This window comes from Tiliqua scincoides, chromosome 1 (assembly GCF_035046505.1).
Source record: "Tiliqua scincoides isolate rTilSci1 chromosome 1, rTilSci1.hap2, whole genome shotgun sequence".
NCBI classification, from domain to species: Eukaryota; Metazoa; Chordata; class Lepidosauria; order Squamata; family Scincidae; genus Tiliqua; species Tiliqua scincoides.
This window is the reverse complement of record NC_089821.1, coordinates 116,291,297-116,413,192: the sequence shown is the minus strand read 5'-3', so window position 1 is coordinate 116,413,192 and position 121,896 is coordinate 116,291,297. Positions and strand designations below refer to the sequence as shown.

At 43.6% G+C, this 121,896-nt stretch overlaps 1 protein-coding gene and 2 pseudogenes across 2 annotated transcripts; 2 read left to right on the top strand and 1 right to left on the bottom strand.

Moving 5' to 3' along the window:
• Nucleotides 1-1,775: 1,775 nt before the first annotated feature.
• Nucleotides 1,776-1,895, top strand: LOC136638349 (5S ribosomal RNA; annotated as a pseudogene).
• Nucleotides 1,896-17,902: 16,007 nt separating this feature from the next.
• Nucleotides 17,903-62,760, bottom strand: NAB1 (NGFI-A binding protein 1). 2 transcript variants are annotated; one of them, XM_066635580.1, is made up of 8 exons: nt 62,598-62,760; nt 50,966-51,799; nt 43,233-43,366; nt 42,235-42,286; nt 32,185-32,301; nt 23,880-24,018; nt 23,122-23,271; nt 17,903-21,212 (listed from the first exon to the last, which is right to left on the bottom strand). In XM_066635580.1, the coding sequence occupies exons 2-8, from the start codon at nt 51,782-51,784 to the stop codon at nt 21,121-21,123; spliced, it is 1,503 nt and encodes a 500-aa protein (XP_066491677.1). In that variant the 5' UTR covers nt 51,785-51,799; nt 62,598-62,760; the 3' UTR covers nt 17,903-21,120. The 2 variants fall into 2 exon arrangements, with proteins under 2 accessions (XP_066491677.1, XP_066491668.1); XM_066635571.1 differs by having other exon boundaries at nt 17,903-21,209; nt 62,598-62,679.
• On the top strand, nt 24,873-24,991 carry LOC136637802 (5S ribosomal RNA; annotated as a pseudogene).
• Nucleotides 62,761-121,896: the final 59,136 nt, after the last annotated feature.

The following is a 121,896-nucleotide window of genomic DNA, read 5'->3' as shown; positions in this document are numbered from 1 at the left end:
TTGGCCTCCTATGGACATTGTCTGCACATTTATCATCATGTTTCCAGCTTACACAGGAAGTCTTATGGTCACAAAAAATATTTTATACTTGTTAATTACCAGTTTGAGCATCCCAATGTGTTCAGGCTTGCAGCTGGAGGCAGTGCAGGGGAAAATATGATGGCTTGCGTACTGGCTTAAGTTAGTTATTCTCACATTTGCACTTTTTTTTTCCCTTCACCGCCCCCTTCAGCGCTAAGAAATATTTGGGGCATGTGTGTGAGTGAATGAAATAAAAATGCAGTTAACAGCATTCTACCCATAACTTTAGAGAACTAAATACTACAAACAGCCTAGTACAGGTTTTCTTCAGCTATAGGGTCTTTAGCTTACTTACATGCCCTAGCTAAGGAAGGCTGCAATCCTATCCACACATACCTGGGAGCAAGTCCCACTGAACTCAGTAAGACTTACTTCTGAGTAGAGAGGATTGTACTGTATAAGGCAGCAGTGGTCAAAGTTGCAACCACTGTGCACCCGGAATGGGGTCCCTGTCTGGACCGCATCCAAGCATTCTGCCCAGGCTCTGCACAAAATCCTCCTCACTTGGAGGACAGGGATGCTCTGGGCAGTTGTGTCCACTGCCCAGCATCCCAGAAGACCACGCGACAGGACATCCAGGCAGATGTGACTACCCAGAGCATCCCTGTCTTCTGAATGAAAAGGACTTTGCCTGGAGCCCAGGCGGAACCAAAAAGGTCTGCTCACCAGGCAGATGGATCCACCCAAAACCCGGATCCAGCCCCAGAGTCAGGGTTTGAGCAGCCCTGGTGTAAGACAGAGTTCTTCCACAATGAGGGATGGATGGACTGATGATGATCTTTGAAGCAGTTGAGCCTTCTAGTATTTCATTTGGGAGGACTGTTATTTCACAGCTGCCCCAAACAGCTACTTTTAAGTATTTATGGATCAGTTTCAAACAGGATATATATATATATATATATATATATATATATATATATATATATATATATATATAAAGTTCCTGCTTCCTGAGACTCTTCTGGGTTCTGCGGCTCTGTTTCTAGGTCATCTTTCAGAGGAAGAGGGACAGACAATTCATTACTACAGACAGTTGCCCTAGAAACAGAGCCGCAGAACCCAGAAGGGTTTTTCAGCTATTTTCAACTGCTGCGCTCCAAACTCTTGTGGCGCATCTGTGGACCTTTTGCAGAACAGCAGTGTGCCGCGGCTTACCAATTGAAAAGCGCTGACCTAAACTGTCTAAAATAAAGAGTTTAAAGATTTGGCAGATTCAAAAGAAAGCTACACAAGTTTTATAGCAGTGTGCTTTTAGGGACTCCTACTATTCTGACTCTGAAGTGTGAATCATTTTGGCAATGCAATATTTGTTGCTTGATTTTGGTCACGAGCCATAAACAGGATTGCTGAGGAATATGAAAAGCCCAGACTGCAGGCACCACCTACCACAAATAATCATCTATGAAATGGCTTTTGGTGCCCATGCCAGTGGCAGCATGGTGATAGAGTGTTCTTTTCAATACATTCTCAGCTATAGCTGAGCAGAACAGGGGTATACTGTTATTACTTCCTTTATTAAAACTGGAGTGGTTCAGGATTCTAGGGTAGTACACAATGGTTAGTAATTTATGCACAATCAATATGCAAATGGACTGTGCCAAGGCACTATTCGCCAACTTCACAGCCTAGAGCTTTGAAGCTGGATTACAAATTGTCTAAATTTGATCTGTTAAGATACTTACAGCACAATTCTTTGTAGCAGCAACTGTTACCCTGAAGATGCCCAATCTCATCTGATCTTGGAAGCTAAGCAGGGTCAGGCCTGGTTAGTACTTGGATGGGAGACCGCCTGGGAATACTGGGTGCTGTAGGCTTATACCATAGTCTTTCAAGACTGAAGGTTGCCAACCAATTCTTTGTATGTTTGCTCAGAAGTAAATCCTACTGAGTTCAGTGGGACTTACTGCCAAGTACGTGCATATGGGTTTGTAGGCTTGGAATATTTTCCTAAATTTGTTTACTCCTTAAAAGTCCCATTCTTTCCAGTGCATATGGTTAGGAATGCATACTTTAAGCAAGTGCTGGTTAAGTCCTCGTCTGATGGCCGGATCTTTGGTTCAGTAGAATCCTTTGGTACTGTGAGTGGACCTTTCCATTCCACCTTGGTACTGTGCAGTCCCCCTAGTTCAGGGGACATGGATGCTCTGAGTCTGGGCAGTTGTGTCTGCCCAGACGCCCATGGTACGGCTTTCTGGGAAAAGTCATTGAAAATCCATGCTGATGACTGGTGACTTCTACTTACTTAAGATGGCATAGGAGGAGGGTTGAGGAGGGAGGCTCCTGGGAATAGGAGTGGCTACTGATGTTGAGGGCTGAGAAAGCAATGCTGAAAACAAAGATGCCGGTAAGAAAACTGAGAACACACGTATACACACACACACACACACACACACACGGGGGGGGGGGAGTTGCCAGCATCTAACAGGCTTGCTTGTTAGCAATTAATTGACTATGGGCACAATCCTAACCAGGTCTACTCAGAAGTAAGTCTACTCAGCAGTAAGTCCTCTTCCGCCCTGGAGTCAAGCTTGGGAAAACTAACACAAGAGGAACCGAAAGGGAAAGATTGGAAGCAGACATTACAAGACAATTTAGAAAAATCAGTGATGATGGGACAGCAGCACACAAATCAATTTTTGCAGGTTCAAGCTAGTCTGGATGTTTTAATTAAACAACTAAATGATCTTAGTGTGCAACTGAAAGCCATTAAAGATCAAGCAGATGAGAATGCACAAAAGATTAGAAAATTAGAAAAAAAGACAACAAAAGATCAATCTAGAATACTGGAGATAGAACAAAACCAATATGATGGAGAGGCAACTTCAGAGGAAATTCAGATGGAGAGTGCAGCTCGAGTGGTGAGAATACAAAATGTACCAGAACAGAAAGGGGAAGATACATGACGTCTGATTGGTGATTTAATATCAGAGTGGATCAATACGCCAACAGAGGAGATATTCATGGATCTGGATTCAGCGAGAAGAGTGAGCACTTTCTATCTAAGAAAACATGAACTACCAAGAGAAATTCATGTGAAATTCATCAGAACTTATTACAGAGATAAAATATTGAAGATCTCACAGGGAAAGGAATGGATGGTGGAGGGTAGCAAAGTGAAAATTCTGAGACATGTCCCATGGAGAGTGAGAAAGAAGAGAAAAGAATATGAAGAGCTAGTAAAATTTTTAAGAGGAAAGCAAATTCCATATAGATGGCTTCTCCCAGAAGGTATGTTTTTTCAATTCCAGTCACAGAGATATAATATAAATTCAACAATGAAAGCAGAAAATTTTTGGAGAACAGTGATGAAAGGTGAGACGAGAAATGAAGAAAATGAGGAACAGGAATTGAGAAGAAAAGAACTAGAAAGTGTAGAAATGGAGCGGGAAGAAAAGAAATAAGATGATTCAGAGACAGTTGAGGAATCAGAGAAGTAAGAAACTAGAGGGGCAAGGAGGCACTCACCGATAGCAACAAGAAGACAAAAAGAGAAGGTGAAGAATAAAAAGGAACATGATGGTTAAGGCAGGATGGAGTATTTGTCAACATAAATGGCTTAAATTCACCTGAAAAATGAAAGAAAGTCTTCCTTCAATTGCAAAAGTTATTTGCTTAATATTATCTTAGATATTATAAAGTAATATTATATAATAAAGATATTATAGATAAAGAAAATGATGTGTATTTAGTTATTATGATATTAACTGCTATAAGGATTTTATATGCTAGATACTGGAAAGTTATTAAAATTCCAACGAAAGATGAATTAATAGAGAAAATAATGAATGTGACGGAAATGGATAGGCTTACAGAGACTTTGGATCAACAGCGTAAACCGACACAGATAGAGGAATGGAGATCATTTTATGCTTGGTTGAAAATGAAGTTGTAGATGTATAAGATAGGGCATTTAGATGAATATATTGTATACATGATATATTAACAAGATATGATATGATAGATAAATGATATTAAGAGGCTAAGCTAGAAGAAGAACAAGATTAGAAGAGTAGATATGATTAGATATATTGATTGCCTGCACCCTCCAATGGTGGGTGTGTGTGTGTGTGTGTGTGTGTGTGTGTGTGTGTGTGTGTTGTGTATTGAGTTTGTGTTTGTTATGTGTTTATGTTGTTTGTTTTTATTTTGGAAAATAATAAAAAATAAATTAAAAAAAAGAAGTCCTATTTTGTTCAATGGGGTTTACTCTCATGAAAGTGTGGGTTAGGATTGCAGCCTGTGTTATTTTAAAAAATTTCTAATGTAAATTAGACTTCCGGTACTAATTTGCTAATTGTGCTATTTGGAAAATGGGCATATTGACCACGTTAATCAAGCTAATCTTATGCCTTTATAATCAAAGACAGTTACAAAGACAGAACAGAGTGCAGACTTTGGCCCCACATAGACCAGTGTTTCTCAGTGCTCATCCTCCACCATACCACTTCACATGGTCCACCCATTCAAAGTACCACTGGAAGTGACTGGTGATGACATTATTGTCAGTTACTTCTAGTTTGGGAGGCCAGATGAAACATGACAAACACCACTAAGAGGCTCAGGATGGACAGGAGGGCTTTTTTGAGCATGTAAAGGCATGCTTCAGAGCCTCCTACAGCTGTTCATTGTGTCGCATCCCTGGTCTTGCTGCCGGGCAGCAAGTGTCCAGGGGTCCCACAAATACCACCAGACACCACCTCAAGTACCACTGGTGGTACCCATATTGCTGGTTGAGAAATTCTGACATAGACACTTTGAAAACCTACTTTAGTATCAAGTTAATTATTGAGTGTTTGATAGCATTGGGTGTAGTACTAAAATGTATCACGTTTTCATGGTTCTTGCTGTTTTGTGTAACATTTTTCTCTTTACACCTTGGAATACAAAAGAAAGTGAGAGTGAATGAGAAGGAGGAAAGAGGGAGCACTGAGATTTCTCCACCTGTTGCAATTCTTTGTTGATCCAATTTTGGGTGTTAATTTAAAAGGCTTTGCACTTGGTTTGCAGCTTTTTCTAGTATTGACACTTCACACAGGTTTTTACCATCTGTTGAGCAGCATTCTCCCCGTTAAGGAATTACATGGTCTTAATGTGATATAGCCCATGTGTTGGAATAAAAAATTAGAGGCAACAGATATCTCCCGCAGTGCCAAAATGTTCAGAACTGGGGTGGATAATAATTAAAATGCCGTTCATGATGCACATGTGAGTTCACAGTACAAAACGTTGCACTATATCCTAAGCCTCCAAGAGAGGTGCTCCCCTTCGTCGGAGTGAGAAAGAGAAAGTTCAGACTGTCCCTTTCCTACTCTGCAGAGTACTACAGAGTAAGGGATTTCATGGCAGGTGGCCATGCCTGGATCTACTATGTCCAGTGTGACCAGATGCAATGGAGGACACCATGCCTATACAGTACCTTTATAACCATTGCAGAGAAAAGGGAATTTTGGCAGGTGCAGCTCAACATGGAAAGGTTTAAAAAGCTGCACCTGCCAAAATCCCCTCTTCTCTATAATAAAGGCATAGGCACTGTGTCCTCCATTGCATCTGGTCACCCTGACCATATAACATCTATGGCGGTCCACTTGTGACTTGACACAGCTTTTGTTTTCACACACACACAACATTGACAACCTAAAAAAAAGAGCTCCATAAGGAGCACCAACCATTCAACAATCCCAAATACATAACAGAATGATTTTTTTTTTTCTGAATGTTTTTTTTCTGAACGTTCTTAGGCCTCCAGTTGCCACAGTCTGGTTACAAAATTCAGGGAAGAGCTTCACTATCAAGTCTTTTTACTAATGTAAAAAGCAAACTGTACACTTTCCCAACTAACAGAACGGACATTTTTTCTGACACATTAAAAAAAAAATCTAATTTCTGATCATGTGTGTTTACTGTAGGGAGACTAGGAGATTGTGCACCTCTGGGCCATCAGGCATTCCTGACAGCATCAGAGGCCTGACAGTGGCTGTCATAACAGGCAGTTTATAGTGGCTGATAGTCACTGGCTAATCAAGCAAGGAGAGAAGGAGAAAGGAAAGATTTGTCTCCAATATCTACATGGGCTGATACATGCCAAAGGAATTAGGATGAAATGCAACAAAACAGATAGCAAAGGCATATGTGCACTTGGTTATATACAATCACATTATGTGCACGTGATATATATGCATGCACATAGTCCAACACCCCACGCACCCACCCCCGCCCAAAATGCAAAAGGATAGTGTAGAAATGGACCGGAAGACAAACTGAAGGACCGTTAATTTTTTTAATAAGGACAATATTGTATGCAAAACTAATGAGCTTGAATACTTGGTGAAAATGGAATTTCACAAAAGGAGAGATTCATTTTCATCATAAGATGAAGACCGATGTAAGGCAAAAAGAGAGCTCATACCCAGTGGCGTCACTAGGGTTCGCGTCACCCGATGCGGGATGCCAGCACGTCACCCCCCCTGCAGTGGGCGGGGCAACACCCAAGGTGGTGGGCGTGGTGATGTAACATCACTCCGCCCCCACTGGTTTTTTGGCTGTAACTTTTGATAGAACAAAGATAGAACACATTCTGCATGAAATTACGCATTGAATGATATATAATATGATGGTATTATTCCACCAAACTGAGATTTTAGTGATTTTGGTCACTAGTGGTGTCACACACACACACACACACACCCTACTTACTAACTTATTAATACCTTATTGCAGCAGTTCTCAAACTTTTAGCAGTGGGACCTTCTTTTTAGAAAGACTTCTGTCCAAGAGCCACCAGAAGTGATGTCATGGTGGAAGTGACATCATCAGGCAAATTAAAATAAATAAGTATAAATAATTAAAGTAAAACAAATAATTAAATAAGTAGAAGCCAGACTTGGTCCACCAAGTGAATTTTTTCTGTAGCCTGCCGGCAATAACACACCCCCCCCCTCCAAAACCAGTAAGGTTTTCAGCCCTACCCAGTGCCCAGTTCAATTTAACAACTTCTGTTTAAACCAGATCACTGTCAGGATCCACCTGGCTTTGCAATTCTCAAAAAAGTTCACTTTATCAGCTGAAGCCTCTGTTTTGATCCTTTTTAGTTGGGGGGGAAGCTTCTGGAGCATTTGTTGAACTCCAGTCCTATCAGATCAGGACCATTCTGGTGGCTTCAGATTCCCCTTTGCCTGGCCTGACCACCAGCCAAGGCACGTTTGCTTACTTGCGAGTACACGCAACCATCTGGCTCATCTGCTTGGAGGGACGGACTACCTTCTCAGGTGTTTTTTGGGGCTGCATTCATTGGATCAGGACCATTCTGGTATCGTTGGATTCCTCTCAGCCTGCCCTTTCCGACAGACTAAGGTAAGTTCATCTACTCGCGAGTAAACACACAATACGGCTCACTTTCACTTTCCATAGAGATCCATACATTTTTTGTTCTCCAGTTTTTTACCATAACTTTTGATAGAAAGGAGATATTTCATTCTGGTTTTTTGCATTGCATTCGAAATTCCGCATCCAATGGTATATAATATGATGGGGTTACTCCTAGCCGAAACAATTTTAGTGTGTCACCCCCCAAGTGCGCGTCACCCCCCCGTGCGTGTCACCCGGTGCGGACCGCACTCCCCTAGCAACACCAGTGCTCATACCTTGTCCCTTAGTGACGTTTTGGGCCTAGTTTTGCAATTGAAATTATAGATGTGCCTAGCAATGAATCAAAAGCTCACTGTTTCTATTATACACCATTTGTTTTGGGAGGGAGGGATGTGCCAACATATACTGAGCAAATGACTTAAAATAAACTTCAGGTTCATTTATTAAGTCAAAGCAGCTTTGCAAGGGGATGATTTTAAGCAGAGAAGCAGTGGGGAGGAGAGGAGGAAGTTCTTAATCCCTTCTTTGCCCACTGTTTTTTTCCAGTGCAAATCTTCAACTCCCCCCACCCCCCTGCGCAATCATAACCCTTATAATTATTTTTGAAAAGTTAATGTTCAGGAAAATGTGGCAGTCTTGTCAGAGCACTTAGTTTTTGTTAGATTTGCTAGATCAATTATGTGTTAAGCAGTTTTGAAAATCTGGCCCAGTGATGCACAACTTGTGAGCCACCAACCACGCACAGCACACATATACTGCAATCCACCAGCGATTTGACACCACTCTTGTTTGCACTGCTTCCTGTGACTGGTGGTCAGACTGGCTGCATCCAGAGCAGTGAGTCACAAATTCTACAAGCTAGACCTAGACCCAGTTTTGCTGAAAATGTGAATTTTATTACGTGGCTTAACATCCGTACTGAGTAGTTCTGCAACAGACTATATACTGTTCCACACTCTGAAGTTATGCCATAGCTTTTCAAATCCAATCCACTTTGTCAGGAACAGTTTTGTGCCTTTCCCCCCCCACTCCACCCGCCCCCCCAGCATTTTATTCACACAGCTGTTGCTGTGTCGAACAGCCTCAAAAATGCCCATTCAAAATGAGTGTGGGGAGCAATGAGATTCCACCTACATGTGCACCACTCAGAATCATCCTACGTGCTTGTTTCTGAGTGACCCTATCAGTCAGTGCACACAAAAAGGAATACAAGAACAGACCTGCCTTCCCAGGATCCCGTGGGAGTGTAGCACAGTGCGGTGAAGCATCTGAACCCACATGTATGAAATGTAAACTTTTAATGGCAGATAAATGAGTCACTGCAGGATTTCAAAACATGTAAATATGATGCACATCCCAATTCAATTCAGCTTTAATTTGTGAAGAAGTGAGGGGGTGTGTGTGTTTCAGACTGTTGAAGTTATTACAGACTGTCCTTGATGAGAGATTTCACTCTCATCAAAAAGGGTACGATTCAGGGTGTGGTATGTGAAGAGTTAAGAGGGTTCTCAGTTATATTTTGGGTAGGTTTTGGCAAGCAAACATTTGACTGCTAAAATGATAGCCTGACTTTTGCCAACAAAGGGGGGGGAAGGAAGGATGGTATTTATTTGGGTTCAGTTTTTTTCTCCCTGAGGCAATTACTTCTAATTCTCTAAATGGCAAAGCGAATTAAGCCATTCTGGCATCCCAGGAGGAAGTAAAAATCACATACATTTTAAAGACATAATTGGCTAGGAATTTAAGATTATTTCCAAATGCAAGCATCATTCAATTAGCTAAAGAGTTACTGAAAGGATAAAGTCATATATTTCTAATTTTTAAATTCATCTGAGCTGATTGGTTTGAATGTATATGTGTAATCCAGTTCATGCGCAATCCAGTAATGCGCTTTCCACATGCGCTGCCTCCGACGCATCCTCGGCATCACCTGGCAGGACAAAGTTCCAAACAACACAGTCCTGGAACGTGCTGGAATCCCTAGCATGTATTCACTGCTGAAACAGAGACGCCTGCGTTGGCTCGGTCATGTCGTGAGAATGGATGATGGGCGGATCCCAAAGGATCTCCTCTATGGAGAACTCGTGCAAGGAAAGCGCCCTACAGGCAGACCACAGCTGCGATACAAGGACATCTGCAAGAGGGATCTGAAGGCCTTAGGAATGGACCTTAACAAGTGGGAAACCCTGGCCTCTGAGCGGCCCGCTTGGAGGCAGGCTGTGCAGCAAGGCCTCTCCCAGTTTGAAGAGACACTTGGCCAACAGTCTGAGGCTAAGAGGCAAAGAAGGAAGGCCCATAGCCAGGGAGACAGACCAGGGACAGACTGCACTTGCTCCCGGTGTGGAAGGGATTGTCACTCTTGGATTGGCCTTTTCAGCCACACTGGACGCTGTGCCAGAACCACCTTTCAGAGCGCGATACCACAGTCTTTCGAGACTGAAGGTTGCCAATATGTAATCCAGTTCAGAAGGTGAATTGCAGAAAATGAGCAATTATCAAGTGACTTTCTAGTATTACTACTACTTGACAACTGTGTTGAGATGTTGAGGGTTCTGAACATTTAACATACATTACCTCAGTAATCTGTGTAAAGGTCTTCCCAAGTGGGCTGAAATTATTACCCCATATTCCAGAGTGGGGACTGAGAGACCATGGGTTTCTTTAGGACATGTAATGACTTTAACAGCCCAATCCTAACTTGCGCTGGAACAGGCAGGTCAGTGCAAGTTTGGGCTGTCTGAGGCTCGGCCCAAGGCAAGGGGAAAATTTTTCCATTACCCTGGGGAGAGCCGTAGCAGCCCCAATGATGAGGTGGCGCAAATCCAAGCAGCCCAGGACTGCCATAGGCCACCCAGGAATGGGGTCAGGTTCTGGCATAACCGCCGGATCCTGGCCCCGTCTCCAACTCCCCCGCCTGCCTGCTCTGGGACCGCTCACTGCCGGCCCTCCCCCAGTTCCAAAATTTTCATTAGGAAAATAAGTGTAGAAATAAAGGATTAAATAGGCCTACCTCCACGCTGCGGTCCTGATCCAAATCATTACACTGCATGGCTGTTTGTTATTTGACAGACTAAAGGCAAGCCTCTATGTACAAGATGATACATTTAATGTCATGTTTAATTTGGCCTTTAGCCAGTACACTAATGCTCATGCTTTCTCAGGAGCGCTGGGATGGTTCTTAAACAAATACTTCAGATATAGTCACAAGGGATCTGAGTGGTTATTAGTACAACATGCTACAATGGGAGGTTTCCTTAAACTTGTTTCTTCCATTTTAAAAGCTTGCATGAAAAGAGATTCCCATAACCCCTAGGAAAAGATCTGGACTGGCCTTACTCAGAAGTCATGTGAAGCACTCTCATGCAAGCTGAAGTTTTCACAGGGAAGGCCACTGACATGCCTCCAACTTCCATCAGTCCATACTGAGCTCTGCTCCAAAGTGACTGTTGACTGGTTTTGTTTTTTGTGATACTCCTAAGGTCAGCATTACATGTGTGACAGAAGATATAAAGGCTGCAATCCTATCCATGGTTACCTGGGAGTAACCCCCACTGATGATAATAAGACTTACTTCTGCATGGAAATGCATACGGTGAGGCTCCAGGCACTCCAAGTGCTCTCATAGTCTAAGAGTTGAGACCACCGTTCCATGGTCAGTGTTTATTTCTGTTTACTTCTTTGCATTTAAGAAAAGGCTGACCGGTTACATGACTATTTTACAGGTCCGATGGCAAGAGGCCACAGAGCCAAAGGCCAAGAAGGCAACACTTCATCATCCCTTTAGCTGCTCTATTAAGTTCAGCCTCCAAATTGGAAGTGTTTACTCCTTACATGTAAATGGCATTTTCATGGCTCCAGAATGTAGATGAAGGGGCACACTAGCTGGGCTGTTGCAAGCCTCACAGATTGTCCCTCTGTGTTTCTCACTGTTCCCTTTGGCTCTGAGGCTGGTTGCAGCATCATTTGGTCCTACATAGGACCAGGGAAGGCCAGCATATTGCAGTGGTGTCCTGTCCCCCCATGTGTTGCATTTAAAAAGCACTGCCAGTAATGCTATTCCTGCCCAGTCCATATTCCTATAAGCTATGCCTATTTCCTTATGTCTGCTTTCCTTATGATTTCACACATTTGGGTATTTTTGGTTTCCTCTTATTGAATTGGGGGAAATATGCTAGCTGAGTTCCACTGGCTGTGATCCAGTTATTGTCATTGCCAGTTAGTCAGCGCAGAACAAGCAGTGAACTTCAACGTGGATGTGCATCTCCATTCACATCAAAATGCACACCCAGGCTGCAGAGCCTCTGAGAGGAATTTTAGCAGGGGCTACAAAGTTTCTTTTGGGCCCTTTCCCGAAGAGGGAGGGGCAGAAACAGAGCAAGGGGAGAGTGGCAACAGGGATGAGCAGAATGGGGGCGGGGGAGGGCAAAACAGGGTGGTAGAGGGTGGCAACAGCTGGAAAAGTCTTTGGAGCCTAGGTCTACTGGGTTTACCCACCCGCACAGTGTCAGCAGCTAGATACAGCAATACAGAAAACCAAACACCCTTTTAAAGTTTTTCTCTAAAATCTTTTAAACATAGGAAATCATTACAGGAAGTCAGCATCATTCTATTTAGGCTCACACTAGAATGGAAAGTGGCCTGTGTGTACTAAAACTTACTTCTGCATGTAGCCCCACAGCTGTGTGCCTGAGCTCCTATACACTCCTTCACGGTTAGCAGATCCACAAGCCAAAAAGCAACTGTCGCAGGCCAGCTTCCTCCCAGATCTGACACTGTGGGCGCAATCCTCACCCCTTATGTCAGTGCTTTCCGGCACTGACCTAAGGGCAATGCAGCTCTGAAGTAAGAAAACAAACATTCCCTTCCTTTGAGGAGGCCTCTGTGAGTGACACCCAACTGCAGGATGCAGCACATGTCACATTGGCACCGCTATGCCGCTGCTGGAAAGCACTGACATAAGGGGTGAGGATTGTGCCCTGTGTTAAGGAGTGTCATGCATGCATTCCTGCAGTAGCACACCCAGCATCCCACGTGGGCAGCGAGTTCAAGAGAGATGCCAGATCCCAAGAAATTTCTGTGCCCCCTTCTTTGGCTTCAGGGCCCTCTTTTTGATCCTGGGCCTGGGTACAAATCAACCCCCTTACCCTCCTCTCATGGTCCCTGCCAGCCTGTTCAGTAGGGCTCAGGTAGGCACTGAAATGCAGAAGGGCCTCAACTGTGGGCACAGCAGTTCATTTGTGTGTATGGATCTTTCTTGCTGTAACACAGTGTCTTTAGCCATTTTAAATGAAATGGTTTATGTTCATGTTCTTAGATGTGCATGCACCAAGGTTTTTTTTCTTTTCTTTTCTGAAGCAGTGAGTAGGTGTACGTGGGGGATTTATACTTTCCCTGCTGATTTACTGCAGCAAATCTGTTTTTCTGCTCCATCATAAAGCATCAAATGATCTCTTCCCCCTCCACCCCCCTTTTTTAAAGAGTCACCTAGTTGACAGAGCTTGAACAAGGCTATTCCTTTGTAGGCTGATTCATAAAAGCTAGTTAATTTTAAAGGAAAAAAAAATCTGCCCCTTCAGAAATTAACAGATGCCAAATGCAATGATTTTTCCAGAGCACTAGCGTTCTGTTCTTCATTAGAGAGCAGAAGGCTGATTTTACATATTTCCTTTTTTAAAAATCCATGGAGGTTCACACAGATCTTTTGTATGTGCCAAAGTGGGCAGGAGATAGTAGACCACCTAGTACCTCCTAGGATTCTTATAAAAGATCCTGGACTAGAGACCTGAGTCAGGTGTTTAGTCTTACACGGAGTAGCTACGAATGTGCAATGTAGCCCCAATCCAGCTGATGATTTGCACAAACAAAGCTTATCTTCCACCACATGCATTCAGCGTTTATCTGCAGGGATGAACGCTGAATGCAGGGAGAGTTTCTCTCCTGGAACAGTTGAGGATGGCAGTCAGTGTTTATCTCTGCAGATAAATGCTGACTACATGGAGGGCAGGGACGGGGCTCGCACATGTGTCATCAGTGAGTGCAGTGCTAGATTACATATCCCTGGCAAGCCCCCTGCCCCACACATTTACTTTCCAGGAGACCGACTGTCTGAACAAGGCTACATTATGCTCTCAGAATACTCAGGACCACTGAACACTGATTAGTTATGCAAATCATTATGCATTCTAGTTTTGTAAATCGAAAACATTTCCATGGACCATGAGTGTCCTACTAAGAAAGAGCAGACCACGCAAAATTTTTGTCTAATGCATGAAGTTGTAAATCAGATTGAGGTATCTAGGCTTGTGAAAATCTTTATATTTTTTCAGAGAAAACATAATGCAGTTCTATTTGTAGGTTCTTGATACTGCCAATGAGTCTGCTTTCCCAGCTTTTAATGAACCTTGTATTGGTAGGTTAAAAATATAAAGCTGGATGAAAGCGTGGTCCAAATAAAGCACTTATAATTAAAATCCTGTTTGAGTTTTTAAAATGTAAAAGTATGTAACACTAAAGATGTAATTACATTTGTATCAGGGAGCCAACAATTTCAATTATACTAATCAATTTTATTAAATTTTTCTTTAACTCGGGCTAGGATTAATACTTGTGGTTGAGGACTGGGTGTTGGAAATGTTAAAGTGAGATTCAAGTTTTCTGTTTAATTACTGAAATAACTGGATACGATATTAAGGTGAGACCTACTTCCTTAGTAGTGTGGTACTAAAAAGAAAAAAGATGATGTCCTATCCAAAAACAACATTTTCTTTTATTGAAAATCTGTGAACATTTCTGTCCTATTGCCTATACGCAACTGGGATCAAATGAGAGCCAGGGTGGTGTAGTGGAGGATAGCAAATGTCATGCCTATCTTTAAAAAGGGAAAGAGGGGGGATCCGGGAAACTATAGGCCGGTCAGCCTAACATCTATACCGGGTAAGATGGTGGAATGCCTCATCAAAGATAGGATCTCAAAACACATAGCTGAACAGGCCTTGCTGAGGGAGAATCAGCATGGCTTCTGTAAGGGTAAGTCTTGCCTCACAAATCTTATAGAATTCTTTGAAAAGGTCAACAGGCATGTGGATGCGGGAGAACCCGTGGATATTATATACAGTATCTGGACTTTCAGAAGGCGTTCGACACGGTCCCTCGCCAAAGGCTACTGAAAAAACTCCACAGTCAGGGAATTAGAGGACAGGTCCTCTCATGGATTGAGTACTGGTTGGAGGCCAGGAAGCAGAGAGTGGGTGTCAATGGGCAATTTTCACAATGGAGAGAAGTGAAAAGCGGTGTGCCCCAAGGATCTGTCCTGGGACCGGTGCTTTTCAACCTCTTCATAAATGACCTGGAGACAGGGTTGAGCAGTGAGGTTGCAAAGTTTGCAGACGACACCAAACTTTTCCGAGTGGTGAAGACCAGAAGTGATTGTGAGGAGCTCCAGAAGGATCTCTCCAGACTGGCAGAATGGGCAGCAAAATGGCAGATGTGCTTCAATGTCAGTAAGTGTAAAGTCATGCACATTGGGGCAAAAAAAATCAAAGCTTTAGATATAGGCTGATGGGTTCTGAGCTGTCTGTGACAGATCAGGAGAGAGATCTTGGGGTGGTGGTGGACAGGTCGATGAAAGTGTCGACCCAATGTGCGGCGGCAGTGAAGAAGGCCAATTCTATGCTTGGGATCATTAGGAAGGGTATTGAGAAGAAAACGGCTAATATTATAATGCCGTTGTACAAATCGATGGTAAGGCCACCCCTGGAGTATTGTGTCCAGTTCTGGTCGCCGCATCTCAAAAAAGACATAGTGGAAATGGAAAAGGTGCAAAAGAGAGCGACTAAGATGATTACGGGGCTGGGGCACCTTCCTTATGAGGAAAAGCTACGGCGTTTGGGCCTCTTCAGCCTAGAAAAGAGACGCCTGAGGGGGGATATGATTGAGACATACAAAATTATGCAGGGGATGGACAGAGTGGATAGGGAGATGCTCTTTACACTCTTACATAACACCAGAACCAGGGGATATCCACTAAAATTGAGTGTTGGGAGAGTTAGAACAGACAAAAGAAAATATTTCTTTACTCAGCGTGTGGTTGGTCTGTGGAACTCCTTGCCACAGGATGTTGTGATGGTGTCTAGCCTGGACGCCTTTAAAAGGGGATTGGACAAGTTTCTGGAGGTAAAATCCATTATGGGGTACAAGCCATGATGTGTATGCGCAACCTCCTGATTTTAGAAATGGGTTACGTCAGAATGCCAGATGCAGGGGAGGGCACCAGGATGAGGTCTGTTGTTATCTGGTGTGCTCCCTGGGGCATTTGGTGGGCCGCTGTGAGATACAGGAAACTGGACTAGATGGGCCTATGGCCTGATCCAGTGGAGCTGTTCTTATGTTCTTTGGGAGGTGGGCTTAGACCTGGAAGATCCAGGTTCGAATCCCCCTCAGCCATGAAGCTTCCTGGGTGACCTTGGGCCAGTCACTTTCTCTCAGCCAAACCTACCTCACAGGGTTGTTGTGAGGACAAAAGGAGGGGAGCAGCTGTGTACACCACCCTGAGCTCTTTGGAGGAACGACAGTATAAAAATGTGAATAACTAAATAATAAATCAGATGTGTATACCCGTGTTGTGGGCAGAAATGGGTTAATGGCCAGCAGTACAATAATCAGCAGAAACTGAAGATGCCATTTCCCTATTAACAAACTGATGATAAATGCCTGCCACAGAATGCAGATGATTAAGATAAACTTGCATCACTTGCGTATTGGAAGAAACATGCATTTATTTAGAAAAGAAATAATATTCAGCACTTTTAAAAAAAGAAATGGAATCGACACTAAGTCTTCAGGCTATAGAGGGTGCTTGTTTTGTGAAAAAGAGGGTGAGAGAGGGAAAGCTGCCATCTAGAGCACTGCTATATATATTCGTTGAACACTAGCAAAATAAGGCATATGAATGCTTTAGCTGACAACAGTTAATTAGTTGTCTCATGTCAACCATAGGTGACTAGGTAATTCACATTTCAGGTAAGTAGCGCCCCTCCAAATGAAGAAAAAATAGCATACCATTTCTGGGGGGGGGAGTTAGTACTGTATGGGCACAATCCTAACCAGGTCTACTCAGAAGTCAGTCCTACTTTGTTCAATGGGGCTTACTCTCCAGAAAGTGTGGTTAGGATTGCAGCCTATATCTAATATACCTTGAAAAGGGATCTTGAATCTTTGATTGACTTTTCCTCCAGAAATCTGTGCAATCCTCTTTTCAAGGTATCAATATGCCTTATTCCAGAGATCACTGAGCTTGAGTCTCATGGCAGACATTTTAACATTTCTTCAGCCAGCAATGTTTAGAGCTCAACCAGGATTTCTGCACTTCCTTTCCTCATCAGTTTCTTTTGCCTCAGTTAGCACTTGCCGCGTTTTCCCCACAAGCTTGAGAACAATTTAATTGGGAAATGGTATTTCTTCTGCCATGAGAACTCCCTGGAAGACATCTGACGTGTTTAGAACCTCTCAGGGGGACAAATCAAGTTGCACAGAAAAGGCATCAGGGAAGGGTGAAATTAAGCATTCCCCCCTACTGTGTGTGTGTTTTTCCTCAACATCAACCAATGGCGTTTCATCACATGCATGTATAACAAGTTCAGTTCTAACTTGTTTCCCCTGGGGGCTGGGGATAAGAATAGGCCCTCAGTTTGGCTGTACTTGTCATAAGAGGCGACTAAACAACCACTGGTTAGAAGGGACCCGTCAGCCTGGGAAGGCAGCTCATCTAAGAGAAGGAAAACTCTTGATCCCAAACCTCCACTGCCTTGTGGCTACATCCAGTTATGGAAAAGGCTTCAGGAGTCAACCTCAAGGCAAAATCAGGAGCCGGAGTCCCTGGGGCAGTTCGTGGCTGTACACAGTCATGCTCTGGCAACTCCTGCGACGCCGCTGGAACCAACTGTATTGACTTCTGCCTTAACAATGGACCATTTCAGCGATGTGGAGAGGAGGGATTTGCTGCATGGGTAACAGTCTATCCTCCATATCTACTTTACCCAGGCTTTGCGCACTGGAGGGGACACTCCACTCCAGAACACAATTCAGAGCGCGATACCATAGTCTGAAGACTGAAGGATGCCAACAATGATCTAACTTGTCCAAATGATCTCAATGAGCTTCAACTGGATTAACTTTCTGTCAGAAGGGGCCATCTACTTTTCAGCATGTCACTGGTGGCATAAGGGGAAGGAACAATTGTAAAGGTTAAAAGATGAATGGCTCCAGGAGAACTCGCTGCTTCCAACCTGGGAACCCATGACCAATTGATAAGCAACTCTTTACTTTTCTGTTTAAGCCCCAGAGTTGAGTTGCTCTAAAAAGTGAGACTCAGGCAGGCCTGTGTAATGACCAGTCAGAAGCTCTGCAACTTCTGTCACAGAATTAGTTCTTTCCCTTTTTGTTTTTAAAGATAAACACATTGAAAACTGCCAAAAAGACTTTTATTTTGTGAGCAACAAGGCAAACAAATGCAGACAGACACAAATACAAATGCAGACAGACAGAGCTTTACAATTTGGGATTGGACAAAATAACCCTGCTGCAGCTAACTTCCAGCCTTTTTAAAACAAGATAAAAAAGCCAAAAGCTGTGGACAAAACATTTGCCTGTATTACCAAAAAATCAGTAACCTTCTTTAGTTATTAATATTCTAGAAGAAGCTTATCTGACTGCAAAGCTCTGGTTTAAAACTAATTCACAAGGGTGTGCGTAACAGTAAAAAAAAAGATCACTTGGATGGCTTTAAAGTTAACAGAGAACAGGTCTGTCAATGGCTGCTAGTCATGATGGCAATGCAGTACCGCAGGGTTCATCAGCAGCCTGCCTCTGAATACCAGTTGCAGGGAGCAATGGTGGAAGAGAAGACTGCCTTTCTCTCCTGCTTGTGGACTTCCCAGCTGGTGGGGAATTGGATGTTGGATAGGCTTTTGGCCTGATCCAGCAGGGCTTTTCCTGTAAAGTCTGACAAGTGTGCATTGAAGGAGAAAGGGGGCTTTGAATGCAATCCCACATCAAAATCTCCACATATGTGTAAAGACAAATATACTGGGGAGAGATTCAGGCTAGAAGATCTCTTCTTGACAGATAAGCTTCCACGTGCAGGAGACTTTGAGGGAGAGATACTTTCAAACCCTCATTGCTTTGACTATACCACGTGCCCTTCTGAATGTTTGAATCCACTCTTATTTCTACAGTACTGTATACCTACTCGTGAGAGACGTAGGAATATTTTTAGCAGCTTCTGCTTACTTGATATAAATTAAGAATAATTGTATAAGACATCCTGCAAACTATAAAAAATGTTAAAAAAATTAAGAAGCCTGCTTATTTGGACTGAAATGGTTTGCTGGACTGTAAAAAACCAAGTACCTTAGTACTTACGACACAGCGAAGTCAGGTCATTTACAACTGAAAATAAAAAAATAGATCTGTCCTACAGATTTAAATTTACACTACATTACATTGGCCGTTATAAAACAACATGTTTAATCATATGGGTAGTGATATAAGCTCTTTGCTTGCAGTTACCGTCATGTTTCATGAAACTGCTGAGATATCAAGCAGTGCCTCTTGTAATCTTAAGAAACAAGTTCATGTTATTTGTTCACAAAAACAATAAATGAACCACTTTAAGCTACATATGAATCACCTTTTTGGATCCACTAAGTTCCAGGTTCCACTGCTTAGAATACATTTCTTCATCAGTGAAATGGTACAATGCAATTCAAGAAACAATGCTTTTTCTGTTTTTTTAAAAAGGACTTTTCTCCCTCCTAGTATTAAAAATGTATGTACTGGTGTTTCCACTATAACATTTAGTTCCACAAAAATCACGTGATACAGTTATTACAAACATTTTTACAGTGATCCAAGACTGATGTGTGAACGGGTCACCTCGCACTATACTCATGGTTTCACTATGTGACATATGGAATGACTCAGCAATCACTATTCTCAGAGTAACCACAGAGTAAAATCTTCAAATATGAAGAACTATACCCTATTATGGAACATTAACAAGAACTGGTGGTAGTTTTACTACCCCCTCCAAATGTTATTGCAGGCAAACTGTGTTGCCCCCATGGGGTCACCATTTGTGGAGGCATCTTGAGTGCTTTGTCAGCTTATCACTCAGCTCTATTCAACCTGTTCTGCTATGGGAGAAGCAGGCAATATCTGCAGCCCTCTCAGCAATCTTTCCTCAAGCAGTTGTCCCAGGGCAGTGAGGAGGCAGAAAGTTATTTGGGACACCATGATCTGGGGGGCACAGAGGTGAATCCCAACACAAATTCAGCATTTTATAAACTAAGGCATAGAAACACTGTTTAACTGCAACAATGCAACCATACAATGTTACGTGATGCTGAGAAGGGAGAGTTGCTATGGAACACCACATGTCACAATGATATTGCGTATAACATGCAGATATCACACTGAAATACCCAAAAGGTAAATACCAAATTGTCAGTTACAACAAGCCAGTCGTTACATAATAGACAAAATGGTACCCTTAAGAATCATAAATATATGCTCTGCAAAATAAATAATGAGTACAGTTGTTCATACACACAAAAAGGAAATGTAGCAGTACATTGTATGCATTATATGGTCTACAAGTAAAGTGGAGTGGTAAAGTGCTCCTAGGTACTCATCTACCAGAAGCATATTATTGTCTCATTTCTCTATCGTTTTATTGTTTCTCAATTCAGAGAGTAAAAATTTCTTAATGGCGACACATGAATCTTGCATTGCTTTTCCACTTCTTCCATTATGTGAAGCACTCTGTCTTTAAAAAAAAAAAAAAAAAAAAGGACTGCTCCAAGATGTTGCCAGGATTTCAGCAGCTGCTGTGGCAATCTAAATCAGAAAGTCTAGTGAACAGAGTTCTTTATGATGCAGAGATTCCCCTTCCGGAGCATGAAATAATGTGTTTCTTACTCTTCCCCCTCCCCATCTCTATATAGCAGACAGGAATATGATGTAAATAAATATATTACATACACGTTCATGAACTCTTAAAGAATGATGTAACATCGATAAAAGTATCAATAGTGCCTGTTATAATAAGTCAGCTCTTTCTAGTGCTATATCCTTTATAACATGTTATGTCATTGCTTATTTTTGCTCCTAAAAAATAAACACAGCAAACCTGCTGTTAAAGTATGTTATCCTAGACTTCCTCCTCTGCTTCTTTCCTCTCTAAGGATTTTATTTCAAAATGTGAACTCAAACTATCACATCTACATTTCCTATGTTTAAAGTAGACATTGAAATTTCAAGTAAAAATAAACGGCACCCACATCTACTGGACCTACTACACATTCTGACATCTAGATTTTTCCCCTTTGATAAGTTTCACAAGGGCAAAATACATTCTTAAATAGTAAGTGCCCACAGTATTAGCTTGTGAGCCTTTCCCATATTGTGAAGCCATGATTTCGGAATGTTTGCACCCACTTCTCATTGCAGTTTCAGTGTGCAATTGTCTCTTTGTCAGTTCCCCAAGACGACTGTCCCAGTTCTTAAACTTTGGCTATGAAATCTCTTATTTCAATGAGGCAACACTGGTTATTAAGGCTTGTTTTTCTTTCAAAACTTTCTTCTTAAATAAAAATATCCTGTTCTGAAGCAGCAGGGCTATCTTGTATCTTCTGGCTCTGTCTTTATGACTTTCCTTTCAAGGCTGCTGAAAGCTGAGTGAGGAAAATCTTTCAAGATACCAAGGCCTTCTGCAACAAAAAAAAAGTCTTTTTAGAAAACACCCAACCGATGGTCAAGCTCATTTCTGAAGGCACAAGAAATCCTGTACATATATACACACATGTGGTGCTAAGAAGCAGCAAATAAAACAGGCAATTTAACAATGGCAATATTTCTCACCGTTTGTCCCTTGCCATACCACTTTGCATGGTGCACCTACTGGAAGTACCACTGGAAGTAACTGGTGATGATGCAATCGTCAGTCACTTCTAGATTGGGAGGCCAGAGGCAATGCAACAAACACTGGTAAGGAGGTCAGGGCAGACGGGATCTGAAGGCCTTAGGGATGGACCTCAACAAGTGGGAAACCCTGGCCTCTGAGCGGCCCGCTTGGAGGCAGGCTGTGCAGCATGGCCTTTCCCAGTTTGAAGAGACACTTGGCCAACAGACTGAGGCAAAGAGGCAAAGAAGGAAGGCCCATAGCCAGGGAGACAGACCAGGGACAGACTGCACTTGCTCCCAGTGCAGAAGGGATTGTCACTCCCGAATCGGCCTTTTCAGCCACACTAGACGCTGTTCCAGAACCACCATTCAGAGCGCGATACCAGAGTCTTTTGAGACTGAAGGTTGCCAACAAGCACACAAAAAGTGCACGTTGGAGCTCTGCCTGCCAAGCCAAGCCTCCTACTGCTGCTTGTCATGTTGCATTGCTGGTCTCACTGCCAGGTGGCAGGAGTCTAGGGGTCCCACACATACCACTGGACACCACCTCAAGTACCACCAGTGGTATGAGTACCACTGGTTGAGAAATGCTTAACTATGGCCCTCTGTTTCATGATACATGTTCAATATGGCCCTCATTGGTGATTACTGTGAGAGTGATTCTGAGGTTCAGCATTGTTCTAGCAAAGGGGTTTCTGCACAGGGAAGCCGTCCAGCTAACCTGATCTCCTGGGCTGGTGGCAACAGATTCAGACTACTAAGATGCTTCCCAATTCGCTATGTGTCCAAATAAGGGAGAAAAGACAGCAAGAAGGGAGTGCACATGCTAACTACTAGGCTACTACTGCCCTGATCAGTATCAATTGCTAACAGTCCCTCGCTTGACCCTGACACTAGGTAACGCATGAATCAGGTACAGTCAGTTCTCTTTATATGTGAATTTGCTATCTGTGAGGGGCAGAATCGCTACCTTATTTTGTTATCCATGCCTCTGTTCTTGTTATCTTCCAGCGGCTAGTGGAAGATCTTCCGCTAGATCTTCCAGAGGCTATCGGGACCTTCAGAATGGCACCTGTGACCAGAGCAGACCCCTTTAAGATGGCCAGCAGAAGCTTCTACCAGTCATTTTAAAGGGCTCTATGCTGGTTGCAGGCGCCATTCTGAAGGTTCCTGCAGCCTTGAGAACAGCAATTTTCAACCTTTTCCAACTGAAGGCACACTGACAAGGAGCTAAAATTGTCAATTGTAAAAAAAACTGATGGTGTGCCTTGACAAGACACACCATGCTGCTGGTTGGGGGATCACATCCCCCAGTGGCCCTATTAAGAAGTGACATTCCCCCAAAGTCCCATTGAACCCCGTGGACTGTTTGTGGCACACCAATGTGCCACTGTACACTGGTTGGAAAATTTATATATATATTTATATATCCAGTCCTCTCACCACGGTACTTGCTTGGCCCTAACCCCACTGATCCCATAGGATTAACAGTTCCTTATCTGTGAATTCACTATCCGTGAGGGTTTCCAGGATCCTAATCCTAGCAGATAATGAGAACTGACTGTATAATGCTTTGTTAAGCACAGGAAAAATCACACGGAACTCTAGTTTTTGTCTTAAAAAGAGAGACATATCTGGCTTTCTTTCTTTCTTTGGAGGATCACAGAAATTCCACAAGAGGATTTATTCTTTCTACAATAAATGATAAATTCTTACCCGAGGGTTGCGACTTCGCCTCACTATTGGCATATAGCCGGCTTAAGTCACTGCAGAGGGGCTTCACTACGTGAGGTTCTCCATCTAATGAAATGTGTGGCATATGCCTGTTTGGCAGACCTGACATGCGGAGATTTAATGGCCTTTCACCTAAAAGATATTAGCACAGAGATATTCATTCAAAGATATAACCTGCATTCATGCTGAAACACGATTTTCCACCCGCTAAAGAAATAGGCCCAGTGCAATTCTTCTCTTAATGGTACTGCTCCTGTGGCTGCTTCCACATTCCCAAGGTATACGCTTAACACAACATCTCCACCCAATGCAGTTCACATGACTTGAATGGTTCTAAGCCACACCTGCAAGGGCAACCTGATCCAGCTGTTGTGGGCATGGCTCAGAAACAGCAAGTCTCCTGAACTTGCTGAGAGGGCACTGAGTGTGTTAGTAATCAAGTGGGAATCAGCATAGGAGAGTCAGCTCCCACACTGATGTCTTTGAAATCAGGACCAATTCTAGGTTTCAGAGGACTTATTTCTTATAATGCAATACCTACATGGGCCACACATTTGCAATCCACCTCTTTTTATCCTTGTGATCCTCCCCCTCCCAAAAAAATCTTTAACCACACCAAATTCCATTTTGTTGCAATTTATCAAATGTCACTATGACATCAATGTCACAGACAGTTAACAGCACTGTGAAAACAGACACCTGATGCCATCAAATAGATGCTGGGAATTACTGTACGGTACCTTGTCCATCAGCTTGATCTGTCAAACCATTGGGACTGTGCTCTTCAGAGCTTTGTCTGTAAAGGCCCGTGGAAAGGCGCCTCTCCAAACTAGCTTGGTTGCAGAGGAACTCCATCTGTTTTGCCATCATCTTCTCAGGCTGAAATGAAAGTAAACAAAAATCAATATACATGCATGCCTCCATTACTGCTACAAAATGCAGTTCTTTCACACCGACCACATGCCAAGTATGGTACAAAACAACTAAATACCATGGCCCTTGTCAGATGTCTTATAATCTAAATAAGACAGAATTGTAGAGGGAGGAGATTGACAACGAGCAGCAGAGACCAAAATTCTACTGGAGATCTCCAAATGTAAAAACAAATCCAGGAAATCAGCAAAGTTAAGAATGAGTGACTTCAACTATCCCCAAACTGATTTGGCAATGGTAAACGAGAACAGCTTGAGAAACAGTTAATATTTGTGAATGCAACAGATGTATGCTGCAAACCTTAAAGAGCATTTGGAAGCATTTGGTATAGGGCAGAAAGGACATGCTTTCATCCTAATTTTATGCTTAATTGGAAATAAGTTCCACTGAATTCTTAAGTATCTACATTGCAATCAGACAGTTGTACAGCAGTTGCCCTGGTTTCCTGTGGCTTCTAGGCCCAATTCAAGGCCTTGGTGAGGAGCCTTAAAGGCCTGTGTGTCCTGGGGCCCACATTCCTTTTAGAAGTACTGCTCTTTATGATAAAGAAAAGGTGTTCCTTGGTAAGATCCATGAGCATACTCAGCACAGCAGGACCTTCTTGAGAAGCTGGACACTTGGGATCTTCCAAGCAGTGAGCCTACCCAAGCCTGAATCTGTGCATTTTATAAAGCCTTGCAAAACGTGCACCCCCCATAGTTCAGCACAAGACCGGACAACATTAGCAACACCACACTAAGGAAGAAGTACATCTTTATTTAAAGTGCCTTCTTTCCCACTGTCTGTTTGGCATGCATGTGGTCAGGGAAACTGTTACCCTGCACATGCCCAATCTCATCTGATCTTGGAAGCTAAGCATGGTCAGGCCTGGTTAGTACTTGGATGGGAGACCGCCTGGGAATACTGGGTGCTGTAGGCTTATACCATAGTCTTTCGAGACTGAAGGTTGCCAACAATTCTGGTCAGGGAAAACAGCATCAATTCTAACAACGTGGGCCTTGAGGAGGGAGTTGGGATCCTTTGCAGTGAGGGTGCTGCAGCTGCACTGTTCTTTTCCTCACTTGGCAAAGTCAGAAGACTGTGATCATGTGAAACGCGTCAATGCTGTAGCTCCTCCCCAGATCAGAAGAAGTTATCAAAGAAGTACTCGAGGGCACTCATTAGAATGGGTCCTGTATTACTAACACAATGTCAGAAGGGACCTCACCCCCCCCCCAAAAAGAGGACCTATTTGATGGTAAACAGAGGTAGCCAAAGGCAGTCATGTGGAGAAGCATAAGAGAACATGTGCAAAGAAGGAAGAGAAAACAAAGAAAGGAAACAGAATGGGCTACCAGAAGTATCTGTTTATAGACTACTAGTTTTTAAACTACACTGGCTTCAGTAAATACACTCAGAATTATTTCTAGACCCTGTAATTTTAAGTCACACTGAATATTCTGTTTCATTCAAAGTATAAAACCCATGATCAGAGTCTCATGAAAAGGGAAAACCAAGAACAATAAAACTTGGCACACATTAACATCAAGTCTATATTCATCCCAAAGCGACAGACCTTTTTCTCAAACAATTTTAAGACCTGAGTGGTATTGAAACACACACACACACACACACACACACACACACACACACACCCCAAGAGACAAGAACATCTGCTTTAAAAAAAAATAAAAACAAAAAATGACAAATGCCAAGATTTCAGTCAGCTTTATTTTCGGAAACAGTCCCATCCAAGTTTTAAAATAATCCTAACAATCTGCCATTCTAAAAAGTGTAGGATGACAGTACATTTGTGGTGAATAATGGTGTGAAAAATTTGTCTCAAAAAAGAACAAGGATTTATCCACTACGAAGAAACAATAATTAAACAAGACATAGCAGCCTGCTAGAGGACAGTATATATGATCAATGCCAAGAGAATTCTCACACTGAATGTGATCTACTGCTCATTATTGTGACAGAGTCTCTTTTTGGGACTAAAAAGAAATAATACACATAACCTATTTTTCACATGCCTCTTTAAATAAGCCACTTAGTATCTGAACACAAATCAAAAGACAATAAACACACAATCATGGGTTGGAAAAACATTTCTTAAGTACCATCCAATCCACAAATGTTTAGCAGCTAGCCATGTGCAAGGCTGAAACAAAAAGAACTATAATTCACACATACCAGCATCACATTTATCACCACATAGGCACGAAGGAGCTTTATTAGGTTACGCATTTTGTAAGACATTTATATACCACCTTTCCTATCCTGGCAGCGAAGCTCAAGGCAGCTTCAAGGTTAAAAAAAACATTCAAAAATAAAACAGGAAACAAATCAAAAACAATAGCTAGCACAAACAGAACCAGTTAAAACATCAGCCTTCCAAAGAAAAGTACAACTCAGTCAAGCCTAGGGAGAATAAAAAGCTGTTAACTGCTATCTGGAAAACTAACAAAGAAGGAGCAGTTCTGATTTCCAGTGGAAATGAGTTCCAGAAGCTGGGTGTCACAACAGAGAAAGCCCGGTCACGAATTAGAGCCAACCAAAACTCCAGTGCAACAGAATCTTTCTAGATGCCCTCACACAAGATGCAAAGATTCATGCAAAGACAGACCATCCTTCAAGTACTTGGGTCTGAAACTTCTGAGGGCTTTCTAAGTCATCAACAGTTTGCCCAAGCTCATATAGGCAGCCAGTGTAGATGATACAGCAAGGGTGACACAGGGTCACAACCTCTGGCTCCAGCCAATAACCTAGTGACTACATTTCAACACGAACCGCAGATTCCAAACAGTGAGCAAAGAACCTCTGCTTTGTCCAGATTTAATTTCAGTTTTATTAGCTCTCATCCAGCTTACCAGCAACTCCAGACATTGATTCAGGATTTCCATAATCTCCATGGCCAATGATGAAAAGGAGAAATAGAGGTGGGTCTCATCTGCATTTTACTGACACCCAACCCCGAAACCCCAGATTACCTCCCCCAGATGCTTTATCTAAATTTCAGAAAGTATAGGAATAGAATGGAACCCTCTGGAACATCACAGGCTAACGGCTAAGGCATCAAACAGGAGCTGCCCAACACTGCCTTCTGAAATCTCCACTCTGGAAAGAACAAAGCTATCACAAAACAATGCTCTCATTCCAGCAAGGTGATCCAGAAAAGTGTTTTTCAAGGTTTGTCCTCCACTGTACCACTTCACATGGTTCACCTATTTGAAGTACCACAAGAAATAACTGGTGATGACATCATCATCAGTTACTTCTCGGTTGGGAGGCCAGATGCAATATGACAAACACCAATAACAGGCTCAAGGTGAACAGGAAGGCTTTTTCAAGCATGGAAAAGCATGCTTTGAAGCTCTGCCCATCGAGCCAAGCCTCCTAAAAGGAGTGGGTTAACTCAGAATGCGAGATCAAGGAATGGCACCAGGATGTAGGTCTCTTGTTGTCTTGTGTGCTCCCTGAAGCATTTGGTGGGCCACTGTGAGATACAGGAAGCTGGATGGGCTGTTCTTATGTTCCTACCGCTGTTTGCTGCATCACATCCCTGGTCTTGCTGCCGGACAGCAAAAGTCCAGGGGTCCTGAGAGTACTACCAGACTCCACCTAAAGTACTACTAGTGGTACCCATACCACTGATTAAGAAACACTGCTCCAGAAGGATACCAGAGCCGATGGTATTTAAGGCCATTGAGAGGTCCAGCAGAACAAACAGCGACACACTCCAGTTCCGGGCATAGGAGGAAACTTGCCTTCTTCATCTCAAAACCCAGACAGAAACCAGATTGAAAAGTATCTACTATCACTCTAGCCACCTGACATGCCACTTTATCACCCTCAGCTCTCAGGAAAACTGTCAATTTAGCTTGACAAAACTGTCAAGTGGGGAGAGAGCTTTCAAGGGTGATCATATGAAGAGCCTGAGCATCTTCCTATTCAAGAAGTCAGCCAGGGCCTTAGCAGACTCACTGGTAAAGGCAAAGTAAAATAAAATGTATAAATAAGACCAACTCAGATTTACAAACACCTGCATAATATACATAGTATGCACTTATCAAGAAGCCAGAATAAGCTGACCTAGAGGCTAGCCTAGGCTTTGCCTGTGTAATTTGAAATAAGTTTGTGATTACGTAAGTGACAAAATGTTGACCTTGTTTCTCTTGCGGGGCAATGCATTTAATAAGGACAACAATATTGGCCCACTTTATAGGGTGGTTGTAGGATTTATAAGACAATGCTTATGTACCACTTTGAATTCATAAAACATTTATTTTTCACATTTTTATATTGCCCCTTCTCCAAGGAGTCTGCGTAGTGTGCATAGTTCCTCCCCTCCTTTTGTCCTCATAAGAACATTAGAACAGCCCCACTGGATCAGGCCATAGGCCCATCTAGTCCAGCTTCCTGTATCTCACAGCGGCCCACCAAATGCCCCAGGGAGCACACCAGATAACAAGAGACCTGCATCCTGGTGCCCTCCCTTGCATCTGGCATTCTGACATAACCCATTTCTAAAATCAGGAGGTTGCGCATACACATCATGGCTTGTACCCCGTAATGGATTTTTCCTCCAGAAACTTGTCCAATCCCCTTTTAAAGGCGTCTAGGGTAGACGCCAGCACCACATCCTGTGGCAAGGAGTTCCGCAGACCGACCACACGCTGAGTAAAGAAATATTTTCTTTTGTCTGTCCTAACCCGCCCAACACTCAATTTTAGTGGATGTCCCCTGGTTCTGGTATTATGTGAGTGTAAAGAGCATCTCCCTATCCACTCTGTCCATCCCCTGCATAATTTTGTATGTCTCAATCATATCCCCCCTCAGGCATCTCTTTTCTAGGCTGAAGAGGCCCAAACGCCGTAGCCTTTCCTCATAAGGAAGGTGCCCCAGCCCCGTAATCATCTTAGTCGCTCTCTTTTGCACCTTCTCCATTTCCACTATGTCTTTTTTGAGATGCGGCGACCAGAACTGGACACAATACTCCAGGTGTGGCCTTACCATCGATTTGTACAACGGCATTATAATACTAGCCATTTTGTTCTCAATACCCTTCCTAATGATCCCAAGCATAGAATTGGCCTTCTTCACTGCTGCCGCACATTGGGTCGACACTTTCATCGACCTGTCCACCACCACCCCAAGATCTCTCTCCTGATCTGTCACAGACAGCTCAGAACCCATCAGCCTATATCTAAAGTTTTGATTTTTTGCCCCAATGTGCATGACTTTACACTTACTGACATTGAAGCGCATCTGCCATTTTGCTGCCCATTCTGCCAGTCTGGAGAGATCCTTCTGGAGCTCCTCACAATCACTTCTGGTCTTCACCACTCGGAAAAGTTTGGTGTCGTCTGCAAACTTAGCCACTTCACTGCTCAACCCTGTCTCCAGGTCATTTATGAAGAGGTTGAAAAGCACCGGTCCCAGGACAGATCCTTGGGGCACACCGCTTTTCACCTCTCTCCATTGTGAAAATTGCCCATTGACACCCACTCTCTGTTTCCTGGCCTTCAACCAGTTCTCAATCCATGGGAGGACCTGTCCTCTAATTCCCTGACTGTGGAGTTTTTTCAGTAGCCTTTGGTGAGGGACCGTGTCAAACGCCTTCTGAAAGTCCAGATATATAATGTCCACTGGTTCTCCCAAATCCACATGCCTATTGACCTTTTCAAAGAATTCTATAAGGTTTGTGAGGCAAGACTTACCCTTACAGAAGCCATGCTGATTCTCCCTCAGCAAGGCCTGTTCATCTATGTGTTTTGAGATCCTATCTTTGATGAGGCATTCCACCATCTTACCCGGTATGGATGTTAGGCTGACCGGCCTATAGTTTCCCGGGTCCCCCCTCTTTCCCTTTTTAAAAATAGGCGTGACATTTGCTATCCTCCAATCTTCTGGCACCGTGGCCGTTTTGAGGGACAAGTTGCATACCTTAGTCAAGAGGTCTGCAACTTCATTCTTCAATTCCTTAATAACTCTTGGGTGGATGCCATCAGGGCCCGGTGACTTATTGATCTTTAATTTATCAATGAGGTCTGAAACATGTTCTCTTTTAACCTCTATGTGACTTAACTCCTCGGTCAGGAGGGGCCGTTCGGGCAGCGGTATCTGCCCGAGGTCTTCTGCCGTGAAGACAGATGCAAAGAACTCATTTAATTTCTCTGCCATCTCTAAGTCTCCTTTTATCTCCCTTTCCCTCCCTCACCATCCAGAGGGCCAACCGCTTCTCTGGCGGGTTTCCTGCTTCTAACATATTTGAAGAAGCTTTTATTATTCCCCTTAATGTTGCCGGCCATGCGTTCCTCATAGTCTCGCTTGGCCTCCCGTATCACCTTCTTACATTTCTTTTGCCACAGTTTATGTTCCTTTTTATTCTCCTCATTAGGGCAAGACTTCCATTTACGGAAGGAAGCTTCCTTGCCCTTCACAGCCTCTCTAACTTGGCTGTAGCCATGCGGGCACTCTCCTGGATTTAGTGGAACCCTTCTTTCCACTTCTTTTTTAGTGGAACCCTCACAACAACCCTGTGAGGTGAGAGATAGTGATTAGCCTAAGGTCATCCAGGAAGCTTCATGACTAAGCAGGGATCTGAACCTACATCTTCCAGGTCTAAGTCCAACTGCTGAACGATTATACCATCCTACGTTGATACATAACTACCAAGTAACATACTACTACCTCATAACAGCTTGTTTATCCATTTTCATTTTCCTAAGACTTCACAGCACAGTGACATCAAAGGGCAAAACCCAAGCTTAAGAATGACAGCAAAGGAAGGATTCCACATTTGTTCCATTAGATGAACATCCACCCCCTCTCAAAATGAAGAACCTCACTCACCTCCAACACATGAAGGTGAAGTTACAGTGATACTGCCTGGCCATTTCAAGAGATAAATCCCACATGAGGTCAAGCTGACCTCTCAAACTGCAGACAGTGAGAAATATTTGCCGTGTATTTTTATGCACAAAAGATGCATTACAAAATGAAGCATTTTACAAGGGCATGCAGTCTATTTAGTTGTAAACCAATTATATTCTTGGGATACACGTAATGCATCTGAGCCAGCTCACATACCCACCAATTTTATGCTTGCCATTAAAAACCATACACCACAAGCAACAATGGAGAGGTCATAGGCCAATGGCAGCTACAGCATGCACTCTGCATGCGTGAGGCCATTACACAGTAAAGGATCTGGAGTAGATGGGAAAGACCTCTATATCAGGCCTTGGGGAGTTGCTCCCAGAGTAAAGAATACTGAGCTACACAGACCTGCGGTTTGATGGGAAGGTTCAAATTTTTCAAATAAGGTTATTGCAAAGAAAAGAAAAAATATATACCCACGCTGTCGCAAAGTCAGTCTTGGGTTCAATATAGCAGCTACAGTCTTGGTTCAAGAGTCTATCTAGGGTTCAAGTCATATGTGTAAAGACAGAAGATGTAGGAAAAAAATATAATTAGGTTGTTTTTGAAAGTCTGAAGCCAACTTAAAAAAACCTTTCATCCAAAGGGATTCCAGAATGACATGCAATATGTCCACCTGTGGCTTGCCATGTTCATGAAACTGGTGTGCCAGTTGGAAAAGTCATCTATCTACCTGTAACTAAATCTGTAACTTAGCTGAAGACTGCAGGCTTGCAATACACTCACATGTGGCACTACTGAACATGTACCTCATCTCTGTACTGCCTAAACACATTGGTTTTATGAAGCACGTGTGCGCGTGCACGCACGCGCACACACACACACACACACACACACACACCCTCCTCCAATGCTGGCTGTTTCACTTATTTCCTTAACCTTCACATTTAAATGCTTCAAGAAACACCCAAGGCTAAAACATCCGACTCGCCGCTCCAATCACTGAATTCACATTTATCTCTCTCCATCCCAGTTTAAACAATCTTCATTTGCCTACAACAAATGCATGTGAAGCTGTATGTAGTAATCTTTTATAATGACTCCATGAGTCATACACCCACATTAAAAGTGACACTATCACAGCAAGGTCAAAGCACCTCTTAAACTGCAAGACTGAAACAACATGTCCTGGAAGGAAAAGTGGAACTGTTCAGAAACAAACACAGGAGAGGCAGCTTATTTGTTTACCTGTGAGCCAAGTGCCGCCAGCTCTTCACACTTTCCTTTTGATAATGCGTGTTGTATTTTGACTGAATCCTGCTGGTAAAAGCTCTGGACTGCGTCCTGGAAATCAGGAAAGCCATCCTGTGAATACCAACAGGGAGAAAATGAGATGTGACCTGATCAGAACATATATATTTTTAAGACAAAAGGGTGTTCCTTTTTCCAAACATTAAAATGCCACTACAGGTAACAGTAGAAAAACAAAAGGTATTTAATAGGCTCATTCTGAAATTAAGCAGTAGAAGAAGAATGGAATATGACTTTAAGATTCAAAAATTGCAAAAATTGCAAAATTGCAAAGATTGCAAATGTAGGCTGCTCTAGCTAAATTTATTTTAATGTCAATCTTGAACATTCACATGGTCTGACTTGAGCAAGTTCACTGAATACAGGCGGCCCCATATCTGCAGGGGTTTTGTTCCAGGGACCTCCTTCAGATATGGAAACCGTGGGTATAGGGGTCACCTGCATGATAATAACCTCCCCATGTGCTCGTCACTGTACCTTTGTTCTATACAGAAGCACTAGCAGTGCAGGTGTTGAACAATCTTCCTTAACTGAAGAGATAAACATGCAGGCAATCAGCCTGCACGATACAGACAGTCTAACAGGAAGTAGGAACTTCTGCTTTGCATTAGTCACCCTCTAGCATACAGGCTAGTTGCCTGCATGTTCAGCTCTTCGATTAAGGAAGATTGTTCAACACCTGCACTGCAAGCAATTCCAAATGAAACAAAAGTGCAGTAATGGGCGCATGGGGAATATGATGGGTATGCCATGATGGTATGTCCAACCTCTTGAGTTTAGAGGGGCACTACCTCAGAATGACAGATGCGAGGGAGGGCACTGGGATGCAAGTCTCCTCCTGTCTTGTGTGCTCCTTGAGACATCTGGTGGGCCACGTGAGATACAAGAGGCTGGACTAGATGGGCTTTTGGCCTGATCCAGCTGGACTTTTCTTATGTTCTTATTTCTGCAAAGGTCTTGGGGTATTAATTTGCATATCAGAAGCAGCACACAGCTTGAAATTAATGTTTCTAATCCAGTGTATGTTTTCTTTTTGCATGTACTCCAGTTTTATATTACAGAAAATATTATTCCGTTAACCTTACAGTTTTGAAACAAAACCATTTTGCCTTTTTTCACTCATTTTCCCCCCTCATTGTACATTCTTTTTAAGTGCAGTATTTGTTGGACATATTTTTAAAAATATACGTTACAAAAGAAAAGCAGCAAAATAACTTATACACTATTAGTGGTAGCTAAACATGTTTTCACCCTGCCCACAAGGGGGGATTTCAAGAAGCAACCCTCGCCAACTTTTTCTGCGTTGCCACTTGAAAGGGAAAAAAATACATATACTGTATTGATGAAAGGAATAGTGGGGATATAGAGCTTTTGCCAGCTGAATGGTCTTCTCTCTCCATTCCTACTTATGGTCCAAGAAACACATGTATGCACAAACACACACAGCTTCAATGCAACTTGGCTGTTCTTAAAGCAATTTCTTAGAGCAGATGTTCCCAGGCCCACAGATACTCTTTTCCCCTCCACCAACACTTCTCCTACATGCACACCAGATTGCAATGCTTCTGTTCTTTTGATCTGCAGGGAAAGAGAGAAAGAAATCCCACACTCTCCCTTTTCAACCCTGCTTGGCACTGTCGTAGGTGGGCCTTTACCCCCCTCTCTTCTTCTTTTCTTTCTTTCTCCCACTCTACCTAGTGCTGACATTAACTCAGAGCCTTTTTTCCCCCTTCCATCCCTTCAATTTCCCTGCAGGGCCCTTACTCCCACCCAGCCTTTCAAGTTTCACATTCTCTCCAACTTCCCTCCACTTCTGTTAGGGCTGCCATTCACTTTCACGATAACTTTATACTGCTAGTCCACAGGAGGGCAAGATAGCAGCTCCCCCCTCCCACCAAGACAAACACCTCTTCCTTCTCCCGCTGCCAACACTATATTTGGAAAGGAAACCCTTTCGCACGCAGTTTCAGTGCAAGATGATAGTACTGATGAAAGCAGATGCCTCATTAAACCATCAATGATTTGATTTGCTTTCTCAATAGCTCTTTCAGGGGCACTGGTGCCACTGACTCAGAGGTGACAAAAAAGGCAGGGACACCCACACTAAGTCCACAGTAAACCCCTCCAGAGAACAAGAAAGTTGCATACTGAACTGGGAGGGTGGCACCTTTGGTCTATAATACTGCTGTGTTTTTTTTTAAAATTCAGAATGCATTTTGGGACCTCACAACAGTTCATTAATAATAACTACCGAATCCAAGGCTAACTCTGGTTCACTGCATTCCTTCTCCCACCCACTCTACTCCCATAGCCTGTCATTTTCCAGGAATTCCCTCCCCCTTCTCCCTATATGCTTTCCTCCCACAGTTTACCCACCCACTCTATCAACAAAAGAGGAAGGTTGCATGGGGAAAGCGAAAGACTTTCACAGGTAATTGGATGTAATTTGTGATTTTCTTTCCCCTGCTTTGTATCGCCTATGCAAAACTCATTGCTCCTGCGGAGACAAGATTTACAATGGTGGCTAGCTGGAACCAGGCAGTCTGTAGGTTTGCCCACACAGCTCTGCTAAGGCACCTCAATCTTGACATGAAAAAAAACCTCTTATTATACTGAAAAATCATTTCACATCATGCCTCAGGCAATCATTTCCACCTGTGAAAAAGAGATGTTAAATGCCTGAAAAGATCAAAATGGCTGTGTTTCACACCCACTACTGTGGAAGGGTAGAGGACTGACATGGTGGAGTGGGAGTCAAGGTAGTGACAATCTGGGTTCTTGAATTTCAGTCCTGACCTATGTAAATGAATCAGTGAAACAAGTGAAAAAATAGCATCAGATATCCAAGTAAGAGCAGCCAAGGTATAAATCATGGGCAAATGAAGGGAAGTCTTACTTCAGGCTGCTATTACCACTTAAACTTTTTTTAAAACCACCTGTCAAAATGGGATGCATGTTCCCAGTCTGATTTGAAAGACAGCCTGGAGTATCCAAGTTACAAGACCTCAATGAGGAAAAAAAAAACTTCCCTTGTTTTTCTCTTTTACAAAAGTCCTTAATTTTGACTGCTGCCACCAGCTGTGATAAGATAATCAATTAAATCCCCTGAACGCTCAGTCTCTCAGCAACGTGTTTCTTGGGGCACTCTCTTACTTCCCTAGTCTTCACCTCCTATGTAAATATTGTAGTTCTTTAAGTAGTCGCAGAAACAAGCCAACATCTACATTGGTAACATCTGAAAAGGGAGAAGTATGGAATAAATACTACTTTCTGTTCCTGATTATTTATATACTATGCAGTTGATGGAATTCCCTATAGTCAAAATTCAACCCATAAGTGTTCAGAATCCATTAAGTCCAGTCCACAAGAATAAGACAGTCCATCTATAGCTCTCCACCTTTCCTTTTATTCTTCCCTCAAAGGCAAATTACATGTACATATCTCTTCCCAGACTTTCCTTATTTCTAGAACCTCCTAGAAAGTTTTCCCCAAATTTCCGCTTTGCAGAGGCAATTCAGAGCCAAGGCCCAAACCTCAGAGACTACGGCTGCAACTCTATGCACACTTTCCTAAGAGTAAGCCCCACTAAGCACAGTGGGACTTCCTTGTTAGTAAACATGCATAGGATTGTGCTTTAGGAGACTCAAATTTTAAACCCAGAAGTGTGCAACATATATAGTGAAGCCACAAATGACATATTTGTGACGGAGAAACATATCACCACATGACTCTTTTACAATAGTACCCAGGGTACTGTATAAAAACAGCACAATAAAGTAGTCAAAACAAAGCTCACTGAAAATTTCTCTTCAGACTTCCCATAGTGATTGCCCTTCCCCCACTACTCTTCTCAGGACCTTGGACTATCAATTCATGTACTCCCAATACCCACCCTTCCATCCCCATGTTTGTTTAGGCCTAAGAGAAAGCCATAGTTTCCCACATTAAGAACAAACCCTGGAGAGCTATGTGCTCTCTCCACTTTCCCATCCTATACCCCCTCTGCTCCTGTTGGTAGGAATCTCTCTTTCAAGGTCAGAAACTGTGGTTTAACTCTGGCTTTTAAATCAGAATGTGAAACCAGAGTTTGAAGGTAGCTTCATGTTCACAGAGTTCAATCATTTACAGTTTTGAACAAGCCACAGCACCATGATTTAAAGAAAACAGGTTTCCTAGCCATGCAAGCAAAACAGCTCTCAAGGGTGCATTATGAGAATACTTTGTTCTCTGGTTTCTCACAACATCTGAACTAACACAAAACTTCCATTTTCCTTTTAAATCCCCTGTGGTCTAAGACAAGTATATAACAGGAAGTATACTGTGGAATAGATCATATCTCAGCTGTCCTTGCTGTAATTCAGAACCCTAAGTGTATTCAGGACTCTCTACAAACTATGGAAAATAAAATTCTATGAATGAATGTTTAAGGCTGTGTCCAATGCCATCATGGACATTATGAAGCTGCTATATATGTACTAAATCAAACCACTGGTCCATCTAATCCTATACCACTGCATCTTGGGCTTTCCAAGGTGCCAAGCAGAGGTTTTTTTAAATCTATATACTAATCAAGAGTACTTTTAATTGGATATGCCAGGGAATGAACCTGGATACAAAGCACAGGTCCAGCCTTTTTATACACAGATTTGACTCAACACAAATGGCCACTGCAAATGAGAAGGAATGCTGATCAATGGAGAAGGGAACAAAAATGCATCCCTTTAGTTTAAAAAAACTGCTTTTCTTACTATTGTAGAGAGACAGTCATGCAAGCGATCATTCCATTCTTCAGCTGAGCCAGGCAAAGGCAGGGGGTCCTTTGCATTTCTAATTGCTGACAGCCTCTCTACAACAGTAAGAAAAGCTGTTTTTAAACCACAACTGTAAGGGGATGCAGTTATTTTTTTAAACTGTTTTTATTTAACACATTTTATGGTATCAGCAGGGAGTCCCAGAATCAAACCCCTATGGATGTCGAGGCAAGACCTTATTAGGAGCAATGGAGGGGCAAGAAACCTGGGTCTTTAAATCTATTTTTCCAGCGTTCTTTTTATCCATGGATTTTTTAAAAATCCACTAGGGGTTCTGGAATGAAACCCTAATGGATAACAAGGGATAACCTGTATATGTCCTGCCACTGCTATGGCCCTTCCAAACGATCACTGCCAAAGAAGGATTCATGGATGTAGTACCTAACAAAAGGATTCCAAGAGGTAGATACCAAATATCTAAAGCTTATTTATTCTAAATACCCAAATATTACATTTCCAGCTGGATACTGGTACTGCAATTATAGGGGGGAATCATTTAAATTAGCACATAAAGTGGCCAGTTGCCAGCCATTAGGAGCCTGGCAAATTCAAAATTGTGTCTTTTTGGATCTATTTCAAATTACATTAATAATTATAAGCTGTTGAAAAGGACCAATAAATTGAAGTGCATCCAGGAAATGTATGGAGGGGAAATATCAGATTTTGCTTAGCTACAAAATATATGTGCTGGGGTAGCAAATGCAAGCTAGGAACTCTAAAAATGGATTTGTGATGGTTGCTTACTTTTAAAATTGCAGTAAATGTGGTAATGGAGACCTGACTATTTATGAATATCCTGAATACTAGCTGTAGAAGGGGGAAGTGGGGACAACAGCAGGGAAGGGCTGCTGTCTGCATGCCCCACTTGTGGGTTTCCCAGAGGCATCTGACTGGCCACTGAGAGGAACTGGATGTGAGACATTGACAGACTGTTGGCCTGACCTAGCAGGGCTCTTTTTACGTTCTTAAATGTTTAGAACAAATAAGCATTTAACATTTTGTATCCTAAACTTTAATATAGCATTTCCATTAATGGAATGGTCCCACTTCTATAGGACTAAATCATGGCCTTTTCTTAAATGGGGAAACATTAAAACAACACCCACCCACACAGACAGAATTTCCAAATGCCCTTAGGGACCTTGACTAACCCATTAAGAATTTTGCAAGTCTTGTTTAAGAAAATGTTTCCCTCACTGCTTTTTCACCTTTCTTTGAATGCAGGAAAAAAAATACCCTCAGAACAACACACTAATAAAACAGAAATATGCGTATTGTAAGAATATCAAATTAAAGACACAAAATTTTTGCATCAAAACAAACTATTTCCTAACATGGTAATGAGACTGGAAATGTATGCAGGTGATTGAGTTTACCACCACCACAGCAAAATAGCTACTTTCCTACTGCATATCTAACTCCAACACAATGGACCAGTGACAGTAATGCTAGCAGCCTACCCACTGGAGCCTGCAATCAGCCTTACACAAAATAATGTCACCAATCTTGCAAAAATGATCTGACTTTGCTGCAGCACACAATTGGAACAGGCTTAAAAAACACTTTCTGTTTAATTTTGAGTTTTCCTACTATAGCCATGTCCTGAGAAATAGTAGCACATTCTGCATGCCTAAGGAGTAGTCTGGAGGACTTCTACTTCTTGTGCAACAACTCCTCCAACCCATGACTAAGACCTTTAGAAACTGAGGGGGTTGTTTTAAAGGATGTCAGAGATATGGCATGGGAGTAATGGTCCTGCTATTCAAACAATACACACATAAAAAAATCTCACAGGATACACTGCTGGGTACCCCTAAAGTAGCTCTTATAAGAGCAGTTCAGTAGAATTAACCATTCAGAGAGGCTGTACCATGTCTTTGAATATATATATATATATATATATATATATATATATATATTTTAAATCCCTTGCAAAAACAAATCTTCAAAGAAAATCTTGATCATAATTTGTGCAATTCTGGTTTAGTGTCCTAGTGCCTGTACCACTCTTAGATTCAATTCTGCACTGCTCCTTTAAACACTCACAGAAACAAAATATTAAGGATTAATAAAGATATTTCCATGAGCTTGCTATTTAAGGTCTTGTTAAACAGGCACTTAATTATGCAATTTGTCCTGATAGGGATTTAGGTTTAATTCTAAATAGCAAGGGGCGGGGAACATGAAATGGAGCAAAACTATGACAGGTAGTAGTATGGCTTTAGTAGTTTACTGTGCTATGCAGGTGTGGCTCAGCCATGAGGCTGGTTGAACCTCTCACCTCAGGGAACAGATTGGGGGAGGTGGAAAACTGACACGGAATTTTCTAGTCTGCTGTCACCCATATGCCCCATTCTCTTCTTTTACAGCCAGAGCACATGAGGAGGATGAGAAGAGTTTACCACTTTCTTCTCCAGCTTCACCACTGTGTGCAATGAAGTGACCAGTGGAGAGAACACTGGGAGATGTTCCACTCACTCCTGGGATTCTCCTGGCTCAGCCACTCCTGGCTGAGCTACAAAAAGAGGTGATGGAGAGGGAGCAGGATGAAGATGGTAAGGGGATGCTGTAGGAGAGGGTGTGTGCATATGCTGGCATGGGTGGGCAGTGGAATGCAAGAGTTGGTTCAGGTAGTGGATTGCCTTGGACTACCCCTGCCACTTTTGATCTCAGTCACACCTTTTTTAAACAAACAAAAAAACTTTTACTGAAAGCCAAATTCTATTTGGGGGAGGACTGCAACTGGGATAAAAATCTTCAATAGGAGCAAACTATTAAAGACCCTCTAACTTCCTCTGAAATTTGCTTGGTTTCATCATCTGTCCATTCCCACCTGCTATTTATAATTCAACTTAAGCCCCAATGAAGGAAGTTACACAATACAGCAGAGATTCCCAAACTGGGGCATCAAAGCCCTGTCTCTGCCCCCATAAAGGGCAGAGGGAGGGCAAAGACAGCAATGAGACTGCTGCAATTGCACTGCTGCGGGGGGGGGGGGGGTTGAAGGGTTTTTTTTTTTTTTACCTTAGCTGAAGCTGTGCTGGCCTTTTGGGGAATCTGGGAAGCCTGGACCCTCTGCAGGGATCTCCACGCCTCCAAACTTTTGAAAATAATTGTAAAAATGGGCACTTTTCACAACAAAAACAGGTAGTGTCTTTCAATGAGACTTCCTCCCCTTCCCACCAAGTAAAAACAGAGCCATGCCATGTGGTTGGCAAGCATGATCTCTACAAACTGCCTTCCTCCCTGGGCTACTGCAGCCAATTGTAAGGCAAAAACCCCCCTTGAGCTCCTTCTCCTGCCCTCCCTCAGCCACAGATAAAATGATCATGCGTTCCTTCCTATCAGAGAGCCCAGTCCTGCATCCCCTCCTGCTCACGTTAACGGTCGGAATGCTGGTCACATGAGATTTTTACACCGTGTAAAGAGTAAGCAAGCACACCCAGACACAGGCAGACCCGAGTCTGCATGCATGGAAATGGGTTCTGAGTCAGGGGGCCTCTGACTCGAGTGTTTTTCAGAGTCTACCACACGTGCATCATGAGTCAAAAAGTCACCGAAAAACGCACATTTTCATGACTAGAGTCCGAGTCACTGACTCGAGTTCCCATCCCTGGTAACTAGATCCTGTGTCATCTGTATAACTGAAGAAAAAAAAATTTTTCTACCTCCCTGGATACGGTTTCCTCATAATGTTGTAATCAGTTAGATAAGAAAGCATATTTCCAAAAGATTTATAGTGGTTACTTTCTGTGCATTGTCACCTATGATTAGGAAGATTTGGACAACAAAACGCAGTCCACTATTTGAAAATTGCAAAATTATTCCACCTCTATAACCACTAAAACAAAATCATTTATGTTATAGATGCACAATATTCCAGAGCAGGACGAGTCTTCCACTCAAGCCATTGTTCAACTCAGGGATTTTCAAACTTTTTCATCTCACAGCACACTGCCAAGGTACTAAAATTGTCACAGCACAGCGTTTGTTTTTTGACAACTGACAAATTGATCTGTGAGATCTACTTATACTCGAGTATCTATGGTACATTCGAATTGATGTTTTTTCTCTGTGTTGAATTTCTGCTTGGCTTTTATTTTCTCATTCAGCAGCAATCCTATCAACACATAAGGGCTCCCTCATCTGCAAGAGCTTTTCCATTCATTTCAGTGGAGAGGAACCTCTACGCATGCACCAGGTCAGTTATGCATGCATGAATGCCACTCTCCCTCAAGGGCGTCAGCCAATTTGAGGCTACTTTGCTGGAAATACTTTAAAAATGAAATAAATAAAAATTGCCAATCCATGTATTCTCTCTGAACTTGTGGCTTCACGTGTTTCTTGTCACCGTCATCCTTCAAATATCTGAATTACTTCTACAAAGCTTTGCATCAACTGGATAATTTAAAAATTCATTATATATTCTGAAGGAATTTTTAGTTTGGACACATACACAACTCTCTAATGGCCCAAGCCTATCCAACTTTCCAACACTGGGGCAGCTGCAATGCAGCCCCAAGGTAAGGGAACAAATGTTCCCATACCTTGAGGAGGCCTCCAAGACTGCATCCCCAACACTGGAAGTAGTGCATACCCCATAGGCACAGCAGCACTGGCACTGCAAAATTGGATAGGATTGGGCCCTAAATCAGTGGTTCTCACACATTTAGCACCTGGACTCACTTTCTAGAATCAGAATCTGTCAGGACCCACCAAAAGTGATGTCATAACTGGAAGTGACATCATCAAGCAGGAAAATTTTTAACAATTCTAGGCTACAATCCTACCCACAGTTACCCAGGAGTAAGTCCCATTTACTCTCTTTGTTAAAAGAATATACATAGTAGCTTGTTAAAAGAACAGGTATGTAACATTTCCCCAAATGCAGCCACATACAATGGTAGCATCAAGTCTAATCTATTAAAAATAAAATACTGAAATGAATGGGGACCCACCTGAAATTGGCTTGCAACCTACCTAGTGGGTCCCAACCCATAGTTTGAGAAACACTGCTCTAAATATATTCTTTGTCTTATACAAGTAACTATTCGCAATTTTTTTTATTTTACAGATTTAATACTCCATTTTTTTTAATTCCAGAAGGGAAGCACAGAGTAGTTTGCAGGTAAAAACACAAACTGACTACTAAAATGAACCAATTAAAATATAGTACCTCTATTTTAATTCTCTTTGGTGACAGCTCATCCCTTTCTCCACATTTAAACCTAGAAGATGAAAACACGGGTTTTACTAGATGGTAGTGTACACTTCTAGAGCTCATATGTTCTATTGGTCTTCAAATAGAAAATCCCTGTACAAAGACCCCATGTGATTTGTTTTAAATATATTTCTACCCCGCCTTTCTTGCCTGGGGCAATCAAGACAGCTTACACCCAAACTAAAAAGAACAGAACAAGAAATTGATAAAAAAAAAAAAGACACTATGACACAGATTGGATAAAGAACTTCTGGGGGCCAGGAGGATTACAGTTGACCCTCATCTTACATGTGATAGACTTGTGCAAATTCAAATATATGTAACTACCTGCAAAAAGAGAAAAACAATACTGCAGTGCAGGTGTTTTTACTCACTATTACTGTGTTTATGCCTCTGAAGAAGCCTGAAATGAGAGAACTGAGGCGCTGACCCTTCTGTTCCTGTGTCTCTCTTGTACTCCACTTTTAGTTCTTAACTATACAGTATGTGTTTGTTGGATTTAAGGCCATTTTGACTATACTGGGGTGGCCAGCCTTTCAACTTCAGGGCTTCTGAACCTTTAACAAGTGTGTAGAAGATGGAATTTCAGCAGGTGCAGCTTGTCGTCTCATAGATGACAAGCTGTACTGGCTAAAATTCCCTCCTCTGCACAACTGCTAAAAGTCCAGGAGCCCTAAAGTTGACAGGTTGGCCACCCCAGGACTATATACTATTTTGCCCTCACATGCAGACCTCAGAATGTAACCCTCACATACGACATGGGTCAATCGTACAAGCATGGTGGTGAAGTATTAACACCCTAACACCACATTTCTGAACGGCCTGCTTATGTATGGGTATGAACTGGGCCTGAGGATCAGGCCCTGAAAAAAGAGCGGCAGAATGAAATTAGATTTCTAATACTTCATAAAAAAAACCATTAAAGCAACCAAGTTGGTGAAAATTTGTCTTACTTGGTGGTCCGATAAGTATACTTGTATGTAACTTCTCGAGAGATTTGCCGTGCCAGTGCAAAGAGCTCATCCCTTCGGGTCAACAATGCATTATCCTTTACGCACAACTGAGCAGCTGCTTCATTAACTGTGAGCTAGAAACAAAACACAAGAAAAGTTTTATTGCTTAAACCATATCACTTCCAGGCAGTGGGGGGGGGGGGGATGCTAAATCTTGTAAGAATGTAATGTATTGCAATGTACAGAAACATCAAAGATGCCTATTGCAATCTAAAGACATGTCCTCAAACTGCCATTATTTCTATCCCTCCTTTATTCTAAGAATCCCTTTGAAGCAAGTCACTGCTACATAACACTTCTTAAGCAGAGGCAGGCAATTTTGTATCACAATATTTGGCACATTTGCGGAGCTTTCTGAACGTGCAGAGTGCTTCACTTTATTCTCTTGATGCAGCCTTTACAACAGAGATCTGCAAACTATGGCCTGGGGGCCACATCCAGCCGGCCACAAGATTTTATGCAACCCTCAGCAACTTAAAATATTTTTCCCCCAACCATGCAGTTGGACAGTTAACTATTCAACAGTTCTGTCCACTGCACTTCTTTCCATATGGCCAGAGTGTTGTCATGCTGGCTAACCCTAATTTTCAGTCACTGTGCCAGATGCGCTTGAAAACCCTCAAATGATAATTATTCAATGTTAACCTCACCCCTGCAGATAAAACAAATTGGGTTTCCACATGCTGACTTTTCAACAACATTGCAAAATGATCGTGGTGAGGAAATAGCATCATTTCTGCACATGTGTAAATAAATAATAAACTGAGTTTCACAGTGGATCAGCCAGAGACAGTGTGCCTCTGCCCTATATAAAACTGATTTTTTTTTTTTTGGGCCTGCAAAAAATATGCAATGTGACCCTCCTGTGGAAAAGTTTGGACACCCCTGCTTTTCAACAACAACCTGGTTAAAAAAGTACTGTAAATATTATTATCCCCATATTGCAGTAGGACAAGAGGGAGTAGCCTGCCTAAGGGCACCAGGTGAGTTCTTTGCAGAGGTAGGGTTAAACCCGAGGAAATACTGATTCACAGCTCAGTCTCTTAGATGCTACATGATCAAAGCAACATTACTTTTTCAAGTATTGTATTATATATATGGGAGAAAACCAAAGCTAGCCAACGTTGTACAAATTAGTCTGCATCAAATGCACAATGGATATCATACGTAGCCTTTCAACTATGATGACCTCTGTAACAAGGAACAAAGCAAGCCATTTTAAAGTTTCCAGATCCAACCAAGACATGTCTGCAGATGAAGGACAGTAGGAGGGAGGGAGGAATGCAGCGACATGATTCCCAAGATCCCGCCGCTGCCTGGGGCACTGGGTGCTATGATTTCCTTACAGGAAGAAGCAGCAGCCTCCTAGGAGAATGTAAAAATAACAATCGTGACCCACTTCCAGTTTTGAGATCACAATCACAAACCAGAAGTGGGTCATGATCATTATTTTGACATTCTCTGAGGCTTGGGGAGCCCTGCAGAGGTTTCTGCAGGGCTCCCCATACTCCCCCCCCCATGAGGCTGCTGTTCCTTCAAGTAAGTAAATCAAAGCCCCTGGCAGAGGCGCAGTTCTGAAGATCACGTGGATCCAGGAGAGTTTGGGAACTGCCGCTATACAGTATTATCATCATCAGACTTGAAGAATTTCAAGGGAAACCTAAATAATAATAATGAGACAACTAGAATTTTTGCAGGATGGTTTCATATATCCCTAACATCAGCACTGAGTTACAAACACCACTACTTAAGCTGCTTCAGGATACAGAGTAGACAGAAGGTAACAAAAAAAGGTAGGGAATTGATAGTAATATACTGTTATTTATTTAAATTTTAACAACTTATATCCTTTACCTACGGTAAACCCAATGCAGCTTACTACTGAAATAGCAAAAACATATTACAAGCAAGACCTCAGTATCCAAATTGTGAAGACAAGCTTAAAAATTACTTGAACAATACTTAGGGAATCCTCAGAAAGATGAGCTAAATACAATCTTTCCAGAGGGCAAGACTTCATGGCCCCATATGGTTCTCTTCTCCCCTTCCCCATACCCTACAATAAGAGACTTGTGCAAAATATGCAGTCTTCTTAACCTGCATAATTTATTCAGCTCAAATAATTCTGTGCTTTTTGGGGGGTTTAGATTATTTTTCCTTTTAAAACTTGGAATATATATTACTTTGCTCACAAACTGCCTGTAATGAATTCTGATTACTTCAGACACCCTTCCCTGGTCACACTAATCACACAATGCCTTTCCAATAGGCCACCTGGGAGCAAAGATGCTCCTAACTGTGGTTGTTAGTAGATGCCTACCTGCATTTTTCATGCTGGAACATAAGGCAAAAAACCATAAGAGCAATATGAATCTTTGAAATCCATTCATGCCACAAATCCAACACAAACTATGCAGAGCCATTAAATTTAAAGATAAGGCTAGAGTGCAATCCAGCCTACCTAAATGATCCTTTATTGCAGCAAATCTTATTCTACAGTAATAATAATTACATTTTCCCTTTATTAGGAGTAAATGCACCACTTTTTTTTTTTTTTTTTTAACATAAAGCATTTACAACTCTTATTGGTTGACTGGTGCCTCTCAATCAGGAGAGGTGGTGAAATCAGATTGCTATACCAGCCAGAATCATACTATGCCATAAGAGCATGAATAAAAATCATAGTGACAGACAAATAAGACCAACAATGAAAAATGCTGTCATTTTGAAGTTACACACCCCCCCCACCCCCCCAAAAAAGTGAACAGGCTAATAAATTTCATTGACTTCACCACTAAAAATGGTATTTCAAAACTGGTTAAAAATGTGGATGATCAGAAAATAGAGACTATTCTATCAAGGGGAATGGTCTGTCTACATGTGTTCATTTAATAGCTTGTATTCAGATAAACACACAAATGGCACCCAGAAGATCTTGTGCAGGTTACTCGTTTTCATGCGTGGATAAACTCATATTAATTCAGCCAGACGCAATGAAGCGTATCTTAGATAACCAAACCCAAACTGATAACGCATTCTTACTGCACCGTGTAGTAGCAATAAATATTTTGGCAGCATCTAATAGATTTCCTTCAAGAACCCCATGTTCTGATCTGTCAGTAACTTTTAAATATCCGAACAACATTCTCAGTGGTGCCATCTGAATAGGCTTTCTTATCATTTATATTCTAACACCCACCATATCCTTCCAAAATTTCCCTTACATCTTCAGTTACACATTTTCAGATGTAGGACTGAGAAAACCATTTGAAAAGTACTAGTAACAGGCAAAGGTTTTTGTGTTTTTTGTAAGGAGAGGATGCACACATAAGCTTCATGACCCTGCTGGGTTATGAAGCCCTTTCGATGCCACCAGGAGTCAGGCAGGTGGTGACCTGCCTGACGAAGCCTTCTCAATTACGGCTTCCCACCTCAGTAATGCCTTGTCTCTGGAAGGCACCAGGTGAACCTATCTTTGCTCTCTTTTCAGCATTAAGTGAAAGCTTTTTAATCTCCCCAGTCCTTTTAGAGCAATTTTAGTGGTGGTTTGTTTTACAACCACCACTGCTAAATTTTTATTGTCTTAACTTTCACAAGTAGGTCTGGGAGCATCAGCTGAAAAATGGGTATATGAAAAGTATATGAAATAAATATACAATACATTTCAAGGATTTTTTTAATCTGAAGGGACACTGCTGCAAGAGGAAAGATGGTAGCCTCTCTAGTATTCTTGGCTTCCAAAGAACGTACATGAGCACCGAGGCAAAATAGCAGAAAGAACTAATCCTGAAACAATTGGACAACATGGAGGGGGGGGGGAAGAGAATTTCCCATGCCAGTTGTGATGTTGTGGGTGCTCTCCTCAGATGTCCACAGCACATGCACCAGCATGTATGGCAATGACAGCATTTGCTGAATATGGCAATCTCAAGTCCTAGCCTGAGTTGCTGGGAGAACAGCAACATAGGTTAACCCTGAAGAAAACATGCCTACAGCATTTCAATCCAAAGAGCTCCTACCGAAACATTTGTATACAGCTTCAGTGTTCAAAACTGTGTTAATTTATATGCCAGCAGAAGGCAACTGCAGATTTGGCCCTTAAAGGAAGACCATAATACACAGAATTACTGGTAAAGTTTTCCAAATGCCATTATTTTCTCAGATAGCACAGAGTATACTATTACAAGGTTGTCAATACTAAACCATCAATTGGACTAGTGTCAGCTCATGGGTAGCTGGCTCCAATGGGCAGCTGTCCGTGCTCATGGGTTCTGGGGCCCCACTGTGAGTGTCCATAGAGGACTGGCCCCAACCAACGACTAGAAGCCACTGGTTGGCTTGCCTGTTGCCTTACCTTGGCAACAGTAGGCCAACAGCAGCATTTTAACTAGCAGCCACATTTTCCTCGACAGTGTTCCATGTTTTATTACAGCAGAGGACATGGTGCAGAAAACGTGATAGGAGCCAGTGGTCATCAGTAAGGGCACGGCTACTGCTTCTGGCCATCTAAAGATGCCAACAGCCCAATCCTAAAGCTGGCAGCTCAACTGGGTGCAATGGCACCAAAATGGCTACTGCTGCATCCAACTGCACTGCTAAGGCCGCCGGAAGTCTTTTCAAGGGAAATGGACTTTTGTCCCCTTCCCCTGTGGAAAGCTCCAGGCCCTGCAATGGGGCTTCTCAAGTCTGTGCCTGCTATTTTTCCGGTGCATACTTGAGACTTCATGTTGGGCTTTTCAGCCAATATGGAGGCTAGGATACTACAAAGCAGAGCTCCGCTGGTCCCACCCCCTTCCACCCAGGTTGCTCCTCCTGCCCTGTTCCCCCACTCCCCACCTCCCCCCACTTCGAAGCTACTTACCGCCAGCTGGTGCTGCTAGAGTGCCAGCCAGCCCTCCATGTGGTTCTGAGGCTCAGCACCGACTGACGCTGACCCAGGACCGGTGGCCCCTTCTCTCCGGGTGCTGCAGATGTGACTTATGGCACCTTTGTGACAACCAGCACTGGCACTGGAGCTCAGCACTGTCACTGAGAGCGTTTAGGATTGGGCCCCAAGTCCCTTTCAACACCAAGGTGACAGAGGGATGAACCAGATGGTATCTTGCCAAGGATCCCCTCAAACATAAGTTGTCATCCTACTGCAGTGGGCTTTTCAGTGATGCATGGCCCATCCTTCAGAGTGAAGGCACTAGAAGACTCTGCCGGAACAGACAGAATCCAGACTGAAACTATTGCTCAAAAGGAACTAAATTGCAGGATACCATCATCAAGACACAAGACTCTGCAATAAACCAAATGCCAATTGCACTTTTTTAAATTAACATTGAGAATGTTATTGATCCTAAAAATGCAACCTACCACATTCAAGATTCCTACATATGCAATTTGTTATAAGATATTATAAATGATTATACAATGTCTTGTCAACAACATCTGCAGCAGCCAACATTGGCCAGCTCAGATCCTGCTTAAGAAAGCAGATGAGCAGCCACAAATCCGACACAGAAAAACAGAAATCCAACATACCTGTGAGTGGTATGCGGTTTGTGGTTATTCCATCAATGACCTCAAAACAGCTATTCTCAAGTAAATCAATTCAGGAGGAAGAATGGAATAAGCAATAATCAGAAAAGGACTGACAACAAAAATCTAACTGCCTGAGCCAAGATCTCAAGGAATATAATTTCCTCTTACAATATAAATCTATGAACTACTAAAGGGTTATTATGGTAAGATGAAGATTCTACCCATGCAATTCCTTTTAATATTCAAGTTGCTGACCTTATATGCTTGCTTCTGCTCAAACTATCAATATCTGCCAAAATACATACAGTATGATCAACAAAAACTCGTGCTTCAAGGTGCTATACAGATCAAGCATTTTCTTTTCTTATAAACTTCCATAAACATGGTTTCTACCTCAAATTTCATATGTTATTTACGGAGGGAGAAAATCCTTGGTGTTTTAACCATATACACTATGCTCTTACATGAGCATATTTACATATATACGCCCTTACACGAGCATTTCAGATCATGGCACAGTTTCCAGGGAGCTCACCAAAAATCTGCAACCCTACTTGTATTAATATTTAGAAGTTATCTCAAAGTTTAAAAGATGCATGCCAAGAATTCCTACTAATTCAATAGATGTCACTTTTTTCAATATTGTACAAAACAAGAATTTACATGCTAAATTTACCCCTGCTAATTGGGTAAGAGGCACTTTTTCAAGTGGGTGCTCCTTTTTTTAGCAGGGGGAGAGTATGTGGCCCACCTCACCCCAGCACTGTCTGTTGGTATTCATTTGCATTTTTTTAGATTGTGAGCCCTTTTGGGACAGGGAGCCATTTAGTTATTTGATTTTTCTCAGTAAACCGCTTTGTGAACTTTTAGTTGAAAAGTGGTATATAAATACTGTTGTTAATAATAATAATAATAATAATAGTAGTAGTAGTAGTAGTAGTAGTAGTAGTAGTAGTTGTTCATGTTGCGTAATTATGAACCTTGGAGGTCTTTAACCATGTACTAACATTGTATTTAACTCACTAAACAGGTCAACTGTACAGCAGAAGCAAAACAGTTGATCTTTATTAATGTATTTTCACTCCCTATCACATCTCTGGCATTAAAGAAACATTTGATGGCAATAGTTAGACAAGATACTTGCTTATTATGAGACACAGGAAGCAGAGAAGGAATGAAAACAACTAACCTAGAGAATGTGACTTTAGTTAGAAGCATCATCCAACAGTAGCTTTCCTTTTAAAGTGCCATTTTAATTACACAACCAGAACATTGAATCTGGTGGGTTGCAAGTCAGATAATGCGCTTTTTTTTTTTTTTAAAGTGAACAAGTACAAAAAACACATCAGAGACCTCGCTGACTGTTCATAAACCTTAATGGTTGAAGTTATAGGGAAGTATTACAATATTAACATTTATGAAGTATTTTCTGGGTGTACAAGGCATTTCACATGAACTACCTTGATACTGTCTTCATAACTGCTCTGTGAGGCAAGTAGGTATTATTTCCATATTGCAGCTGAGGGAATGGCTCATCTAAGGCCACCTAGTGAGTTCAGATCAGAGACTAAATTTGAAGTGAGGAAGTCCTGAGTCACAGTTCAATCTCTTAGGAGAAAGTCAATGGCATAGTGCAGCAGTTCCCAAAGTCTCAGGGAGAGTTTGGGAATGAGTAAGTATTTGCAGGGGGGACAGTAATGTAAGCCAACCATGCTGCTGCTAGGGAAGGAAGGGCTTTTTAAGGGGGTTGCTTGCTGGAATAAGGGGGAAAAAACCACTTGTGACAAAAACAGGGCGTGGTTCCCCCTTTTTTTCAGCGGTTTGGAGGCTCATGGAGGCCTCATGGAGGCTGCAGAGGCGCTCCAGAGGGGGTCGCAGGCTCTCTGGACCCTCCAGGGAGCCTCAGGCAAGTGTAAAAACCCTTCCCTCCCTGGCAGTAGCACAATCAACCCAATCACGTTGCTGCCATCAGTCGCCCTGCCCCTTAAGGGGGCAGAGACAGAGCTTCCCTGGCTAGGGCACTGCGACGCTCCAGTTTGAGAATCCTGGGCATGGTGGTTAACAAAATTTGTGATCTGTGGGGCAAACAACCTCTGACAAGAACCAAAAATAACAGAGAAAACTGTTCCTTGTTTGCATCATTTTACCTCATGGAGAGTGAGATGTTTGCCATCCTTCCTTTTGGAGTCAAATCTGCCATATATTGCGCTGTACTTCCTAATCTCCTCCTCTTTGCGAGGGTCCTCATCGCTCATCTCAAAGATGTGACCAACCATCTTGGCCAGTTTTTTATTTATTTTGAGCAGTTCTTTCACTTCGTTCAAGTCACTTTTGGGGAGAGTAGGAACCATGCGCTCGACGCACTCAGTCACTGAGAGAGCTGCTGCCGCATCCAAGGTTTCCGCGTTTTCCTTTGGTGAGGCTGGAGAGCCGACATCAGCGGGGGAAAGGCTGTGTTCACTCTCTGTAGTGTGGTGTCCTTGCCATAGTCTCTGTTCACTGCTGCCCTGCAGCGGTAAGTTCCCAACCCCATCAGATTTGCCTGCACCCATGCTTTGAACACATGTGGCGGCAGCACATTTTGGAATCTTCAAGTGAGGCTCCCGTGTATTACTATTCCTTTCATAACTATTGCATGATATTCCCAACCAAGTAGGAGATCCTTCCGGCAACTTATATATTGGAATGCTACTGACCGGTAAGGAAGTAAGGGGCTGGTTGAAAAGGCCTGGATTTGTGACCCAGTCTCTCAAAGCTTTCTGCAGTCTCCGCACATGAAGAGGTTTGCTAGCCATACCCACAAGGGCCATGATCTCGAGGAACTCCTCTTCACCTGCCTCGCACAACTGCTGGACATCATCCCCTCCCTGCTGAATGAAGGCATCAAAGTAGAACAAGAGATTGGCTTTCTGCAGTATCCGGTAGAGCTGCAACTCTCCAAGGGTTCTGGGCAAAGTCGTTGCCATTGTGGACAGAACACCCTGAAAAGAAAAGAAGAAGAGCCACAAAATTAATATCCCTTTTTAGGTGCATTTCAACACTCAATACCCTTTCTAGCATTTGTCTGGTTTTGATGGAAGGGAAGATTGGGTAAGTAGTACACACTGGAATTTGGAAATTTTACCATCCCAGCAATTTAAAACCCATCAACTCCCTAGGTGGCATTGGGCAAGTTGCCATCTCAGTTCTCCATCTTAATAGCCCTACCTCACACTGCAGTTGTGAGAAAAGCAAGATAAAGGCTACTGGGAATGCTTTGGAGGTGATAATTATGACAGGTGGCAGGTCAGTACTTCGGCTGGGTCCAAAAATCACCCCCCACTTGTAACAGACATCTACCTCTTACGGTTTTTCCTCATGCAAACAGCTAAACTTGTACACAGATTATTACTTTTCTGAAACAAGGAGACAAATTTCCCCTTACCATAGAGCAGCCATTTTCAACCACTGTGCTGTGGCACACTAGTGTGCCATGGCTCGTGGATGGTTTGCAGGTGTGCCACGAGAATTTGGGGGAGGGTCATTTGTTAGTAGGGCCACTGGGGGATGTGAGCCCCTGCTGTCAGTGGGTGTGTCTTGTCATTTGTCAAAAAACTGATGGTGTGCCTTGACAATTTTAGTGCCTTGTCAGTGTGCCATGAGATAAAAAAGGATGAAAATTGCTGCTGTAAACACTAACTGTAAACTATCTCTGATCCACTAACTCCAGTAACTCAACGACTGTTTGAGGAGGGGAGAGTCTTCTTGCCAATCCGCAAATATAACCTTGAGGTCTCCAAAGGACTAGTCTGTGTATAGCCAAAGACTCAAAAACTCTCTGATAAGAAGCGAGAGCTACTGATTCTACGTAGGCCCCAGCACTTTCGCACATGAAACCGAGTGACCCGTTGTTTTTCTCCCACTCACAGCCCTTCAGAAATGTCTTTGCCTTTGAGAACTGAGATAATAGTTGAAAAACTGTGGAATAAAAATTCCAAAAGAATCTCATACACAAACTAGGGTGAAAACAGTCTGCAAAAACACAATGCTAACGTTTTCTACTTTGTTTCTTCCTAACACCTTAAAAGTCAACACTAGACACTGCTTTCAGAGCAAGCTGGAACACCACAATTGGAAGTCCCCAGTTTTTCTCTCTTAAAAACTGAGTCATGGGTGGTCCCCATGTCTGGACTGGAGTCATGGCACGTTAACTTTCTCTCCCCTGTGCCGTTTTCTCACTCCATCTCATGTTCTAAGATCTTTTAAACATGCATGATTTTTTTGTTGTGTAATTTTTAAAAAATCATTTTAAATTCCTCATCTGCTATTTGCTTCAACCACCAAAATGTACACAAGCTGTCTGCTTTTTGTAAAAGAAAAAAAAATAACATAAGGAGTTACAACCACAGAATTTCTCTTATAACATCTAGTTTATCCTAAGTGTTTCTGGCAATGTATCTGCCCCTTCAAATGAGAGCCTTTGTGGCTGCTACTTCAGACTTAAATACTGAAGAACTATTTCATTAATTACTTTAGCATTTTAGAACTTACAATGCACAGAGGTCAGTGGCTAATTCCTAGAAAGATACATTTAATTAGTTCTGTCAGCTATGAACTCTAAAGTAACCATTAACATTCTGAGAAAAGCACAGGACTTAAGCTAAACAATTAAACTCAAAAGTGTTTTTATAGGATGTCTCTGTGAGCTAATTAAACTAAGCTTCAGTTAAAATTAAAAAGATGACCCTCAAAACTCCAGCAGAGCAACAAAAGCCACACAAGAAAGATACAGTACTGTAATTACTGAACATTAATACTGTGTATTCAAATAAAGAGATACAAATAGATTAAATTAAGCCAATTTTAGTTCATTACTGATACATTAACTGCAGTGAGGTAAAAGCCATATTCACATATCTGGTTAAGACAAAACCTTAGAACGTAATGTTTACTAATCTCGCCGACTTCACATCAAAAGGGACTGCAAAAATAGTTCAGCTTTTTGGAATAAAACTACAACAATCCCCCACCCTTGCCAAGAAATTCAAACCTCATTAGATTCCCTTCTAACAAAGAAAGAAAAATGGGGGGGGGGGGGGGGAAATGACTTCTGCATAAAACTGTGAATAAATTGATTTTATATAAAAAGTCAGTCAAGTAGCACTCTGTACTATAAAGAAGACTTACACTTTAATTCTACATTCCCATTCCTACTTCTTTGATAGGAAAGCAGTCAACACCCAAGGCCACTGCACTGAAAATTATACTAGGCTGCATGGTGAAGAACTTGGCAACAACCCAAAGCTTGCCTTTTGTGGAGACAGTCTCTTCAAACCAACCAGAAACACTACAGTACTTCATTGGAAGTCCCACTGATTTTATGGGATCTACTCCCGAGAAACCATGATCAGGGTTGCTTTGCAAGGCTGCCATCCCAAGTGATGGGATTTGCTCTCACTGCAACACGAGTAAGGGGTGAGGGTGGAAGCCCCTCAGAAAGGGCTTCTCCTCCTATGAGCTCTCTGTCCTTTGCCTGCTCATTGAGGTGGTCTGGGAAGGCCCTGCTCTATGCATCCTCTTCATGTGAGTAATCCGCACTTCAGCAAGGGGAAGGGTCAGTCCAGTTATAATCCCTGGGCTGTTCCACATCTGTCAGGAAAAGCCAGGCAAGGTACAGATCTCTCCTAGCTTTTTGGTAAAGGTGCAACACCTGTTTAGAAAAGCATCTGTGCAGATGCTTAGAGGAGTGGGTAGGTTGCTGAAAAGTCTGAAGTTTTGCTCCTACCACCATCAGGATTCTTAATGCTTTGCTGACATCTTTTTAGGTTTATATGCTAACGTTTATATTTTATTTAAACTTATCACAACAATACCAGATAACGCAACCCATTTTTATAAAATGCCTTAAGTGTATGGAAAGGCAGGATACAACTATTTTAAACAGACATTTATTTCAATGGGTGAAGCTGAATTCTGTGCTTAATGTTCCTGTCAAAATCAATGGGCTTTTTCAAGTGCTTATTGTGCTAAACCTGAAGAATTTGTACATAAGGAACCGAGCCAGCACTATAAACTTGCTGCTTTGATAGAGTGGAGGCTTGCAAAGGCTCTTTTTCCCCCATATTCACGCCTGTCCTCAACACAAAGTGGGGCTGTCTCGACTCATCTTTAAAAAAGAAAAACCCCTCATACACACCCTTTCTGACTTTTGAAGAAGAACAACAAAGGGCAATCTTCCTTATTCACAACAACAAGCAACAATTTGCTTCACTTTTTAATGCTGCCAGCCTGACTCTGTGACTCACTCACTCCACAACAAAAAGGCCGATGTTGTTAAGATATACATTTAGTGACTATAATGGCGAAATTGAGCATGTCAGGCAGTACTCATGCCAGGACAGAAACCCTCATGGGAACCTAATCCATACCTGTGGCTATTTCAGAGCAGATGCAACTCCCAAAGAGCCAATGAAGGAGCAAAGCCAAGATGCCTTGCACTACTATCGACAGGTGATCTGAGGAATGCCCCACTCTTCAGCTTAAGTCTTAAGAAAACTTATTTAGCAGTTATAGCACAATCCTATCCATGTCTACTCAGAATTAAGTTCCACTGGGTTCAATAGGGCTTATTCCCAGAATAGCAAGCACAGGACTGCAGCCTTACTGCCCAATCCTATTCAACTTTCCAGCTCTGGTGTAGCCACAATGCAACCCCATGGTAAGGGAACACATGTTCCTATACTTTGAGAAGGCCCCAGTGACTGCTCCTCCACTACAGGATGCAGTGCACATCCCACTGATACAACAGCACCAGCACTGGAAAATTGGATAGGATTGGGCCCTTAGTCTGGTTGCAATCAGTAAGACTTACTTCAGAGTAAACATGGATAAGACTGAGCTAAGCGCCTGCAATGTGGTGGACAGATTGTGATGCTCTGAGCAACACGAACACGTCTCTCACAGTCCTAGATTTTTCTGGTTTCATGCCATTTTTCTTCCTGGCACCACTCCCCCAAAGGCTAAATGCTGGTCTTCCACTTGTAACAAACAGTAGGAAGGCTCCCACTGAAACCGGGAAAAGGTGACAGAAATGAAGATGCGGGAGAATAAGCAAAGAGGCCTGGAGGAAGAGGGAAGAAGGTGAAAAAAGCAGTAGGCAGCTAATGCAATGAAACACACCGAAGAAACAAATAGGGTTGTGCAGGATGAGAGGATGGGAAAACGGGAGAGAACAGCCAACAAAAACTAATGAAGACATTCCACAGGACAACAGTGCTATCAGTCCCAAGCAGTACCAGCATTTATGACTTCTCTCTCTCCTTCCCCTCCTCCCCTACCTGTATATCCAACCAGGAAACCTCTTCTTTTATATATCAGTTTTAAATACTATTAAACAGAACTTTCAGAGGGCCCAAGTGAAAACCACCCAACCTTATCTGACATCTACATCAGCACAAAGGCCTGATTTCTATGACCAAGCAGCTGCACAATGGATGCTCCCAAAGTACTCAGAGTACCAATTGTGCACAGCCACTCATCCTGTGGAACATCAGGTGTTCGCAACGTCACCACTAACTTGCAGGAGGGAGAACTGGCAACTTTGGAAAAGTGGACAATCTGTGTGGTGAGTGGCTATATGCACATGGCTCCCCACCACAGAGCACCACAATGAGGTATGTGAATAAACCATATAACTAAGGAATGGTTCACAGACAGGTGTTCATTGCTTAATGACTGCAGCATGACTGATCAAGCAACGTGGATAGAATGATTCTACAATTCTATCTTTTCTAGAGCAATATGGTTGGCAACCTTCAGTCTCGAAAGACTATGGTATAAGCCTACAGCACCCGGTATTCCCTGGTGGTCTCCCATCCAAGTACTAACCAGGCCTGACCCTGCTTAGCTTCCAAGAGCAATCTTTTCTAGAGCAATGCTTCCAAGAGCAATCTTTTCTAGAGCAATGCTTGCTATAGAAGTTGCTGCAACATTTCACTGCAAGTTGCCCAGTGCTGAATAATCAAGTGATTTACTGTAAAGGAACGTGTGAATGAGTTGCTATTCAGAGGGGCATTCATAAGTTTCCCACTCAGCAGCTCTCCACCACCACCAGATTCCTTTTTAAACTCTCCCAACAATCTTTAAAAAAAAAAAAAAGAGGGCTGGAAGCCAGAGCTGATGACTCGAAAACTGGCAGAAAAACACACCTCACCAGAATAGTCTTAACTCAGAAAGGTATAAAACCGTTTCATAAGAAAAACAATTTCAGAATTACAGTGGGGAAAAGTACAGTTTTTAAATAATTTTTCAATAGGCATGTTTTTCAAAGAGGGACAGAAAAGGTAGACATATACCAAGCGCCTAAATGCTCAAGACTGAAAATACTGAAATATTTTTTTCCTAATGAAGGTGAAAGTGTGCCATAGTCTCCCTCCCCCCCATCTAGTATGCTCATAAGAACTGCAAGAAATTATCCAGGTGTTACTATAGTTATTTGTTCTGACCTACGTTACAGGGCTGCTGCTACAATTTCAACAAATAACATACATAAAATGATGCACCGACACTGGAATACTGGGTGCTGTAGGCTTATACCATAGTCTTTCGAGACTGAAGGTTGCCAACCAACCAACCACTCTTATGCCCAGTTCAGATGCACCTATGTTTTAGCATCATATGGAGGAGCCCAAGGAAAGTGCAACCATATGCATTTGTCCTCCTCTTCCCTCTTAGCTCAGGCAAATACCTGGAATAGATTAGTGAAAGTTTTTGCTTTAGAAAACTATACTAGAGTTAGAACAAATCCTGGCCTGTTCTAACTCTAGTTAGTTAAGAAACCAATGATCCTCAAATTCATACATGCTGCAAGACTGTGATTTGTTTTTAAAGCAAAAAAGGGAACTTTCACTCACCTCTTCTTGCAAATGAGAGGAAGAACGTGGGGGGGGAGGCTTGACTCCTTTGGGCTCACAAAATCACAGCTGACTTTACATCTGAGCTAGACTAAAAAAAGCTATTCAGGCATATGTGAAGTATTACAGAATAAATCTAAAAGACCTACTTTTATATAGATACTTATTACTAGTCCTTCAATTACTAAATTAAAAAAGAACCAGAAATCTTCCCTATATACCTCATCACAACATCTTGAGAAGGACAATTTGAAAGTATCAATTTCTACCCACAACAGATTATGGGAATTGAAGGTTCTGAAGGCTTGTGCGAAGGTTACAGGGAAGAGGCGTTTCTGCTGTGATGTCGCTTGAGTGGGCAAAGGACTATAGAGAAGGAGAAATCTTGGCATGGGCTGGAAGGGGAGAGATGAATATATCTCTTAACCAATTACTTCCCAGGTTGTCCTCCATCTGATGATGGTGGGAAATACACATGAACACATATGTTTGTCTAACAAGAGGATGTGTCGCATTCTGAGCAATCTATGGATATGCCCTGCAAAGAGAAAAACGGCAAAGCTCCAACACAGTTACTTTTGAGGAATACTTTGCACCCTTACCCCCAAAATGAGGGTGAAACAAAACACCAACTCTTCTACATTTTTGCAGCAGTACTTTTGAATCACTACAATTTTATATGAAAGGTCAATCAGTTTCTCCCAAATTCATCTTCAATCAGTTTTTTTCTTACATTTCTAGAGGGAGAAGAGAAGGGGGTGGACAAAGAACTGATTTAATTTTTTTTCTTTATTTGTACAGATGTTGTTTGACTTGCTAATCCTTCAGTGTTTTGTTTTTTTAAACTTGGCCATGTACTCTTTCTTTCTCCATCCATATATTTAAAGTTAGGGAAAGTTGAGAGAGCAAACAAGCATGATTCAACAGCAGGAGTTCAAGCTTGCACAAATCTTCAGATAAGTACGTGGTTACAAACAGAAGGTTAATTCCAGAATTGTGTGAAGACAACAGGGCACTTTTAGGCTTCAAGTATCAGTACTGTAATTGCTTCCGGGCTCTATCACAATAGAGAGCAAACAGACAGCTTTTAATCATGGACACTTCTAAGTAATGGTAGCCCTCCCAATCCAGTGATATCAGTGATATTCCATATGCAAGCTGACAGTCTACACAGGCAGTACTATACATGGAGATGGGTGGGAAGATTATTATTTATTCCCGTAATATGTCGGTAATGTTAGGCTACTACCATTCATTATGATCTGAGCACAAGTTTAAACCTCTCCTCCTTAATAAGAAGCAGTACACCTCTCACGTCAAAAACTTTTCTGATTGTTTCTGCGTCTCAAAGAAGTTCTCTTTAAAATTATTATGTAAAGACTTGCATTGTTAATGTGTTGACAATGTAATCTGCAATACTCAACTGCATATTTTAAAAGATTTGCATCTTCTGCAACCCAGTACTTTGGTATGAATGGTTTGCTTACTTCTAAGCAAAATATTATATTTGATAGGATCATCACCAGCATTTTAATACTAAACTCATTTGCTCAGCTGTCAGTCTGCAGCTACTTTAACAGAAATTACATCCATCATGACTGGTAGGTACATTTACACTGAAACAAAAACACGAAAATCAATAATATGTTTCACTTGCCTATAAAAAAAAATGCTAGAATCTGCCCTCTCTTTAGAATAGGAATTTTTCATCCTGGTAAAACATAAGGCAAAAGTATTCATACTTATTTCAGTTAACTGCATTGAAGAACTACTGATAGTTTACTAAAGATGCTCTATTTTAAGTGTCAGGGGATGGGCTACCAGGTAGGAGCCAACATGACCACCTCACTGCAGGTGGAGAAATAGGAGCAGGAAAGGGAGGACTGTTAAGAAGGGAAGTGGGGCAGGAAAAGGAGGGGCTAGCCAGTAGCTCCAAGTGATATAAACATCTGGGCATGGCCAATGAGGAGACAGTCTCCAAGTGGAGGACAGCCAGGCTACTGGGAGGCTCAAGGGGCAACCAATAATCGGAGGAGGTCTGCAGGGTGCAGTGAAACCCCTTCCCCGACAAGTTTCTGAGGCTTGGAAGGACCAGGTTGGCCCTGGAGGGGAACCTGACAGGAGAGGCCCTGGGCAGGCTGACAGACAGGGAAACCAGAAGGGCCAACAGGGACTCTGTCTTGGGACCCTGGGACCCCATGGCGGCAAGGTGGACGCTAAGGACCACCAATTTTTCTATATTATCAGATACCGTATATAGTTTGCTATCAAAGTATGAATAACTTTTAAAAAAAAACCATTTTGAACAGCTGTTTTAACACTTAGATTACAAAAAGAATAATATCCTCTCAGCAGCACCCAAGAATTAGACACATTTAGAACGCTAAGATGAAAGAATACAAGCTTTATATTAAAATATGCACCAATTCAAAATACAGTAATAAATAATAAATCGTCCATATTTCTAAGATCCTGCTATGGGGTCCACCTTCTCTTTTTAGCTCTTGCACTTGCAAGAGAAAAGTTGTTCCCCCCACTTTCAAAAATATTTAAGGGCCCAATCCTATCTAATTTCCCAGCACCAGTGCAGCCGCAATGCAATGCAGCAAATGTTCCCATACCTTGAGGAGGCCTCTATGACTGCCCCACCACAACAGGATGCAGTGCATGCCCCCTTGGCACTGGAAAATTGGATAGGATTAGGTTCTAAGTTGGTTTTGGTTGTCTATTAGGGTACGAATGTGCAAACAGCAGCACATGGTGCATTACCAGGCATATGGACGCACATGCCTGCATGTCAAATTACAGAAGGCCAAATGTAGGAAACAATTTTGTTTCATTTTCCAAAGGGTAGATGATGTTAACGACCAGTGCTTAAGAACAGGAATCAATAAGATTCAGTGCTTAAGAAAAGGAATCAAGGAATCAATAACCTTGCTGCCCCCCCCTTGCAAAAATAAGACAATCTGCAATGGAGTTTAAACTTCCCACTACTTTTTAATGAAAATTTCAAAAGCATTCAGCTATAAATCCAGTTGGCAAACAACTGTAGAGAAAACATAGTGACAATTGCCACACATTGTAGTGTTTGGCTTATGCGCCATCACTCCCCCTCCCCAAAAGTTTTACTGAAGACAATGCAAGGATCTTTCAGTACTTTCCTCCTACGCTCTCACCCATTTTTTTTTGCACTAGATTTCTCTGGGAATCATCCACACACCACCCCCCTACACACACACACACACACACACACACACACACACACACGAATCCGCCCTCTCCTTCCGGCAATCTAGAGCAGCAAGAATGAACTGCACAGCAGCAGATCTGAAAACACCCTACAGGGCAGGGAAGAAGCAGTGCTTCTAAAAGTCCATTTTCTCCTACTCCCCACACTTAAGTTCCTGCCTATTATTTAAGACTCTTTTGTGGTCATCCGCAGTTTCCCAACGCCGGAAACGCCAGCAAGGCTGAACAAGAAATTGCAAGCGCTTGTTAGTGCATCTGCTATGCTGCCTTCTGAGATTCACCTACAGCCGCCAAGCACAGAACGCCTACTCCACTACCTCCCCCCACCCCGCCACGCATCTTGCAGCACGGGTTTCACTCCGGATCGGTTGATACAATTGTAACTCGCATCCATCCCTCCGCGTACGTTCAGCCTAAAATCAGCGGTTAAACTAATAAGTCTACAGTGGGACAAAAAAAACCCCACAAAAACTCTCTTTAGGGGAGCTGAACTACGATTCTTAGAGCCCAATCCTATGCATGTCTATTAGGAAGTATCCTCAGAAGTAAGTTCCATTAAAGTCAATGGGGCTCACTCCCAGGAAAGTGTGGATACGATTGCAGCCTTAGGCAATCCTAGGCATGCCTCAATCCTAGGCATGTCTACTCAGAAGTCCCATTAAAGTAAATGGGACTTACTCCTAGTAAAGTATGGATAGGATATCCACACTTACTAGGGAGTAAGCCTAGTGACTCTAATGGCACTTACTTCTAAGTAGACATGTATAGGATTCGACTCTTACTTCGGAATAACCCAGTTAACTCTGATTAATTCCGCGCCAACTATCTGAGGGCAGCAGGAAGCTGCATTCACACGTGCAAATGTTTCTAGCCCGATTCCATGCGTGTTTGTTGGGCAGTAAATTCCACCAAGTTTCAGAGTGCCTTAGAGTCCAATCCCATGCATGTCTACTCGGAATTGAGTACTATTATAGCCAATGGGGCTTACTCCTAGGTAAGTGTAGACAGGACTGCAGCCCAAGTCCCAGCTGGGCATGCACAAGTTTGCAAGGCGCCTTAGGGCACAATCCTAAACTTGCCTACTGAGAAGTAAGTCCTGTTGTCTTCACTAACTCTCAGGGAAAGGGTGCATAGGATTTCAGCCTTGAACTAACAAAAGGATTTTGCAGGCGAGAAAGGAGGGCGCAACTTTTCCAAAAAGATGCGCAGGTTTAGAGTCCAATCTTATCTATGCCCGTCTGCTCAGAAGCAAGTCCCATTGTAGCCGATGAGGCTTACTCCCAGGAAAGTGCGGCTAGGATGATAGCCTTGGAACCCAAGCCAATGCACGTCTACTCAGGAGTAAGTCCCACTAGAATCAATGGGGCTTACTCCCAGGAAAGTGCGGCTAAGATGGTAGCCTTGGAGCCCAAGCCAATGCACGTATATACTCAGGAGTAAGTCCCACTAGAGTCAATGGGGCTTACTCCCAGGAAAGTACGGCTAAGATGGTAGCCTTGGAGCCCAAGCCAATGCACGTCTACTCAGAAGTAAGTTCCATTGGGGGCGATGAGGCTTACTCCTAGGAAAGCGTGGCCGGGACTGCAGCCTGCGAGCGCGCGGTCCCGATCCCCGGCCACGAGAGGGTCCCTCTACTTACTTCCCCGCAGGAGGCTGCTGCTGGCGCTATTGCTGAGTGCCCGGGTCGTCCCTCCGCCCGGTGCGGCTGCGGTGCAGAAGTTATTGCCAGTGTCCCCTCTGGCTGCAGCGGCCAGCCCGCTCCCTTCCCATCCGTGGGCGAACGCGCCTCCGCGCCCTGCTCTCCACTCTGCCCGGCAGCCCTCCAAGCCGGGACTAGCTGCTGCTGCAGGGAGGGGGCGGCGGGCGCAGCAGCCTCCTCCTCTCCCTCCACCGCCGCCACCTCCTCCTCCTCCCGCCCTCTGCTGCCCGCACATCCACAGCCCCCTCCCGCGCCGTCACATGGGGAGATTCCGCTCGGCTCCGGCTCCCTCCTGCACCGCCGCGCTCCTGCTCTTCCCTCCCACTCGCGGCCGCGTGTGACGCAGATCCTGGCGTGGGCAGGGCCGGGGGTGGTGGCTGCTGCTCCTCCTGGCTCGGCTCGGCCGCGCTGCCGCTTGGAATAGGCATGAATGGGAGTGCCCGCAGCAGCAGCCCAGCTCTGGTGGAGGGAGAGGGGAAGGAGCCCCGGGAGGAGCGCGCGCAGGGCTGCCACTTTCAGCAGCAACTGGCCTGGCTGGAGGAGGAGCTTTCCTGGCACTCCCCCTCCCCAAAAGCACTTTTCTCCCACGTAGTGCCAACAGCGCATCACCCTTTGGGGTTTTCTTCCCCAGGGACGCAGGCAGGGGGATCCAGTGTTTGTGTTTGGGGGGAGTCATAAGCACTACCAAACTCCAGAGCCCGGGGTAGACCAGGGCTCCTCCAGGCTGATTTTAATGTCCTCTGTGACTGAGGTTAGCTGTGGGTTGAACTTCATGTCCTCCGTGGCTGAAGTTTGCTGTGGCTGAGGTAGACCTGAATTCCCGCTTGAACTTCTGGCCTCAGTGACCAAGGTTTGCTTGGTGGGTAGACCTGGACTCCTGCCGGGACTAGGAACCCAGATCTACCTGTGCATGTCTCCTCAGAAGTAAGTCCATTATAGTCAATGGGGCTTGCTCTCAAAGAAGTGTGGATAGGAGTGTAACCTTAGAAGTGCAAGGAAGTCCTACATAGGATGGCAGGCATTGCCCACACACAACCATTCCTACTTGAACTGTACCAAAAGTTCTGTCCAACAAAGAGTTTGCACACATTTTTCCTTCATTTATTTTTCCTATTCAAACTTCTTTTCATTTTCTTTTTTTTTTTTACCTTCGCCTTCTAATTTTGTCTTTTTCAGCATTCCACCATCTGGACCACTTCCCTTTCCAACAAAGATTCAACCTCTCTTGAGAAGAAGAAATCACATATCTGGAAATTTTGTCCTTTTTCAGAGGAGATGCTGCTCTGTTCATTTGGGTTGAATGGACCTCTTGTGGGAAAGAAAAAAATTATCTGATATTCTGAATAAACCATTTGAGCTCTGATTTGTAGCACATGTTCTGCATAAGATGTATCTTTTAAATCTCTCTCACTCATAGACACGCAAACAACTGCTTTGGGGAGCAAAGCCACATATATTTCTATTCATTTAAGTTAATATACTTGCATTTAATCCATTTTTTTCCAGCTGATCTCACTGAGACTGGTGTGACCCAAAGACTGCAGATAAATCATTGTAAGGCTTGATTCTAAGATGTTTCTTTAGAAGTCAGCTGAACTTGAATTCAATTGAACTTTCAGATAAGGGCAGTTTTACTTGCATGAAATGGCTTACAGCCCAATCCTATGCATGTCTACTCAGAAGCAAGCCCCATTGAGTTCAATGGGGCTTACTCCCAGGGAAGTACGGACAGGATTGTAGCCCTATACTCCAACTTTCACCACCTTGTTGAGTAGCAAATTTAATTAAAACCAATGGATTATCTTGGTAAGAAAGACAGACCAAGAATTCTGCAGCTCCTCAACTGGTTTATGTGACATGGGTTTTTGGAGGCAAGGCCCAAGTATCTCACTGACAGGCATGGTGGGGGGAAGGGGGGCAAAAGGCCCAAGGCCAGGCTGGCTGGAGAGGGGTGCCCCTGCTGCAACCCTCCCTGCACATGATCCATTTAAAAAATAAAGAATTGATTGGGTTGACAGCATTGTGCTCTTTGTGGCTTTTTTTCCCCCAAGCTGCAGCATGTTAGGGGTGTTCTGCCAAACTCCCTGTTCTGAGCTTTGCCTAGAGCTCCTATGCCCACTTTAAGGCTATTTAGTTGTCCCCCCAGCTTGACTACAGCTAGATCTGCCAGTACCAGCAGGAAGGAGACCCAGTAGGGTGGCTTGCTTGTAAGTCTGCAGGGTCCCAGCTCTCCAAGCAGCAGTCCTTCCAGGTACAGCAGCAGCACTTCAACTTTCAGCCACTCAGCAGTCTGTTTGAGTAGTCCATTAGTTAGTGAGCCAGATAATTATTGTGAGCCATTAGTTATTTGATTTTTCTCTGTAAACCACTTTGTGAACTTTTAGTTGAAAAGCGGTATATAAATACTGTTAATAATAATAATAATAATCATTCCAAAAGTCCAGTACATCATTAGCCTGACCATTGGTTTGTTAGCAGAGTCATGGGTCAGTCTGTGAGTCAGTTAGCCAAAAGGTCAGTCCAAAACACAGAGCCATAAGTCAGTCCAGTAGGTCAATTAGCCACAAAGCCCATTCATTCATTCATTCATTCATCCAGCCAGCAAGCACGTCTCCTTTCTCCACCACAAACCCTTCCTGCACCAGGTGCTCCTTATATCCCTAGAAACCTCATTGCCTCTAGTGGCTGCAGCTGTGCAGCACACCTCTGTTCAAAGCGCAGGCCTTAACCCTTAAAGGGGCCACTGCTGACCCCACATGCTATCTCCTCGCCAGATCTTCCATGATTCCAATATGGGGGGGGGCAAATTTGCTTTCCGTCACCCTCTTAGCCACTGACCTCCTATCCTGCTGTAGCCTCGCCCCATCAGCCAATGCCTTTTTTGCTCCTCCTTTACTGTCCCAACCCTCAGCATGGGGTCGAATTTTTTTTCTCTTGTCCCCTTCAGGCCCTCTCGAAAAGTACTGCCCCAACCCACTCAAATCAAGCAAGGAGACAGATGGCCTAGATATACCACTGCTGTATCTAATATGATAATGTAACAGTGGGACCAAATGCCATGAAATACTAGAGAATACCAGAGCTATAGTTTGTGAAATTGCATGCAAAGTTTATCTAAGATGAGCACAATGACAATTCACAACAGTAGTAATTGGTGATACCACAATCTGATTGGCTTTGCTGAGCTAATCAACATCAGTCATATGAAATTAGTATCTCAATGTAAGCCCAAGCAGACAGAATCAAATTTCCCAATACATTCTAATTCTGTAGTTTTACACTAGAGACTGTCTCTTTGATGTTCTTTTGTTGACATGTGGTCATTTTCAAGTCAGCAGTAGGTTTTCTGAATCATGCCAGATATATACAGTACATGATTAGCAGTATGTGCCCCTTTGCCTTTCATGAAACTTCCTTCACTCCAAGATTGTTACAAACTGCAAACCTGGGGCCTATCCCAGCACACCCAACATTATTCTACCACACCCCCTTCATTTTGCTTAACATTCAGAGAAGAGTCCTGGAGAACTCAAAAGCTTGCTCAGTCCTTTGTGATGTTTTAGTTAATCCAAATGAAGACATTGTTCTATTTTAGCTTTAGGATTTTGTTTTTGCTTCTCAGACATTTTCTCCTGAAAATGGCTTCCTGCCATGTCACTCATATATGTGTACCAACCAACTTCACTTTCCGTGCAGCTCATGCAAGTATGTTTTTGCTTGTAGAAAGCTGATCAGGAAGGAATGCACTACACTTTTGTAGATATAATACAATGCTTCCTGGATTAGTACAACTTTAAACTTGAGGTGTGGAATTGTATACCTGAATGTTCTTCCAGATCAGAACCTCCCCGTCTGTAGAAAGCTAGCATGGCAGGAAGAAGTAAACTAGCTTCTTTATGAAAATAAGGATGCAATCCTAACCCCTTATGTCAGTGCTTTCCAGCACTGACATAAGGGCAATGCAGCTCTGAGGTAAGGGAACAAACATTCCCTTACTTTGAGGAGACCTCTGTGAGTGACACCCAACTGCAGGATGCAGCACACGTCCCATTGGCCACTGCTGGAAAGCACTGACATAAGGGGTTAGGATTGTGCCCCAAATATCTCAAATGCAGATTCTAGTGTGACAGTAAGATGCTGTAACCATGTCTCTCCGTATGAGGACAGTTAAACATGTTAGGGAAGCAAATTTTGGGCTCCCTAGTTTTGGCATTCACTAGTTTTAGCTGGCCTGCTCAAAACTAGTGAATGAGTTCCCACACGTAGTATTTTAACATTAGCAAAATGGCCATCATCCTGGCCATGGGGAGACTGTATATTATCAGGATCTCATTGATGTTCAATACTTCTCCTTACACTGAATACATACCTTCTTGCTTCACAGGATGTGGTTACTCAGGGCCAAAGTGCTGGTTTTGATCTCTGCAACAATACAGCCCCTCCCCCCCCCATATGCACAGATCCTGTATCCATGGATTCACTTATCCACAGATCGGGTTTGGGATCTCCACTCTCCTCACCTCTGGAGTATTGCCTGAGTCCAGCAGAGGCTCTGCAAGGCTCAGGCTGAGCCCAACAGTGAAAAAAATGCAACTTCTCTTTCTCCGTGAAATTGGAAGTGATGTTTTTAATGCCTTATAAGGCATTGAGAGGCCAGAGAAGCCCTCTGGGACTTGCCTAGCCTCCCAATGCCTATAAGGCTTTAAAAACATCACATCCAGTTTCACAGAGAAAGTGGAAGTTGCATTTTTTTCACTGTCAGGCTCAGTTTGAGCCCCAAAGAGGCCACGGACATTTGTCAGTGGCCTCCGCTGGGCTCAGATGACTCTCTGGAGGCAATTACTTGCATGGCAAGTACATGGCAATTACTTGGTTCCAGAAGGTGGGCAGGAGGCATTTACCTGTATCCAGTTTCACTTAACCGCGAGGAGTTTTGGAATGGAACCCCTATGGGTAGGGGGGGCATGCCTGTACTCTAAAATGTAGCACTCATTCCTCTAAAATTGAATGACACCCATTCATCTAAGGGCACAATCCTAGTGTGCACTGGAGCAGGCAGGCTGACTGGCCTGCGCTGTATTCAGTGAAGGTTTGGTGCAGCCCAGGGCACAACTAGAAGTAAGGGGATTTTAGTCCCCTTACCCCAAGCAATGCCACAAGCAGCCCTACAGGGCTGCTTGGATTTGTTCCTGCAGTTTTGCAGGCACAAATCCAAGCAGTCCAAGTAATGCCACTCAGGCCAGAAATGGGGGTTGAGATCTGGCATGTGCTGCCGCAGCTGACCCCACCCATCCAGGGCCCGATCCTCCCCCCAGACCATCCTTTCTTCTCCCTGAAACACCCTCTTCCTGCCTCCATTCCTCCCTCCTTCTGTACTGTTTCACCCCCAGTGCCAGCCAGCCTGAGCTGACACAAACCCACCCTGTCCTGGCTCTGCTCCAGCTCCACAGGGCCAGCACATGTCCATGCGCTGGCCCAGCCTTTCGGAGTAGCCATAAACGTGCTTTACGGCATGTTTGTGATACTCGGGAGCCAGCACAAGGGACTTGTGCCAGCTCAGGGCAGCGGTAGGATTGTGCTGCCCATAGGAAAAATTAAATTATCTGGTGTGCTCCCTGGGGCATTTGGTGGGCCGCTGTGAGATACAGGAAGCTGGACTAGATGGGCCTATGGCCTGATCCAGTGGGGCTGTTCTTATGTTCTTATGAGGACAAAAGGAGGGGAGGAACTATGTACACTACGCAGACTCCTTGGAGAAGGGGCAATATAAAAATGTGAAAAATAAATGTTTTATGAATTCAAAGTGGTACATAAGCATTGTCTTATAAATCCTACAACCACCCTATAAAGTGGGCCAATATTGTTGTCCTTATTAAATGCATTGCCCCGCAAGAGAAACAAGGTCAACATTTTGTCACTTACGTAATCACAAACTTATTTCAAATTACACAGACAAAGCCTAGGCTAGCCTCTAGGTCAGCTTATTCTGGCTTCTTGATAAGTGCATACTATGTATATTATGCAGGTGTTTGTAAATCTGAGTTGGTCATTTATACATTTTATTTTACTTTGCCTTTACCAGTGAGTCTGCTAAGGCCCTGGCTGACCTCTTGAATAGGAAGATGCTCAGGCTCTTCATATGATCACCCTTGAAAGCTCTCTCCCCACTTGACAATTTTGTCAAGCTAAATTGACAATTTTCCTGAGAGCTGAGGGTGATAAAGTGGCATGTCAGGTGGCTAGAGTGATAGTAGATACTTTTCAATCTGGTTTCTGTCTGGGTTTTGAGATGAAGGAGGCAAGTTTCCTCCTATGCCCGGAACTGGAGTGTGTCGCTGTTTGTTCTGCTGGACCTCTCAATGGCCGTAAATACCATCGGCTCTGGTATCCTTCTGGAGCAGTGTTTCTTAACCAGTGGTATGGGTACCACTAGTGGTACTTTAGGTGGAGTCTGGTAGTACTCTCAGGACCCCTGGACTTTTGCTGTCCGGCAGCAAGACCAGGGATGTGATGCAGCAAACAGCGGTAGGAACATAAGAACAGCCCATCCAGCTTCCTGTATCTCACAGTGGCCCACCAAATGCTTCAGGGAGCACACAAGACAACAAGAGACCTGCATCCTGGTGCCATTCCTTGCATCTCGCATTCTGAGGTATCCTGTGAGATACAGGAAGCTGGACTAGATAGGCCTATGGCCTGATCCAGTGGGGCTGTTCTTATGTTCTTATGTAAAGGGAAGTTTTCAGGGACTCTAATTATTTGGAGCTAAATTTCCCCTCCTTTCCCTGTTGACCCCAAGTTGTTATGAGGAGCACATTTTGCTGCCCCCAAAATCATGTTTTCAGCTCATGTACTTTACCCCATAGAATTTAATGAGAGCCACTGAGAACCAGCTTTGCTCTGTATTGTGTCTAATACATTTCAGCCTAAAAGCCACATTACTGCTCTTTCATCCAGTGTCTCTATCCCTTAGTTTGAAAGGATTTGTAATTGTAATGCTTGTCACTGATCCCTCAGTCAGTGATTTCTTAATTTGCCGCAAGTCCTTGAGTTGGATAATAAATTCACAATCGAATAGATTTTACTATATGACAATTCAAAGCTGATTTTTTTCTTGTATCCTTTCATCCTGATTCTTAACTCGTGAGAACAATTTTCTGCTCATGATGGTTCGCATATATACTGTAGGCACTATTATCCTTGCACCTGTGGCAGATTTTGCCTAAATATTCTTGGACTGTCTGAGTGCCAATCAGATACAAACCATCTCACGCATTTCATAACAAAAATGGGTAGGAACGCTGACAGAGTGGGTGCTTAGCTTGACGTGTGCTGAGATCAACAAACAAGGGGTGTAGCACAGAGATTTCAGTACACAGTCCAACAAACTGCTGCTTCAGATCATCAGTTGCCAGCTCTCAAATACTTCCTTCTAGTAAAATTGTTACTGATTTGAAATATTTTTGACATACTTCACTGTTACTCTCTTAGTTGCAAAGGACAGGAAGTATAAAACAGGTAATACGATAATTGTTAATAATTGCACTAATTGTCAATGAAAGAGTGGGCAAGCTTCTGAGGTGTATAGAGCTCTTTGGCAGAGAGAATAAAGTGGTGGCCAGTTCTTGACTAAGGACGCAACCCAAACTGTGCCCTGGGCTGGTGCAAGTCCCTTGCGCCGGCCTGGGAGTGTCGCTAAAGTGCCATAATGCACTTTCATGCCACTCTGAGGGGGGTTAGGCTGGCGTGTGGACTGCACCAATCTCCCCATGCTGCCATAGGCCCCGGGGAGAGGTACGTTTCTGCCAGCCGAGTTCAGCAGACTCAGGGGTAAGGGGGGGCATGGGGATGGCGGGGAGGTGGTGAGAGAGAGGCGTTATGAGGTGGGTGAGAGAGCATGCAGCAGGCATCCCCAGGGGCGGGTGGGTAGGGAGTGGGAGGTGGGGCCAGAATCCGGCATTCATGCCAGATCCTAACCCCATTCCTGGGCAGCCCAGGGCAGTCCCAGGCTGCTCGAATTTGTGCCACCTCCTGAGGTAGTTTCCCCAGGATAAGAAGAAAAGTTTTCCCTTGCCTCTGGCTGAGCCCTCTGGTTGCCTGAAATTTGTGCTGGATACAGCGCAGGCCTGCTGGCCTGCCTGTTCCAGCGCAAGTTAGAATTGGGCTGCCCGTAGAATATTTTCATGAAACTATTAATGCCATTGTCATTGCCCTGTTAATCTAAATCCCAAAGAACAGGAAACCTTGATGAGACCTGCTTATCCAACCTGCTTGTCTGTGCAAAGTACACATGGTAGTTTGCATAAAGACTTGCCATCATTGTTGTGGCACCTGTGGCTTCTGATAACATAGAACTCTTCTTCAGGCGTTACAGTGACCCATAAAAGTTATCTTGAAATGAGACTGGGTATACCACAATGCCTTTTACAGGTCTTGTTTCCAGGGCACCAAATGAGTAACCTTGAAGGTGTAAGAACCATTTTTTGATTCCTGGAACACTGTTCAATTCCCATGAGAAAATGTGGTAATACATTCCCCTACAAAGCCACAACAATGTTCACAAGACTCCCTTCTTTCCTCCCACTCAAAATGTTTTTGCACATAGCCTCAGGCACTACAGTAATGATAATTAAAGCTGTAATATGTCATTACCATCTTCAGTCAATGGACCTTTCATCTTCAGCAAGCACAAATGCAACATGCATCCCTAGTGATGGGGACATCCAGCAACGAAGGCAGGGAAATACAAACGTAGGCTAAAAAACTAGCAACACCCTTCCCTATCCCCGAGAGAGAGAGAGAGAGAGAGAGAGAGAGAGAGAGAGAGAGAGAGAGAGAGAGAGATTATTTCAACTGTTGTTTTGTTTTTGTTGAGGGATTCTCCAAGCAATTAGTGTTACAACCCTTAACTGGGACCAGCCCATGGTTTTTTATTGCCATAAGTCAACGCAAATGTGGCTTCTCTCTTTTTGTATGGAATTTTGCCTCCAAAATTATTTCTTCACTCCCGTATACAGAGCAGCCTAATATTAGCATAGTTTATTAAGCTAAGTCCTGGAATTTTGGCTTTCAAGCCCTTGCCTTGTTTGCCTCTCTGTTGGGGCTGGCCCTGTGCCTAATGCATCTATTTTTAACAGGAAAAAAAAATGATAGGGGAATTATATTTATTGGAAGATGAACAAGATTGAGGACAAAGGGTTTTTTTCTCACATGGAAGAAACATATAATGCTTTTATAATGCTTCCAGGGTCATTCAGTGATATCTAATAATGCTACCTGTAGAAATATATACTTCATATTGGAATACCACCAAAGGAAATGAAAACCCACTTGTCATGGTTGCAGTTGAGAGTTTTATTCCCTTGACACCAGCACTACCTGTTTCTTAATACGTGGGGATGACTGCTGCAAGGAAATTTCAAGAACTTTCAGATTTTGTTACCAGATCCGTGTACATAAATGTACCCAATTTTCCTAGTTTATCTCCAACCCATTTCCAAACATGGCTAGTTCATGTGCAGATGATCTGGGGAAGGACAGAAGAGGCTTTCTGATGATTGCTGAGATTTCGATGACAACATTCCACCAACAGCTATGCGTCCTCAAACATTCGGTGGTTTCTGGGAAGTTCCTATGGTTTGTGTTTGGGCATCAACAAAAGCTGGGATCAATGTTTGGCAAAAGATGCCTAGACATCAATGAGCAGTGGTTTGTGAGGGGACTATTTGACTTAGGGAAGCCACAAACATCTTGCACTTCCCGAGTTCAAACAATTTCCCAAGATGGGTTTGGTAGAGATCTTGTCCTCATCACCACACCACCCATATATTCCCAGTGAGTGAGGAAAGGAAAGTTAGGAGTTATAGGAAGTTGAAAGGATGAGCCAGAGGGAAGGAGTAATGAGGCGAAGACATCACAGTAGTGGAGGAAGTGGTACAGAGGGAGGGATTCTCCTTCCCATTTTGCCCTCCCCATCCACAGTCAACCCCTTCCAATTATTTCACTTAGGCCCAATTCTGTTCAACTTTCCAGCGCTTGAGTTGGCCTCAATAAGAAGAGCCCAGCTGGATCAGGCCCAGGGCCCAGCTGGATCAGGCCCAGGGCCCATCTAGTCCAGCTTCCTATATCTCACAGCAGCTCACCAGATGCCTCAGGGAGCACACACAAGACCACAAGATACTTGCATCTTGCTGCCACCTCCCTGCATCTAGCCACAATACAGCCCTGAGATAAGGAACAAACATTCCATTATCTTGAAGAGGCCTCCTTGACTGCCCCATCACTGCAGGTTGTAGCGCATGCCCCATTGGCACAAATGCATCAGCACTGAAAGGTTGGATAGGACTGGGCACTTAAACTTTTGCAAATTTTGACTTTTTAAATTGGGATGGAGGTGGTGGCAGTGAAAAGAATGATGGCAACACAAGCTTCGGTGCCATAAATAAAGGGCTGTTGGTCCTCTGGAGGTTCAGAGATGTCTCCGAGACTCTGACTCCTTGCCAGCTGTTTGATGGCATTTCCAGACAGATTGTTTTGCTTAGCATATGGCAAGATGCTTGGCTACCTTCAACTTTTTCTTTATTCAGACTGAAAGTTGAGGACCTGGAATTAGGCAAACATTGCCAGATATCATCCTGCAAATATGGAGTTTTAGAGTCATCATCCTATGAAGGCAGAACAGGCCTGCTGGGAGGAGATGGGGGGCAAACCACTAGTTTTGCCCAGTCATAGCAAAAGTTGGAATCTCAATGCTGTTAAAACAATATGTTATTCAAAAGAAATACCCAGTATCTTGAGTGTGCAACCAGTTGAAACCAATCAATCAATCAACTGCCTGATGGTAGGAGGAAAGGAGAAGAAGCCAATGGAGCAATAAAACCCAATACATACATACATACATACATATATGTATCAATGGTATGTATTATGGAGACCTGGTTGGACATGGCGGGAGGAGTTAGTCTCTCCGAACTCTGCCCACCAGGTTTCCAGGTGTTGCAGCAGCCAAGATTGCAGGGACGGGGAGGGGGAGTTGCAATGGTCTATCGTGAGTCCATCTCCCTTACCAGCTGCCCTATTCAGCAATTTGCTGGTTTCGAGTGCCTGCATGTTGTGTTGAGAGGACTGGACAGGATAGGGTTCCTGTTGGTGTACCGCCTGCCCTGTTGCCCAACAGTCTCCCAGCCTGAGCTGACCAGGGTGATCTCGGGGGTAGCATTGGAGTCCCCCCGTCTATTAGTGCTGGGGGACTTCAATGTTCATGCCGAGGCCCCTGCAGCAGGTGCAGCTAAGGATTTTATGGACGCCATGACAACCATGGGCCTGTCCCAGAAAATCTTGGCCCCAACACATACTGCAGGACACGTGCTGGACCTGGTGTATACAGCTGGGCAAAGGGGTAGTGATCTGGATGTAGAAGAGATTAAGATCACTCTGATGTCATGGATAGATCACTTCCTGGTAAGGTTTAGGCTTGTTGTGGCTTCTTACCTTTGCAGAGGCAGGGGACCGCATTCTATGGTCCATGCCCGGAGGCTAATGGATCCTGAAGGCTTCCTGAGGGCTCTGGGGGATTTTCCCACTGCCAAGACTGGTGTATTATCTGAGGCCCTGGTTGACCTCTGCAATGGGGAAATGACCAGGGCAGTGGATGAGATTGCTCCGGAGCGACCTCTGCCACGTCGCAGACTCTGAGCGGCTCCTTGGTTCACTGAGGAGCTGTGAATGATGAAGCAGCAGGGCAGGTGTCTAGAGCGACGGTGGCAGAAAACATGTGATGAATACAATCAGACATAGAGTAGAGCTCATTACAGAGCCTATTCCGTGGGGGTGGTAGCAGCGAAGAGATCTTTCTTCTCTGCTACCATTGCGTCTGCTGTTAGCCGTCCGGCAGAGCTGTTCCATGTGGTACAGGGCTTCCTCCATCAGGCCGCTCCAGTAGATCAGGAGGAACACATGGTCAGCCGCTGTGATGTGTTTGCATAACATTTCGCAGATAAAATTGATTGCATTCGTCATGACTTGGATGCCACATTGGCAATGTCTGACGATGTCCCCTTGGCAACTGCTTGTCTGGTGTTGTGGAATTCTTTTCAGCTTGTACAGCCTGAGGATGTGGACAGACTCCTTTGGAGTGTGAGGCCATCTGCCTGCCTGCTTGACCCTTGCCCAGCTTGGCTGATAAGAGCTGCCCGGAGTGGACTGGCTGAGTGGACAGAGAGGGTGGTCAACTCTTCCTTGATGGAGGGGATGTTGCCACGTGCTTTGAAATAGGCGGTGGTTCGCCCCCTCCTGAAGAGGCCCTCCCTGGATCCCACTGTATTAGACAACTGCTGGCCAGTCTCCAACATCCCATTCCTGGGCAAGGTAATTGAGCGGGTGGTGGCGTCTCAACTCCAGAGGGTCTTGGATGAAGCGGATTATCTGGATCCTTTTCAGTCTGGTTTCAGGCTGGGCTTTGGGACAGAAACCGCCTTGGTCACCTTGGTGGATGACCTACGCCAGGGACTGGACAGGGGGAGTGTGTCCCTGTTGGTCCTGCTGGACCTTTCAGCGACTTTCGATACCATCAACCATGATATCCTTCTGGGCCGATTGGCCGAGTTAGGAGTTGGAGGCACTGTTTTGCGGTGGTTCCGCTCCTACTTGGAGGATCGGTCCCAGATGGTGGTGCTGGGGGATGCCTGTTCGACACCCTGGCCCTTGAGGTGCGGGGTGCCACAGGGTTCAATTCTGTCCCCCGTGCTATTTAACATCTACATGAAACCACTGGGAGAGGTCATCCAGGGATTTGGAGTGGGGTGCCATCAATATGCTGATGACACCCAGCTCTATCTCTCCTTTCCTCCAAACTCCAGGGTGGTGGTTGAGGTCCTGGAGCGCTGTCTGGAGGCAGTGAGGATCTGGATGGGGGCTAACAAGCTGAAATTAAATCCGGATAAGACAGAGGCTCTCCTGGTTTGGAAATCCTCGATGCAGGTGCTGGAGTATTGGCTTGCACTCCCCCTGAAGGAGCAGGTCCGCAGCTTGAAGGTCCACCTGGACTTGCAGCTGCTCCTGGATTCCCAGGTTGCAGCTGTGCCTAGGGGGGCCTTTGCTCAACTTCGGCTGGTGCACCAGCTGCGGCCATACTTGGATCATGCAGACCTGGCCATGTTGATCCATGCCACGGTGACATCGAGGTTAGATTATTGTAACGCGTTCTATGTGGGGCTGCCCTTGAAGACAGTTCGGAAACTGCAACTAGCGCAGAATGCGGCGGCCTGTGTAGTTACTGGAGGTAGGCGGTTTGACTCTGTCAGTCCACTTTTCCAGCAGCTGCATTGGCTGCCCATTCATTTCCGGGCCCAATTCAAGGTGCTGGTTTTGACCTTTAAAGCCCTATACTGCTCTGGGCCAGGGTATCTTAGAGATCGCCTACTCCCGTACAATCCAGCTCGTCCTCTTAGATCATCAGAGAAGGCCTTTTTACAAGTGCCGCCGCCCAGGGAGGTACGTGGGGCAGCAGCAAGAAATACGTCCTTCTCAGTAGTGGTACCAACACTATGGAATTCCCTTCCCCTTGACTTAAGAACTGCTCCCTCTCTTGAAACTTTTCGGCAAGGTCTGAAGACCCTTCTGTTTAGACAAGCCTTCTGAGTTCCTGGCCTTTTAAACATCTTTTTAACATCTGTTAATATCTTTTTAAAAACCCGGTTATAGGCCTGATCCTTTTATGATTTGCTGCTCTATGCTCTTTTACCTACTTTTTATCTGACTAGTGTTTTTATGATATGTTGTTAATATGCTTTTATCTGTTTTTTATCTGTTTTATCTGTTGTTAATATGATTTTATCTGTATTTGAGTTATCTGTTTTTAAATTAAGTTTTTAAATTTGTTTTAACCTTTGCTGTAAGCTGCCTTGAGTCCCTCCGGGGAGAAAGGCAGGGTAAAAATAAAGTTGTTGTTGTTGTTGTTGTTGTTGTTGTTGTCGTTGTTGATAATAATAATAATAATAATAATAATAATAATAATAATAATAATAATAATAATAATAATAATAATAATAATAATAATAATAATGTTTTTAATGATTTGCTATTGCTTTTTATTAATTTTTATGTAAGCTGCTATGGGAAGCTTGTTGGCTGAACAGCAGAGTAAAAAAATGTTTGTAACAAACAAACCATAAATTGTAGGTTGCAAGTCTACAGCATCTTATCTTAAAGTGGAAGCTCTTTTCAGAATCATCAAGAATAATATGGGGAAGTTTAAATATTTCTCTACTGATGCATTTAGTGCCCCTGGTATGTCCTCTAGCCACAATGTCTCAGGCTTCTTACTCATATTCAGATCAAAGCCATTCAAATATAGATAGTTTGTGTCTGGAACAAACATTAAAAAATTTTGAGTCCTGGTATTTCTAATTTTTCATTTAGGGGACAGGAACAATTCAAGGGAGAGAGGTGGTGGATCCTGGCAGCAACAATATGTGCTGGGATCCTATCCCTGATCCTCCAGATCAGGGGTGCCCAAACCCCGGCCCTGGGGCCACTTGCAGCCCTTGAGGTCTCTCAATGCGGCCCTCAGGGAGCCCCCAGTCTCCAATGAGCCTTTGGCCCTCCGGAGATTTGTTGCAGCCCACACTGGCCCGATGCAACTGCTCTTAGCGTGAGGGCAACTGTTTGACCTCTTGCATGAGCTGTGGGATGAGGGCTTCCTCCACTGCTTACTGTTTCACGTCTGTGATGCAACAGAGGCAGCAAAGGAAAGGCCAGCCTTGCTTTGTGCAAGGCCTTTTATAGGCCTTGAGCTATTGCAAGACCTTCATTCATTCATATAAGTTCATCTTTAATATATTCATTTATGCAAACTTATGTAAATTTATTCAAATTTTAAATGTAAATTAATTCTTTTTTTCCCGGGCCCCCGACATAGTGTCAGAGGGATGATGTGGCCCTCCTGCCAAAAACTTTGGATACACCTGCTCCAGGTCAACTCACCCCTTTCCTCTCCTCAGATTTATGCCAGCTACAAAATCCATGGAGACCATAGATCACCAGAAGGTCTGCCAAGAAGTAAGTTAAAAAGTTTTTACTTTTCCTCTCAATGGCCTTCAGGTCACCCCCTTCCCAATACCATGCAGTGCGCACTCCATTGGCACAGCTGCATGCTATGGAGACTGCAGTCCTCACCACACTTTCCTGAGAGTAAGCTCCATTGAACAAAATAGAACTTACTTCTGAGTAGACCTGGTTAGGATTGTACCCAAAGTCGTCTAAAACTTAACTAGGATAGGACTGTTACAGCCCAATCCTGAGCTGCCCGGGGCACCCAGGCTCGGCAGCACTGAGAAGGGCTGCCACCGGATCCTGCACCTCCCGGGCTAACGTGGGAGTAAGGTAAGCAGCCCTGCAATGGGGCTACTCACTTTATCACTCACCAAAAGGTCGGTGGTAAGGTAAAAGCACTCGTGTAGGGCGCACAGCCCTACACAAGTGCCTTGGATCCTGCAGAGCAGAGCTCCGCGGACCCACCTCTCTCTCTCCCCAGCATGCATCCAGCCCGCCACCCAGCAGGCCTCCCCTGCCCTCTCTCTGCCCCCTGCCGGCCTCCCCCCTCTCTGGAATGCCTCCTCCCTGCCCCAGTCCCCGTCCCTGCTTGCCGTGCCACAGCTTAGTGGTTCAGGAGAAGCTGGGTGACCACCCCACGGTAGCCCAACACCGGCTGGCGCCCAATGGTGAGGCTGGCAAACATGCCTTATGGGAGCTGTGCCGCTCCCATAAGCTGCTCCGCGGAGCTGTGCCACTGAGCGCAGGATTGGGCTCTTAGTTGAGCTAACAAGCTACAAACAGAATGAACAAAATCTGTGAATTTTAAAAGACAATTTTTATTGAGTATGGGGCCCTTTGTGAGAGTCATAGTTTTAGCTAATTGAGCTATATAAACTGACCTTCATGTTCTAATATGGTCTGAATTGTTTCTTCTGTTGTGTTTGTTGCACAACTTTGTACCCAATGGAATTTTGATTCAATTCTGCTGCTATTTTAATTTACGAAGGATGTGAAGCCTCCATATGCACCTACAAAACGATGCTTGATGCTTTTATTAGAAAATTGAATACAACAATAAAACATTTAATTTAAAAAGAGTCGCAGTCAACTGTTCTTAACCACACAATTCAATTGTGATTTTCTTATATATTTATACCTTTTTACCTTGAGGCAAGGGTGGTCTAACCATCAAACCTACTAAGTAAGGAAGTGGATCCTAAGTGATTAATTGAAGGTACAAATCCTTGAAATTAAAGGAAAATCAACAGCCAGTAGTTATCAGGGAGGCAAAATCTAGAAAGACACAGAGGCAGTTCCAAGACTGCCAACACAACAGCTGGTATAACTCCCTGGGGAGATGCTTGAAGCTCATCTCCCACGATCTGCTCCCTGGCTTCTCTGACAGCCACGAGAAGAGGAGGAGGAAGGAGAGGAGATTATGGCACTGCAGAAGTAAGTATATGGTCCCTCACCCCCGCAGTACAGTCTGTTTAGTTCTGCAGGCTTACCACTGCTAGATAAGGTCACCACACAAATAGATATTATTCCTCTGAAAGTGTTTGGTGTGATGGGAGGCAAAGGGCCACCCTTTCTCATTTATTCTCCATGTCGCACTTCTTACTGGTCAGAGTGGGAATTACTGGGAAACGGGTAGTCTTCTTGCTGCCACCTCCCAAAAGTAGGGAGCCCAGATGGAAAATTTCTGGGAAATCCCTTTGCCCAGGTTGACAGAGAACTCCAAAATCCAGGGGGATCCCTTCAGAGAACAAGACAGTAGCAGAACATAGTAAGCTGAGAGGTGTGGTAGATCCACTTGCTTCCAAATGGACTTATACCAGATAGGTTAAACAGTAAATATATATATATGGGGTGGGGGTACAAAGGCATGTAGCAAAAAGCAAATAGGAACAACAAAGTGGGTTATTGATAAGGCTGGCAGGGAGAGTAAAATGCACGTGGCAAAACAAATTTCCTGATGTGGCTAACAGATCACTGTTAGCCTGTTTTTGTTATTCAGGTACCTCCGGGATTCTGGTCTCTACACTCACCATGTGAGTAGTGTGAGTGAGTGCGTGTGCCATTCACTAAGCAGCAGCTTTCCGAAATGGACTGGTGCAACACACCTGAACATCCTTGTGTATGATGATCCTAAACACCTAGGGTTGATGCAATTGTGGTTCCATAGACTGGATGGTTTATGACAGCCTGGGCATTTGTACCTGCCCCTTGACCTGATCCAAAGGGCTTGGATGTTCAGTAATCTATTGCCTGCCAATCACAGTGGGTGGGCTAGCCAGGGTCTGAGCTGGATCCAGACAATGAAGACAAGCAATCCATCAAAGGACCTGTTGGCTTTGCCAAGCAAACTTTCTACAGTGACAATGAATTCAAAGATTCCCAAGGAAACATCCAAGGACAATGGTCACTGCAACAGGATGCCTCAGCAGTTCTTTCAGGATGTTGAGGCAACAAAGACATCTCTGGGGGAGTAGAGAGGCCCTAAAATAGGTGGAAAAATAGGCAAAAAATTGGAGGAAATCAGGGATTTTCTTCCCATATGGTTAACCATATTTGCCAAAGATGCTCCTGACGCCCGCATAGAAAACACACCAAACTGTTTGCTTTTTATATTGATAGCTGATGATCATTTCCATATGCATGTTGAGTTCTAAATGTAGCATTTCTATTATAGTGCCCAGGATATTTTGCAGTTGATCACAAGATACTGAACAAACAATGGATATTGCAGAAAGAAGTTGCAGTCCCTTTATGACTCAAAAAATGGAAGAAAGCCATGCATCATGCTCTGGGGCTCGGTAAGCCCCCTTATTCTGCTGTCTGCATGGGATTGCAAAAGAAGGAGTTCAGTCAAGCACCTGGTAGGTGGTGGTAAGCCACAATCTTGGCAGGTGAGCTGTGTTTGGCTTGGTGAGTGGGTAGGTTACAAGCTGCAAAGGGTTGGCCTAAGGGTTCTCATGTATCTTGAAGACTGCAAGAAAATGAAACATTATCTTCTCAGGCAGAGGTGGCATCACAGATTGACCAGATCAGGCACTGGCCAAGGACACACAACTATCACCTTGCCAGGCCAGCCCCGTACCTCAGTTCTGGTGGCAGGGGTAGCATTCAGTATGCAGTTACAGAGTGAGGGCCCACTGCAGGGCTTTGTCCAAGGGCCTTCAGGATCAAGTGTAATGATTCTTGTATTGGACTTTGACCTGGAAAATCCAGGTTCAAAACCTGATTCAGCCACGAAGCTTCCTGGGTGACCTTGGGCCAGTCACTATCTCTCAGCTTTACCTACCTCACAGGATTGTTGTGAGGACAATGAGGGGGAAGAAGCCATGAGCTTCATTGAGGACGGGCAGTATAAAAATTTGAAATAATAAATAATAAAATAAATAAACCTGGCACTGTTCACAGGGTTATCTGTATTTTTAGGGCTCATTGAATTAGTGGTTGGTGAAAGCATTGAAAGGAGACCTCTTGCTGAATATTAACTAGAGTTCTTCAAAGGAGCAAGTCACATGATGAAGGAACAAAGTAAAAAGAAAAAAAACAACAGAAGGAATAGTCACAAAAGAGTTTGCATGAAGTCAGAAAATGGGAACATACCAGTATGGGTAGACAAGGCTGAAATATTTCAGTATTTTACTATTTCTTGAGAGTAAGTCCCATTCCACACAGTAGGACTGCAAGTCAGTAAAATTTAATAGGACTGCACTGTAAGTCCAGCCTATTGCTGGGAGTCCTCTCACAGCCCTCTCCCACAGCTGCTCCCTGGCAACTGGTATTCATCAGCATGCATGCTCGGATCATGAAGATTTTATATAGCCATCATGACTCATAGCTACGTTTGAAAAACTGCTTCTGCGGAGCTAATTCAAATGTACGTATGAAATTGCTTTAGTCAGCACCACTTGATCTAGTTACAGAACTTGGGTTTGTGTGTTCTAATGAAGTTTGGAATTACTGGGTCAAGCAATCCTGGGCTTCTGAGCTTGCTTCCATGACTACACCCTAATGACTGCAGGCTGATTCGTATACCCCCCCCCCCCAATTGACCTGCATTCCACAGCAATCCACTGCACATCTCTACTGGCTATAGACCGAGGCAAGTGTTTTCAGTCCACTCCTTGCATCAAACACCAAATAATGGTCCACACTTATGATGAGGGTTCATATGACCAACCTAATGACCTCTGACATGCAATTATGCACATAAGGCCAGTTTTTGTCATGTACCTAAAGGTACTAGGGTATTTGCATCCTAGACCGTTGTGCCCTGGTCAAATGCATCCCAGTTATTGGCATCCCTGAACATTCGCGTCTAGGTTGTTTTTTTTTTAATGTCACGGTCATTTGCGTTGCACTATAACTGGCAACAAACAAACTGTAATTGGGCAACAAACCCCATGTTATTTACGCTCTCTTATCCCACCCCTATCCCTAACTATACCTTTGCATTTTAAAAATAAAAAGTGCATCTAATATAAATATACGTACATATTTTGAGACACAAATGTACATGGCGCAAAAAGAATGGACTCAATACTGGCACTCTTTTGACTGGCACACAGTTCTCCAGGCCACAGTGGTCCTGTGACTGTCCTAAGGTGCTGTAAGTTCCTGGCCAGTTCACAACTTTCCTCACCACTGGATGATGTGCATAAACCTCCTGAAAAATTTGTCCTATAGAAACCCACAGAATCATAGAATGTTAGAGAAGGAAGGGGTCTTGGAAGTCTCCCATTGCCTGCTCAGGGCTGGCAAGTACTACAGCATCCCTGACAGATGGCCATGCAACTCTTCTTGAACACCTGCAATAATGGAGAATCTACAACTGCATGAGGCAAGCAGGCAGGCAGTTCCATGCCAGACGGCTCATACAGTTAGGAAATTCTTCCTCATGTCTAGCCTAAATCTAGATCTCTGTAGGTTAAACTAAGAATGGAGTACGGGAAGGGCAGAACAGGGAAGTGACATGGGAGGGCAGATCAAGTCTGGGAAGGGGGCGGTTTCAGAGGCACCTGCCAAATCCAACCTCCCTTCTCAGACCCGATCCCATGGCATGCGTCCACGAGGACCTGCACCAACAATTTTGCTGGCACAGGTCTGATGAAACCCCTCTACATTGCAGAGGCATACCCCCAGGTAGAAGAACAAATGCTCCTTTACTTAGAGGAGACCTCCAGGACTCCCCCCTCCAGGCAGGATGTACTGTGAGCTGCTTTAGTGCGGCAGCACTGGCGGGGGAGAAGAGGACATAGGATTGGGCTGTTATACAGCCCTGAAAGGTAGAACAGTCCCATTCCCCTTTCCATCTGGCTATGCTACTGTCGGGTATAGACCCAGACACACTACTTTTGGGATCACTGAAAAAAAGTTTTATGAATATGCACTACTACCACACTGAGTCAGAGCCCAATCCTGGGCTCAATGCACTGGCTTACCACCGGCAAGCACTGTTGCAAACATGCCATAAGGCACGTTTGTGAGGCTTAATGCTGAACCAGCGTCTGTGCTAGCCCAGCACTGGCCAACGCTGGACCAGTGCCAGGTGGGCGCCAGCCTCCACCACTCTGTGGTCGTATGGACCGCCAAGCCAGGGAGAGGAAAGTGAGGTCAATGTAGAGGCAGGGAGGAGGCGTTCCAGGAAGGGGGAGGCAGGCGGAGGGTGGGGAGAAGGTAGGGGAGGAGGCATGAGAGGGAGGCAGGAGGTAAGGAGAGGGAGGGGGAGGCGTGTCAGGGGGAAGGAGCGGGGAGGGAGGGAGGCAGGACCGGTGAAGCTCCACTCCACCAGAGCCTGGGTGTTCATGTGGAGCTCGCTGCCCAACACGAACACTCTTCCCTCACCGCTGACCCATTGCGGGGCTACTTCCCTTATCCAAGGGAAAGGGACGAAAGTCCTCTTCTCCCAAGGTGCCACCTGTGGCTCCCAAGGCATGCAGGATGCAGCGGCAGCTGTTTTCGGTGCCACCAAAGCCGTGTGCCCCCGGAGCTCAGGATTCGGCTGTCAAACTACTACCACACGGAGTCGAACCCTGTTGCTTAGTTATTGTCTGCTAAAATGTCTCTCTCTCTCTGTCTTCTCATATGCATGAGTGTTGCTACAACATAATAAAATAGTAATAATAAACCATCTTAGCTTAAGTTTTAGGCAATGACCATTTTCAGAGAGGGAGAAGGACCTGCCATACCCTCTAGGGAAATAGAAGCAGGTTTTAAAGGGTAAAGCTGCTAATTTCAACTTCTGACATGAGAGGTGAACAGGACTGATGTGAACTCAATGAGGTGCAGCAGAGTCTCTGGAGGCTTCCCACACAGTCCTGCAGAGGCTTTTCCGTTCTGACCCACAGCCACCTTTTCACAGCTCTCCTGAGCCACTCTAGCATGGAAAGAGGCAGCAAGTCAATGAGGTTGTGGGACTAGCAAATGAGAAATGGCAAAGTGGGTCTGTCAAACTAATGGCATGTGGGAAGGCAAACCTAGAGCGCAATTCTTAAAAGTTTCAGGGCATACAAGCGGAGTACTTTCCAGCTTAAGCATAACCTAGTTCCCCTGGGAGTTGCTCAGTATCCTCCTTGATGCTAAAAATATTTATTTTGTTGAATTCCTTAGTCTGTAAAAATACTGGGGGAGGCAAGGGAGAGGAGGAGAGAAAAACTGGTTTGACTGACAGCAAGTGTGGCTCTTTACCCTTGAAGTGGGTGTGTGGCTTAGCATTCACTAACTTAGATCTTATCAGTACCCTGAGGAAAGTTTTAGTTTGTGACTTTAAACTTTTAATTTTTCTCTCCCTTTGTGTGTGGGACAGCAGCGCATGCTGGCGTGAAGGTTCACAGCCCGTCTGCCTGGGTATTGTCTGTCTCTTCTAGAGCGTACAGTGCCTGTTAAGTGACCGTGTAAGAAATATGAGGAATTGTGAGCGAGCTACAGGCCTCTGTGTGGAATGCTGAAACAAAGCCTCAAAGACTCTTTAAGCCAAGGCAAGCAGCAAGCTTCTTCCGTGACAAAATGCCATTGATTTAAGAACAAGTGACAAACCCCAACATAAACAAGTTTGGGCTCCTGGGATTGCCAAATCACCTATAGGTACTATGTGCAGAACCTTTGACAATACTTTTTTGTAGGCTGCTGCAAGTCACTAGAGCAAAAAATTATTGGCTACGGCAACCACATATTGAATCCCTACAATCTGATGCTAAATACATTGGGTTGCATCCAAAGTCAGTCATAACCAATTCCCATTGAAATAAATGAACCATGTTGGCCATGAGTAACTTGGTCTCAATTGATTTCCATTGATTACCATCCAATCCTATGCTTCCCAGCGCCTGGAGGAAGAGTGGTGCCAAAATGGCTACCGCTGTATCCTGCGGCACAGGGATACCGCCAGCGGTCTCCTTGGGGGAAAGGAACTTTTTTCCCCTCCCTCCCCCAATGAAAGACTCAGGCTTCGTAGCAGGGTTTCTCAAGTTTTCACCGCTATTGCTGGCACAAACTTCTGTGTTAGGTTTTGCAGCCCAACACAGAGGAAAGGGAGAAGGCCTCTGCCAGTCCCACCCCTCTCCCGGGTCAGTCACTCCTCCATCTGACCCTCCCCAGCATTCCCCCTACCCTGAAAAGCCGCACTGCTGCCCAGTGGTGTAACTTACCCCCCCCCCCAGCCACTCTCCTACGGTGTCCTAGTCCAGCACTGGCACTCCTTCCTCTCCAGGTGCCACAAACATGCTTTACGGCATGTTTACGACACCTAGTGCTAGCGGTATACTCATACAACCAGTGCTGAAGCCCATAGGATTGGGCCTTTAGTCAGAACTAACTTTGGATGCTATCGTGGACTTGGAAGAAAATCCCACAAGTTTCAGGGACATATTTCCAATGTAGATGTTTAGGGACAGAATGCATGTTGTGCTGTATTTCAGAAGTGCTGAGAACTTTTGGAAAGACATGAGGGATTCTAAACTCACTATTTAAGTCTCACTGGCCTAAACTGGCAGGTTGACATTTTAATAGCCAGCTTTTCCTTAACTGTGTTGTTACTTCAGTGTACTTTTCTGGCAAATACAGCCACTAAATCACTGCTTCCTAGGAAGGTGAAAACCGTAAAGCTTCTCAAGGACCTTGAAACCCTCAGGGAGTTGTAAGCCTCAAAACTGCAGAGAGACTTAAAATATTCCAGGGCTCTTTTCTAAATCAGAAGAAGGCGTCTTGCGTTCCAGCATCTTCTCCCTTTGCAAATGTTCAGTGTGGGCATTGGTCATTATCAGGAAGTGCCTCCTCCAGTTTACAGCTGGCAACACCACCTGTGCCTATCTGATCCCAGCCAAAGCAACCAGCTCTGCATGCCCACTTGTGAAAGAGGACTGAAGAATGAGAACCAACTCCCAGGGAAATTGGAGATGAGGAACTCAGACGTGACATGCTTGCCTTTTCCTGGATTTAATTCTTGAGAATGTTGTTTTGGTTTTACCAGTTTTAAAAACCAATTTTAGAACTCAAACATGCAATGCTGCCTTATACCAAGTCAGGCTTTTGGGCCACTGACTCCAGAATTTTCTACTACAATAGCTTTCCAGGGTCTTAGGCAGAAGTCCATCCCATCACTTTTCTAGAACTGTCAGGGGTCGAATCTGGAACCTTTTGTTTGTAAAGCATGAGGTTTCCTATGACTACCCTAATGAGCTCTGACATACAATTATGCACAGCTCTGCCACTGAGCTGTGGCCCCTCCTCTTGTTTTTCTAACTAGAAATGCAGTTGTTTCTGTTAATTACACACCTGTCACTTGTTAATAAGCAGATTTTGGAGGAAAGTGAATTGGCAAATGAACAACTGTTTGGACTTAACTACATCATGAAGGACAGAGAGAGAAAAAATGGTAGATTACTCACAAGTAAAATGAAGGTGTAACAATGGTGCAAAATTATCCACGTCGACATATCTTTTTCGGTAGATGCAGCTCTAGATGAAGCTAGCAATATGCTCTGTTGATTATGAACATTTTATGCAAGCAACTCTTTATCAAATTGGTTATACATTTGAGTTGGATCTTTCCGGGTCCCAGGGTTGTTCGATGGCAGCAATTTTCAGACACTGTGCCATGGCACATTGATGTGCTGCGAATTGATGTGCTGCAGGTCTGCCATAGGAGTTTGGAGAAGGGTAATCTATTAGTAGGGTCATTGAGGGATGTGAGCCCCCTGCTGGCAGTGCAGGGTGCCTTGTCAGTGTGTGCCTTGACAATTTTAGTGCCTTGCCAGCGTGCTGCGAGATGAAAAAGATTGAAAATCACTGGTGGATAGAGTAGCTTTCTCAATAATCTCAGGTCTCACTAATCTCTCAGGTCAGGCTCAGATAACAATTCAGCTCAAAGAATTCTGAGGTCAGGTCATCTGGTTCAGAACCTGTAGAACAAACAACATAGAATAGATTGTCTATTCATTCAAAACAAATGCTTCCCCTTTAACTGTGGCTATCTGTTTAACTGTTTTATCTGTGGATATACTCTGTTGACAGACAGAGAGGACAGATGTGAAAGACCTACCATCACATTAAGGCTGCAATCCAATGCACACTTTCCTGGGAGCAAGACCCATTGAACATAATGGGACTTACTTCTGAAGAGACAGGAATAGACATGTTGTTAGTTTAGTTGTCTAGAAACAAAGAATTATATTGAAACTGCTTCCAAAATACAGGTTGAGCCTCATTATTTCCATGGGTTCTGTTCCAAGCACTCGCGTGGATGGCAAAAAATGCACTATAGCAAATCAATTTAAAAAACAGTTTCTTTGCTCTGGTGATTTAAAAACAGCCTTGCTGACCTTTGTGATGTAAGATAAGAGTCATTAAGAAGATAATCCATCAATCAGTCCTCCTCCAAGTGCTTAACTCAGCCCCACCAATGCAAATGATCATCTTTCTTTCACATGCTGGGGGGAAGGGAGGGGTCGCCTGGAGAGAGAAGGATTGATAGATTGTCAGCCAGTTGCCCTCTCTCTCTCTCTCTCTCTCTCTCTCTCATTAAGGAGGCTTTTGTTAAAGGACTATTCAGTTTTTAAAACTGATTTTAAAGGGATGCATTTTTTCCCCTTCTCCAGGGATCAGCACATTCCTTCTCATTTGCAGTGGCCATTCGTGTTGAGTCAAATCCATGTATAAAAAATCCATGTATAACAAGGCTGGACCTGTAGAGTTAGTTCATTGAAAAGAGCAGTGTTTCTCACACATTTCGCGCTGGGACCCACTTTTTAGAATGAGAATCTGTCAGGACTCACCGGAAGTGATGTCATGACCGGAAGTGACATCATCAGGCAGGAATATTTTTAACAATCCTAGGCTGCCATCCTACCCACAATTAACCAGAAGTCCCATTTACTATAATTGTTAAAAAAATATACATAGTAGCTTGTTAAAAGTACAGGTCTGATTTCCACAAATGCAGTCACATACCATGGTAGCATCAATTCCAATATACTGAAAATAAAATATTGAAATGAATGAGGACCCACCTGAAATTGGCTCGCGACCAACCTAGTGGGTCCCAACCCACAATTTGAGAAACACTGGAATAGAGTATAACTTCCATCTTTTTTTTTTGCTTTTTAAAAAAACCCTGTAGTCAAGAATATTCACAAAATAACTCTATAAAAGCAAATTCTACAGCATTATGTTTTCTTCTTCGCAGAAGAAAAGGCAAGGTGGTAGTGGCAAGGAAGCAAATTCTTTAAGTTAAAGTCAACAATGGGGGCTGCTGTGCTGAATCCAAATCATATTAGGTTCCTGAAAAACAATATAATATACATACTTGAAGCACAACAGAAATTTCCAGTCTTACATGGCATCGACATAGATGTGTATCTTGCTCGGTTTTGCTAACATCTGACTTTTGGTCAAGACCATACACCTGGCCGTAGCCAAAGGGAAGTTCAAGGAGCTAACCCCTGCCTTAGGATTAACCAATTAAAAGGGTAAAAAACTTGAGCCAACAACATCCTATATAAGGTACTGGCTAGTTTGAACCAGCACATGTTTTGTTTCAGCACCAACAAATTGTACCTGTACCTTGCTGATCACCCCTCTGGCCCCTGGAGACACAGAGCAGAATTTCAACTAAGTATCTCTTGTGCGAAGTTAATATCTAATTTGTGTTAGGTTTTTTTTAAATATGGTATTGATTAGGCAGCTAAATTCAATGTTTTTGTCCATTTGACTTTTCTCCTTCCCTCTTTTGTTTTTTGTCTTTCTTCATAAACTTTTACTGTTTTTATAAATGACCCTCTTTTTTCTGTCTAGTACAGGGGTGTCCAAACTTTTTGGCATGAGGGCCACATCATCTCTCTGACACTGCGTCAGGGGCCGGGGAAAAAAAGAATTAATTTAAATTTCAAATTTGAATAAATTTACCAAAATGAATATATTAGAGATGGAACTTATATGAATGAATGAAGGTCTTGCAATAGCTCAAAGTCTATAAAAGGCCTTGCACAAAGCAAGGCCAGCCGCTACTGCATCACAGATGTGAAACAGCAAACTGTGGAGGGAGCCCTTGTCCCAAAGCTCACATGAGAGGTCGAACAGTTGGCCATCACACTGAGAGCAGTTGCATCAGGCCAGTGTGGGTTCCAGCAAGTCTCCGGAGGGCCAGAGGCTCATTGGAGACTGGGGGCTCCCTGAGGACTGGATTGGAAGTCCTTGAGGGCCACAAGGGGCCCCAGAGTCGGGGTTTGGACACCCCTGGTCTAGTGTAAAGAGCAGAGCTATCGCTACCCAGGGCAAGTATGTGTGCTAAGGAGTTTGAGTAGGGCATGTCAGGAGCTTCCCAGTTTGTTGTACAGTAACTGGCTTCTAGATTAAGGGTCCCCAGTAATTAGGCTTCCCCCAGACAAGATGGGGGTGAGAAAGCCCCCTTTTTGTCTTTCTTGGTGTCAGCAACCATGATGGTGAAGAAGCCTTGCTTCTCCCTGTGCCAACACAGATCATCACAACAGCAACTAAAATTTGATGGATCATAAATTGTGCTCAAAGAATTCAGGAACAGGAACAGGAGATGCACTGAGTAGTTCCTTGTTTGTTTAAATATGAATGTATTTTTGTATGCCTGTCATTCATTCACAAGTTTGTCATTATTCAACAAAAACATAAAAATTATGTAAAATAAATTCTCCAGAGTTGTGAGGCTGAATCGTTTCTTCGTATGCATAGTTATTTGTTTGTTTTTCAATCTGAGCTGAAGGATGAGAGACCACCCACTGAAAATTCATATACCAATAATTAGAGGATAACAAGAATGCAATATTTTTTCCAGACATACTCTAGCAATGCCTTACCATGGCCGATTCAGCAGATTCGTGGAGAAAAGAACAAAGGTTACCCAAGAAACAGCTTTGAGGTTATACCGGGTGGGCGAAAGGATATAGCAAACCAGCACTGGAAAGGGAGAGACTTTGACTAAACAAGACCACTTCACTCCATTTCACAAAGTATCTTTGTCTTTATTAGGCTGGTTCTTTTGTTTTCTTCCTATTTTTCAGCAAAATGAACATAACAAGTCAAATATTTTCAAGCAGGGTTATTATTTGAATTGCCCTATTCTAATGGTACATCGGTGTTTTTCTTCTTCTTCTTTTTTTAAACTGTAGGCTAGTGTCTTTCCAACGGCATTTGTGAAGAGGATTGGGAATTGCAACTGTAATTATGTGGGTGATAATTTTGAGTATGTTTGAGAGTGAAACTTGAATCAATAACCCATATATTTCTTTTTTGGTTTTTTTTTTAAGCTACAAAATACAACTATCAATCGTTGGAAGTGAATTGGCAAATCTCCTTAGAGGCAGCCAAGCAGATCTATAAAAATCTGGCATGCCTTCTAATAATGTGTGAATTCACTCAGTCTATGAGGTAGAATAATATTACAATACTTTATACTGACATTTTTAAGGCTAAAACAAGCACTCTGAAGTCTTTTGTTTTTCCCTTTTGAAAGTTTTAAAATTCTTGTAAAACTTATGCTTATGCCCATATCACATACATTTGTTATGTTAATTAACCTGCAGAGGAGTTGGGCTATTATTCTAATTGCCAATGACATTGCTTCAAGATTGTTGGCATCCTTCAGTCTCGGAAGACTATGGTGTCACGCTCTGAATGGTGGTTCTGGAATAGAGTGTCCTCTCCAGTGCGCGAAGCCTGGGTAAAGTAGGTATGGAGGATAGACTGTTACCCATGCAGCAAATCCCCCCTCTCCACATCGCTGAAATGGTCCAATGGAAAGGCAGAGGCCAATACGATTGGTTCCAGCGGCCTCGCAGGAGTTGCCAGAACGTGACTGTGTTCAGCCATGAACTGCTTCAGGGACTCCGGCTCCGGATTTTGCCTTGAGGTTGACTCCTGAAGCCTTTTCCATAACTGAAGCCTTTTCCATAGCTTCAAGATAAAACTTAATAAAATAAGCTTTCCTTCCTTATTGAGGCAGCAGAAATAGCAATAACTGGAGGTGAAAGAGTGGGCAGTGTGAATTTATTCCCCCTAAAGAGAGGTATTATAAAAAACTGGAAATGTTAAATGGGCAAGGTTAATGTTGATGCACATTACCAGTAGTCTCCATATTTTATAGTAGAACAGAATTTGCTATAGATTAGATTATCATGGAATCCAAGCAGGATAGAAAGTCAGCATATTTCAAAATACTGGATTGGGCATCTGGGTTTGAATCCTATCACCAAGGCTGGCCCAACAATGAGGCAAGGTGAGACAGGCTGCCTTGAATGCTAGAAGGGCACAAACAGTACCCTGTGTCCATTAGTCACCTTGAAAACCACCTCACCTTGCCTCCACTTACTTCCTCCATGATCCTCTGCTGCCCTTTTATCAAACAGAGCAACAGAGAGGGACAGAAGAAAACATTTGGAGCAGTACTGCTCTTCTTCTGACTTCCTTCTTCTATATGAAGATGGTGCAAAACTGAAATCATGGAGGAGGAAAAAAGGTAAGATGGGCCCAGGCTTGCCTGCCCGCCTCCAGTGCTGGGGCTGAAGACTGTGGCACTGGAGTTGGAGGACTGTTGACATTGTTCCTCTACCGATGTACATCCCACCACCATATCATTAGATATTGCTTTTCATTCTACTCTCTGCTGAACTTTGAAATTGGCAGGTGATATTAGCCATCTTTTCCCTTGTGGTCTGCAAATTCTTCAGAGATCCCCTGAAGAAAAAGAAAAGGCATTTTCAGAGCATCTAGTTCAAAGACATACCTCTTCTTAGAGGCCTTTGGCTTGATCCCGAGCCATGGTGACTTGATGGATGAACCATCTGTAGGAAGATCGATCATGTGCAAGACTAGAGAGGTCGGCTAGGGCCTTCGTTGTTGTTGTGATCATGTCAAGCCATCAGGTTGCTGGTCTTCCTCTTGGTCTCATTCCTTCTGTTCTTCCAGCCACTATGTCCTTCTCTAGTGTTTGTTCTCTCCGAATGATGCGTCCAAAGTAGGTGAGTCATAGCTTGGTGATTCTTGATTCAAGTGACATGTCCAGCTTAATTTGTTCCAAAATCGACTTACGCATCCTACTGCTTGATGGTCCAGCTTTCGCATCCATATGCGACTACTGAAAAGACCAAGCTGTATATGAGTTGTGTTTTTGTCAACTGTGTGGTGTTCCTTTACTTGAAAACCTTGTCCAGTGACTTCATTGTAGATTTTCCCATGGCTATCCTTCTTCTGATTTCAGGAGTCATTTAATTGCTGCATCTGAAGTGATCATCTATCTGAGTAAATTAAAGTCCTTGACAACTTCAAATCCATTGCCATCCAGTTCAAATGTGTAGTTCCCCATCACTGGTTGTACCAGTTTGTCATACCGGTGGGGCTTGCGTGCATCCGTGATGTTGAGAGCTATGCCTTCGGCAGTGTATTCTGCCAGCAGGGGCATCCAAGGCAGACAGGTCTCAACTGAGGTACCAGAATAAGCATAAGTTCACATATAGAATAAATGATGATTTTTAAAAATCTTATAACTCTAGTTTAAGCCCATCTCCTTTAACTCTAAGATTAATTGAATTTAATTTAACTAATTTAAGTGTAAATTAGGCCAAATCTTATCCTCTACCCTGCCAACCAATGCAACTGCGCTTAAAAGGCAAGCACCGCCTCCAGTGGGAGGGGCGACCTGAGGGCAAGCAGGGGAGGGGTAAGTATAAAGCATTTATACTTACCTCCCAGTAAGCCCTGGTAGCGTTGGCAAGCCATTTTTGTTAGTGTATGCCTGTGAATAGAAAAAAGGTGGGGAGCTCTTCAATGGAGAGGATAGGATCCAGCAAGCACCACTGCTGCTGGATCCACCCCCTCCTGCTATCTCCCTGCCCCCGTTCCTCCTCCTCCCCACTCCGTTTTGCCTCCAGTCTGCCCCTTCCCTTCTCTGCCCACCCCCCTGTTCCCACTGCTGCCTTACCTGGTCCAGTGGTGTGATGGGGTCCAGTAGCAGAGCTACAGCACGGCTGCCTCTCTTGGCAACGCTCAAAGAATGGTCGCTGAGAGAGCACTGTGCACTCTGTCGGCAACCATTTTACAACAGAGGAAGTTTCTTCCAATGTCATAATGCACAATGCACAATCCTCCATAGGATGGGCAGTTGTACAATGAAGCCGGGAGGAGTATGGAAAGAGGTCAGCATGACCTGCCAGTGTTGTTATCCTGCACTCAACCAATTTAGTTACATATCTGTCTGGATTCCCCATCCTTTGTGTCAGGCTGACATTTCTAGGTCTGTTTGACAAGGTATATCAGTCACCTCAGTGTTTTCCTGCTCTGCTACTCCTGCCTCCTAATAGCTAAAACTCCGGCTCAGACACCACTATCTCACCCTTGAGGGGGCGTTACAAAGAACACTGTGTGTCATGCTGCTATATATACCAGTAGTTAATTGTTAGATTTACATTGGTGACTGGAGAAGGAGAGAAGAGACCAAATGGCCACTGTTAAAAATGTCAGGACGAAAATATCACACGAGAGTTTCTGTGATAAAAACCCTATGTCTCAATCATAGAAAGAGTGAAGCATTTTGAAGTCAACAAAATGGCAAATACATGACTACGTTGTCACCAGGTGCATATTTTGACAAGGACTGGATTAATCATTAGGCTAAGGATGCGCTGGAATCTCAGCTTGGCCTTACTACAGCTCATTTTGTTATCATTTCAATGCAGCTGGACCATTCTAAACTTAAAGTTGTTACTTCTAGGGTGGGATGGAGAAGATTCAAAGCCTGGCACCACCACTACTGTCCCTGATTCCAGTGTCAGGTTCTCCACTGAGATGTCCAAATTGGAACCTCTCTCCATAGCAACTGGTTAGCTCAGACTGTTACCAAAAAGGCTGTTTTGTTTAGGGGAATTATTTATATTAGCCTTCTGGAAACTTTTGGGACCATAGGCTGGATACAAGACAGCGTAGAGCAAAGAAATCTCTTGTTTAGCTTAATGAGACTGGGAGAAAGGTAACTTTCAATCAAAGGATTATATTTTTATTGCAAAAATACACAAAGGTAAAACATAATACACATAGAAAATCGATAAGTATAGATTTCTAGTACTGGTCTGGTGTACCTAACTAGTGGTGGATGCGTGTGCTATGTATTTTGGGGTGCATCCGAAAAAGAATCAGAAATGGACAGAAAGTAGGGAGGTATTATAGGGGTTCCTTAATCTGCTAAACCCAGTTGCTGACTAAAGATGGGGGAGCAGGGAGGAATAGGTAGGGAAGAAGGGGGGGGAGTTTAGACACAATGATATATTTACCTGTCCGGGGGGGGGGAGAGTTGGAGGAAGAGTCTGGCCACTCCGGCCGGTGGGCAGTCAGAGAGAGCAGGGAGGAATAGGTAGGGAAGAAGGGGGGGGAGTTTAGACACAATGATATATTTACCTGTCCGGGGGGGGAGAGTTGGAGGAAGAGTCTGGCCACTCCGGCCGGTGGGCAGTCAGAGAGAGACCGCATGTGCTCTGAGTTCTCTCTTATAAGATTTGTCTTGGACCTGGAAGTTGATCTAAACTGACCGGAAGTATCCCAGAGCTGTGGGCATGCTCAGTAACACACAATGGTACATAATGGTACATAATGGTACATAATGGTACATACACACAATGGAGTATATAAAGAAAAGGTGGAAGGGTCCAGAACTCAGTTATCAGCAAACTTGACTCTGGGGGAGGGGGAGTAACTTACTTCCTGTTGCTACAGGATTTGAGGCTGGAGGTGGCTTAATGGCTGTAATTTAGTTAACAATAGGTGGTAGACTTTGCTGCCAAAGTCCTCCTCCTTTAAGGTGTTTGCATATTCAGTGATTGACTTAAACAATAAAGACATTTCCAGTGTCTCTGGAGAAAATGAGTCTTCCCAGACTGACAATCAACATGAGAGATGAGTGAGCTTAAGATTTGACTCCCTTTGTGGCCTGAAAGAGAAGTTTTAGGCCTGCATTTTAGTCCAAAATGCATAACTAGATATAAAAACACAACTTGGAAGGGAAAAAGGGGATTTTCACGTAACAAGACCAGTTGATGAAATTAAGCTTACACACTCACCTCTTGAGAATTATGGTGATAGATCCAGACCCTGAGAAGTTCCCCTCCAACAGTTGCCTCAGAACAACCTCCATCATGTTCTGAGGTTTTTAAGGGTCCCAAGCCCATGTATTTCAACATCCACAGATTTCAGCATATGAGGGGTTCCAGGAACCCCCGTGGATACTGAGGGCAAACCTTTATAAATATTATTAGGGCCCAATCCTATGCAATTTCCAGCACTGATGCAGCCATGCCAATGGGGTGTGCATTGGATCTTGCAGTGGGGGAGGGGGAGCAATGACAGAGGCCTCCTCAAGATAAGGGAACAAATATTTCCTTACCTCATTGCAGCTGCATCAGCACTGGAAAGTTGGATGAGATTGGGTCCTTAATCATACTCATTAAATAATGTTAATTTTCTCAGAGAGTGCTACTGTGACAGAAAATGCTATAAAGCATCTCTTAAAGGTACAGGAGATTTCAATCCTTTGACTTTCAATTTGTGATTTCAATACCCCAGCTTTCTAGGACTGTCCTCTTCCTTCCTGCATTTAGATCGCAATAGTCTCTGAATCCTATCTGAAGAGTTGTCCCTGCCCCAATTTCTTTTTGGTTCTTCATTTCTTCAAGTGTCCACAACCCACTGTTTCCTCAGGTTTTTGATTTCCAGTATATGCAGCAGTATATCATTGACTAGCCTGACTGATGTAATGGGGTTCACGTGATTTGTGAAGAGATTCTGAGGGAGATGAAATTCTTTGGGATTGCCAACAAAAGAACAAATATTGGTGGGCAGGATGAATAGGAAAGTGGTCTACTGCTTTGTGTGTCTTCAACAAGGGATCAATTTTGGACTTTTTCTTTTTCTTCAGAGGCCTGTTCCCATTCAGTAAACAAACAACTAATGTATATTTCTTATGTTGCCCTTAGAATTTTGGTCTCCTTCAATTTTTTTCATGCTGTCATGTTTTGATATGTTGAAAAAACTAGCATGAATAAGTGATAACTTACGCCAGCCAACAAAAGCTGAAAATTTCCCTCAACAGAGTGAATGCTCACAAATATTTGAAACTTGGCCAATAAGAGCCAGAGGACAATGACTGCTGCAAAATTCCTTTGTGCATTACGATATAGATTTACTGTGCTTTGTGCAAGAGGGTTGACAAAGCTTAATACTCCAGCTCATACTGTTAAGGTACACCCCAGTAATACTGTTGGCTTCTCTAAAACGATAGATTCTATCTCAAAAATAGAGCCTGATAAAACGTACATTAAATTTGTATGTATCTTTGTTCTCACTTTTAGCTGGTCATGATTAGTTCTTTTGTTACTAAAAAAAGAGCTGTTTCCACATAGCTCCGCATAGGGACTCAACAGTGTCTCCTCTTCATATGATCTTCACGTCCTCCACCCACAGAATGCCCACAGAATGGAAAATGTTCTTAAGCAACTTTAAAAAAAAAAAAAAGGAGGACTGAGAAGAGCTGTACTTCAAACAGGCTTCATTCCCAAACTTACAGAATATGACAGAGCTTACAAATAGCTCATAAAAGACTTTGCACTACAAAACAGATTGGGCCATTTGCAAAACCTCAACTTTCCCATGCTGAAAACGATACTTATCTCGTGATCTAGCTTAAGCTTTCATCAGATGATTCATGTTGCACAATCAGACCCTGGAAATATCAAGCATTAGTAGACAACATATTTCATGCCTGATCCATCCACGCTTACCTGGAGTATGTTCAACCTGTGTTCAGAAAGAATAGAAACATTTGTCAAAGCAGATGAAAACGTTTACTTACTTAGGGCGCAATCCTAATCCCTTATGTCAGTGCTTTCCAGCACTGGCATAGCAGTGCCCATGGGAAATGTGCTGCATCCTGCAGTTGGGTGGCACTCATGGAGGCCTCCTCAAAGTAAGGGAATGTTTGTTCCCTTACCTCAGAGCAGCATTGCCCTTATGTCAGTGCTGGAAAGGGTTAGGATTGCACCCTTACTGTATTTCTACCCCAACTTTTTCTCTGAAGAGACCCAAGGTAGCTTACAACAGTGTGGGGAAATACAATAACATAAAATCACCATCAAAAACACAAATTATATTTAAAAACCTTCACTATTAAGAACATAATAAAAAAACAGCGATAAAATATTAATACAGTAGGAGGCAGGAGGTCTAGAGATAAAATAGGGTAGAGCCTCCGTCTGCCTGAAGATAACAACCACAAGGTCGCCGGTTCGAGGCCACCGGCACTGTGCGACCTTGGAGCAGCTGACAAGTTGAAGCCGAGCAATTCCATCTGCTCTGAGTGTGGGAGGATGGAGGCCAGAATGTGAAGCCAGATCGGAATGAAACACCTTGAATGTAGTGGTTCTTGAAAGAAAGAACCTTCTTTCAAATTGTAAAAATCCCTATTTAATAAGGGATTTAAATAAAGCCTGCCTATGTAAACCGCCTTGAATAAAGTCTTGAATAAAGACCAAGAAAGGCGGTATAAAAATACCTGTTTTTGTTGTTGTTGTTGTTGTTGTTGTTGTTGTTGTTGTTGTTGTTGTTGTTGTTGTTGTTGTTGTTGTTACAGTAAAAAGCATAGCAGCAAACTTATAAAAGCCCCAAGCCCATAAAAGCCAGATGTTAAAAGATGTTTAAAAGGCCAGGAACTCAGAAGGCCTGTCTAAAAAGAAATGTTTTCAGGGTTCACCAGAATGTTTCCAGGGAGGGAGCAGTTCATAAATCAAGAGGGAGGAAGTTCTATAATGTTGGTGCCACTACTGAGAAGGCCATATTTCTTGCTGCTGCCGCATGCACCACCCTGGCTGGTGGCCTTCGTAAAAGAGCCTTCTCCAAAAACGTAATTCTGCTGCCCTAACATCCTCAAGCTGTTTCATTACACGTATATTTATTCTCCTTCCCCATAATCTTATAACTGCTTACTATGTGTAAATTTCTTGGTGCATCTCTAGCAATCACAGTAAGGGTGCAATCCTAACTTGTGCTGGAAACAGGCTGGTGAGCGGAACTTCACTGCATCCAGTGCAAGTTTGGGGCCAAAAACAGTGCAGCCTGAGGCAAGGAGAAATATTTCCCTTTACCCCATATCGCGCTGCAGTGGCCCCAATGGGTCTGCTCGGATCTGACGAGGTGATGCAAATCCAAACAGCCTGGGACTGCCGTGGGCCACCTGGGATCACCCCGCTCCCCGCTCCCCACTTGTCTACCTATGGTCCCGCCTGCTGCCCGCCCTCCCCCTGCCCCCCAACGCCTCCCTCCTGCCTCCTCCCCACCCCCCATACTCCTGCTTCAGCTGAAACAATTCACCTTCTTCCTGGGTCCTGTGACAGCACAGGGAGGCCAGTGCACATCCGTGTGCCAGCCTATCTCCCCTCTGTGTGTGGCAAAATTGCTTTACAGCACTTTTGCAACACTCCCAGGCTGGCACAGGGGACATGTATCGGCCCAAGTGTGGGTCTGGATTGGGCCCTTAGTCAGTCAATCTCTGTGTGGCTGCAATTTCAGAAGATTTTTTTTTTACTGCCTAAAAAATAAGGAATGACTCCTCTCATTTGAATGGCTACACTTTATAATGGTAACTATGGTGTTCATGAAACGTCTTGTTTATCTTCCAAGATATTAGCATGCTCCATAAAGAAATTGCCACAAAAATTGTGGAATTTGTTCATTTAAAAAAAACACAAGATATAACTACACCTTCTCATTTATCTTTTTTTTTTTCCTTTCAAAATTACACTTTAAAAGTTAGAATAAGTGAGACAGGAAACCTGATCCTTTCACTGTAAAGACCCAAGCCTCTAGAAGGATATCCAAAATGAAGTTAAAACCCATGCCTGGAATGTTGCATTTCTCATCTCACTGTAGCTAGCATATGGCTGAAGGCAGTTTGCACCTATAGACCACAAAGTTTCATAGCACACCATACAAGAAGGGAACAAAAAGTGTTAAACAGAGAGTCTATGGCTATGTCAAAATTCGAATTTTGCAGTCTCAAGATGCAGGTCTAGCTCATAAAAATATCTGCCCCCTGTGCTAATCAGAGAGGGTTCTTTTGTGCGGCCCTCTACTAATGGAAGCACAGCTAGAGGTGACATGTGAAAGAGCCTTCTTAGTGGTGGCACCTAAGCAATAGCGTTCTCAGAGGTGGGGCACACCACTAAGTTTTGCAGGGACCTCAACATGCTGTGTAGGCCAACCCTCCTCCTCGCCTTTGGAGCCATTCTGGGTGGCAAGAGCAAAGCATCTCCTCCACTTTGCTCTCACCACCCAAGACGGGTCTGAAGGCGAGGGTGCCACTTCCTTCCACACTGAAACATCTGCAAAACTTAGCACTGTTTCCCCCTCTGGGAACGCTCCTGCACCTGGGCTACGGGATTCTCTGCTGAAGGAGGTGAGCACCATCACCACTGCAATTGCAACATCAATTGTAAACTCCTTTATTTCACTTAACCATCACCTCTCGATTTCCCGTGCTGTTAGATGTTTCTGTTTGGCCATTACTGTTTTCAAAATCTACTTTTATGCACTGTTTTATGCTGCTGCTTTATCTCTGCATTTTTATCTTTGTACTTTTTGCTTTCAGTACAGTATTTGTTTTTCAATTATGTTGTTAGCTGTCTTGAGCGCCTTCCTAGTGGGGTGGCAAAACACAGGACAGAATTTTAAAAAATAAATACATTGCACAGTGCAGGCCGCCATGACTTTTAAGAGAGGAAGACAAGGAGGGAGAAGACTCCCTACTTCAGGATTCAAGCACTTGATATTACATAAAATGGTTTCTAACACATCCTGACGAAAGGGTTGTGAATGTTCTGGATGTGATTTCACCACAAAGAAGCTGATCAACAAGAGAGTGGGTAGAAGCAGGAGTCAATGCTCTGCATTGTGTTTTCTCAACAACTATGAAAGTACATCCAGTGTGATGCTGTGATTGAGAGATTAAGGTGCACATTGAAAAGTCCTTGGTTCAAATTATGTCTTAGCTGTGAACTCAGGGGGTAGCCTCAAGGTTAAACAACACACATGTGTAAGGCACATCTATGCTTCTTTTTAAAAGTGCTAAACAGGGGATGGGTTGACCAAGACAGCAGCAGAGGGGCTTTAACCTTAACCTGAATTCCCCTCCAGCCACTGTTTGACAAAGAAAAAAAAAAAGATCTCAATAGGTAAGGCAGTTGGCAGTATGCCTCAGCATTACTGCCCTCTACCCCACAACCTTTGCAATTTATGATATGAACACATAATACCAATCTACCATAGAGGGTAGATGAAAGGATTGTGAGATAATATATATGAAGTGCATTGAAAACTTACTGTTTATATAGCACATCGTATTTTACCCACTGATTGTGATGGTTGGTTGGCCACCTTCAGTCTCGAAAGACTATGGTATAAGCCTACAGCACCCGGTATTCCTAGGCGGTCTCCCATCCAAGTACTAACCAAGCCTGACCCTGCTTAGCTTCCGAGATCAGACGAGATCGGGCATGTGCAGGATGAATTGCATGGCATTTACAGACACAATACATTCCACAGAGGAGTTAGGATACAGAAAGCACAACAAAGGACATTTGCACAAATGACACTACAAATGCCCTTTAGCCTTGAATGTATCACTCGCCATTGTTACAGTGAGACAGAAATTGGGAGTAAGCTATTTATATGGCGATGATCATTTTTAAAGTTGTGGCATCATTGTACATGGTGATGGACAGAGTAACATCTACAAAACAAAAAAGACAGAGAGAGACAGTAGAGAAAACAACAGATGGAGGGAAGGATACGTGCAATATGGATATGAAGGATACAACCAATATGTGCAAATGCAATTACACAGACTTATGCTCCAATCCACTATCTGGTTGGAGGCTCCGTGTACACACCAAGACCACCTGGACTCTGCCACTGTAGGTAAGATGACAGAGGGAGTGGCTTATGGGCAGTTTGGGACAGGGAGTGGGCCAAACTGAGGGCGTTTCAAGGACAGGAAGGATGGATCTTGGTGGCAGTCAAGCAATCTGGATCCTAGCAAAATATGTTTGATATGGTATATGTTTGATATGGTATATGGAGACCAGTCGATCTACCAGGAGGTAAGTTTAAAAAAATGGGAGCATGCCAAGGACAGGAAGGGGATAGAATTGAGCTGTTTGGGGCCTTGAGAACCCAATGGATAACATTTAGATGCAGGCAATATAAAAGAACAATGTATACCTCCCTTTTGAGAGTGCTTGTAAGTCTTGAACAGGCAAGATAGCAAGTAGCCACACAGTAGGCAGGTGTAGCTGTTGGTTGCTGATAGTGCAACTCAGTGCATGTCTACTCAGAAGTAAGTCCCGTAATGTTCACTGGGGTTTCCTTCCAGGAAAGTATATAGAGTATAGGATTGCAGCCTGAGGAGCCTCGGCCATGTGAGCAGAGTAACAGAGCTGAAATAGTTTTGTGGGAAGGAGAAATTCTGGGGAAGACAGAGGGATTTCAGTGGGATTGCCAACTAGAAAGAGGACATTGCTAGGCAGGATAAATGGGAGAATGGCCTCCAACTACTTGGTAACAACAGAAAATAACCACCATCTGCCTCCCACCAATGCAGGCACAAAGAAACTAGTGACTTTGGTCTATATGGCATCCACCAAGGCAATAGTACTTATTATTGCATACATGGTGCACCTGTACTACAGAAGAGGTTAAATGAAAGGCTTACATACTGCAAACAATCAAACATAAAAGGACATCCAAAAAAGTGCCATTGCTGAAAATGAAATTCAGCATTTCTTCCAGCTTCGATGGGAAGACAGCCAAACAAACAGCGATGGGAACCTTACAAACGCCAACGCTACTCCCACTCTCACTCGAGAAGAAACCCAGCTCTGCAGTGCGTTTGTAATAAATCTCACTTTATTCAGTTTATAAGAGATGATGCTCTGATAATTACAGGCAGAATGAGGGAGGAATAAAGATCAAACAGCATCGCTCCTGTGGGGGAGTGTTAAATGGCTGGCTGTGCTCCAGAAGGCTCATATTCTGACTACTACTCAGCATGCAGCAGCTCCCCCTCTGGTTGGCTGTGCATGCAAGATTAACTAGTAGGATCCCTGAGATCACATTTTAGGTAATAATAGTTAGTGGCGGAATGGCAAACTTTAAGTGCCATGACATCTCCCTTATGGTCCAATCCTGTGGGCCACTGATGGTAGCAGATCTCGCAATTTGCTTTCATAAGTGACCCCGCAATGGCACAAACAATATGCTGCCATTATGCACAGTGGAGTCACTAGTGAAAATGGCTGGAAGCTCCTTGTGTGCACCAAAAGTGCCTGGATGCTCCACTGGTCCAGTAAGGTGGCAGCAGGCCATTTGTCAGTGGTTCAAATTAGGGGGGTGATTTGAGAGCTGAGGGGATCTTGGTGGCAGTCATGCACACTGGAGCCTAACCCCCTTCCAAGCCCATACCTGCCCTCTTCCTCGCCTTGGACTTGCACCAACAAAACAGCTGGCATGGGTCCAAGGAGACCCATTGGCGATCAGGCAGCCTACCAGGAAGTAAGTAAAAGATTGCCATCTGATAACTCTCCCGTCCTAGCATGCAGTACACACTCTATTGACATGGTTGCTATAGCCTGGCGAAGCATAGGATTGGGCCATGAGTCACATCCCCAAGCCAATGCTCATTAAGGCTGTTAAAAAAAAAAAAAACTTTAAGTGCCTTTATTACATGCTCTCTTCTCCTGCCAGTTCTATGGTGAAACCACTCAAACTTATTGTATTAATTTGAAGATCTTATTTCATCCCAAAATCTTGGGTAGCAATAGCTTTCTCAGACTTACTTACCCAATCAGAAGTAAGTCTCATTGTGCTCAATAGAATTTACTGTCAGGTTAAAATTTGTCTAGGACCATTGCCTTACTCTAACATGGGCGACACATAGCTCTTGGGAAATGTGACATTGATATATGCCCCCAAGGCAGATTTCTCAATTTGTTTCCTACTCAGCTGCATGCTTCTTCTCTGCTAAGTTTGTTTTGAAAACATGTTTCAAAGGCAGCACCTGAGCATTCCTGCCAATGACCTCACTTGCCCCTGCTGTAGGAGAAAACCCAGAACTCCTTTCCCAAACTCCAATTTCCATCTACTACATACCCCTGATGATAGTTGAGCAGATAATTTTTAGCAATCCATTCAAAGAGAACTGGAATGATTCACATATATGTCTAGTTCAGATATTATAGAAAGGTGGAGAACACAAAGTGTGATGCATGCACTGCTGGGGGGAAGGTATATATCTTTAAAATGCCGTCCTAGTTTATCTTAGCCTTGGCAACTGCTCAGATTTGTTTTTGACAGTTTGCTTCTCAACTGGCGTGTTCTGCATTCATTTGCAGAATAACTGAGATAATTAGCTTGCCTAATCAACAACACAGAGGTTGGTTTATTACCAAATTTGTTTTCTTTGCTAATTTGCTTTCTTCACTGGTGCTCGCCCTCTCTCCCATTTTATTTCTACTTAAAAGTTCCCAGAAATAGAGTGGCTTATGTGTGAGACAACATGGACAACAACTTCACATGGTCTTCTTAACAGCAGATTTCTGACTGAAGTGTATCATCATATGTACACAACTACATGTACATCATATGTACACAGGATGCATCATATGTACACAATCTAATCACTTCCTCTCCACGTACATTCCATCAAGTAAACTTGAATTTAAACAAAAGGATCTGATTTCCAGACTCACTGCCAGATCTTCCTATTTTTGTCCCAGAACAGAAAAGAAAAAAAAAAGTGGATCCCACACAAAGTTCCTGGTGTGGATGCTATAAATATGAAGTATTTCTGCGCACTGATGGGTTTGGTTTATTCTTCCTTTTGCATCTGACTGCTAAACTGAGCTATGTCACTATCACATCTCCTGCCTCCTCTGTGTTTTGTAGATGTGGCAATGGGCTCTCTCAAGTTGTTATACTGTGACTCATAATAGAAAAAAAAACCAAAAAAAAAAAATCATAACCTGCTGAAGACAAGCAAACATGTGGAAGAATAAAGATAGAGACCTACAAGAGAGATCAGTGAACTTCCCTTCCCCAAGTACAGAGCATCTACAGTATAGAAATCACGGGCCAGTATGGTATCTTCTGCTTCCTCCTTTTTGCTCCTCTCTTAGCCTCCATCTTCACTCCACTGTTTCACCATTCCCTCTCTTCCATAGCTCCACTTTTCCCCACTTATCAGCTGTTCCTCCTTTGAGCCTTTGTCCCCTTCTTGCCTTCCACCTCCCCATTTTCATCTCTCCCCACTGCCTCTAAGGACTCATACCAACTCCCAGCTATCAGCCATCCCAGTTGATGAGCAGCTGAGAAGCCATCAGTCCAGTCTGGGCTGGAGATGTGTGGTCAGCAGTGCTTCACGTGCATCCTGACTCCATGACCCCCTGAACTGCAAGGGGGGGGGCACTTCTCAATGATCATGAGCCCCTGTTCTTTGCTGCCACGGTATATAGTGGGCAGTGACAGGGACACCGGAAGGCAGCACACAAACAGCCATGCTGGTAGGAGCCAGGGATAAAGCAAAGGTGATGGGATGGGCCACTGCAGTAGACACCCTGTGTTCACATGCCAGTCCAATTATTGTGCTATGCAGTGCTCACTCTGATTGGACCATGCACTACAGCCACCTGGTCAGTCTGTTTGTGGTGATGCAAGGTGTTAAATGGCCCACGAGATGTTCTTTGCCAGTCTCCTGCTGTGGTTGAGTGGTTAGCAAGGAGCTTCATGGAGTGGGTGGTGTGGGTTTCAAACCTGCCTGCCTCTCTTCTTTTGTCCCTGCCATGGGTGTTTCTCACCAGTCACGTAAAAGGGGAGTGCCTGGCTGGTTAGGGCAAGTCTCTTGGCTGGGCTAAAACCTGTTTTCCCTGACTCCTAGCCTGTGCCTTTGTGCATTGAGCCACCAGCATCTGCTTTGCCTGAGTGCTGTTGAGGCTCCCCTTGTGACTCATCCCAGTCCCTTCCCTGGCATAGGGCTCCTTCTAACTGGTGGATGTCCTCGAGTGAACTCAAACCATTTCCGCAGAGAGACTTGTGTGCTTGTCTCACCCGGCTTCCTTCTTGGAAGGAAGCTGTCTTTCTACCCTTGCTCTGCTCTGCTTTGCTCAAAAAGATATTCCTTGGATGTGTGTGTTTGCGTGGGTGAGATAAAGGGACCATGGGTGCAGGGATTCCTAGGAGGTCTTTGCATTTGCTTTTTTACTGCAGACACTACTGGTACTTAGTAAAATGGATGGTATCCTGATAGACCATCGCAACCCCACCTCCCCACCCCTTTACTCGTGGCTGCTACAATACCCAGGAACCTGGCGGGCAAATCTGGGAGAGACATACACCTCCCAACTCATTTAGCCAGGTCTCCACGATACACTACTAGGTCAGCACCCTCATCCAGGATGAAATCCTAGACTAGGTAGATCTTACTATTCACTGACTCAGCGTTCAAAAGCAGCAGTTTCAGACTCAGAGGAATTTTGCTGAGAGCGCCATGGGTCAGAGGGAAGGACCAGAAAGAGGGACAGTCTTCTGTGACTGACCCTGGTTCTCCTGAAACTGCCTGCCCAACCCCCACTGCCATATTTTCCATGGCCCATCACTCTACTAATGGTGGCCACTCCCTCTCCCCTAAACTCCCCCCCAGGTGTCAAACACACAATCCTTCAGCAGAGCCCACCTATAAACCATACAAACCTAAATCCTCACACTCATCAACAACTCTCAATTGTCACCCCACCATACCTCTGAGATCATCCCAATCCCCAACAACATACAATCCTCTCTACCATTTCCTCAGTGTTGACCTGATACCTCCCTATCTCCTTACAGATGTCCCACTATTGCACAGCTGGGCAATGCGAAAGGGAGAAAGGAGGAAGGCTGGTAGTTGGTGATCCAAGGGCATTGAACAACTTGGGCCCGCAAGCCCGCATGCCACAGGGAACAGTCACCCAGCCTCCCAGTTCTTGACTCTTGCCCTTCAGCTTACACCAAAGGCTGGTGCCTCCAGCAAGCCAGAGGCGAACATACCTGTGCAGGGAGAGGAAAGCAGTCAACTTCTATCTGCAGCAGAGCAGCAACAGAAGTAGATGTTCTGTCCTTTCCAGCTGCCTCCAACTCATCTGATCTAATTTGGAGAAGGATGGTAGGTGATAGATTTTCTCCTCTACTGTTGGAGAAAGCAGAGTAAAATATATGTTGATCCAGGTCAGTTTTTCATAAAAGCCCAAAGCTTGGGGGGAGGGGGAGTGGTAGAAGTACTGGTGGACTTCCTCTTGATAGGAAGCTTTAGCTAGTTTTCAAACAAGCAAAAACACTTCAGGATTGTTGGCTGACCCAAGGGAAATTTGTTAATGACCCTAAATATGGTTAATAATAGTTCTTCTACATAATGAACATCAACTGATAATTAAACTTATTTCCAAATTTTCTTACAGTTGTAGCTTATGACAACTATTGGAAGACCTTCATGTAGAAACTTTCTGAAGCAAGCAGGAAGAACAGTAGGAGAATCATTGTCACTTTTCTGAAACAAGATGGAACAAGATGGAGCTTCCCAAGCTCTTGGGATTGAAAAGTTCTTCTGCATCTCACTCTTTGGGATAAAGGAGAAATGGATAAGAGCTGCCCATTAACAGCCCGATCCTATCTTGTGCTGAAGTAGGCAGGCCAGTGGGCCTGCACTGCATCTAGCACAAGTTTGGGGCCAAAAGCAGCGCAACCCAAGGCAAGGGGAAACCTTTCCCCTTACCCCGTGTCACGCTGCAGTGGCTCTAATGGGTGTACTCAGATCTGCGTCACCTAATGTAGTGGTGCTGATCTGAGCAGAATGGAGCGGCTAGGGGCTGCGCAGTACTGCCCAGGAACGAGGTCAGGATCCAGCATGACTGCTGGATCCTGGCCCCACCTCCCGCTCCCTGCCCACCCATGCCCTCTCTCCGCCCAGAAATACCTCCTCCCTGCCTCCTTCCCACCTCCTCCCCGCCCACCCAATGCCCCCCTCCCCAGACACCTGTGTCAGCCAAACTCAGCCAACGCAAACTTAGCCCACTGGGCCTGGATTCGGTGCAGGGAGGCCAGCGCAACTCCTTGTGCTGGCCTCCCCAATTCCTAAGTTGGTGCAAACATGCCTTACGGCACGTTTGTGACGGCCCCAGGTTGGTGCATTGCGCCCTTATTCATGTAGACTGGAAACAGGAAAAATAAGTTTCTGTCTTCTGAAGAAGTAACATTCTACAACAGTTGCAAATACAGAGTAGACAGAGAATTCCTTGCTGCCTACCAACAGGATTGTGATTTTTTCATAATTCCTGCCATGAATATTACTGTTTGTGTCATCGTTACTATGACTACCTTGTAGTTTCTCCACCAAAATGCATCCTGATGAACCAACAACCCCACAGATAATTATAAAGTATTATTTCAAAATAATAGAAAGTCATTATTGGAACCTCATGTGCATAAAACAGCCTCCTTTCATTTCAAGAAGCTTGACAACCTCCTTTGATCATGCAGAGCTTAATCGTTAAGGCACCTGAACCCTTTGGGGCTAAACTATAATTCTAAAAAATAAAGGACATTTTGAAATATAAGTCTCTTCTCTCATTCTTAACTGTGTTACAAACCGAATTTCCAAGTGCATGCTTTCAAGTCCCCAAATTATCAACAGATGCTACAAAGATAGTCTTGATAATAACAAGCATCTACAGTTTCTAAAAGTACAAATCTGGCAGTGCAATGCAGAGATAAAGGCAGATATGAGCTGAAGAAAGACAAATATTGTTCCCAAACCAGGTGAATCCCACCAGCAGGAAATATAAATGTAGACTTGCTGTCAGATCCTTCTATCCCCTCCCCCACCCTAAAAAAACAAAAATAAAAACAGAAGTCTTACTCCGGGACAAAAATCAAGTATGAAATTCTATATCTCTTTGATGTTAAAGGAAGGTTTGGTCATGGAGTTCAATTATTTGGAATTTTATTTCATTACCATTCTCTTGAAAGAGTGCTTGGTGAAAACACACCACCCCAACCATTGTTTCATTTACTCATTTAAAGGATTTTTATCCTGCCTTTCTCCCACACTAAAGGGGATTGGCTGTAGACCAATCTAAAATCCAAGGTCAATCTAAAAAATTTTAGGTGGGGATACGCACATTGTTCCGTCCTCCAATTACTTCAGAAGACAGATATGAACTCAATCAAACATTGAGTGTTTGACTGCTCATTATCATTATCATCATCTGAATATTATGATGATTACAACAACAACAACAACAACAACAACAACAATAAAGCTCTTGGTACACTGGGTGCAGTCCCAAAAACACTTGAACTGCATTTAAAACTTCTAAACATTGACAAAATTACTATTGGTCAAATTCAAAAAGCTACCCTGCTTGGTTCAGCACACATTATTCATAAATACATTATGACATCCTAAGCCCCCAGGTGGGGCCCAACTAGTAATCAACACCAAGAACGGGCAGTCCAGCCAATGAACGGGCAACTGTGATATGCAAGAAATCATAATCATCATAGGATAAAAACCAGGCATCCCAGGTCCTTGGGAAAGACTCAATGTCTAGATTAAACAAACCAGTCAATAACACCTAACTGACTGTGCAAAAATATAATAATAAAAATAATAGCAGTTCCCTGCCTACGGAAAGTAAACATAGCAAAGAAAACACATAGCCACTCTCCTCCTTGATGCGTTAGCTTTCAATGTGCAGGGTGTTTTTCTGTGCAGAAGCATTCAATCATGCCATGCTTATCCCAGAAGTTGTGTACTTTTTTTCTGTATTACATGGACCACATTAGAAACGGGCAAACATCTCCAGAGGAAGGAAAAGGCTTATGACACACAGGAATTAATTTAATCTCTGCTGTGAATTGCTGGGGTTTAGGTTGGAAATCAGTATTTGGTATCAGGGAGGCCAGTTCTTCATTGGCCACTATTAAAATGACCATGCTCCTTTTATTTTCCTTCTTGTAGGCCTGGTTGGTTTAGAAATCATGCATGTGGGATATCTGGAATGCTCAGTGCAACTCCTTGTACCTAGATGAATGCATGTGAACATTTTAAGGTGTGCTCACTTTGGCTCTTGCTCTCTGAACCTGGAGTTGAAATTATCCAAAGTGCAGTTAAGCCACAAGGAATCAAGCTGGAAGCTCATCCAGTGCCATGTTGCTACCACAGTAATCAGCACACAGTTCTTCTGGAAGGTTTTATGTAGAGGTTATTTGAAAATTATTTATCTTACTCAAGGGTGTTATTTATCTTACTCAAAAGTAAGTCTATTACGTTTACTAACTTAAAGCCCAATCCTATCTACACTTTCCTGGGAGTAAGTCCCATTGACTCTAATGGGACTTACTTCTGAGTAGACATGCATAGGATTGGGCTGTAGGGGCCCAAGCCAATGGGCCTCCAGCACCGGCGCTGAGCTCCAGCGCTGGAGTTGGGTGTTGTAAATGTGCTGTAAACTAAAGCATGTTTATGGCATCCTGTGAGGAGGGAGTGCTGGCTCTGGACCTAGAGGTAAGTCGCACCGCCAGGTGGAGCTGGCCTGGGAGGAGATGGGACTAGAGGAGCAATGTTCTGCTGGTTCCTATCCTCCTTGTCGGGCTGAACAGCTGACACAGAGGTTCTCTTGCCTGCACAGGCAAAATAGCTGGGGCACACTTGAGAAGACCCATTGCAGGGTCTGCGGCTTTCCTTGGGGAAAAGGGAGGAAAGTCCCCTTCCCCCAAGGAGATCTCCAGTGGCCATGGTGGGGTAGCTAGATATAGCTGTCCCCATTTTGGTGCAGCCACACTCAGCATCCCCACCGAGGATAGGACTGGGCTGTAAACCTATCTTACTTACCAGAAACAAATACCTGCAGTGTTATGCAAATAACTGCCTGTCCAACATTTCCCATATCACACTGAAAACCAGGAGAGGTTTCTAGAATGGATCCTATCCTCTCCTGAGATATACAGGGAAGTTTTTGAGATTCCACAACACCCATGAACAGGCTGGAGAATAGGCTGAAGAATTTAGAGTCAAAAACAGGTTATTTGTTAATCTCTTAAAAGTTTTCACTGAGCCTTTGAAGAACTTATTCATTGTTTAATATGAATTGATATTTAATTTTCAATTAAAATTAATTGGAAAAAGACCTATATTGCTAGAGGGAAAAAAACAAAACCCTTGACTTTTTCCCCTTTCTATTACACTGGAAGCAGCTGTGAATTGTGAAATCTCTCTGTGTTATCTGAGGTCCAGTAAATGAGTTCTGGGGAAATTGTTTCTGATGGATCTGCAGCTGCCCTGAGGGGGTTCACAGAAAGTCGCTGACAGCCTGTCATACTTGCATTGGCATCCCAAGGCTAAAGAATGTTTCTGTTAAATGAGAAATGCACCGCCCTTGTATAATTAATGTGCTATCAAGGTCCCAACCTCTGTTATACTAGTAGCTCCCATATTTACATTAGCAATACCTCAGGTAGTGCAGGGGATAAATTCCCCAAAAGTTGAATGTTACAGGAGCTCCCCATTATACTTCTCCCTGCATTAAAATCCTCCACATTTTGAGGTTTCAGATGTTAAAATTCCTCACGCCTGCATCCTTTGCCTTGTGTCGTGACTGTGGGCTCTTCTTTCTCCTCCCTCCCTCCACCCTCCGAGCTCTTAAAAGGACTACAGTATTACAGTGCTGTACTGTCAGTTTTGGTATCTGTTGTGTTTTGGCATCGTATGCCATTATTTATTGGAGTAACAGGGTACAATGTAACCCCTTTCTGAACTTGTCCCAGTGCCCTGGACCAATAGCTACTAGAAAGCCATGATGTACATGTGCAACCTCCTGATTTTAGAAATGGGTTGTGTCAGAATGCCAGATGCAAGGGAGGGCACCAGGATGCAGGTCTCTTGTTATTTGGTGTGCTCCCTTGGCCATTTGGTGGGCCGCTGTGAGATACAGGAAGCTGGACTAGATGGGCCTATTGCCTGATCTAGTGGGGCTGTTCTTATGTTCTTAAAGGTCACTCCTTTCATCAACCTGTGACAGATTCCTGCATGAGGAAAAGAGGTTGTCTGAGGATGAATTCACACATGACAGCAGTCACTGTTATGCAGGATTCAGTCTCCTGGCTCAGAGGCAATCAAGCTTTAGCCCAGCCCAAACCAGGGATCTTTTTGAGGGGATCTTGGTCACTGCTTGAGAATGAGACTAATAATAATAATAATAATAACTTTATTTTTATCCCGCCTTTCTCCCCAAAGGGACTCAAGGTGGCTTACAACATAATTTAAAAACAAATAAAAACATATTAACACATCATAAAAAACAGCAGTCAGAGTAAAAAATAGGTAAAAAGAGCATAGAGCAGCAGCAAGTCAAGACTACTGGGACAACCAAACAGATCTTATAGTTACAAAGGTTACAGTTACAAAAGCAAACAAGTATTAGCAGGAGCTTGCAAATGACATTCTACCAAATAATACTTACAATTACAATTAGAATGCGCCACTAATGTAGCACTGTCTTTTGGGGGGGCTGAAGTTCTGATCTGCACACATTGACTTTGTCAGTGGTCTCTTTCTTTGCTGAAGATGAAGAAGAGGCAGCAGATTCAGAGGATTCTTTTTGCACATGTGCTCTCTCTCTCTCTCTCTCTCCAATGATTTGCACTGACTTCTTGCATCACCCCTACTCCCACAGCCCCTGCCAATTCAGCCTTACCTCCTCCTCCCAAGCAGCTGAGCTCCATCCATTAGTACACGGCTTTCATCTCTTATCACCTCTACCCACTCTTCTCTTGAGCCCTGCAATCAGTAATGTTGCAAAAGATTCAATGGGAACTGGGGAGAAGAAGGAGAGAGGGGCAGACTACATTCCTTTAAGCTTGGCCTTGTCTGGAAAATGCCATCTTTAGCTGCATCAAAAATTCAACCTTCAGCCACCTGTTTTCTCTCTCTCTCTCTCTCTCTCTCTCTCAGACACACATGCGCGCATGCACCCTTCCTCTAGCACAGTGATTTTCAACTTTTTTTCATCTCATGGCACACTGGCAAGGCACTAAAATGGTCAAGGCACACCATCAGTTTTTTAACAACTGACAAGGCACACTGTGCTGTCAATGGGGGGCTCACATCCCCCAATGGCCCTACTAAAAAATGACCCTCTCTCAAAATCCTGTGGCACACCTGGGGATCATTCGCGGCACACCAGTGTGCCAAGGCACAGTAGTTGAAAATGGCTAATCTATCATCTTTGCAAAAATCAAAACTTTAAATGTCCCTTATCTTGAGGATGTCTCTGTGACCCCCCCCCCCACTGCAGGATGCAGTACATGCCTCGTTGGCATGGCTGCATCAGTACTGGAAAGTTGGATAGGATTGAACCCTAACGGCCCAATCCTAAAGCCGGCAGCTCCGATGGGTGCAACTGCACCAAAATGGCTACTGCTGCATCCAGTGGCACCGTCAAGGCCACCAGAGGATTCATAATTACAACAACAAAAGTTGTATGAAGCAGCTGCAAAAGAGCCCAATACTGATGTCCCCAACATGGAGCTGCACTGGCTGGGAAAAGTATCAAATACTCAGATGGCACAGACCACAAAGAGTTAAAAGAATAAAAAGGTATGGAAGCAAATAAAAAAGTATTGGGTGCAATCCTCCAGCTGTGTTTCCAGACACCGTTTATTGGAATGAATGAAAAGAAAGCAGGCGCAGTGCTCAGTGGATGGTGCTCATGGGATGATTTGGCTAACCATCTAAAAACAGTCATATTGCTAAGCTTTCAAATAATCTTGTATTGTTCTGATCCAGGCTTTCACAGGCAAAGTGCAGCACAAGCCTATCTGGGGTATTATGGTAATTTAGAATAAGTATTCATAACAACATAAGAGGCGACAACCTATTTTCTATTAATGTCAAGCAAACCATAAAGTTTAGCGTAAAAGTACTACAACAGTAAGCACTGTTTTTTTCTTATAAGCACTGAATTTTTTTTTATAAACCACACTCTTCTCCAGCGACACAAAACAAAGCAAAAGGAAAAAAAGAAAAGAACATGTTTTGTTGGCAAAATTTTTCCAACTGAAGTGCTTCTCAACAAGAAATGACAGCATCATTTTGAAAGTGCTTTGCTTAATTTTGATTCTGAGGACCCATTTATAGTTAATATAAAATGATGCCATGGTATTACTATTAACTTGTGTGTGTGTGTAGTGCGTGTGTATGTGTGCCCACTTATTTTGAGACATGCATTATTAAAATAAGGACTCAAGTTCTTGGAAAGGGACATATTGCAGCTAATCAAAGCAAAACGACTTTAAATCAGTAAATTGAAGTGAAAGAACAAACAAAACATGATGATGCTTGATTAAATCTGGGCCAATACCATGCCATTTTCTTTGCAGGGAGTAAGCTGAAAACAGAAAGACTTTCTGCCGTTGTCCTTTGCTCTTTCTTTTTCAGGAAACCTAATATTAAGTACCTGGATTACAAAACTCTACAAATCAAGCCCACTTCCTTTGACGTTCACTACCTACGAATGACACACAATCCCACACCCACCTGCCAGCCCTGAGAAAGAGAACTGTTGTAGATCTTTCAAACCTTCATCCACGTTCATTCCAGCCAAAGATAAAACCCCCTGCAGCTCACAAAACAAATATAACAAGTGCTGACGTAAAATGGAAAGGAAAAGACCGGAAGAGAGTCATTGGGACGCTATGCAGTGATTTCAACTGCTTTATTATTGCTTTATTACTAGGTTTTGAAAACTAGAAGCCATCTGAAAAGAAAATTGATATATAATTGAAACAGGTTTCTCTGAGATGGGAAAAATCCTTTCCTGAATTCAACCTCAAAATCGTTTACTTCTCTTTAACACAGGACTTGACATTGACAAGAATTGACTGATGAGGTTGCTATTTTCTAAGAAGAAACTGCTGTGCTCTTTTCTACATGAAAGCTGGTTCACTTTGTAGTGTCCCAGAGTGCCCAAGAATGGGGAAGAGCTGCAAGTCAGTGGTGAAGCACTTGCTTTGTGTACGATGTGGTTCCAGGTTCAACCCTGCACATCTCCCAGCAGGGCTAGGAAAAACCCCTCCATGAAACCCTGGACAGTTATTGCCAGTCATTTGAGACAACATAGATCAGGTCTCAGTATAAATACTGTATAATGGACTCGCTGTAAGTCAGTGTGTTCTCATTGAGTTCTCAGTGTGTTCTCATTGAGACCTATGAGCCAAACAGCCCAATCCTGCATTCGCCCCCACCCCCATGCTGGTGCAGCTGCAACATAAAGGCATGCACTGTATTCAGGGGGAAGGGCAGATTGGGAGGCTTCAGAAGGAGATTTAAATCCCCTTAGCTCTTTGTAAGCTTCCCGTTCTGCAGTGGGTCTCCTTGGACCTGTGCCAGTGATTTCTGTCGAAAGGGGATGGGGAAGCTACAGCTGGAGGAGATAGGATCTGGTGTGCTCCATTGTCACCAGGTCCACCCCCTCCCACAGCCTCCCCGTTCCATTTTCCCCCTCCCCGCCCAGTTTCACCCCTCCCTCCCCACACCATTCTATGCTCCCATCACCCCACCTCCCCACTGCCTTACCTGCTGTGGTAGATGGCCAGCCACCTGACACTGCGCATGCCTTCCCACTGGCACTCTGAGAGCATGCTGCTGTGTGTGCTGCCGGAGCGCACTTTGTGGCTGCTTTTCAGCAGCCAGTGCTGGTGGAATTTGCATTCTGCCACTGGGGCACTCAATAGGATTGGGATGGAAGCAAATGATCTGGAATGCAGTTGAGGTTAAAAAACCCTGACCTATATGTAAGACAAAGGGAGGTATTACAATCTCCCTAGGAGGTCCTTAAGATGTACAGTATTAGCCTACAACAGCATTAGCAACGGTGGGGCTTTTTTTGGGGGGGGGGGGTAGCACAGCATGTCTGTATAGTACTACAACTATCTGAGTTGGGGAAAACTCCTTTAGGGAAAATTGAAGTCATATCCAGTTTTTCTCAATAAGACGGGGGTAGGAGAAGAGGGAACATTATCATAGGGTAAACTGAGACCTCTGAAGGAAAAATACTGTATTTATTAAGAGAGGGAGTTTGAATGGTAATGAAACATATTAATCACCAGAAAAGGATGATTAATGATACAAGGTCATATATATCAAGTAACAGCATTTATACCTATAGGAAAAAGGATGTCTCCTGGTCTTATAGAAGAGATAGGAAATATAATCCATAAGACTACATATACGGACAGTCTTACAGAAGCCTTTTGATTTAAAGGAGAACTTAAAATGTCCAGTGTTCCGTTTGTAACAGAATCCCACATGAATTTTAGAACAGATCTGTGGCTTCCATTTAAACAAACAGAGCATCCCATGTGTACAATTGGTCCACGTGCACAGCAGAGCACAGAAGTTTAATCGGGAAACAAGGCTATGTGGTATTCTTAAACCAGTGGTTACCATGGCTCACTGGGGAGCTGCAGAAAGCAGCCAGGGGAGCAATGGAATCCTCTTGAAAAACTCGCCGCCCTGTACAATGTATAGGCTTGCAGCTCTAATGGGGAACCGTGGACAATGGCCCGGTAGGTCAAGGGAACTGCCAGTCAAAAAAGTTTGGGGACTACAACCGTATACTGTTGAAAGAACCATGTTATACTGTTATTTATCTGAAAATGCTGTAAGTGGCAAAACAGGATCTAATAAGCCTGTTGGTGTGTGGCTTTTTGTGGAAATCAACGAAAGGCTTCTAATCATTCTTGACACACCACAGTCCCCTGGAGGTACAGTTTCTTTGTAATTCAGAGACTCTGACTACAACCCTCTGACAGTTATTGCAAGCTAATTGATTGTAAAGTGCAAACACTTAGGAATGAAGACTGAGAGGAAGAAGTTCAGTGAGAATTCTTCAGCTTTCTTATTATAAGAACTGCTTCTATGTAAGACGTAAAATAGGTGGACATTTTTAAAGACACAATTAAGTAGACACAAACATTTATTTGTGATGCTATGGAAAATCCCTGAGTCAAGTGGGAGCTGAATTATGTTAATGAATCTTAGGCCTTTTTCACACATTGTAGTGAGATAAAAATATCCCCTTGTATGACATTGTGCCCTGCAGGATTTATGAGGATGACAGAAAGTAACATGTCTGTCATTGAAACAGCTATCACATTGTGGTGGTAAATGCTAAGGGGTAGTGGCATCGCCTAGGGGCGGTGTGGGCCACACTGGGTGACGCGCACTAGTGACCAACATTGCTAAAATTGCCGTCTGTAGGAACAATACCATCATGTTATAAACCATTCGATGCATAAATTACAACAGAATGCAATGAAAAAAAAAAAAAAAAACCAGAGTGAAATATTTACATTCTGGTTACGGCCAAAAAACCAGAAAACAAAAATGCAGCTGTCTTATGTAACAAAAAAGTACATTTCCTTCATTCAAAACAGACCAACGAGACTGATTGTTTGAAGAGCCAATGAGATGTTATTATGACACAGCATGGAATCGATAAGGTGTTAATAAGGTGACACCCTGGGGGAAGTGACACAACTAGTGACCAAAACAGCTAAAATCACAATTTGTAAGAATAATACCATCATGTTATATACCATTCAATGCGTAATTTACAACAGAATGCAAAGAAAAAACCAAGTTGAAATATATATGTTCTATCAAAAGGTATAGCCCAAAAAAAGCAGAGCGGGACAATGGTACACCACCACACCCACCACCTGGGTCACTGCCCCGCACTCTGCACGAGAGGAGGTCCATCATGTGGTGACACGCTGGCCTCCTGCACCAGGTGATGTAAACCTAGTGACACCACTGCTAAGGGAGGAAATTGGGACAAATCATCTCTGAAGAGGTGGACATAAAGACCAAGTCACTGAACTCCTTTACTTAGGCCTGATTACAGTGGTGGACTTACCCCTCCCTGCTCCCAGGGCAAAGGTTTGCGATGCTGCCACCCTCCTGCACACGAAGCTGCTCCCTACCTTTCCAGCGTGACAGAGCCTTGGTGTCATTAGGACTGACTGGGGAAGCCTTCTGAGGCTTCCCTGCGGTCTTAAACTGCACTTCAGGAAAACTGGAAGCAGTTTCCAACCATGTTGGAAGCCTCAGTGATACTTTCCATGCAGTCCTAGAGTCACATGGGCTCAGCGCCTGGGGCACTTGCCCCAATTGCTCAGCGCAAGGTCCGCTGCTGCCTGATTAACAGAACCTCCAACTGGTCAGAAGCTTCCACCTGATTGTAGCAGCTATCGGTTCAGACACATTTCTAAATATTTAGATATATTTCTAAATATGTTTGATCCTGGAAACAAAGTAGCAGTCAATGAAGATGACTTATGACAGGAGTGATATAATTCGAAAGAGACCTGGAAGTTGGAGAATTTGTTCCTGTCTGCTGGCATCTCAACATGGAATCTGTTGTGACTGTGACTTTCTCACTCCACTCTGCTGTTGAATACATCTAAGGTTGCCAAAGGGCTAGCAAATGAGAAAGCCAGTGAACAAAGGTAACCCTGAGGAAGGGTGGTTAGGGTGAAATCAAGTTCCTTGATCACGTGGTGGGTCTTTGTAGGCCAGCAATGTGAATCAGGCCTTCAACTCATTGATTTGACGTTCTCTGGAGCTGACTGGGGATGGAGTTCTCAGATTCATTTTGGAGACCTGATCCATTAGATGGGGGAAATGAAACGCTCCTGAAATGAATAATTCAAGGGAAAATCTATCTCCAGTATCCATTTTTGAAGATAGTACAATCCTATGCATGTTTACTCAGATGTATATTCCAATTCAAGGGACTTACTCCCAGGTAATATAGGATAGCAGCCTGACAAGCTATGCATGCCTATTCAGAAGTAAATCCCATGGGATTCAATTATGCTTACCCTCAGGTAAATGTGCATAGGACTACACCCTAAGTAATGTCACCCGCTTTTAATAACTTTTTCACAACTAAAGGCCAAACTACAGTTAACATTAAGGCTCAGTCCTATTCAATGTTTCAGCAGTGGAGCCAATGGGGATGCAGTGATGCAGGGGATGCAGTGGAGCCACTGGGCAATGTGTTGCATACTGCAATGTAGGGGCAGTCACAGAGGTCTCCTCAAAGTAAGGGAACATTTGTTCCCTTAACACGGGGCTGCATTGAGGGTGCATCAGTTCTGAAAAGTTGGATAGGATTGGGCCCTAAGACATAGTAGTTTTTCCTCTCCTGTAGGTTCAGATGTGTGACTCTGAAGACACATACATCTAGAAGCATGAGGAGAAACAGCAGGAGTACAGGACAGGCAAATGATAAAGCATCTCATGCACAGTTTTGAGCTCTTTGCTCAAAACTGTAACCTTCCAGGCTTCTCTCTGAAGAAAGAAACAGTCTGGTGGAACAAGAATACATCCATTTCCATGTCACATACAGGTTGCTTCTGAACAATATTCCCTAGACTACCTGCATCTTGGACCAGGTGCTGGCAAGCTTTGCCTCTCTTTATGGGTTTCTGAACAGGTTGTGGACTTTTACATTCTCCATAATGTAACAGGCAGAAGCAGACATTCTCCCCCCAAATTCTCTCTTTATTCAAGTTCAGGTGAGTGCAATGATCTTTTTGCACAGAATTGTAAAAGCAGCCTTTTTGGCAATGGGAATTAGTCCTAGGTGTTTGCACACTTAGCAAAAAGCTCTTTATTGCCCTCAGCTGGTCAGGAAGGGAGATGCTCAGGCTCCCACTTTACCTGGGACACTGAAACACAGAGACAAGTCACTCATGTTTGTCACTCTGTGTGACCCACACAGGTATAAATATCGTTCGCGGTGCTGGCACTGATAAACACCCGCAGCACACAAAAGAACCAATGGGCTTATGAAAGCGATATTTTACCCAGTTGATAGGAGAGTTATATTAATCCTCAAGGGCAACAAACAGTGCCTAGTAATGTAGGCAGAAGTCACAGTGAAATCAAAGAGACTTACTTAACCCTTACTTACTTAGAGATATAACCAGTGGTGGGATCACTCCCTTTACATACAATGCCACTGTATGTTGGCATGAATTGTGCTCTTTCTAATATTGATGTAGGTATTATAAAGTTTTCACTGACTTATCTCATTACACCACATGACATACTGAAATGCTTCATTTTATAAACAACTGTTATTGAATATCAGACATTCTCCCCTGTAGGGCATGTGTGTACAGGTCTGCTTTTCTGTGCTTTCAATGGAAGATTGAGTACACCCATTTCCTGTAAGCTATACAACCTCTTGACTGCTCCTCAATGCAATGCACCCCTCCCCTTGCATATTCCTATAGGACCTGCCCCTCTCCTGCAGGCCAGGAGTGTTACCTGAGCTGCCACCAGCTTCTTTATACCCTCATCACTCATCCTCAGGTAGAAACGCAGCAAGAGTGTTTTTGATTAGGGTATGTCCTTCAGCAAGGCAGTTAAACCCCAGACTCTCTGAGCAGAGGATCTTCCCAGCCATAAGAATAGCACCACTGGATCAGGCTATAGGCCCATCTAGTCCAGCTTCCAGTACCTCACAGTGGCCCACCAAATGCCCCAGGAAGCACACAAGAGACCTGCATCCTGGTGCCCTTCCTTGCATCTGGCATTCTGACATAGCCCATTTCTGACTCACAGCCTTTCTTTATACCAGTGGACTCACAGCCTTTCCTTATACCAGTGGTTCTCAAATTTTTAGCATCAGGACCCACTTTTTAGAATGTGAATCTGTTAGGACCCACTCGAAGTTATATCACCACCAGAAGTGACATCATCAAGTAGGAAAATTTTTAACAATCCTAGGCTGCACTCCTACCCACACTTACTCAGGAGTAAGTCCCATTTACTATCATTGTTAAAGGCATATATATATAGTAGCCTGTTTAAATACAGATGTGTCACATTTCCTCAAATGCAGTTACATACCATGGAAGCATCAAGTCTAACATATTAAAAATAAAATACACATTGAAATGAATGGGGACCCACCTGAAATTAGTTTGCAACTCATCTGGTGGGTTCAGACCCACAGTTTGAGAATCACTGCCTTATACCATCTCCTCAGACCAGTAACATGACACAACAGCCAAGCATGCAAGGGGTTGTTGGAACCAGTGGACTCACATAACTTAGAACACTTGAGTGCAGGAAAGAATTTTTACAGAGAGGAGAACCATCACAGAACAGGCAGATTATGACAGTATTACACACACACACATGCACAAAATAGAGGCAACTTTAGCCATTTTCAGAGCTTGAAGTCTCCATTTTCAAAGAGATCTTGAAGAAAGGGGGTGCTAGCCTCTGTGGTGCTGACCCAGGGGCAATCCTATCCAGCTTTCCAGTGGTGATCCAGCTACAATGCAGCCCTAAGGTAAGTGAACAAATGTTCCCTTATATCGAGGAGGCCTCCATGACTGCCCCCCCCCACCTCAGGATGCAGCGCATGCCCTGTTGGCACAGCTGTATCAGTGCTGGAAAGCTGGATGGGATTGGACCTCAACCAGCTTCTAGGAAATGGACCAAGTTCCGATGCTAAGGTTACCCCCAGTCAAAATTCACAAGATTCCCACAGTGGGATGACTTGAGAATACAGTATTTCCTTGGAAACCAGCCTTTGCTTAATATGCTAAAAAGATTCCCCAGCTGTGGTTTTTAATAAAGCTAGAAAGTCTAGACTTGCAGAATAGCATAGACCATTCCAAAGGGACAGGTAAGCATAAAGATGTGGAAAGGGTAATTGTCTGGGCAAAAGACATTCATTTATATTCAGTAAGCATCTCATGCAAATAATTTCCAAACCAAAAGTCTTTGAGATAGGCTTGTCCTCTAGCTTATCTGATATCTAGCTTATCATTGTGCCTTTTATGGAGGTAACTTGGTTTAGTTTTTTTTCCGGGGGTGGGGCTAGTCAAGAAAGGGCTTTTAATCATATTTTACCTTTCATATAGTGTGCCTTTCAGAAGTATGCTTATTATGCTTTTCTTTCTTACTTTTTTTTTTACTTCAAACAATTGAAGCTGACAATATTTTGCTGATATAAGCATCAGTACATCGTTGAAAGTTTGATTTTCCACAATACTGATTGATGAGCCTTGCAGTAAAGGCTACCAGCTTTTCAATCAGCTCCTGCAGCTGTGCCTTTATCTGTTTTAAATATTTTGCTGTGCAAATATTAACAAGTGATAATTATCTGCAAGCTGTAAAAAAATGTCTGCACATTGAACCTATTTCTGCCCGGCCCACAGGTGTACAGATTTGATCCCTGCTGTGTTTATGCAGCATTGAGCAGAAATTGTTAAGCTGTCGTGAAAGGTACAAATACAGGGCAGCTTGGTATTTATCTGGTCAGATGGCAACCCTGCTTGGACATGTTAATTTTAGGAGCTGTTTTGGCTCTGGTAACTTAAAACAGAAAATGTTCCATATTCCCAGTGCAGGGAAAACAAGAAAACATTTTAAAAAATGGATGTTCTTTCTGACAATGAATGGAAGTTTTTATTTATTAGTCTAAACATGTATCTCATACTTCTCAGAAACTGTTCCCTCCTA

Excerpts from the sequence above, each read along its gene's own strand:
- NAB1 (XM_066635580.1), bottom strand. The coding sequence starts at position 51,784 with ATGGCAACGACTTTGCCCAGAACCCTTGGAGAGTTGCAGCTCTACCGG. Across the intron at positions 43,367-50,965 it reads AACATCTCACTCTCCATGAG|CTCACAGTTAATGAAGCAGC; the intron begins GTAAAATGATGC and ends TTTTGTTTCTAG. Across the intron at positions 24,019-32,184 it reads TGGCGGCACTTGGCTCACAG|CCTGAGAAGATGATGGCAAA; the intron begins GTAAACAAATAA and ends CTTTCATTTCAG.